General features: G+C 42.5%; 10 protein-coding genes across 32 annotated transcripts in view; 7 read left to right on the top strand and 3 right to left on the bottom strand.

Annotated features, from left to right (window-relative positions):
* LOC128787333 (glycerol-3-phosphate acyltransferase 3) overlaps positions 1-17967 on the bottom strand; it is a 22130-nt gene extending 4163 nt beyond the window's left edge. The window contains exons 1-7 of one of the 4 annotated variants that reach the window (XR_008430671.1): positions 17748-17967; positions 8584-8656; positions 2532-2802; positions 1983-2057; positions 1423-1512; positions 1137-1230; positions 610-725 (exon numbers count right to left, since the gene is read on the bottom strand). Coding sequence is in view for 3 of the 4 variants with exons in the window: in XM_053941389.1 (XP_053797364.1) it covers positions 610-725; positions 1137-1230; positions 1423-1512; positions 1983-2057; positions 2532-2802; positions 8584-8656; positions 17748-17888 (860 nt within the window). In the remaining variant the exon portion in view is untranslated. The remainder of the gene's footprint in view (positions 1-609; positions 726-1136; positions 1231-1422; positions 1513-1982; positions 2058-2531; positions 2803-8583; positions 8657-17747) is intronic. The other 3 variants (XM_053941389.1, XM_053941390.1, XM_053941391.1) reach the window with 3 other exon arrangements.
* A 9911-nt stretch (positions 17968-27878) lies between these two features.
* On the bottom strand, positions 27879-49152 carry LOC128786863 (glycerol-3-phosphate acyltransferase 3-like). Of its 6 annotated transcripts, none has more exons than XM_053940554.1 (13): positions 49136-49152; positions 47575-47749; positions 34444-34516; positions 32656-32926; positions 32199-32273; positions 31806-31895; positions 31384-31477; positions 30963-31078; positions 30395-30450; positions 29964-30049; positions 29170-29298; positions 28697-28776; positions 27879-28257 (listed from the first exon to the last, which is right to left on the bottom strand). In XM_053940554.1, exons 3-13 carry the CDS (start codon positions 34469-34471, stop codon positions 28143-28145), a joined length of 1140 nt encoding a protein of 379 aa, XP_053796529.1. In that variant the 5' UTR covers positions 34472-34516; positions 47575-47749; positions 49136-49152; the 3' UTR covers positions 27879-28142. The 6 variants fall into 6 exon arrangements, with proteins under 6 accessions (XP_053796529.1, XP_053796531.1, XP_053796528.1 ...); XM_053940556.1 differs by lacking the exon at positions 49136-49152 and adding an exon at positions 47991-48193 and having other exon boundaries at positions 32199-32252; XM_053940553.1 differs by lacking the exon at positions 49136-49152 and adding an exon at positions 47991-48193.
* Positions 48187-55972, top strand: ABRAXAS1 (abraxas 1, BRCA1 A complex subunit). Of its 4 annotated transcripts, XM_053940549.1 has the most exons (9): positions 48187-48339; positions 49487-49577; positions 50442-50478; positions 50902-50968; positions 51617-51810; positions 52398-52517; positions 52831-52915; positions 53405-53513; positions 53667-55972. In XM_053940549.1, the coding sequence occupies exons 1-9, from the start codon at positions 48253-48255 to the stop codon at positions 54092-54094; spliced, it is 1218 nt and encodes a 405-aa protein (XP_053796524.1). In that variant the 5' UTR covers positions 48187-48252; the 3' UTR covers positions 54095-55972. The 4 variants fall into 4 exon arrangements, with proteins under 4 accessions (XP_053796524.1, XP_053796526.1, XP_053796525.1 ...); XM_053940551.1 differs by lacking the exon at positions 49487-49577 and having other exon boundaries at positions 48254-48339; positions 50902-50960; XM_053940550.1 differs by lacking the exon at positions 49487-49577 and having other exon boundaries at positions 48260-48339.
* Positions 54747-57210, bottom strand: MRPS18C (mitochondrial ribosomal protein S18C). Its single transcript, XM_053940560.1, has 6 exons — positions 57121-57210; positions 56932-57005; positions 55822-55905; positions 55320-55377; positions 54947-55006; positions 54747-54866 (listed from the first exon to the last, which is right to left on the bottom strand). Exons 1-6 carry the CDS (start codon positions 57170-57172, stop codon positions 54790-54792), a joined length of 405 nt encoding a protein of 134 aa, XP_053796535.1. The 5' UTR covers positions 57173-57210; the 3' UTR covers positions 54747-54789.
* Positions 56971-71553, top strand: HELQ (helicase, POLQ like). Of its 9 annotated transcripts, none has more exons than XR_008430495.1 (19): positions 57411-57571; positions 57931-58666; positions 59018-59196; positions 59404-59604; positions 60710-60782; positions 61276-61373; positions 61939-62037; positions 62724-62869; positions 63537-63776; positions 64455-64596; positions 64883-64987; positions 65498-65717; positions 66448-66605; positions 66971-67069; positions 67359-67532; positions 68042-68155; positions 69826-69960; positions 70382-70487; positions 71342-71419. XR_008430495.1 is itself a non-coding variant. In XM_053940541.1 (18 exons), exons 1-18 carry the CDS (start codon positions 56971-56973, stop codon positions 71426-71428), a joined length of 3063 nt encoding a protein of 1020 aa, XP_053796516.1. In that variant the 3' UTR covers positions 71429-71553. The 9 variants fall into 9 exon arrangements, 7 of the variants coding, with proteins under 7 accessions (XP_053796516.1, XP_053796519.1, XP_053796517.1 ...); XR_008430494.1 differs by having other exon boundaries at positions 70382-70522; positions 71342-71418; XM_053940541.1 differs by lacking the exons at positions 57411-57571; positions 70382-70487 and adding an exon at positions 56971-57027 and having other exon boundaries at positions 71342-71553.
* A 6473-nt stretch (positions 71554-78026) lies between these two features.
* HPSE (heparanase) lies at positions 78027-90633 on the top strand. The gene is given in 14 exon segments (XM_053940521.1): positions 78027-78058; positions 78159-78234; positions 78236-78522; positions 79973-80118; positions 81129-81254; positions 81614-81787; positions 82240-82411; positions 82914-82961; positions 84340-84433; positions 85085-85191; positions 85698-85812; positions 87464-87582; positions 87716-87862; positions 88630-90633. Coding segments are annotated over 14 exon segments (1803 nt in total). The 3' UTR covers positions 88790-90633.
* A 3012-nt stretch (positions 90634-93645) lies between these two features.
* On the top strand, positions 93646-102209 carry COQ2 (coenzyme Q2, polyprenyltransferase). Its single transcript, XM_053941692.1, has 7 exons — positions 93646-93952; positions 94042-94208; positions 96632-96753; positions 96978-97063; positions 97927-98060; positions 98509-98697; positions 101680-102209. The coding sequence occupies exons 1-7, from the start codon at positions 93718-93720 to the stop codon at positions 101791-101793; spliced, it is 1047 nt and encodes a 348-aa protein (XP_053797667.1). The 5' UTR covers positions 93646-93717; the 3' UTR covers positions 101794-102209.
* A 7570-nt stretch (positions 102210-109779) lies between these two features.
* On the top strand, positions 109780-113057 carry LOC128786998 (placenta-specific gene 8 protein-like). Of its 2 annotated transcripts, XM_053940823.1 has the most exons (5): positions 109780-109860; positions 111500-111628; positions 111778-111902; positions 112540-112643; positions 112904-113057. In XM_053940823.1, coding segments are annotated over exons 2-5 (345 nt in total). In that variant the 5' UTR covers positions 109780-109860; positions 111500-111513; the 3' UTR covers positions 112905-113057. The 2 variants fall into 2 exon arrangements, with proteins under 2 accessions (XP_053796798.1, XP_053796797.1); XM_053940822.1 differs by lacking the exon at positions 112904-113057 and having other exon boundaries at positions 112540-112647.
* A 3722-nt stretch (positions 113058-116779) lies between these two features.
* On the top strand, positions 116780-118032 carry LOC128787198 (placenta-specific gene 8 protein-like). 3 transcript variants are annotated; one of them, XM_053941185.1, is made up of 4 exons: positions 116780-116912; positions 117138-117262; positions 117617-117720; positions 117887-118032. In XM_053941185.1, coding segments are annotated over exons 1-4 (336 nt in total). In that variant the 5' UTR covers positions 116780-116806; the 3' UTR covers positions 117888-118032. The 3 variants fall into 3 exon arrangements, with proteins under 3 accessions (XP_053797160.1, XP_053797161.1, XP_053797159.1); XM_053941186.1 differs by lacking the exon at positions 117887-118032 and adding an exon at positions 117814-117878; XM_053941184.1 differs by lacking the exon at positions 117887-118032 and having other exon boundaries at positions 117617-117724.
* An 11946-nt stretch (positions 118033-129978) lies between these two features.
* LOC128786930 (broad substrate specificity ATP-binding cassette transporter ABCG2-like) overlaps positions 129979-140401 on the top strand; it is a 13025-nt gene continuing 2602 nt past the window's right edge. The window contains 12 exon segments of the mRNA XM_053940671.1: positions 129979-130151; positions 131490-131549; positions 132039-132153; positions 132886-133038; positions 133484-133641; positions 134012-134163; positions 134613-134708; positions 135719-135969; positions 137643-137725; positions 138575-138664; positions 139288-139412; positions 140326-140401. The exon segment at positions 140326-140401 is cut by the window's right edge and continues 79 nt beyond it. Of these exon segments, the coding sequence (XP_053796646.1) occupies positions 129979-130151; positions 131490-131549; positions 132039-132153; positions 132886-133038; positions 133484-133641; positions 134012-134163; positions 134613-134708; positions 135719-135969; positions 137643-137725; positions 138575-138664; positions 139288-139412; positions 140326-140401 (1532 nt within the window).

Genomic DNA, 140401 nt, shown 5'->3' on the forward strand with positions numbered 1-140401 from the left:
ATTAACCTAAAAAGTTCTCTACAAATTAGGATGAATTTTTATCCCTGTACTACAGTATTCACAGGTATGTTTTTGGTGACATCCTGCAGAAAACCACTTTTGTACACAGCTTATATTCTTATAACAAGACATTATGCCTTTCACCCAAACAAATAAAGCTTTTTATTTCTAATGGCTCACAATTTCCAGTGATACTGAGTTTTTGTCACAGAAAGCCTATTTTATCATCAGTATGCCTCTTCAACAGGAAGTACCAGAATTTAAGTATCTTCACATTGTTTCAAAATACACACCTGAATTCATCAGACATTAGTTATTATGCTGATGGCTTCCCAACTGAGATATTTTGTGACAGTCTACAATCCAAAGCTTCCCAGAACCTTTGGTCTAAACCATGACACGCTGCATAAATGTTTCAAGCCTTCCCTGGTGACCTGGGAACCTGACATTTTGACCTCAGTGTACTGCACCAAAGCCCACACAAACAAGCACACTTAGGTCATTCTGAGTGAATCAGTGTGCTGTACACCACCCCTGTAACTCATTCCCAAATCCAGGTCTTGGACTGCCCAATGCCTCTCCAGGGAGGTAACCCAGCACACACCTCACCTTTTTGTCACTAGATGGCGGTCCTTGATCTCGGAGCGCTCGAACCAGACGTGAGGACAGGCCTTGACCGTGGCTCGCTGGATAATGCCCATCAGCCCACCGTGAACCTGGCCCACCTGCAAGTCCAGTAAGGCACATCAGTATCTGAGACACCTGAAAGGCAGAACTTCCTCCTCTCCACCCCTCCAAAATCATCCAACAAACCCAAATGCCCTGGGAGCTGCAAGCCAGGATTCAGCAATGACCACAGAATTCTTAAAATGCATTCACTTAAAAGAATAGAGACACTTACATGGTATTATCTCAGGTACTTCAACAGGTGAAGAGCTTGGCATTGACAGTCCAAAGACAACTTCTCCAGCACATCATATAGACCAATTTCAACATAATTTACACTTTTCCCCACTGACCAGTGCTCAAGCAAACATCTCTGCTGTGAAAGTTAAGTACTGAAGTCCACAAACAATACCCCACAATCTTTCCCTCTCCTGGTCCCTCTGCTGTGGTTATCTTAGATCTCCTCATACCATTGCATAGCATCCATCATTTGTCAAAATGATCGCATCTATTGGTGATGTATGGTTGGCAACACAAATTCCTCCTTTCTGAGGTCTGTTTTCCCTGCAATTACATATTTTTTTGTTAGACTGCTAGTGCATTAAGCACCACATTACACACCAAATAGTTCCATGAAGCTGTCAGGTGAGTCAGCCTCTAGAGTGTGACATCAACTTGCAGCTCAGGAGAGAGCAGTCCCCACCTCCAATGGGATGTCACACACATATAAGCATATACACACTTTTGCTCACTCACTTGTTATGGTAATGGATAGTACCAGACAGAGCTCTGACAAGGATGCGGGAGCACGTGAGGTGAACCACTTCGCTCAGGTAGTTTTTCACACTGAAAGAAATTAGACATCTGAAGCATCCTGGAAAGCAGCTAGATGCACATGCAACATTCTCCAGCCTACTCAACACAACTCAGGGCTGAAATCTCCCTGGTATTCTGGAGCACAGAGGGATGTTCCCAGCTCTACCACTAACTTGCTACAGCAGCTCAGCCAAGATACATCATGCCCTTGGCACCACTTAGCTAGGCAAGGCTGTCCTCTCTTTGCTAGGTGTTTTTCATCCCAACACTACTACCTGCCCCACAGTGCCCCATCTGAGTATTTCATGGCAGCAGCAGGAACCCATCAGAAATCATCAACCTCAGCCCAAATTCAAAATGCCACTAAAACAAGGTCCACAAATTTGTGGGTGGAATAGACTATTGGTAGTCTGTTATAGGCAAAAATCTGTCCACTCCTAACCTTCAGCTGTTTGCAATGATGCAATTTGGTGAGTTCATCCCTCACACACAGTACCTACCTGCCATTTGGCAGCTGTCCCACCACAGTAGTTCCCACAATCATTGACGTAATCCCGATGGCAGCAAGGCTAAAGCTACAGACAAAACAGACATTAAACCTAAGTAAGTAGCTTTGCTCATTGTAATAACACTTTCCCCCCTTTAAAATGGAAAGTGATTGCAGAAATTCAATTACTCCTCAGATACTTGACATATGCAGTTCTCTCACTCAGCAATTCCCTAATCTGTTGCTTAAAGTCATGGTGTGGCAAAGGCAGCAGACCCAGATATTCCCATGCACACAGTATCAGGGAGCTTTAGAGCTTACATTTATTTTGCTAATACACATTGACTTAGGGGAAGCATTCATGGAAAAGATGACCACCAACTCTACTCTACTCTCCAAAGCAAATAAGTGCTTCTTGACATAAAAGGAGCCTTTAAGCAAGTTAATATTTTATATCTGCCAATGCTGCTTTTGTGTTAAAGAAAGCTGAGATGACATTTACCAAGAAAGCACAAATTTACCTGTTCCCAGGCTGACAAAACCCCTCAGCACCATAGCTTACCGTAGGGGCAGCAGGAAGCAGTACCGCACTACCACCCCGATGACCCACACAACAGTCAGCCTCAGGCTGATGTAATGGAAGTTGACATTAGTTCTTGTGAGCAGATTCCAGGAGAGCAGCTCTTCTGAGGAAAATCGTTGAGTAACTTCATCGTCCACAATAGCCTCAAACCCCTTTCTGCAGAAGTAAAAAATGTGGGAGAATTCGAAGTCTGCTCGATGCAGAAGTGCAATTTCTTTCTCCATAGGCGTTTCATCCCTTTCAATGATACCTTGGGAAGGAAAAGGGTAACCGCCTGAGAAAATAATTCTGTGATGTAACTCTCACCCTCCAGACCATTAGTCACTCTACTGTATTACTCAAGAAGACAAATTTACCATCAGAGCTCCTCCTAGGACAGGAAGAGAAGCTGTGCAGTTGAACACAGCATACCCTGCAGGAGGCCACTTCCAGCTCCCCTTCCTCACACCAACACCTTGAGCAACAACTATACCAAATTGTTACCTACTGAATATGAAGCAAGAAGGCAAACCCTTTCCCACCATCTGGCATGTTCTCAAATCAAACTTAATCCAGGACTCTTATGCTTTCAGAAGAAACCAAGTGAGACCTTGGCCTTTCCATTCCCTCCCGTGCTCTGTGTATTTAAGGGCATTCAATCTCCTTGATGGAAGCTTCCCTATTCCCATCTCATCTGACATTCTGATGTCCCATAGCCCCAATACTGCCAAAGCCCCAGACCACAACACTGTGCAGCTCTGAACCAAACACACTTCCCCTGCCATCACAGCACAAATATTTTCTGTAAGTACAGGCAGACCGTGCTATTTTTTTTTTTATTTTACTTAAAATCAAACAAAGAAAAACCCTCCAAAACACTACATCAAAGAAAGTTGTGCCTAGTGGAGCTTTGATTTAGTTCAACACCAACAACTGTTTCAGCTGAACTCTGGCCACACAATGCCTGGAGAGAAACCTGGAGAGTTCAGAACTGCAGTGCAAACGAAGTATATTCCCCTTCCTCCAATCTGTTCATTTTTTAATAAGCTTATGGTCTGATAAGCATGAATTTCTCATCAGAGCTTTCGAAGGCAAGAACAAATTGTGTAAGCTAAACAAAGATCAAGTAGTAGCTTGCTGGTAAGCAAGTCTGGCTCCAGCAACTGGTGACTGAAGAAATCTAGAGTAACAGTTAACCAGAACAATCATCCCCTGAGACACTCAACTTGGATTATTACAGAGGTCCAAGTTCAGGTTGCCACTCTGTCAGACATCCTCTGATAAATTGCATAATCTCTGTGCTTCCATGCTGAGATTAAAAAAAAAAAATGGGAAAGGACATAGCATCCAATTTTGTCAAGCTACTAGGAACTTTCCACATCCTAGGATGTGTTTTTGTAGAAAATCTTCCTCTCAATTAAGTCTTGTCAGCAGAAAATATCTCAATATATTTCCTGTGCCAATAATTGTGACATTTAAATTACAAGTGATAAGGAAAATCTTATCGCACATATGGATATGGCACATATGGGATAACACAGGAAGCTCCAAGATACAACTACCACAAACCACTGAGGTAAACACTAAAGAACAACAAAACCTATTGGCAACAAAACCTATCGGCACCTTCAGCTTGGAACCCAGCATCCAGGACTTCCAATTGTACCAGCAGGCCACCTCACTGCATCGTCCTACAACAAGCCTACAAATATAAACCATTAATATGGCACATCCAAAAAGCCACATGCTCCTCAGGATCTAAATTATACAAGCATGCATCACATCAAACATTTACCAAAATGGACTACACTTATGTCATACATTAAGCCCAAATCAGAGCTCTAGTTTTTGATTCAATTTTTCTCGCACTCAGAAAGTCTCCAAATTGTGAAATATCCAGGACTGTAGGTGAGTCAGTGTGACCTGTTGACCTGTCTGCTCCGTGCTGCTGGAAACTGATTGTAGGCAAGAAACCAGGGGAATGCGCCGGCACCCATAACACAAGTACCCAGTTCCCAGAGCAGGGAATGTTTCCTCCTTATCCAGCCCTTATCTTTCCCACTTATTCAGCATCATTCAAGCAGCTGGCCCATCTAGCTCCAGCTTCTCAGCTAAACCCAGCTGAGAAGTTTATCACACTGCTAGCAAGCTGAGATAGCAGACTGGAATGTCTAACCTCATCAGCCTGGCACATGACACCCCCATGCACCAACTGCCCTGCAGCCTTGGGACAGCTACTCCAAGCCAGGATCTCAGCAGCACGTGAAGGTATTGCAAACCTGCTGCTCTGGTGATGTACTTAGCCTTCTTGTAATCACAAGTCACATTTAATGGCCTTTAATCCCTTGGCCATGGGCAGAGCTGAGCTTGCCAAAGACAGCACTATGCAGGAGTACAGCAAACATTACTCTCAACAAAAAACAAGCCACAGTGACTGTTTTCCTCAATATTGCAGTGATAGCACCAAGCTTTCAAGCTCAATACTCCAGTCAATTAATTATACCAGGCTCAAATTTAACACCATCTACTTACAAAGCAAGTAGATCTACTTAGTAGTATCGAGTAATTAGCTCCTTAGTAGTATCTCCTTATGTAGTAACTAGATACTACTAACATTATTTGCATAAGCTTTTCTTTTATTGAATGTAATTTTCAAATCTCTTATTAGCATTTTTGTCTTTTTTAAACCCACCACCTTGAAGACAACACAGCCAGCACCCACACAGAGAGCTGAGAACTGGTTATTCAGCTGCAGTGAGATAGACACCTATCCTCCAAGCACCTACTCAGCCAAGAGCTACCACTGGGTCCAGCACACACTGCCTTCTAGCAGAGAAGGATTTTGAGGTGACAGCACCGCATAATTCTTCAAGTAACTACATCAGCCAACTTTTCTCTTGAAACTATTTCTTATCACACCACCAACACAGGGGCACTGGCAGCCCTTTCTGCCAAGAGATGTAAAGTACACTGGATTTGACGCTGCAGAGAAAGGTGGTGTCTCTTCAATCGTGCCCATTTGGTTTTGGGGGTTGTTTTTTTGTTTGATTGGTTTTTTTTGGTTTTTTCACTGCAGGAAACAATTTCAAAGTGTTTGGGGAGGACCATTTTTGCTCTGCCAGGGCACAGGAAAACTTGACTTTGCACAGTACTCCTATGCTGACCCACCTCCCGGTACTGGCTGAGTGGTCAGGAAAATCATAAGAGATGACACACACATCCTTTCAGCACTTACAAATAGGTGCATACATACACACACACACAAACATTTACCTTTACCCTGTTTTAATCAACTGCTCTGTAATTCATTATCAGCAGGAGTTTCTCCTCCCTCAGTAAATATTGTGTAATGCAATTGGGCCTCTCTGTCTGATCATGTTCTGTCACCTCAGCAGACACCAATTTATATAATGCACTGTTAAACCTACATCTGCCCTGGTCCTCAAGGACTTTCTTCCACAGCCAGGAACTCCTAATCACAAATCAGTTACTCCTATGCTTTAAAAATTCCCAAGAGCAAGATACGGAGCACAGCTTGGCACCGCATATCTCCCCATACTTTCTCAAGTAAGGAACAGTTAAGATTCCAGCTTCCAGCAGAAAGAGCCACCTCCAGTGGGGAAAGATTTTAACTTTTTATTTCAGATATATGAAGGACATTAAAAAGGTTACCATTGTGATTGCGTATCCCCATCCATAAGACTGCTTGAACATAGCCTGCACACAATCATCTATATGAATTACCTCAGGCCATTTTTACTATCCCTAATGGTCATCCAGACAGCAAACTACACTCAGCTTCATGCAGGTTCTGAACACAGTGCATATTAATACTACATACCCTTCAGCGGCAGGAGAAATAGCTACTCGTAGCTTTTTTTAAGGATAGTTCAAAAAACAGTCTACTATCTAGGACCTCTTTCTCTTGATGTCTGTTTACTAGAGAAGAAATAACTATGTGTAAGAATGATCAGATGTCTAGGAGGGTGACAGCTCCTACTGCGCAGCTAAAGCAGCACAGTAGGGTCTCTTGCCCTCTCACTGGCCCATGACTGCCCTCTCACCATGACCCATGGTGATGGGGCACCATCAGCCTTACAGGAAGAAAAAGGATATCTTCCTGCATCATTGACACCCTGGGAAGCAGACAACATGTCACTGACAATTAGCTGAAAGGACCGCTGACCTTGCCTTTCCCCCCAAAAAACCCCACAACTTTTAGGACACTGGTGAGTGTTCTCAGCCACTTGAAAGTCAGCAACTAAGCAAGACAAGTTTTAACCTGTTTTCCGAGGCACTGTGCAGTACCTCCAGTTTATTATCACAGATGCTGACAGCTGCATCTGCTGCCATGGAAGCCAGTTCCATGCCTGGCCTGCAGACAGTGAGATCCCAGTTTCTGCAGTATTGATAAGGCTATCCCTTTGGAGCTGAAACACACATACCCAGCTCAGCAATTCAGTCCCCATTACTGGATCATGTTCACATGAGCTAATCCACAGGCTCAGGTAACAGCTGACTTGTCTGCTAACTGGCAGGCTGGGCCTGTTTCTAGTTGTGCAGCCTAAGGAGGGAACACACAGAAAATGCTCACACTGCTGCCAAATGCTGTCAAAACAGAGCAATTGAATAACAAAACTGAAGCATTCAGGAACTGGGAGGAAACCAAGTACTGACTGCAATGCTTTGTTCAGTCTTCTTCTGTTTCCTGGGCAAACTCAGACTTCTCTCATGGCTCCAAAGACATAAAGACAACTCTGACCTACTACAGTCTACCACAACTCACAGACAGTATGGGTTAAGATATAGTTAAAGAAATAATTTCAAAACTAGGCTAAAGGAAGAAAGATGAAGCAACTTTTCAGCTGTCTTTCTACAGACAGTGAGTGTAAGAAGTTTGGCAAACCCTGATACTAACTCCAGAGAGTAAAAGGTCAATAGCCACAGACTGAAAAAAAAAAAACAAGCCCACCACACACTTTCAACTTGCAGCCCTACCACAGGAAAAGCATTCAGCTTGGGAGAGAGAGGTGTTGTCCAACAAACACTTAAATCTCTTCAGGGAGTATTTAAGCGCACTCTAATGCTGTTAGGACTGAGATAGCTGGCCAGCAACCCTGCAAGCATCAGTGTAAAGACAAATTTCGAGATGAAAATTAACCTCATATTTAAACACAAAAATTTCCATAAACTAAGAACAGTCTCCATCTTAAGCTCTATTTTGTTTTGTTAAATTTCATGTTGTTTCATACTCTTCATTTTCTCATCCCCTGATTTTTCAATGACTCAGTATAAGCCAGCAAATGCCACATTTTATACTGCAGGAACTGTTTAGTAGCCAGTAGCATTGCATAACAATTAGATATATAAGTGTGCTGGTTTTCAGTGGGGTAGAGTGAATTTTATTCAGAGTAGCTGGTATGGGGCTGGATTATGGATTTGTGCTGAAAACACAGTTGATAATATAGAGATGTTTTTGTTATTACTGAGCAGGATTTACAGAGCCAGGGGCTTTCCTGTTTTTCATACAACCAGGCTGGTGAGGAAGCTGGAGGTGCTTGGGAGAGTGGGAGGAGACACAGCTTGGACAGGTGACCCAAAGTGACCTTCCAGACCATATGGCATCTTGCTCAGGATATAAAGTGGGAGGAAGAAGGGGGAAAGCAGGACATTTGGAGTGATGGTGTTTGTCTTCCCAAGTCACTGTTACCCATGATGGGGCCCTGCCTTCGGGCCTGCCCATGGGAAAGCAGGGAATTCATTCCTTGTTTTGCTTTGCTTGTGTGTGTGACTTTTGCTTTCCCTGTTAAACTGTCTTTATCTCAACCCATGGGTTTTCAGGCTTTTACCCTTGCGATTCTCTCCCCATTCCCACTGGGGCAATGAGTGAGCAGCTGCCTGAGGATAAACCATAACTTTCAGTGGGCATCTAACACCCCACCTCTTTGCAGGTTCTCTCATGCACACATCTAACTGCTTCATTTGAGAAGGCCTCAGTACTCCAACATCACAATATTAGTCTCATCAATGTGACTTTACCCCAAGTTCTCACCATTGGCAGTAGGAGTCCGTGGCATCTGCGGCTGTGGCTTTTTGGCTCCTTTTTGTAACCGGATAGTGGCCCACTGTTGAACAGGAAGAAAACATTAATTTCACAAATGCAGCATTCACTTAAGGAAAAAGTCACCAAAAAAACCCAACAGTTAGACAAAGACACATTGTGATTTTCAAAGAATATCTTCATCAGGTAATCATCATTCATCCTCCTCAGATGTGTCCACAAACCCAAACCCATACACAGCTCTTATGAAGAAACTCAGAGTAATTAATAATTTAAAAAACCAAACCAAAACAACACCAAGTGCTAGTCAGTACTTCTCAACTCTGCTTTCAATCTTCAGAGAGCCAACTCAGTGCTCCACACCTGTTTCAGTTCCAGTTCAGGTACACAGCCACCAAGAGCCTGAAAGGCCTCTGTCAGCCTTGCTACTGCCACAGCAGCCACTGAGTCCAGGCCTCATGGAAAGCCCCAGGAGCTGAGCTAGACACAAGACACACACAGCACGTGTTCACATAGCTGACAGACATATTACAACCCAGACTGTCTCCCTTCAGAGTAGTTTCATCATATTGAAGAAAAAAAAAACAACAACAACAAAAAAGTCCTGACTGGGTTAAGTGAAACTGAAGCCTGCATACAGCTGATTTCACTAAAAACCAAATCCAGCATTTGCAGTCATGAGACATTTCAAGTAAATTCAGACTCAATCCAAAAGGGATAGCGCCCAAGAATTTTCCAAGCTGAACAAACCTGCCATTTCCCTTGACTCTGCAATTGCTTGTTTCTTGGCATCTTCACAGAATCGTAGAATGGTTTGAGTTGGAAGAGATCTTAGAGATCACCTAGTTCCAACCCCCTTCCATGGACAGGTACACCTACCAGATCAGGTTGCTCAGGGCCCCATCCAGCCAGGTCTTGAACACCTCCAGGGATGGAGAGTCTACAGCTTCTCCAGGCAATGTGTTACAGTTGCCTTCTCTTCTCCAGGCTGAACAACCCCAACTCTCTCAGCTCTCATTTTGAAACTCTGAGCAGCAGGAAAACAGGCCAATTCACCAGCTTTAGGGTGAGCTACAGAGAGCCCCTTCCTTCTCAGTTCTGCTGCTGCTAAGGCAATAGCTCTTCCAGGGATTAATTTTAACTGTAGGAATAACTCAGTTCTTTCTGTAGTACTCAAGTACTTTCAGTAAATTTCTGGCTACATTCTTAGCAGTACTGTGACCATAAAAGTTCTGGGAAATACCAAACCAAAATAATGTTCAAGGAATAACCTATTCAGAGCACTGTCATTTTACGTTTTGTCTATGGAATGGATTTGGGGGTACAGAAGGACCAGCAAATACATTCACGCGATCATTTCTGACCAGACTTGAACTACTGCATTCAACAAATTAATATCTCCACAAACAGCTAAGTCACTTATCACACAGAAGAACAAGAGCATATTTGGCTAATGGTCTCAGCCATACACACCAACAGAAAAAAAAAAAAAAAATTCAACTTTCAAATCCTATCCAAGGGATAATCAAAACCTGGAAGAACATTTTGTTCGGTGCTCAGAAAGAGAATGCAACATTCTCTTCAAAAAGCTCTTTCTACAGAAATCCTGCAGTTATAGGTTCATTCTAGACTGTGTCAAAGCCTGAGCCTCAGCACAAATCATGAGGATACAGGTTATTGAGACAGGCCTTTGTAATGTCCAAAAGCTTGCAACACCCCTCTATACTGCAGTATCTTGACGTTTTGCTATGCAAAGGAGGCAGTGCAATCTTCCCAAAGCAGAGAAACTGCAGGGTCATGTAACCCAAGTCAGTTTCTACTGCTCAGATACATTTATAAACCTTATTCAGAAAAGCACATTCCTTCTTCCTAAGTGGTCTGACCTTTGCTCCTCAGGTCCATCTAACTCCAGAAAGGTGCAGCAGCCCACCTGGGGGATGGGGGAACAGTGCAAAGAGAAAGTCTGGAGAGGACAGTTCCCTTTGCACTCTACCTGTGCCTTCCCAGGAGATGGGAGCACTGCCATGAGCCTGACAAGAGCATGGCATCACGTACAAGGGTTGCACAGTGCACTCCAGGGGACAACTGACTTGTGCTCCACAAGTCAGTGGCTGAGGCAGTTTTACATTCCATGCCAGGTCTCTTAGGGGATTTAAGCACACTTAATAAAATAGGCCATGATGAGACCAGCTCTCCCTCTTGGTCAGGAGCATTTGGGCATTCCTAAGGACTCACATCTACCAGATGACATCAAACAACTTTTAAGTTCTCTGTCAGCTTTCTTCTTACCTTAATCCATCGTATTTCCAAAAACTATGTATGTTCCAGCAACCAAGGAGTAAGAAATGAGAAATTTTTACTTAACATCTAATTCTTTCACATATTCTCAGGCACTTGAATTAAAGGCACTACCATCAAAGCCAGAATCTCAACTTTGATCAAGTGAAAAGCTTGTTTATATCCAGGCTGGGAAACAAAAGAGACACCACCCGCAGTAATGCAATTTATTCCCCTTCCTTCCTGCTAGTCAGGAATATGTGCCATCCATTGCTGCTTCAACTGGTTCCTATGCTGAAGGACAACAAGGTTATGCTATAAAGAGCTATCACAATCCCACAGAGCTGATCCATCCCACAGAGGGGAAAACAACGTGTCTGTGTATTAGAGATCATAGCATTAAACAATTACAAGCCATAGCCTCCCTTCTACTGAGGAAATGAGCAAAAAGCAGACTGGCAAGTCTTCTGGATCTCTCAATAACACTAGCAAAAATCTATGTGGCTTCTTCCAGCTGATGCTGAGCTGGCAGACCCAAGGACCTTGGTGCAGACCTGTGTTTTTAGTAGGGATTCTTGAAGCAGCTTTGGGGAATAAGTATAAAACACCAGGCTCCTGAACAGATTAAAAATAGTTCTACAGTGGGGCTACCCACTAGACTGAAAATGTAAAGTTAGAGAACAGAATGATCCCAGAACTACAAGCATCACCACAAGTCTTATTTTGAAACTTTAGTATCCTAACTGCTGACAAGAAAGTAGCTTGGATGCTTTAATTATGCAATGCAAAATCTGAAGATACCACACGTCACTAGGCAAGGAAAACATCAACTTTCCCCTCAAAGTTCTCCCTCCTTATCCTCCTAGAAAAGTCCTCTAATTTATCAACAACTTAAAAAAAAAATATCTAAAGTGCCCAAAAGATTAAATTCACTTACACATCACTAAGCAACTGCCACACAGAGGACCTATGAAGTACTTGAGAAAGATAGTTGTCTATTTAGCAACTGTCTTATCTGGAGTTAGGAAGGGCTTTTCGTATATCTTTTAAATGTGTGATTTTTGCCTCTGAGGTCTGACTATCTCCAAAGCCAAGCCTGATAGGTCATTTAATGAAAGCACATCTAGACAGTCTTTGCTGGGATCAAAAGACAAATCATTAGGAACACCTCGGAGTATTGCCCTGTTCCCCTAAGAAATGGGGCTCAGCCTTTCACCTCATTTACCACCTTAACACCACCTCTGACTGAACAATGTTCGATGATTTTTTGGAAGGGAGAGATGACTGAAATCTGCAATCACATGAAGACAGACCACTGGTGTTCCTCTTTTAAAAGCACTGCTGGATCAGAGCCAAAAGTTTATGCACCAGTTTAGGTGAGCACTCCTCCTTGGAATCTCTCTAAACCTGAGTAACAGCAGAAAGATTGCAGAGCACATCCCACACAATGCCACCTTGTTTAACACAGCAAAATCTGCATGACAGTTACTGGGTTGTTTTGTGTGAGGCAAGAACACCAACACCACCAAGAGGAGCAATCATTTCCGAGTCAGGGCAAAACGTCCTCTCTCATCTCCCATTCACTTCTTATTCGCATGGGATACCCCTGGCACCGCCTCCAAGGAGTTTCCCAAATTCTTCCACACACAGGAGTTGCATAGCAAGTCCTTCCTGGTGGACAGGTATCCAATGAGCAATTAAGAGTCTAGCTTTACAGGATAACATGAATGGCATCAGCAAAAGGAATGTCAAGCAGCTTCTTTAACAGCAGCTTCACAAACTCTTACTTCAAGGCAAGCTCTGAATACAACTGCTGTTATTTTTTTAACAGCATTTGATTATTAACAGTGTTCACATGCTGTAAAATTGAGAGCAGTTTCAGACAAGAGCTGTTGATCTGGAATATGGTACATTAATTACTGATGCAATTACAGCAGAGGGCAGCCCCCAGCTCTCTCAAACTTACTGATGTACAAGGACTCCTGATTTTTAAATCTGTGGTAAACATACATAAAAGACTTCAAAGGACTGGGGTCTACATTAACACAGGCTGGAGATTTACTTCAAGATTCTGCACAAAATTTGCTAAAATACTATTCCAAAAGTCAGTGTAAGCCCTGTAAACAAGGGTGCATCATTCACACCAGGCATGTCTCCAAGACATGCTTCTCACTACCATCTGAGCTGGCAGCTTTCAGAGCTCTCTCAGATTCTCCTCTGCCCACCAGTCCTTGAAGGATACCAATTACACAGAGGCCTTCACTGACTCTGTGCAATGACATTAGTCAGCAAAGCTTGCTGCCGAGGCCAGTGAGTTACACAAGCAGTCAAAGCCCACAATGATTCATCTATTTATCAGCTTACATCCTCTCCTTCTCCATTCCCCACCCTCATGCCCAGCACCACACACAGTCCTGACAGTGACTCGGGAAGAAGCTGCAGCCTGGCATACCTAGGACAAGAGCATCAGTCCATCCCACTGGCCCTGCACAGCCACAATCTCCAGTTTGATCAGAGGCACTGAGAGGTTATTTTTTCCTCATATCTAGGTCCATTCCTATTGCCAAGGTCATTTGCAACACAAGGAAATTAGGCTTAACCTCCAGCTACAGAATAATATACACTGTTGCCCAGCAAAAATACCTTCCCTACAGGCAGCATAATAAGGTATCAGAAATTGCTTCTGTTACAAGGGGCTGCTGTTAAACCCCCGATGGATCAGTTACAGGACATGAACAACACCTCCTACAAGTGCAGCATCTGCTGTGCATTACAGCCAGCAAAACCAGCCACACAAGAAGCACTCTCTCTGCTCACTGCAAGCCCCCACAAAAAGCCTCCAGAGACTAGGAAGGGGAGTGCACTAGAAGTACTTGCACTCATCAACAAACCATTAGTCCAGAAATAGACAATAATGTGATGTTGGTTAATAGCCAGGTTATTTGTTTCCTGACTCAAACGTGACCTAAACACCTCAGGCTTTCTTGTTTCTTAATATTTCACAAGTATTATGCACTACACAGTTTAAAAAACACATGAAAATTTCCCATTAGAAAGGACAAGCAGGGCAGTCTGTACAAAGTGCTGCTGACAACTCTGTCTCAGGCAGCAAGGCACACCCCAAAGAAAAACCCCAGCAGACTGGAAAAAAAATCCCTGAAGTATTTAACAAGGTGAGCTGCAATCCATAAAGCAGAGATCATCACTTGGCGGGTGCATTGCTACTGCCAAATATATAGACACACAGTCCAAACCAGTCCTCCAGATTTTCTACAATCTGACGGAAATAGAGAAACTGATCCTATGTGACAGTGACTGCTCTATGGGCCTCAGTGAAAGACAAAGGACTTGCTGAAAGGCTGGATTCTCCAGTGCTTGGCAAGACAGCTCCAATGGCATGTTTGCAGGGGCCTCAAGAGCCCCAAATCATAGTAAGAGTTCACAAGAGGCAATGGATTAAGACAGAGCAAAAATGAGACTAAGGGGCAAAGATGCACTAAATTTAAAATTGGAAGCTATCTGTTGATGTCGAGAAAGAAACAGGGAGCAATGCAGCATGCTGTGGTGACTGCAAGAGACAGTCCCCAGCATTCCAGCAGTAGGGAATATTTCTGTGGCAAGACTTGACAAGCATCAGGACAGCAGGTGCCTAGTCCAGACTAGCTCCTCATAGGGGCAAACAGCTGCTAGAGATGTTTCTGCAGCAGTACTCCCACATTTTAAAAAAACATACTAACATGGTGCCAGAAATCTTTCTATTAACATTGGAAGGAAAGCCACTGGCAAAAATGAGCAATCTCTTAAAAGTTTGCTGAGTTTGGTAAGGTAATTCAGAAGCAAGTTCATGCACTTTCAGGAATACCCACATGATGGGGGAAGCAGGCTTTCAAATATCAAGTGCTGCCTGTGGTATTTCTTTAGGACACTTTTCTACACATTTTCCCTTATCACATGGAAAAAAATACATTCACACATGAAAAAAAAATATCCATTTAAAGCTGGTAATCCCTAGTGCAGTACTTAAGGGTCAAATGCAACCCAACAGCAGCACATCCTCATCTGTACATGCTGCGTTTTCTTAGCAGCATGTGCTTGCTGAGGCAGCTGAGCAGAGAGAAAAACCTATTGTGCACCGACATCCCTTGTCAGAAATGCCAGATGGTGAAAGTACAAAAACACTTTGTTCCTAAAAGGAGCTTCCCTCTCCCTTTTCTCAGATCATGCTTGCAGTACCAAGAACAAGCTTCTGCCCTCCTGAAACAAGAAGAAAAAGTTGTTGTTTTTTTTTTTTTAATTGGCAAGAAAAAATTCAAACACAAGCCCCCCGTCATCTTAACTTGCTCCATCCCACAGCCTAAACAACAAGTGAACACCACAGACTCATTCTTGGATGTCTTGTTTTGCCTGACATGACCTGAAGAGGTATCACAGCAAACTGTAGAACTATCCCTGAACTATGGACAGACTTGGACCCTCAAAATAGATGGACTCGAATAAAGCAGACGTTGTAACCTGACAACACAGGCCACGTAGGAAACAAACCACGGTCACTGTGTCCTTCCACTACACCAAGACACGGGATATAAACAGGCAAAGGCAGGGTATCACCTGGGATGCACAAACAGCCACCACTTTGCAGACAGTTCCTGTAATCTGGCCCATTAAAGAGGCAACAAAAGCAGCAACATCCTGACTGAACATGCTACAGGTGCAAGAGAGGAAAAAGCACCCTCCCTCCTGGAAAAGAGGGGAAAAGGCCTGGGGAGATCCAGGGCTGGGAGCGGAAGGGGAAGCTTAAGGAAGCTATTAAGTTAACACTGCTGAAAAAGGCCTCAGCCATCAGAGACTTCAGCATCCGTAACCTCACAGAGCCAAAAAGCTCTTCTCAGGAGAAAACGTGCACACTCAATTCAACATCCCAGGGAGTCTCAGTAGCCCAGCTAGCAGCACATTTCACTGTTAACACAATAGTTATTAATAACTATCCCTTATAAAAAGAAATACACCCTCCCAAATTATTTAAATAACCTACTTCTTGAAAGTTTGATATGCAAGGATACAGTACTTTTCCCAATATTACTCTGATTAATATCCACAGTTTAGATATTACACATCAGGTGCTCTTGCAGGTGCTGCTTGCACCTAGCTGCAGACAATCATCCTCTGCTGGGCTTCTAACCAAGACAGACCTGTGAGGAAATGAAGAGGAGACATCCCACAACAAACCACTTCCTTTCGGGGATTATCCCCATGCAAGTATTCTGAGGACAAAGAATTCACAGGCAAAGCAAGGCCAAGTTGAGATAAGCAGAATACCTGGGTGGATTGAGCTTCTTCACATTCCCATAGCAAGTCAAATTTAGCTGACTCTTCTCAGAATACTTCCCAATTTTTCATTGCCTTTTCTTTATATATACATTATTTTATATCATATCTATGTCAAATATAATTATGTGTTAATTTAATTTTTAATATATTGAGCAGCATGCAACTCCAGAGAGTATTTAATGCAAAAATAATGATAACTCACAAAGTGAACTTTATTTCCTCCCTTAAGGCAATAGGAGAGCTCCCACAATTAACCATCATCAATATGCCGCCAGATATTTCTCCACAATTTTGCCCAAAACATTTTGATTCACCTCTTTTTGCAACATTTAATGACACTAAAAAATAATGATTAATCATCTAGGAATAAAGAATGTAAATTGTGGTTATTCACAGGTGAAGGCAAGTCATCCAAACAAGACTATCTCACTAGGCCATCTGGATTGCTCCCTCAGGCCAGAGTGATCTTTACCTCCTCAGCTCCTGCTATTCAAATCCTTTTTTCCACTAACAACTGCATCTTCTCTCCTCAACAGTTATCCTGATACCGTTCACAGTCCCAGAAATTACTTAGAGAAGATTCATTCTCACCCAAAAGCCTAAAAACATTTTTCCTTAAGATGCATTTAACAAATGCTGATTTAATAGGTGGGATTTTCTTAGCCAGGCACTGAAGTACAAGGCTTGCCTGAAAACCTCGAAGAACAAGATGAAATTAAACAAAATCTACTTTCCATAGTCACATAGTGATGTATATTGCATGGCCACTGACTGCTGTGAGTCATTTCACTTTTCCTCCTTACAGCTGTTTCCTTGGTTTGGGTGCCCCTCCTCCCTGGAAAAAGCGTAGTAAAGAATTAAATCTGATCATGTCCAGCAACAATTTAAAAACGCTATTGCTCACCACTACCATGAGCTTCAGAGGGAGAGTTTTCACACACATATTAAATATGCCCCATGCAGAAAGCAGTTCCTCTGCGAGAAACTGGGTATCCCTGAGAATTTAGAGGCAGATGGCAACTGAGGTGCAGTACATGCTCAGCTTGGATGGGAGTCGCCGTCTCTGAGCATCAGCACTCCTGGCAGCAGACCTTTACACCCTCCGAGGGCATGACCCGGTATCATTTTCCCCAAGTGGAGCACAGCTGCCACCGAGAAGCGACAGCCTCGCCCAGGCCATGGTACAGCCTTAGGTAACAAGATTTATTCCGCTCTCCTGCGGGTTCAGGGGCAGCATTCCAGAGCCCACACGACCACAAAATTAACACAGATCTCCAGTTTTACTCGAGGGCTTTAAGCCCGAAGCTACAGCCTTGCAGCGCTTATGCCAGGCAGGACGTGACCCACCCGCTCTCCTCTACAGGAGGACGCGATGGGACCGGAGCGCACAGACGCTCCTCCGGGATATCCACCCCCGCACACGCCCCGGCCGGAGCGAGCCGTGCCCGGCCCGCCGGCCCCCCTCGGCCCGGGGGAAGCGGGCGAGGCGCAGCCCCGCGGGGAGCGCAGCGCCGGGAACACCCCCCTTCCCCTCCAGAGCGCCCGCCTACCTCCAGCGTCTTCACCAGCACCCACATATAGGCTTCAGAGATGCCCAGCGAGATGCCCAGCGCCGAGGGCAGCATGATGAGCCCCAGCACCACCGCCACCCACACGGCGCCCACCTGCCCCAGGGCCCACACGACCTCCATGGCGCGCAGGGCCGCACAACGCCAGCGCCGGCAGCGGGGACCAAACAGCGCCGCCTCCCGCCGGCCCTAAAGGCCCGCGGCCGCAGCGGCCCGGCCCCGGCCCGCCCCGCTCCGCCCCGCCCCGCCCCGCGGCCGCGGGGGACGCTGTGCCCGGCGGCCGCTCGAGAACGGCTGGGCCGGTGCAGGTTTGGAAGCTGATGTGCCTCGGGAGAGGACGCCCGCGGGGCGGGAAGCAGCTGAACCCGGGTTTAGCGGACGGCACGGAAGGCTCCTGGTGTAGGAAAAACGGCTCCAACGGGTGAGGGCGGGAGCGCGGCGGCACTGCCGCGGCCAGCCGAGTGCCTCGAAGCAGCAGCGTGGGCTGGAAAGCCGTAGGAAGCCCGAAACGAGCAGCTCAGGGAGCAAAAGTGAAAAGGAAAACTGGGGAAAGCTCCTGGGCCTGTGAATATCAAAGTGGACAAAGATAGCTAAAGAAAGGAAAAGGGGCAAGGTCTGCACTGGTCCACCTGTGTTTTTCTCCTGATTTGAGCAGGGAAGAGGGGTTCACTGAGGGTCCAGCTCCCACCCCGGCATTAGGCCCTCTCCAAGAGATGGGAAACTTTATGGCAACTGGCTGGAGGAAGGTCTGCCTGCCCCACCCTGTGCACAGCCAGTCCTACAGCACTTGACACAATCCATACCGAGAAAGCAGTGTTAGCAGAAAAAGGCTGAAGAGGGATGACAGCCTTGACAAAGCATCCCAGGGAAAGGGAACAACATCCTCTTCCGAGAAAAAGGCATTCAGCATATTTTCTGGGGGCATCCTTCATAACTGTTTCTTAGAAAAGGGATGTTTGGTGTGCCTCTCCACATTTGAGCAATCAGAAATATATCTGAGAGCCAACTGCTTAGGATTCAATGAAAAACCTGAATTGGAGTCCAAGGCCTAAAGAACTATTTCCAGGAGAGTCATGTGGACAAAGGCATTGCTTTCTGGCTCCTATTTTTAGCTCTGGTGTCCCTCTCCTACTCTTGGCCTCATCTTGTTAAATAATTTCTCTGAGACAGAAGCAGAATGATCCCTGATGAAGCCTCTAGACACAACAACCACAATTGTCCAGCTAGATCTGATATTGCCAAACAGCACTTCAGTGTCTTTATTCTTCTAAGTGTTTAGTTATGATCATGCCCATAAGGCCCAGTTAGGATCAAGGCCATAACCTGTTAGTGCCATACACAGGGTAATAAAGAGTTCTTATGTCTGCACTACAAGTGGTTTTGAAATATTACAAAGATGTGTGGATCCAAGTCAATTAAAAGTGCCCAAAGCCCAGAACAGAAACAAATCAAAAGAATATTACTTTCCAGACTGGCTGATATTTATAACACAGATATGGCTAAGATATTTTAATTTTGTATTTTGTCTGTTGCTTCCCAAGCAGAAAGTGATACAGGTTTTTTAGTACTTGCTTGTGAATTTTCATCTAGGGTGTAAATGGAAGAGGCCTTGGTTATTTTGTTTTCATCTGGCGTTAAGGAACAAAATGCTTCATCCAAAGGACAGATGTAGCCCAAGCAGCAACAGTAGATGCTGTCTAGGTCCTGAGGAAAACAGTACAGTGTTCACAGTAATGGGTCATACAGTTTTGTATCTCCCTGACATTTCAGTACCTTCATTTAAACAGCAACTAATGACATTTAATATTGCCATCTGAAGCAGGAATTGCAATACAGATAATCCTGTACAAGGCAAAATGTTGCCTTGTGGGTTTGTTGAGAAAACAAATTTTGAAAACTGAAAATAATTTGACTTAGTCCAAGTGCTTGTTAACCTCTGCTTTAGTGAAATGGCACACTGTATGTCAAATTTGATGGCATGTGGCAAATTCCTGAGTTTCAGGAGGCTGGAATCCATCAGTGTACCTGGAGAAACAAAAGAAGATTCTGGAGACCTCTCATTGTAATATTAATCACATGGAATTAAGGCATTGCTTTTTTTTGCTGCAATAGCCTGGCTATTAGACCTGCTGGCACTGTCCTCAGAGTAGGAAGGGAACAGTCTCTACCAACATTTGTGTTTTAAGAGCAGGGGAAGGTGGTTGGGTTGACCTCTGCTCTCACTATGCTACAGTGGGGAAAACACTGTGAAAATGTGTCATGACAGGAGGCAGTTTAGGCACAGGCAGCTATCCTGTGTGAGCTAAACAGACCAGGACAGAGGCAAGATTTGCACGTAAACATATACTCTTATTTATTGCATCCAGGCTTCCCCTCCATGCTTGCATGAATAATTCACAAAGCTATTAATGTTAAATGGGAAGAAAAAAAAAAATCAATTCTGTTACTGAGCTGCCTGAAAAACCACCTTCTCCGCCTGGGACAGCAGGAAGGAAACATGCCTGCTCATCCAACAGCCTCCTGGTGACAGAGCTGCTACCAAAGACCTGTCATAACTGTGCTGAAGTTCAGCCTTTGCACAGATCTTGCACTTCCATTGAAGAATAGCTGGCTGTTAACTGCAAAAACTGTTGACTTATTTAAAAAAACCAACAAACCTACTTGCTTTCTTTACCGAGTGACCTTTGTCTTTTAAAGATAAAGCTGTTATAAACTGCTGATCACCTATCTACTGACAATTTAGTTTCAAATTGATTACATCATTAGATTTTATTTGTTTGCGCTGTAATCTGTGAGGATATAAAATTTCTCTGCCTCGCTTTTACCAGTGAGCCTGTTTTCCTAAGAGAGGAGGATATTTTTTTTGTTCAAGCACTAAGACCATACTTTCAGTTACGGTAAGACAATATGATATACATTCAAGATACAGAAAAAGTGCCAGTTTTAAAATTTTTCAATGCTTTAATTTTTTCAAAGCCTATTTAATGTAGAAAGGCTACAGTTAGTCATGTTTCTAGCAGAGTATTTTTCAAAAAGAAAAATCCCATGAGAATATACCAGTGTTGCTATATGTGGAAGAAAACATTTTCATATATCCTTATTTTTCAATTTATTTCACAAAGTACAGTGCATACCAAAAAAGTTGTGGTTGAAGTGATATGCTTCAAGTTTACCTAAATCATGTCCTCCAAATGGATGCAAAAATTTTTGGGTTTTTTTTTCTTTAACTTTGTGAGAAGTTTCTGAGATTCTTAATTTTTGTCCTATTAATACTAGAAATAATGTATTTTTATGTCTGTGGCAAGAATATGTTTATTGTCCAAATAAACATGACTCTGTGATGTAACCCCATTCTTTTAATGGGGGTTGGATTGAATCAAAGACAGAGGAAAAGGATCAGTCTTACCACAATGTTTTTCTAAATTTTTTGTTTGTTTTGTTTGTTTGTTTGTTTGTTTGGCCACATTTATTTTATCCCCCCTAATTATCAGCACCTCTCAAGTTTTGGTGGTATGGAACATGGCTGCAAACTTGGTTTCCAGGATGGGGAAAATCTTGTTAACCAACCCATGAAGAGAGCCTGTACCTCATGAGACAGTCCCAGTCTCCCTTTGCTAAGTTATTGCATGTGTTACTGGCTTCTGGTAGGTCAGATCTAATAAAAAGTAGCATTTCATTTGTCTCCTGTCCCTGGAGCTGGGCAGCTTCAGAATATCAAACAGTTTCATCTCATGTAAATATCAGTGTTTTATTGCAAGTAAATAGGGTCAGGGTGGTTATCCCAGTGCTCATTTTTATCTTGTGCTGTTGAGGAATGGCAGGTAGCCAGCAAACCATTCGGGGGAATTCTGCACTTGTCATCTGTCTTCTGGCTGCAGGCAGGGCATGATTTCCCTCTACCACTGCATTTGCTATAACTCACTGTAAAAATTGATACGTTTTATACAAGGAGTCAGATGTTTTCAGCTTCACTTTGTATCCTAAGTGGAATTTTACTGTCTGCTGTCATGGACATCCAATTCTTATTACGCTGAAAATAAATAGAAGTAGTTTGGCTTCCACACAGCCTTTGAGCCTGGCAATGTGCACTGACGGAGCTGCAGCCTTGTGTGTTGTCTCCAGCAGCAGCAAGGGCTGTGCGCTTCATGAACACAGCATCCAGGCATGCCCCACTTCAAACAATTTAATTTCCAGAGTTTAGAAATTTAGGTTTCTAGGAATTAATCAATCCAGCTCAATTAAAACCAACCGACCCAGGAGATGTGCTAGAATTTGTGACACCAATACAAGGAGCAGACCACAAGGATGGCACATCCTTTGGCTGTTGACCATGATCCGGCAGCCTGAATTTCTGCTGCACTGCGAGAGAGGAAACAGTGAAGGAAAAAACATGGAAGTATTATTCCAGAACTCCATGATCTCCTTAATGACCGAAACTTCCAGGGCAATAAAATTAACCACTTAAAAAGAAACTTTTTTCCATTCACAGCAGGATTTTAAGGAAGGACAAAACATGTTGATAGCCACTAAATCAATTTATCTTTACATCTTGGTTTGTTTGTTTTCTTGTTTTTGGTTATTTTTTTCTTGAGTGATATTAAAGCTTGCACTTCCTAAAGGAGCATTAATAAAGTTGTAGTCCTCATGGCAGCTCAGACACACACACAGGGGTGCCACTTCCTGGTGCTGCTGCACAGTATAATCCTTGAGCTCAATGCACCCACCGGATCCTCATGTCACATGGACACTGCAACATGCAAAGAATAACTTAAAAGCCTAAATGTCTTAACACAGCATCTGGATAAAATTCAGCCTCAGCTCAAATCTAACAAGAATGTAATTTTTATATCAATCTCTCTCCTTCTAATCCCTTGTAGGTGGATTTCAGAAAATTATATTAATAAAACATTGGACAGAGTGGTTATTTGAAATGTAACAAACTTCAATTATTATTTCATTGAATGCATGTACATGCATCTTATTAAAAGTCATAAATTATATGAGAAAAGGAGGCTGTCCATAGCCACATATGATGAGCATTTTAGGAAAAAAAAACCCGTATAATTGTTAAATGCAGTATTTAATGTATGAACTAATGAATGCTTACAAAAAAGGCTGTTTAACAGATGTCTGTATAAACTTAAAAGACAGTTATTAATAAACTTCCCTTATAAAAAGAAATGTGCCTTTTCAAATTATTTAATAACCTACTTTTTAAAAGTTTGATATGCAAGTACTTTTCCCAATATTATTCTGATTAATAGCCACAGTTTAGATATTACACATCTTTCACCACACGTATCTTTTATACTGTCAAATAGAAATACTAGGGGACATCAACTGATATAAATAATCCACAACTGCACACAAATCATGACTACTGATTAGTAAAGCAATTATCATATTAAAAGAGTTCAACAGGGCTCAACATACTGTAAAATTAGAAATCAGTCAATACTGCAGCCATTATATAGAATACATTGATTGGATGTACTAAACGTGAGCCTTGATGACAATTGATCACAATGAACTCTGCTCACAGAGGAGTCTGGTACACTAATTGAGGAGCCATCCTTAAATAGAATAATAAATAGAGGAGGAGGGGAGAGGAGAAACAGCTATAGAGCTAAGGTGCTGCCTGTCTGTGCAGCGAAACAATAAAAAACCAAAGAACCAGGAAGGCCTCTCTATGCTGCATGTCCACTAACTTCCAAGCCTCCTTTTCAAACACCAAATGAACCTGTCAGCTCCTCACAGGTCATCTCCACAATCTGTGCCACAACTGGGAAACCTGCTCAAAAGAGTCTGAACAACACCTCAGAAGAAACATTTCCAAACGCAAATCCCACAAAGAGGCCAGAAACCCCAGAAATCTCATCTGTCACACATGTGACTAATCTCCATTGGTCTGCTTGAAATCAGGACTCAGACTGCATGTGTAACCAAAATTTGTTCCTTAGAGTGAGGAGCTGCCCAGGCTGCTTTTCTTGGTTTTGTTCATGGCAAGCTGCACATGGAAGAGTTTGAGTGAAACACTGTGGTATTAAATTTGGCACTAACAGTTTGTAGTTCTCACTACAGCTCAAGGAAATGCATGCTGGTAGAAAACAAGTTCCAAACATCTTCATTATCTTGAAAACTTATTCTGAAAGTATCCCCAGCCCCAGATGAAGATCAAACAGCATCAAGGTACTGAAGAAACTCATCCCAGCAAATGCAAATGATTTTGGTTTGTGACAGGGAAGAGATGGCCTGGAGAAACCCCACATAGCAAAGGCTGCTGAAACTTCAAGCAAGCACAAGTTTTGCAGGTAGTAAACCACAATCAGTGTTAGAAAATGCAGTGTTCGGAGTATGCAACGTTATTTCTACATTTTCATGGTTTCCTAGAAATGGGAGGGGAGGCTGTGCAATGTTGCAGCCGCCCTCTGGCCACAGAGAATGACAAGCACAGCTTTCCCAGGCATTGTCTTGGGGAAGGCTATGAGAAGATCAGAGAAAAGAATGATAAACAACTCTTATCTTCACTTGCTGCACCTGTTGTTGTGAACATGTGGAATGTGTTATGGAGATTTGTTTACCAAAGGGTGATTTCTTAATTGGCCAATGGTGATGGTGTTCGGAATCAAGGACCAATGAGGCACAACTGTATCGGACTGTCGGGAAGGGCGATGGGTTTATTAATAAGTATAATATAGTATATTAAAGCGATTGATCAGCCTTCTGGAATCATGAATTCAATGCTAATTATATCCCCGTGGGGACCCACACTACAACAGTGCGAGGCAGTTTGCTGCCAATGACTGGACGCCACCAGATGGCCCCCATTGCATATCTCTTCTAACGCTCAGCCATGCACCTTGAACAGCCAGCCAGGAAAACTCCGAGATGAGCATTTCAACGTTCCCAAATGTAAGAGAGCAGTAGAAAAAGACATTTGAAGCCAAAGGAATAAAGGACTTGAGCTACACCAGTCAGTTTTGTTACAGGGAAAGATCATTATAAAAATGAGCACACTGCCCAATTTTTGTTATGGACTTAAAGGAGAACTTTTTAAAATATATCTGGTTTTCCATTCATACAGCTGTTAAAACAGTGATATCTTCAAGAATTAGAAGCAGCAGCTATTTTCATTCTCTGCCCCACCCACATAGCAGGAGGGAGTTATTTTATTCACTCATTCCAACCTACATTTATTTTCAACTTGTGGCTCATTTCCTTAGGCAGCTCAAGTTTGGGATGAATGCACCCTAGACCCCTGTGGTATGTTTCAGTTTCCTGATGCATTAGTGCCACAGCAACAGTTGGCATTCCTCATGTGTTACATATATAGGTACCAGCTAGCAGCACCAAATTAAAAAGCAAGGCTACCTAGAATGTAGGTCTTCCCTGCACTTATTAGCTGTATCATATTTAATTTGGAGATTAGATCATCCAGTCAAAGATGAAAGAACAAGGCTCCTTGATTAAGGGGAAATAATGGTAAACAATAGAGGAAATTTGTGCTCTGGAGGAAGACAGCATTCACAGGCTTGTCCAAGATGATGACATGACACATCTTGTCTATATTGTTTGCACAGCTATCAGATAATAAATACATTAAAAAATGTAACAAGCAAAAACATTACTTACACTGACAGGGTTTGTTTTGTTTTGTTTTTTTTTTTTTTTCCTTGATTGGTTTTGATTTGGGCATTAATTGCCTGGTCCATCCAAATATTCCACTTGCTTCCATTTTAGCCTATCATTTGTCACAATGAGCACGAGACCATGCTGCATTTAATCCTGCAAAGGTACATGGTAAAAAAGAGGAACTCTAATAGTTTAGAAACCTTGTTCCTGCAAAACCAGTGAAAGATAAGTAAAGAGGAGGAGCAACATGAGTACAAGATCCTTGATTGTGAAAAATAAGCTGTTTGTCAGCTTCCCACTCATGTTGTTGTCATAAGAACATGTTCTCTTTTACTGTTACCATACCCTTCTGGTGGAGGAAGAAAACACACTTATCTGTGGAGACCTTTTGGATAATAATCAATTCCTCTATAACCTTGGCAGTCTAAGGGCAATATACAATTTCAGGTAAAAGCAATTGCCAAGGCTTCTGCTGATATATTCTGTATTTCATTTGCATTTCAAGAGAAAAGAAAGGAGGAGGTGGAAGGTAAGTAGAGAAAATAACACCAAAAATCAGAAACACTTCTTTAAAGCAGGGCAAGACAAAGTAGTCTCTATTTCAAGTCAGATTGGCATTTTTACTAACTGCTAACAAAGTAAACTCCACTTGTAATTGACAAGTTCATGGGTTCATCGCTTGCTTTATATTACCCCATTCTATATGTAAGTATCCACTTCACAGAGTTTTCAGCTTGCTTTGCTAAGATAGCTAAAAATGGCTGAGAAAATACTCACAATCCCACCATCCTCTCACAAATGACACGTAATACTCATACATTCAGAGGTCTGAGCTTTACTTTTACACAACTTGGAGTCATAACCAAAATGAGGATCACACATTCCAAGGCTCCTCTTGATGAGCTGGAGAAGTGTTGCAGGACAGGAAAAAAAGGCACATAAATCTCCTAATTTCTTACAGAAGCAGAAAATTTCTCTTCCGGCAGTTGTTCTTTATCTCCCCACATTTTCCTGTGTCTGGCCCCTCTTTTTCCCTATTCAGTCTCCCATTTCACCTCTGAGAATGGAGAAAGTACACAGTGGTTCAGAAGAATACTCTCAAAACTTCTCTTACTGCAGTCTCTGTTAGCAACTCTCAGAAATCAGCCACAAAGAAAGACAATCTCCAGTTTTAAACTCTGGCACACCAAAAACATTTGAGAGTTATCAGGATTTTCAATCACATTTCTTCACATTTTTATACCTAGAAAATAAATCAACAGCTTAAACAGCCATGGAAGCACATCTTACTATAGCTGGGAGTAAGTAGACTGGTTCCAAATCAGGAGAGCCTGAGGCAATTTTCTTTACTGCTTGGTGGCTTTCCTTTTAGCCTGGGTGGCTAAAAACTGCACAAAAGGGCAGATTCTCCTACTGCTTGCCCATGACACCAACACTTAGGCTGACTGATCCACCAAAGAAATTCACATACCGGCTGCAATGTCAGGCCTGGCCACAGAAGAGGAGAGCTCAGTTCTGTGCCATGTAGCCCCAGGGCAATTATCACTTCTGTTAGCCACTCCACTGGACATTGTTTTTCTAGACTCTCCAGGGCTGGGCAGAGTTGTATCTGTGCATCTGTCCCTCTGTAGGATGTATTTGTGCTCACCAAGACTGAGCCTCTGTCTTTGCTGAGACTTCAGCCAATGGGCTGCTGTCATGTAAACGTTATTAACTGTTCTTACCAAGGTCTGTCTTACGAGCACCTTGGCCAAAACAGCAGCTATTTGTGTGTTTCATTAGAGACATTCAGATTGTTAAAGTCTGATCCTTTGATATGAAAGCTACTTACCAGGAGAGCAAATATTTTATATCAATAAATGCTATAGGAGATGGAAATATTCCCACTGCGTATTCCTTAAGTGCACTTGCTCTGTTCCTGGAGGATGGGCTGGTCAGAGGCCAAATCCGCAGCCTTCACATCCAGTGGTAACAGAAGCAAGCAGCTATCCAGAAATAACAGCAGCAGAGGACAGTGGATATCACATCATAGGTTTTCCTTAATTTGTGTAATGCATACAAACAGACTCAAAAAGGGATCAAATAAAACCACAAGATATGATTTAAAAACACAGGATATTTTCTGTGACACTGTGCTTGGCTGTGATTAATTTACCTCAGCTTCACACACCCAGACATAAGGGACATGATGCCCTGGGCGCTGTTCTGCTCTTTGTCACAGAAGAAAACTTTCTACAATGCCATTCCTGGTCTTGTGACATGGAGGAGAAAGTCAGCATCTGCTTTTTCCCTCTGACATGCAATTCAGAAAACATATTTTGGTGAAATGCTTCATGTCTTCTGACACCAGGAGATCTATCTCTAGAGCAACATGGTTACTGTGGTTCACAGGAGTATTGCTAGTCTAAGTCACTGAGAGAGTCTAGCAGTAGAGAGGTGATTTATTATAAGTAACCATTCAAGTCCTCAAGGTATTGCAAATATTTTAAAGTCATATTTTAATGAACATAATTAATTTTACTGTAGATTCTTCTCAGCATCAGGAGAATTTTATTATCATATTTTATATTTTCCTATTATAAAATTATAGTACTTTGCTTTAAATAAGGATATCTCTTCATTGTTTCCCTGTTGTGTCACAAGCAAAATATCTTACAGGGACAGAAGAAAAACATGTTGGGTTTAATATAAAGCCAGTCTATTTTATGGTAGAGATAAGTCATGGAGAAATAAAATAAATAGCATTTAATAAACATTTCCATTTCCCACAGATCCATTTTCTATTACTATCTGGCAATATTTTTTCTGTTGCTCTTCCTTGAAAGACTCTTTGACCTTTTTCCTTTTCAGTCCCCCATCCCTGAAAGATACAGAAAAGAAACAGCCTTAAACTCACTTCAGGGTCAAGGCAGGAAAACATTACTATATTTAGACGATGTAGTCAGAGCAGTTTCCACTCTTAATGTTGACATCTGTAAGATAATGCTCAGTGATTTATACTGCCAAGTCTTACAACACCACAATGCCCTTCTTTTAACCCAGCATCTAACAGGCAAGTAATTAATCACCTAATATTGCCTGCTGTCTAGATCCACCTGTCAGCCCTGTTTCTCCCTATCTACTATATTATTCTAATTATTTTAATGTAATTGTTCAAGTAATAAAATAACATTTTCTGAATCAGGGTCAGTAAGGGTGGTGGACTACAGTGCAAACAAAGCAGGTTTTAAAGGATTCCATGCTAATATTTCAGAATACAGAGCACCTTTAAAAACAATTCCAGAGGTGTTGCTTCTTACCAAGGAAGCACAGACATTCCTGCCTGAGCAGCGATGACAGCCTTGACTCTGTCAGCAAAGTGAACAGCATCTTCTTCTTCCTAAAAAAAATATATGAATTAATTGCTTTACAACATAGATATTTTCTCTGTGCCTCATTTAAAAATATAAGTTTTGTCAGACAGCAGGCAGTAGGGTTTATGCCAGACCCATAAGCCAAATGTGAGCAGTTCCAGCTGATCCTGGTTTGCCACCAAAAAGAACTACATGGGAGGCTCTCTGGTTTCTGGGACAACCTCAAACAACACACAGCCTGAAGTCCCAGGTCTGGCCAGAGCAGGGGATGCATCCTACATAGATCCAAGACTGTAGTGGTGCTTCCTGGGCTTTGTCCATTAAGTTATCAATAAGGATTCAGAAGACCTTCTGTAATAATGCAGACCTTTTTCCAGACATTTTACAAGCACTTTCAAAACATACAAACATGTAAGGACCTCTTTGACCATTGGTGGCAGGTACCACACATTGCAGACAATAGCCCAGCTGGTTAACACATTAAAAGCATAGGTCATCATGGAATGCTTTGTGCTGTTCCAGAAGGCATCTCCAAAGCGGGGGTCATACTGGAAGACAAGAAGAATAAGCTGTAAGCTGCCTTGGTTTAAATCATATAAAATGCTTTTTTTTTTTTTTTTTTTTTTTGGCCACAAAGTCACAATTCAACTTATTAAATAAGGGGCAAATCTAATTACACCTTCTGAAAGCATCAGTAAATTCAGAGTAAAGTCCCAACATTTATTACAAGTTTCTAACAGTTAATCTTTACAAGCAATGCATGACCTCAAACTGTGACAGCCCTGCTGCAACACAACTATAGTAAAAGATTTATTCAAAACATAAAAACTTGTCATCTACATATATGCTGACTACAAAGGTTTCCTTGACAATGCTCACACCAGTTTTAACAACTTCCATAAGATCAGACAACATTATAGCGCCAGAAAAAGTAACTAATATTTCCAGATCTAGAATGACCTGGCTAAAGCTACTCAGAAAGACTTGAAAGTGCCAAGAAAACTGTCCTTATCCTCAGAGCACGTAAGAGCCAGGACAGAAATGACATGTTTCTCATACTGCTTAAAAGCACAAGTTTCTGTCTCTCAGGGCTTATTCAGTACTTTATGCACACCAAACATATCCCTTTTCAAGGCTTACATGAACAGCTTCTCTGATGTGAGAAGCATTTGCCACCAATCCTTCCATGTTTGGAAAACTGCAGTTACAGTACCTTGATTGCTACTGGATGGATGGTTCCTCCTACCTCAAAGCTTCCCTTCTTAAACATCATTACCGATGTGTTGTTAATGCAGGTGCCTGGTCAGAAGTAAAATAGATGAAGGGCTTAATCCACTCTGAGAAAAGTATCAGGAAATTAATCCTAAACTATCTTAAGGATACTTAGTGTTAAAGGAGAAAGTAAGCTTTAGTTCTGGAACATAATCCCAGAGCCTTGTATGTCTTCATTCTGTTATATGCTAAAGCAAATAAACTGTCATAAAACTGTTGTAAAATACTAGAACCTGGCTTTTAATATCTCACAAGAGCTAATTAATTCTACAAACTAAAAAGAAACACCTCACTTTTAAAGACTGGATATAATAAACTGCACTCAATGGCAAGAAGTGAGAAGAGCAAAAAAAATCAATACACGCTTCTTACCTTCTGGGAAAATTAAAATGGGTAACTTGGCCTTATCGGCAATGTGTTCTCTAATTCTGTGGAGAGAAAATAAAATTTCAGTGTATACTTCATATTTATTTTGTCCAAGAATCTAAGCATTCATTACCTCTCACATAGAACAAGAAAAGCCCTTGCGCAATTGCCTTTTGTGCAGTCAGTTGCCTCAGCTGGAATACGTTCTGGTTTCAGGCCTTTATCTCAGTATCTCTTGCTAATTAAAAAAGTAGATTTTCTACAAAGCTGTATGAAGTTCAATTTTAACCAGAGAATGCTGGTACTTGAAGCATATGAAAATAAATTCCCAGATTCCAGCTATGAATGCAGTCAAACTTTTCTTTAGACTGAAATATATTCCAAATTTCTAGTTTTCATGCTTTCTAGGTTCACAACATCAGTTTTACATGTATCTAATGATTCTCCACATTTAGTTAAGTGACAGGTCACCATCTTACTACATTTGCTGCACCACTTAAAACCACAAGTATCACCACTGATGACAAATTACCACACCTGACCAGACAATAAAGCAATCACCTCACTACCTTACTTTTTCCTCACCAGGTGACGGTCTTTCATTTCTGAGCGTTCAAACAAGACATGCTGAGAGGTTTGCATGCAGGATTTTTGAATAAGTCCCATAAGCCCTCCATGTACCTGGCCAACCTGCAAGCCCAAAAGAAACTTGTTACAAAGCAAACACACACACACACACACACACACACACACACACTTAAATGATTAAATTCTAAACACAGATGCAACGATTTCTAAGCTTACTGACAAATTATACCAATCCCCTTGGTCATAAATATGCACATGCCTGCCTACATCTGGTTTTTACAGTTCAGAATGTGAGTTTGAATGCTGTCAAATCCCAACTGTTCTATGAGGAAGTTTATCCTCTTACCCAATACTACATCTATGGGCATCTCAACATTACTGGTATTTACCAACTGTCTCGTTCATACCAAGGAATAGCATCCATCACTGGCCAGGATTAGGACATCCAATGGAGATGTGTGGTTGGCTACACAGATGCCTCCTTCCTGTGGTTTGTTTTCCCTGCAATGACAACCATAAAAGTAATTAGTTAATGTTTATTCTCCAGACTATAAGCCCAATCAGGTGGCAAGCACTGAAAAATATCTAAGTGTCTGAAGACAGTACTACATGATCTAGACACACCCTGCCAATACACAGCAGGAAACACAGGAGGGCATGTGAACATCCTGACAGGGTCTGGACGATCCAAACAGCTTTATGGATCAAGTTGTACCATCACCAAGTATCCAGGCAGTAATGGAATAAGAATTCTGCTCCAAAACTTGAGATGTTAAATACTGCTAGAAACAAATTCTAGACTAATAAAGGGCAAGGTGGCAGCACTCACCTGTTGTGGAAATGAACAAGGCCACTCAGACATCGGACACCTAAGGTGGCACATATCATCTGGACCTGGTTGCTCAGCCAGCCTTTAACTCTAAAAGAAATGAAGCCATAGATACATTTCTAGTTCTGTGGAGTCACACATGCAATGTAAAGTCTCTGAGTTACCCCAAATTGCTGCTACTACAAAGATCATACTAAGGCTCATACTGCATGTCTGCTTTCAGATGCCATTGCCATAACTCTCTCTCACAACACTCTATAATTTTACAGGAGAGAAAAAGTCACCCCGTGGTAGTCCACATCAATCCTCTGGACTTCAACAGTGTTCCAACTACTAGTTCAAATCCTTAAAGAAATACAAAAGAAATTGAAAGAGCCCTCAGCAAACACATACCTGCCATTTGGAAACTGTCCTACTACAGTAGTGGCCAACATCAGCAACAGGATGCTGAAAACAGACAAGCAGATGCTACAAAGTAAAATAATCCTAATTAAATGGCAAGAAGCAAAACTGGAGGAGTAAGCAAGAAGGTATTCTTATTTGGCTCTTTGATCCACTTCACAATGCGTCCTTCCAGCATGAATAGCATCTAACTAGCAACAAACTACTAGCTAATCAGCACACAAACCCCTTAATCCAGCTTTGCTGGATTTTAAAGGCAAATTAATTACTAATAAAACATATGGAATGTGGGAAATTTACTTTTTTTTTAAGGGATATTTGAGTTTAGATGACTTCTTGGAAAGGTCATGCCAGATTCTCTTTCCTCTGCTAGCCAATAGTATATTATTTCACTACTTCTGTAAAAAGTACCATGAAATACGATCCCAGCAAACCCTGTCTGGCTCACCGTAAAGGCAGCAGGAGGCAATACCGAATTAGGATGCCAGTGACCCACACAGCAGCCAGTTTCCAGCTGACATGGTGCAGGTTGGCATTGGTTCTGCTGAGGAGATTCCAGGACAGCAGCTCCTCAGAGGAGAACCGTTGAGTGACTTCATCTTCCACAACTGCCTCACAGCCCTTCTTGGAGAAGTACATGACATCAGCAAGGCTGAAACATCCTCGGCACTGGCCAACAACCTCCTTTTCCATGGGAGTCTCATCTCTCTGGATGATCCCTGCATGAGGAAATAAGCCTTCCTTCCACATGGTGAAATGAACAACATGGATTCCAAAGAGAATATCAAGAAATACATATGCTTTTTAGAAACAGCTCTTCTCCTACTCAAGCATGATAACGGTATTGCTATGCCTCATTTATGTACTGACAGTTCATTCCACAAGTTACTTCTCTAATCCTATGCCATATAACGTCCCTAAATTGCTGAGGAAGGAGAAAAGGATTCCAGTCAAGCTGCAAATAAAACCTTGAGCACAACACCTACTTCATTATTGTTTACCAAATAACATAGCCACTCACACTTAGAAATGTCACGTATATACTGCCAAGATAGCAGATCCCTCCTGGTGCCTTGACTCAAATTCAGGCAGAGTTTGTATGATTGTTCTTGCTGCTATTGATTAGCTTTATTGTTTCCCAGCTGTAAAAAACACCTTCCTCTGCATTTTTTTTTTCTTGGAACCTTCTATCTTCCCCCATACCTTCTCAGTTAAGAGTCATTTCCCTACCAAGAAACTTGAAAGTGCCTGGATTTCTCCCCCCAGACATACAAAGCATTACACAGACACATTGTGCAGGAAGAATAACAACACGTTCTTGCTCTGATATTTGTAAAACCACACCTCATAGGACAGCCAAGCAGCAAGTCTCAGATATCTGCTGAGATCACCCTGAGACCAGATTTTTATCTGGCTGATTACAGTGACTAAAATTCTCTTGGTTCATAGCAGTTAACACTTGGCTTTTTTGTTTGGCCCCCACACTTTTTTTTTTTTTTTTGATGGGCTGTATTGGATGACACTAAGTATGCATTATAAAAATACACCTAATTTATCTTGATCAACCTACCTCCCCCTGATCAGAATCACAAAACTTTCCTCTATCTGCACTTCAGTAAAACCTTCAACTCCCAGGAAATCATTAGACCAGAAAATTATTAGCTGACAAACCAAGCAGCATACATGACTAATCACAAAAAATGGTATTACAAGTAAAAGGATAACTATAAGAACTTAACCCACTCCTCTTTGGTCAAAGAAGGAAGGAAAAATAGTTGGGAAAAAATATTTGAATTTTATCCTCATGTCTAGAAAAGAATGCAATTTGTATCTGTGATCCATGGGATACTGTAACTCTTTTATTTGAGAGCCTGGATTTTTTGCATGTTAGGAGTTACAAGAAGTAAAAGAACTATGCAGAGCCATGTCAAGCACAAAGAACACTACTTCCTCCCCATCCTGTAAAGAGAGAGCTGATGGAGCAAGAAAGCAAAAAACACTTACGAAAACAGGCATGCTTCCCAAATGCTTACCAGCAATGTCTTTGTATACCCACACTAGTCTTTAATTACTTTTATTCACAAAACTCAGAGGTCATATTTTTTTATAACATGCTTATGTAGGTTTATAACTTCAATGGATATTTGCTCATCAAACTCATTCTAAGCAAGATTGTTAAATAGCTGCCTTTTTATATGATAAATAGTGCTGTGTCCCCTTCATCCAGAGCTCTTACCAGTGGAGATTATATTTTCAAGTGCCATCGCCTTCTGCTTTTTTACTCCCTCCTCAATCTGCAGAGTGGCCCACTGTTCCCAAAACAAGAAAAGTAGATGTTGATGGTTTTCATTTCATCATTTCCAGATATTCTGCAATTACCTCAGGTGAATTGTCTGAGCCTCTTTTACCCCTGCCAGGTCTAAGATTTTCATTTTTCAAATTCAGCCTGAAGGGTGCCCCGCATGCCTGCTGTTTCATTTGTTACATAGACAACCTTTTGCCATTTCCAGGAAAAATTGCTTGGCTCAAACTTTTTTCAGGACACAGTTTTTTTATCCTGGAGGTCCAGCAAATTACTGAGCTACCTATGAGACTCTATAAGATCCAATGTGTCCAAAACTCTCTCTTCTACAGTTAGCTTCAGGCAATAGGATTATACAAAATAATATCACTGACATTAGAGACATGCCAGAAAAATAGAACTAAAAAATTTATTTTAAAGAATAAAAGATATTAACTCATTTTGAGGTCATTCAAGTGGCTCTTTATTGACAGAAAACTGAGCTGGCAACATTTTGTATCAATAGTATTTCAGAAGGTAGCAGCTTTGGTAACGAGTTTGCACCCTTCCCTGTCTTCGTTTTTTTGAGCTAAACCATTTCTTCTCCTTGTATAGAACATCATAAAACTCTCCATTAGCAAAATCAAATATAAAAATATGCCTGATTTTTGAAGTTTTCCTAGTTTTGAATGCTTTCAACATACATACATAGACATATAAATGGTAGCTCTCGTGAGTACTAAAATCTGGCTGTATTTATGTCAAGGTACCTGCCCTAACAAAGGGCATAATATGCTTGAGTAGGCTCTGCTCATTATTAAAGGCTCAGTGACCCACTCAGTTTATTCCTTCACCTGCTATTAAGGGTTCCCATCTACAATAGATAAGGATAATCCATCTGCTTCATATAAACTCATGCTAAACACTGTGTTTCCCTCCAGCTGACATGTGCAGCCAAACAAGTCACCACAAAGCTGCTCTCAAATAGTCTTCGCTACATTACATGTCTCATGCGCAAACATCAACCAGCTTTTTGCCACCCTAAAGTTTTGCATGCTCTTTCTGTAGCTATCAAAGTTAAGTCAGTAACAAAATGGACACTTTGCCTGACATAGCTAGGATATTTTAGTTACCCTTAGCTGACTTTTTTTTTTTAACCAGCCACCATAAAAGAAAAAAAAAGTGAAGGCAGAATAGGATTTGATGTGGTATTTTAAACTCCATACAAACCATCTTTAATAACAACACAACGCAAACAACCCCCCCAAAAAAGAAATTTAAAAACCTGCACCACAGAGCATCATTTTGTCTATACTTCCCAATTAATCTCCTGAAAAGGTCAACAGGTACATCATCTCTCAATCTTTTGCAACACATGGAGAGTCATTCAGAATGATGGAGCCAGGGGATGTCATGAAAACAGCAGCCCACACACTGAGAAATGAAAGATCATACAGAACAGGTACAGGAACATTGCAAAAGAGAGTAAAGGCAGACGTGGCAAATTTAACCTCTTTAGAAAATACTTCTGGTCTTCATCCCTTCCCCAACATCCTTTAGGATAGTTGCATGGCACAAGGAGGAAAAGTATTAAACATAAAATATTTGAGACTGATAAATAAAGCCTTCTGCCTTAGTCTTTGCTTTCCTGTCTCCCACCCTTATCTTGCCTACCATTGTTCTCCTACATAAAAAAGCACCTGTCAGCTGGCCAGGACTACCAGAAATGAGCTTGCTAATACTGTCCTGAAGAATCTGGAATACCTCCAGGAGGCTGGCTTTTGATTCCCAGATAGAAAAAGGGTGACAGTCACTAACCAAGCTGACTCCAAAATTACACGTTAACTAATCTAAATGAGCAAGACAACACAAAACCCCCAAAAATTATAAAGCTTACTAGTAAGTTATGAAATCTTGCCTCCTAGCACAGAGAAAGAGTGAGGCAAAAGTGACTGACAAACTAAATAGTCAAGGCTACAAAGGCAGTTTCCAAGGAAGATGAAGAAGAGCTTTCAAAGGCTGAACAGTTACACAGGGCTTGTAACTGGAAAAGAGCTGGGTTAAGACAAAGTCTAGTCTTTGTTATCTACAAAGTCTGGACTGGCACAGAGGAGGTGCTTAAGGAACAGCTATTCATTTTCTCTTCTACTACAAGAACTGAGGTTTACCATGGGAAAGCTTTGGGCAGAATGTGTGAACAAGAAAAAAGGCAATACATTTCCACAAACCATCATGGGACATGAAATTCTCCTAACTCATGGCTTGGCATGGGAGGCTGAAGAACAAACAGTGAGGAGGAAATACAGCTGTAGAGTCACCCAGGTCTCAGGCTTTCAGTCCAGCCATTGCATTGACACCTGTCAAAGCCATCTGTCTGGGTCCAACTCTGGACTAACTAACTCTGCAGTGGCTACTGTATTGTTCTGCCTTTGGTAGCATCTGTATGTATAATTTGTTTTCCAAAATGAAATAAGGCTTTGTGATCGCCTTTGTATTGCACAGTATTGAGACAGAGCTGTCACGCTGGTCTTTGTTGCAAAACAGTAATGAAAGGATGTTTTAAATACCTTACAAAAAAACTCAGATGTTGCAACTAACACAGAATTTAAGTATTAAATGTAGCAACTTCATTCCTACATCTGCTGACTGAATGAGAACTCAGATGTTGCGTTTTCCCTCACTCCCATTTCTGAAGTGATGAGGGCACAGGAAGTCCAAACACCCAATGGTTGATCTCACCTGGAACACTGAATACTTGACAGCTTAATTCCAACAGTCCAACAGACATTTGTTTGAGCTTCCTGTAATTACATTCTAAACAAAATGAGGGTGCCCAATACTTCTTTATGTTAATTACTGTCTTCACAGGACATGACATGAAATACAATGTGGAATGTTAATTTCCTGACGTCTCATTTTTTGCAGGATTTTTCCTCCCTTTTCTCTTTCAGGTATACCTCAATACTCCATCTTTCCATGCTAAGTAATAAAGCAATATTCCCATATTTTACTACCTCTTCTCCCATATTCTCACAAAACATTTTTCTAATCACTCATTACATGAACTTTTCTCAATCTTTTCCTCATGTGTGACAAAGGCTTTGGGGCAATTCCTCCATGTAAAGTCTTCCACTACAGTGGCAAAGAGAAGGCTGGTATGTTTTCAGCATGAACTAAAATTACCATCTCAGGTCAAGCACTTGTGACCTCCTCACCCAACAGTGGTTTCTGCCTGGCACTATTTCCCCTTGCCTATCACAAACATGAACCTAGATCAAATGGTATAAATGTTGCACTCAGTGCCTGAGAAGATGTGACTGTCCACCCTCAGGCTGTGAAAAGGACTCACAAATCTCCTGGCTGCTCCATGAGGACTGATGAAATGGGTTGAGAAGGGTTTGTTTGGGATAAAAGCACAGGTATCATTTGTTTGGGTTTTGATGGAGAGGCCAGCTAAGGATAACCATGTATTTAAAAGCACAGCAATGCAATTTTTCACCAGCTGAAGTGCCTGCAACATCTGCCATACTCCAGTAAGAGTTCACAGCATACGTATACTTCCATATACTTGGAATGTGAAATACAAAAACTACTCGCAATTTTTAGCTGACTGATTTCTTTTTCTCTAGAAGCAACAATGCTCCAATTTCATACAGAAGTTCAGATCTTGTAGAACTCCAGAACATTTCTTAGCAAATACAGCTGCAGCCATTTAACGTGTTCTTTGACTCTTCACAGGGCTCTGAGAACATGGCATAGATTTCATCCTAGCAAATGCATCTTCTTTTGCAATCACTGGAGTAACATTCCTGGAACAGCTTTGCTACTATCCTCAGATCCAACAAACCCCAGGATGGACAAAGCTCAGAGAAAATACATTATTTACAAATAAAAGTTTGCAAGCATATGTGAAAGAATAACCCTAACAAAACCCAAACCACATTCATCTTTATAACCTCCAGAAATATTTGAAGGATAAATTAAGTGTATCTTTAGATCTCACTTAATTTGTTGGGAGCAAGAAAGGTGTTTCAGAATAAAACTCAAGTTTTCAGACCCATCACTAAGCAATGAGTAATGGTGGTATATGATGAGATAAGTCACTTTGATTTCTTGACTTCACTGAAGTGTTATAGCACTGTGAATGGTGATTGAAATAAATGGAAAAGATGTAATGCATGGAAATAAGTTTTACCTTCTGCTGCTTTTCTGTCAAGGAATCTAGATACTTGTTATTTTAGAAAGAAAATAAATCATACACTTTCTTTGAAAACAAAACTATAAAAAATATTTCTTTTTACTTTGAAGTCCTTGATTTCAGGCTCCACTCTAATATTCTTCTCAAGCTGCCAAACATGGAAGAAAATAAAACATGCTTTTCCTCTGTTCAGCTGTAAGAAACAGATAGAAAGAAACTCCTCAGGTGAGAAGTTTTCTATTAATTTTGCTGGTCTACATAACAGACTAAGTCAAATGCAACACAATGGAGAGACCAGCTATAATGCTAAAGGTTGGATTTTTGCTGAAGCATCACACAGTTGTTTGGCACTTCCTCGAGCAGAGATATTCCTTCAATATAGTCAGTAGTGTGCTAATACGTGACTAAGCATCTTCAGCATTTCCAGCTCGGCTCTCCGGGAAGGCATCCTGTTTCACCATTCCAGAGGACAAGAGGAACCACAGACAGTCTCTGTGCATTATCCCATTAGCAATATCACAGGAACACAACACCACAGCTAGAAACCAGCCAACACCTCTAGAGGGTTTCAATGTCAGGTTGTTCATATCTCAAACAAGCCTGCTTTAAAGCTGACTTATCCCAAGATGCAATTTTGGCTGTATTCTGGTGAAAAAGCCCCAGGACTCCAAGAATAGGCCCAGCAATTCCATGCACAAGCTTTAACCCAGAGTTTTCCAGTCCTGCCATTTCTTCCAAAGAGCCTAGTGGGCCACATTACAAGCAAAACCTAACACCTCCTCCATCCTTTCTCCCCCCCATTTTCCACCAAAATAGCTCTTAACTACTTTTGTGGCACAAGGAGAATCATTTGACAATACTTCAAAGAAAACCATTGGAATTAATTGTAAGATGAAAACAGAGGAAACCCCTTTTTTTGCCCACAGGACAATTAGGGAACAACTTTGAACAAAAGAACAAAATGAGCCAGCCTAAATAGCAGTGCATGGAGTTGTTCCTGTTATTAGCTGCTGTGACAACAAAAGGCTATAGCTGATCACATAACAATTAACTTATTTACTTTTCAGTATGTTGATCTTCCACATTGCGAGCACAGAATCATCACACTCATAACCTGTTACAAAAATTGTGGAGAGAAAAATACTTCATGTGCTTTACCAAAGAGAAGTGCCTTCCTACATTAAACACACACTGAGTGGGTCAAATGTCTCTTGAAGTTGGGAAATGCACAGGGAAAAAAAACCCAGAAATTATTTTGATGCCCACCAACTGAAGCAATGAAGCTGTCCAAAGACAGGTTTGGAGAGTAGCTCTTAATTAGGGTATGAATAAGAATTTAATTAGCATACCACTGTCTGATTAAAAAATATTTCACATATAAAGGCTAATATTACATACATCCACAGCAGGCAGTCACCGCCCGCTGACATCAGTATCTGAAAAAAATAACCCCAAAATTTTGCAGTCATCTGCACTATGCTAAATGATGTTCATACAGCTGAAGACAGATACTGCCCAAGAGCTCCTAATCAGTATTAAAACAAATCAACAAAAAACTCCCCCCCCAAACAACAACAAACAAAAGAGAACATAAGAAGGATAAAAGACAGAATTGGCAAAGTAAGATGGTTATGACATTAATAGTATCACACTGTTACAGACATGTTCTACTGCAAAACAGATTACTCCAAGGGCTTAATAATAAGAGCAACAATAATAGTAACATGTTTTCTGCCACAAGTAGAAAGTATATTCACAGAAAGTAGGTTTATGCCAGAAGCACAAAGTCAATCTACTGGAAAATGGAAATGCTTTACTGCTCAATATGATGAATTCGCAGCACCTACCTCTGGCTAATAATGGATATCAAAAGTCAATCTTGAAAAACTAAATGGGATTCTGGCTTATAAAAAGCCCCAGAAACCTTTTATTGATAGAAGCAGGATCAGAATCTTAGCCATGATCTGTTTATCTCTAGAAAAATTGCACTTTTAGAAGGTTGCACACAGATTCCTTTAAGTCTGTACAGCAGAACTTTTAACTGCTGGATCCCCCAGATTTAACTGGGTGAAGCAAACACACAGAATCAGTGTTCTTACCTGGAATATTAATTCCATGCAATTAAAACAATCCAAATAAAACCACTGAAACTTATATACATCTAAAATACACGTTTTTATTACTTACCAACTCCCACAAACTAATAGATCTTTTTCTTTATACTTGTCAAGAGTATTCTACTTGCATGAAACGTTCTAACAAGCATGAACTAGAAGAAAATACCATGGAATCTCTACTTTAACCCCAAAAAACCTTAAATCAGTAGCAGATTATAAGCCAGCACATAACTAGATATCATTAAAGACACTCCTTGAAAAATTATTGTATAAAATAAAGCTGCAAATAACACATGCAAGTTAATGGAATTTTTTTCTGCTGACTTTTATGGCATTTCTATCAAATGTACAGATTTTTATTTTTTATTAAACATGACCTCTAACAAACACATACCTTTGAACTCACTTCTCAACTTACCTCTAACATTTTAATTACAATTTTCACATAGAAATGAGAAATCCCCAGTGACACTCGAAATATCGAAGGCAACAAAACTAATGCCACAAACAAAACCATCCAGACAGACAAAATCTTGCCTTCTGCAAGGCCATGACCTTCTCTACTTTCTTCCATGTTTGCCCCTCCAAAATGCCAACCAGCTGCCTTTCTGAGAATATATGGTCATCTGTAGTGGAGAATCTAGCAAGCTTCAAGAGACAGAGGCAAAGAAAAATTACACATTGTAAGAGCCAAAGCTGTCTCGAGAAGGCTGTTGCTCACTGAAGACTGACACTACTGATACTCTCAATGATAAAGTAATTTCTACCCTTTGTCCCACCCTAACTCCACCCACTTCCTTGTCATTGATAAGCATTTGCTCACCAGGGGAGAAGAAAGAAAAAACATGGTAAGTAATAATATATGTTAGATAATTAGATGCTGCCAATAAGGAACCTTGTCAATGTGACAACTCGTTTTCACAAGGTATCCTGCCAATAAATTACAATACAGAAATAGGTGGGTGTATTTTTCAGACTGCCTAAAATCTTCTCTTATTAATACACATGAAACATTTCTCCAACTGATGTTTGCACAAATCTGTGACTTATTAATTCAGATTTTCTATTTCATAGTGAGATAATTGCCTTGTTTTGGTATTTGAACAAATGAATGAAACAGAAGCTTGAGGTGCAAGTAAGGTTTTTTCTATTTTATTTTATTTTTTAATAACACATATGAAATGAAGATGCAAGTTTCAACAGGCAAGGACTGACAAGACAATAAATCTGCTCCCTCCACTCTACCACAAATTCACCAAAAAAGCCTGTATTACAGGGTTACAAAATACACTGTGGTGAAGTAACAAGCCATCTATCTTCACACATATTCAACTACAGAATTGAAATGCAATAGATAATCCTGTTTCTCCTTCTAGCCTATCAATTTTTCAATAATTTAATTCAGTATTTTTTAGAAAATACCCAGCTCAACCCCTTATAGCCACCCTTCTGCCTTTTTGAATGCATCACAGATGATACAAAGGTGAATAACTCTAGAACCTCAGAGGAGCCCACCAGCTACTCATTTACAACCTTCCCACAGAACAAATTAACCAGCCTTGGTAGAAGGAGGATTTAGGGCACAACGTCCAAGACAGTGACATGCTGGTCCACAAAAGATCTTCCCTTTGCCAATATACTGGTGTGTTTGTCTGCAGCCAGGGCTGTCCTTTTACAACATTCCCATCCTCAAGTACTATTGCTTGGTTTGCATTGTGAAGCAACTAGATTCCTTATAAATGGAAGAAGCTGCAAAGATCCTGTGTAAAATGTGCATCCAACACTGTCCAGGCAGTAAGAGAAGCACAGATGTCAGAGGGGGCTGCACCACCTCTAATTAACACCACACACCCAGGCACCAGCACACAGACTCCTGATGCTCACAAGCCCATGTGAATCCATGGCACGCTTCTTGTGCCACATAGTGAGTTGAGTAGCTTCTGTACCTTCAGATTTGCTGCTGCCTGACATCCCTCAGGTTTTTCAAATTACATTACAATCTTATCCAGCAATATAACTTCTCTTTTGCATCTTTTCATTACTTAGCTTCCTCACCTTTCTCTCCCCTTTCTGGCTGCCTTCCGAGCCTTCTGTATCCTCTACAAAACCTCACTGGTTTGGTTTTTAAGTGTTTCTGCCTTCCCAACGCTCATTCTCTCAGTGACAACCTTATAAGCCTCTCACTCTTACCCTGCTGCTGCCAGGTACACCATTAACCACTATTTCTCACCTACCTTGCCAAAAAACTTCTCTAGGAAAAATGTTCCATTGTAAAACAGCTTTGCTCCCCCATTTCTCTTTAGCTACTATTCCTTATTCTCCATTCTGGTCTCTTCCTCAAGCTAACACACATTCCCTAGAGGGGCTTGCACAGCTAACACACATTTCCTAGCAGGGCCTGCAGTGGAGAGCTGGAGGAAAGGGTGTTGATCCACCTGGCAGCACCTGTGAATAGCTGCCATCAGCCTCAGCACAGGGGATCGGTATGTACAGAGTCTAAGTGCTAAAAACCCCGTGGGCGGGAGGGTGGAGGTAATTTCTGGGACCTGATTTGAGGCAGGAAAGGTGGGCAAAATGAAGAATTGCAAGGAACGGGAAGATGTGGCGACTCACTTGGTAGGATGCCTCAGCAGCAAGTGTAGGCACAAACAAGACAGATAATTTCTTAAAAGCACAGAGAGAAAGACAGACTTGCCTAGCGTGGGTGGGAGGAAGAAGTTTCCTCTCCTGGATAAAGGAGAGTTGTTTTTCATCCTGTGAAACCATATAAAGAAAGAACTGAAGAGTTTCTAGTAGCCTCTCTACTGAGGTGGTCAAACCATCCAGCCCAAAGGTACTACAAGATCCATATGGCCAAGGCTCTTCTTACAATTATTCTTTGCTTTATCCACTTTGTACCTCCCGAAATAATGAAAACCATTTCGATGTTATTACTACTGTGTTACCATTGATGTCACATGGTTTGGAGGGAAAAAGAAGCAAACACACAAACAAAAAGCCCACACCTCAACCATCCAAACTGGGAATGACACCAAAATCAAGGAGACTCTGTACATCTACCTATTAACAGTATGGAATAAAAATTGTAATTCGATGGAAAATTGTCCCAAAATCCACTAAGGAGTAAACCTGAGTACTGGAACTTGTCCAATTATAACCAATAAGTTTAATCTTAAATTTCTGCCAAAAATGTCTGCTGAAGCTTCTAAAGCATCCTTCTGCTCTTGAGACCATAAGCATAAAAACAACTGAGACATAGTGGTCTAAGCACTGTTTGTCTTAATGCCAAAGCACTTGAGACTTCTATAGAAGTGAATATGGATTTGAATTTTATCTCTGCCCTAAATGAAGGTAATGAACTTCCTCATAATGTGAAGAAGAAAGGAAATTATTTCTTTAGGCAATTCCTAATATAGCTTCCTATGCCAGAAATCTGGCATAGCTTTTTACACCCCATCACAAAAACTGATGATCCTATTATTTCAGAAGAGCCATGAAATGTCATTTTTGTCAAATTCCAATGTGAATAGATATGCATCCACCACTAAGCTGAATAACTACAGCTGGTAATGTGACTACATAAATTTCCTCAGCAAAAATTTCTTTCAGAATTAGTTCTGCCATCCACTGACACAACAAAGATTCTGCATGTCATTCTTCTGCCCTTTTTGTCCCTCTTACCAAGAGCCAACCTGCTGCAATCACATCTGTTTAGAAGCTGTGAGAGAGGCTTTATCCAGAAGAGGGAAAGTATTACAAATAATGCAAATAAACATGCAGCAACAAAATATAGCACTCTTTTTTTTTTTTTTTTTTTTTTTTTTTTTGTAAGGTCCAGTAAATAACAGGTGACAAATTTATACCAAATAACCACAAGCACTTTTTTATGATGAGGTACCCCATATGTTAGGAAAAGCCACCAGAAAATGTGCAAAACTCTCTGTCCATTTGGAAGAATGGAACCCAACTTAGAAGAAAGCCATGTGGGTGACACAGTAGGAATCCAAGAGCAAAGTTCCCTTTAATTTAATGAATCTCAAATTGACACCCACAAGCATAATAAATTCACTTGAAACAATTCCTAGTCTCCTAGGGAAATGACAAGGAGATGGAATGGGCATCAACTGCCTACTCTAGGTTCTAGATCCCTTGAGGTCATTCTACTAATTTCATATTGCAAAACATTGCCTATTGCCTAACTGCCAAATGTCAGAGGGAACTGGAATTACGACCCATTTATTTTTCCAGTGCAAGAAGAAGCAAACACAGCACTGACCTGTGTCTATTTGCAGTGCCTCACATGGAAGGGTTAAATCAGGTATAAACAGCCCTTTCCTGCACAGCAGTCAACTTTTAAGCAGGTTCAAATACACTGTGAACAGATAACTGCAGTGGGAGGTGATCGCTTTCAAGGAGTGCTACTATGGGTTTGCCTTTCCTCTGATACATAAGGGGAACACAGCCTGGAAATAACACTTGCCAAGGTCTTCAAAAAGAAGGAATCATACAGTCACAGAAATTTTGGCAACCACTCTTTCCAGGTATGCTTCCTTCCTGTCCAACACTAACCATTTCCAGTGACTCTCAAGGGATGTCAGGGGAGAGTTTGCAGCCTGCCTTTCTTGTAATGCCTTTCTTATCAGACCACCCAAACATCACTTGTCCCCAGCTGATACTGCTCCAAAGCAGCACTGGCACATTAGCTTCAGCCAGGTGGTGCTTCAGATGCTGAAGTAACACACTCCCTAAGGATTAACAAAGGGGTATTTCTACCTGAGGCAAATGACAGTGATCATGACTATCAAAGAAGGTCAACCTTCTATCACTTGATCCTTTTTTTTAGGAAATATACAGGGTATAATTTTTACCTGTTTGGAGTAGCAACATTGTCCAAAGCTGCTTGCAGCCAGTGTACAGAAGTACATCCTGACATTGTCATTAGGCACGGGAAGATGTAATTATTGCTAAAATTATTCTTCTGACACCATCATAGGGCTCCCTGGTATTTCTCTGTGAGTTTTGCCATGCTACAAAGGCTACAAAGCAGACTGATCTATTTAGAAAAGCCTTGTAAAATGATGACACAGAGTCAGACAGGGCTGATTTACCAGCATCACTTAATGTCCAAGGATACCAGGATCATGTTTTTCAGGACAAGAAAGTGTTCAAACAGGACTGATCAGAACAGTCTACACCCCAGTAATTCTGCTGAGTGTACTCAGAATGAAAACTACTAAGAACATCTCTTTTTTCAACTAAACTCGAACCAGCTACAACAACAACAGAAAGCCTTTTTTAGTTTTGCTTATGTCTTCTCAAAGTTTTAACCCCATATTTATCAAACTCCTTACCTGATTGCTACTCAAAGGTGAAATAATCTCTGGTAGTTTTGTTTTGATATTTATCAAGACTGAGGTTCATGCTATACATGTGGAAAATTCTCCAAAAGGCCAGAATAACCTTGGAGGTCACGTATTACATAGTAAGCAGCGTCAGGTGCAATATTTATTTATGGAAAACACACTGTCTTCATGCACTGAAGTGCAAATATGTGCTCTTCTGCATTCCCACTCTGACTTATGTCTGCTACTCTTTAGGTCTCTATAGATTCTGTCTATACCAGCAAACAGGGTCATGTTTATATCTGACCACAGTAAGATTGTGCTAGTTATGCTTTATCTTTGGCCATCAACAGACGAATTATGAAAACACGGAAGAAGTATCTTCAGCTACTGTATCACTCATTAGGATGACTGTAACACATTTAGCTCTGACTACAGAAGCATTATTGTTGCCACACAAGATAAATTAAACAATCACAGAAAGTTATTTATTGTATCCTGTGGTTTACAACAGGCTTGAGTCTTTGTATCTCAAAGCAGAGAAATCCACTACTGTTCTGATTACATTTGTTTGCCTCAGCAATGTATAAATACCCACAGATGTGTAGGCATTGCATAGCTGTCAATACCTATCTCATATATTATCTGTATAAATCTTGTTTCTGTATCATTGACACTGAATGCAATAAATTAATTTGTCAATGCCTAACACTTACTGTATTGATTAAATGCATGCAATTTTCTCCCAGCTCTGGCTTAGGAATGACTGCAAGCACAACACAGGGTCCTTTGGGAGAATTCCTGAACTGAGGGAGCATTTTGTGTGCACTTTCAACGTGTTCTCCCCAAACAGCTATAGAAGCTTGTCATATCATCTGTTCTTGTTGTCTCTACCACAGCAACATGGTCCATAATGGAATCATTTGTTGTAATATATCCCTTTGGATGTGTTGCACTTGCCACCCCTTTGTTTAATATCAGTGCATTGCGAGAAATGCATGGTAACTCTTTCCCATCAGCCTTGTCCATCATTGTGTACTATCCAGAGACTTATCATCCCCTTATTCAGAGATCTAGATAATTTATGAGTGTGTTGAGAATTGAAAGTCTTACCTGGTCCCTCTCTCTATTGTAACAATAGTTAAGAATCACAACAGTTTTCCCTTATAAATACTAGCATCATTCACATATATTTCAAATAATACTTAAAAGAATTTTATTTAAATATAAATATGCCAGAACTCCTTCTAAATCTTGCAAAAAAATTAAGGGAAAAGAAACTGCACTGAAAAAATTAATTTTATATGCAACCTAAAAAAATATGTGTGAGACCTAAAAAGCATGGAAATACCTCTTGAAAGACCACAGGTCCATACATCCTATTTCAAGAGTCAGGAAATTAACGTCTAAGGCTTAAGATTGTGCTTACCTATAGTCCTGATGAGTGACGAAATCAAACACTTGCTCTCCTGAAGTAAAGCAGTAAAACCCCTGTGGCCTTTAGACCAAATCTCCGATCACGTTTCAAAGAATGCCGTCACTTGTAACTCTCTCTTCCTGAAATTGTTTTCTAGGACTTCTGGCTGATACATCAGGAACACCTGCTATAATGGGGAAAAAATGTTAGTACAAGGATTAAAAATAAGTAAAATGTAACAACTCAAAAAATACAAAACATGCATTCTGCAAACAGTCTACGTCTGAGGGAGAAGTGGTACAATTTACTGCTGTCAGATCATTATTTAGCATTATCATTTTATTACCTCCTTATCACATTTTATTAGGCCATTAACTCAGAAGATTCTCCCCACATTCTCACAGAGCGAAGTGCATAGACATACTCACAGCCGTATGTCCTGTTTCGAAAGGCACAGCCTTGGTATTAAATCTCCCTTCTTGCCGACTAGGCTTGAAAGCAGACAAAGATCAAACATCAGAGAAGGTCTTCTCGTGAGAACATTTTCCACACTCGGCATTTTGCAGCTGGGGAGGGACGCCGGCCCCGCCGCGGGCCCGCGCTCCCTGCGGGCCGGGCCCGGGCGCGGCGCTGCCGCCGGCGGCCGCTGGGGGCTCCCGCCCGCCCGCGGCCCGTCCCGCCATTGCTGGCATGGAGGGCGAGAGCACCTCGGCCCTGCTCTCGGGCTTCGTGTTCGGCGCCCTCACCTTCCAGCACCTCAGCACCGACTCGGACACGGTGGGTGCCGGGGGAGGGCCGGTCCGGGTCGGTGGGAGAGGAGGGAGGGGCGGGCCGCCCCCGCCACGGCCGCGCTGCCGCCGGGCCTCCCCCGCCCGGCCCTGCCGGGAGAGCGCCCGGGCACGGGGCTGTGCCCCCCACACCGTGCCCGGGAGTCTCTTTGTCTGCGAGCGGCAGAAAAACGTGGGTATTCCGTGTAGGAACGAGCTGAGTGACGGCTGCAGCGCCGTGTCTGCCCCGGGCAGAGCGCAGCGCTGGCCGGGCCGCCCGGCTCCAGCCTCGGCGGCGGCACCCCACGGCCGCGGACTGCTCGGGCTCAGTGAACTCGGGAGCCACCGCAAACCCACCAAGACACACCACTGCCTCGCTGAGGATTTTTTCCTAACTGCGGGCTAGTATTAAAAAATGAGTGAGAATCTCTCTGTTAAAAAAAAAAAAAAAAAAAAAAAAAAAAAAAAAAAAGAAAATGTTCGTTTTGACAGCATTTTTCCTCTGCTGAAGACAGCACTCACACTTTCACACTTGCTATTAGAGAAAATGATGATAGAATATGCTGAGTTGGAAGGGACCCACAAGGATCATGTAGTCCAACTTTTGGCCCCCGCACGGGACACTCCAAGAATCCCACCACGTGCCTGTGAGAGTGCTGTCCAAACGCTTCTTGAACTCTGCCAGCCTTTGGTGCTGTGACCACTTCCCTGAGGAGTCTGTTCCACTGCTCAAACACCTTTTCCCCCTCTGGGGGAAAGCCTTTTTCTGGTATCCAGCCTAAACCTCCCCCAACTCGGCTTCATACCGTTCCCTCCAGTCCTGTCACTGTCGGCGGAGGGAAGAGATCAGTGTCTGTTGCTCCACTTCTCCTCTTGAGGCAGCTGTAGAATGCAATGAGGTCTCCCCCTAACTCTCCTCTAGGCAGAACAGAGCACGTGGCCTCAGCCACTCCTGCTGTGGCTTCCCCTCTGGACCCTCCACTATGTTTGCAGCCCTCCTTTGGACACTTTCTAATAGCTTTGTATTTTTCTTACATTGTGGCACCCAAAACTGCACACAGGACAGGGCGTGAGGCCGCACCAGCACCGAGGAGAGCAAGAGTGTCTGTTCAATGCTACTGTTAATGTGATTATTTTTTTCCTCTTCCCCTCTAAAGGAAGGTTTTCTCCTTGGAGATGTGAAAGGTGAAGCCAAGAACAGCATTACAGACTCACAAATGGATGATGTTGAAGTTGTTTATACAATCGGTTAGTGTGTCCACATTTTTCATAGCCTGCTTGGTTTCCGGCAGTAAATGGCAGCTTTCAGTTTTGAGGGACAGCAGTCTACAGCAAGTTCAGAACTCCAAGATCCTACACGCTTTGCTGATGTAAAAAAAACCAACCCAAACAACCAAGAACACACGGAAGGGTTATTTTGCAACATTTTAACTGCTCAAAAGATTACCATTTTACTGCAGAAAATAAAAGAAATAATAGTTCCTAGTTCCTTGGATGGCTACACTTTGCCAAATATCTTGTTACACTAAATGTAACTTAGGGTTTAGACCCTTGTATTCGCTACATCACAAACTCTTCTGGACTACAGTTGCCATAGAAAATCTTTGTCTATCAGTGATGTGACCTGTAATGTATTAGCATCTATTACCTCATTTGGAACTTATAAAATTGTGTGTGTGTGAAGGCAAGCTCTTTACTAATTTTACTAAGCAGATGCCAGATGTATTTTTTGTTATCATCTTGATGTGATTGGAGTGGATGTGCACTGAATAATTCAAGTGAAATCCTTCATACTACATATTTCTCCTTCACCTAGCAGAAAGGAGAGAAATATTAAGTACCCAGCTTGATTTTTCAGTTGACATAGTAGAAAAGTATACAAAAAATACAGTTTATATAAGTGGTTCCCTTTACATTTGACAAAATTAATTAGAACATATTTTGAAATTATTTCCTTTCGTCACCTTATTTAATTTTATGTTAATGCATTCAATTTTAAGAAATTATATAAAATTATTCATTGGTCCTATCAGTTTCATGCTGATCATAGCATGCAGAAGAATATACATCTTGATCTGATGAACCCAGAGTAATGTTACCTTCTCTTTCCAGACATACAGAAGCATATTCCATGCTACCAGTTGTTCAGGTAAGCATCTTATGGAAACAGATATTGAAAAGTTAAAATTAACCCTAACCTGAACTCCTCAAGTGTTAAACTTACATTGCCTAAGAAAATCACCCAGCTGTAACTATAGTAGCTCTATCAACCTCTTGGAATTACAGATGCAAAATGCCTTATGCTATTCCTATTTTGGTTCTTTATGTCTTTTTTTTTTTAATGTTTGTCTATGCATATAGAAATAGAGATAAGGCATACTGCACCTTCTGGTGACCTATGATACCATATAAACTACAGAATAATGTCAACACACTGAAAAAAAAGTATTCCACACATTCTAATCCCTCAGCCTTAATAATATTAATTTTTTAAAGTGAGATGATTCTCAACATACTAGAGTTATTTTTCCAGTCTAATTTCTTCCCCTCTAATTGTCCTAATTTTCTCTAGCTTTTATAATTCTGCAGGAGAACTGAATGAATTTGCCCTGAAGAAAATACTATCAGGCTGTAAGAAGGTATTTTATTCTTAAATCTAAACCATACTGAGGACTCACTCAAATTTTGGAGGCTGTTCTGGATATCTCTTGCATCAAGGTTTTTTCTTTTCTCATTTTATACCTTTTATAGTCTGTCATGCTGCTGGTCAAGACAGCTACATCCTTTTCCTCCATAAAAAACAGTTTAAGTTATCTTTGACTAGGATTTGCCTACATATGTGTCAAAACTTTATTTTGAATTATTAATTTCTTAAGAGAACACTTCAAGGATTCCAAAGGAATTGCACCAATTTCCACCTTAAGATCATTTAAGGTCAGCTCACAAATGGTTAGGACCACTTCATCAAAAAAAATTAAGCTTTTTTCCACAGAGCAAAGTTTTACAAGGAAAAGGTAGAAGCTGAAAAGAAACAACAAAACAGAAAAAAGCTTGCAGTTTCAATTTGAACACAGGCTAAGAAACAGACCAATTCAACACATGGTTTTGAAGGAAAGAAGATGGGAATTAGGCTTAGAAGTTCTAAAGGTTTCAAGTTAACTAACTGCTTGACTATGCACCTACTAGCAAACAATTCAGACATGACTTTGCACTGAATGAAACTTGCTTCAGTGACACACAGAGATACCACGATTCAACACTAACTGTGAATTTCCTTCTGCCTGCAGAGTGTAATAGGATGGTACAAATTCAGACGTAACACAGACCAGACCATGACATTCCGGGAAAGAGTTCTTCATAAAAACCTGCAGTCACACCTATCAAATCAGGGACTTGTATTCCTCCTTTTAACCTCTAGTGTGATGACAGAAAGTTGTTCTACTTACAGATTGGAGCATAGTCTACATCGGCCTCAGGAAGGGTAATGTCTACAGCATGTGCTAGAACTTGAAAGTTTCTCTACTTTGTTGCAATTGAATCAGTAAGACTGTTTATTTTACCTTTGAAACTTAAACTTTAAATAAGATTATTCCTTATGTTGCCATAGCCCAGTTGAAGGTTTACTCTGGAATTCTATTCTTGGATTGCCCTTTTTATCTGTAGCACCAGCATCACCAAGCAGACACTGTCAGTTTATTTACACACATAAGCTACTCCTGACCAAATTGTTTTGTGTACAGGACTTCAACCATACATGGTGTTCATCGAAATATTTAAATTGGTGTTAATTTTATCTTCAGAGATATTCTGCTTGCAGGCTAGGCTTAGCAAGCAAATGTTGCATTAGTGTGCTGTAGTCAGAAAGAGGGGAAATTATGGGCATTGCTCAGCTTCTGGATGCTCTTGGAGTTTGCCCTTAGCCTCATCTGTATGTGATGTAATACATTTAGCAAGGATTAACTATACTGTAATCCTCCCCTCAGATTCTGAATGGCCAAAACCATTTAACTTTCAATGAAACATCTTTGGATATTAATAGATCATGTTTTCATACTTATGCATTTTAAGTCTTTTCCAGAAAGTCCCTTTGGTTGTTACCAACTTGGGCATGGCAGAACAGCAAGGTTACAGAACAGTGTCCGGTTCCTGTGTATCCTCTGGCTTTGTGAGAGCCGTGAGACAACACAGGTACAATGTGTGTTGTATTTACTGACAGCTATAGCTTCCCACTACCCTAACTACACTTATCTTTCTATGAAACCATACAAGTGCTTTTGCAAATGTTACAGCCATACTTTGTTTCACTTGTTGACCTGTTTTCGACAATTACTTACCATTCCAGCATACCAGGCAACTCAGTCCTATATTTCGCCAGGAGCTGTCTGTCTCAACACAGGCATCTGGCATTGAACCTCAAAATGCTTCTTTACTCACTAAACTCCTGCTAAGTAAGCACTGGGATTACTAGCTTGCAATTATGCCGTTCTACTCCTGGTTGCAGGTCAGAATTCTTCCATGAAGATGGGTCCCTACAAGAGGTTCATAAGATAAATGAGATGTATGCCACCTTGCAGGAGGAACTGAAGGTAAGTCAGGCAGGCCTGCCTACCTTCATCAGTTCTACAAAACCAAGGCAGCCAAGGGCTACAACATTTTGCACTGCACGAGAAAACAAAGCCATGTCCAAAACATAAGACAAACTGAAAGGTCAGCAAGTTCTATTTACTGTGCTCCACACTACATTCTCAAAGCTCAGGATTTAAGTTCCAATTTGATTAAAGTACAATGTTTAATCTTCAAGTCCATGAATAAATTCTCATAAGAGGATTATTTTGAAGGAGTACTATCTGTAGTTTGTTAGATCTCCTTTGCCTAGATGGGATCAAATAAAACATCTTGCACCTTGTTCAACACAAGGTTTAAGTTATCTGACAAATCCACCTTCCAAATCATTACTTAAGCTTTTTACTACTGTGTCCAACTTAACCATGAGTACCTTCAAGGATTTTGCAACAATTTTAGAGTCAGCTACTGTGAATACTTTTAGTCTGATCAACATGGTCTTTGTCTTGCAGAAAATATGCATTACAGTAGAAGTCAGTGAACGATCTGTAGAGAAACTCTTAGCAGAGGTGAGCCAATTAAAAGAAGAAATAAAGAGGAAAAAGCAACAAAATTGTTCAGGTAAGTTAACCAAATGTGATGCAAGCTTTGCCCTTCCAAAGTTGACTCAAGTAGCAGAAGCAGAAAACACTTCTGAACCTGAGGCAGCCAAAACAGCAGTGGTGCAAGAGGTTCTGCAACTCTGACTTTGTTTTTTTTTTTTTTTTTTCTCAGGAGAAGAAAAAAACCACCCAGCAGAGCCAAAGGAGAATATTCTCCTTTGCCAGGCACTACAAACATTTTTCCCCAATTCCAGACTTCAGACATGCATTGTTTCCTTCAAAGGCCGACAAATATCCAAGAACTGCTGTAACACAGACCATCATATTAACGTCATGGACAAACTGACTCTCATGGTAGAGGAAAGAGACTTCACTGAAGCTGAAGCAAGGCATCTAAACAAGCGTAAGGTCAGGGGGACCACATCAGTTTCAAAGTCATCCAAGAAGTCCAGATCATTGCAGCTTCACCAAGAGCCACTTCAAGACCAAGAGGACAGTGACCAGGAAAGGAAGCTTACACTGAGTAGCACTGAAACAGATGAGGATGTGTTTGAAAAAAACAGAGATGCAAAGGAATACCCACACTCTCCTACTTTCTAATCTGTCAGATGACTTCACACCAAAAGCTACTGCTGGTGTATTCCAGTGATATATCAATCTCTGGCACTGCACGGATGTATGTAACAGGGCATTTTTGCAGGTTGTTTTTTTTTTTCCCTAGTGCACAAATCCTGTTCAGCATAAAGGTAAATCCAAGATGACATTCCCTCACTTTGCCTTCCAGAGTTCCACCTGTCTTCTCTCTCTCAAGGTTCAAAGCCTATGCCATAGGATGCTATCAGTCAGATAAGCATGCTACATACTGCCTCAAAGCGATAGAACTTCAAGCTGCTGGTGAAGAAACAGTGCTACCCTCCTGATGCAGGGAGCATCAAATGAACACGTTACAGAATTAGCTGTCTACATGAATTGCCACAGTTTGAATACATTAATTATCCTCAGGAAACCAGTGCTTGTTTATTTCTCCACATCTTACAACCCAGCAAGGGGACAACCAGCCACCTGAGCTTTAGGAAGACCAGTGAGCAGAGGAAAGGGTCCATATAGCTGCCAGTTTCTATTATCGCTTTAATCTTCCTTCAGAAGATAACTTTCAGAGACTTCATGAAGAAAAATAAAAGAATGACTGACATCCACTCCTCAGTCAACCACACATTATGCTAACAAACCACATTTCCAGCAAACAAGTATATAAACATGAAAAACAGCTTTATTGTTTATTTTTGTACAGTATATCACTCTGGATACTTGATGTTACATAGCTTGGGGTCTGTGAGAAATTGTGGATTCTTAAACATAACTGGCATAAATCCTGTTAAAAAAATAGATGGAGGTGTTCTTAGTAGAAAAGTAGCCTTGAGTTAGAAAACTCAAAAGCAAAATCATACTTACCAAATACATGAGCTCTTTTAATGGCTTTTGTAACTTCCTTCTGCTTCTTGTTGCACAAGCCTAAAGAGATTAATTATTTTCAACACTAAGCAAGTCATTAGAGTGTGAAAGGTATGTTACTGACAATTCCCTCTAGCTTGGATTAAGTCTTTCTATAAAAATGCATGTGTACTTTTACTGTTAAATACAAAATGCATACAGTTAAGGAATATTTTAATTCCTTGATGCAGGCAACTAAGTCAGGGGAATACTATTACAAAATGTATAGAGTTGGGACTGGTTACTTTCAGAAAGACTGCAGATGCACAGTTACTTAGACTCACAAAAATATTATTATTAACCCGTATAAGATTTAATTTAATGCTTCACATACCTGTTATATGTCTGCCATAAATGGAGCCAGTATATGGAGAAACAAACTGGGAAAGAAGCTACTTAAAATTAAGATAAATCAAAGTCAGTTTAAGAACTTTTTTTTTTGGAGCTTTATGTTACTACTTGTACTCTATTTTTCATTTTTTTATCTGTTTTTTCAAAACTCAGTTCTACCTGAAGAAAAAAGAACAGCTTGGAGCTAGACAGTATTTTCTATGCTTTTCTATGCTTCCATGCTTTGTGGCAGCTGAATTGTAACCAAGGACTGTATTTGTTAAACACCAAAGTTGTCACACGTAGTTAGTAGATTAAGCATCTTAGCATAACTACATTATTTGGCCTTTGACTTACACACATTCTTACTCATAAGTTTTAAACCCCTACACATATTAATCGATTTTTAATTGTTTTTTTTTTTAATAATTTTGGATTTACTACACACACATTTAAAAACAGTAAAGCAGTTCCCTTCATCCAAGAACAGCAATTTTAAAACTCACCTGCACATTCTTATAGTCCACATTTACTCCACATAAGACACATCTCTTTGGAGGGTCTTTGTAAGGGTTCTCCATTTGTATGGGCTGAAATCAGAGAATGATTAACACCTGTAAGCTTCACAAGAAAATAGAGAACATTTGTTACTTTTAATCCTTTGATCAATATTTGTCTTGAAACCAGAAGAGATATTTAGTGTGCCACTGAAGTTTTTCAATAACTTTATTAACTCACTTCTTAGTACCTTGCAACTTTAAAGACTTATCACAAGTAAACAGCCTTTTATATTTCAGTAACAATGACACTAGCAACTCTATTAAATCATTCAGTAAGATAGCGCTTACACCTTCTACTTGAAGTCAAAATCAGCAGAAGCTCGTAAAAATGTAGTTCTGTCTGACAAGTCACAAGATCTTTTTAAAAAAATAATTTCAAAGCAAATGGCCTGAGGAAGCTTCCGTGTGCTCACACACATTTTAAAGAGAGAGATTCAGAAATACCTCCCAAGGAGCCTCCTTGGGAGGTATTTCTGAATAGCCTACTCAAGCACCAGAATACACCAAATTCTTACACGATACGAAAGGTGATTTTTTGCTTTTCAGAGTCACAGAACAGGGCTGGAAGGAACCTGTGGAGATCATCCAGTCCAACCCCCTGCCAAGGCAGGGTCACCTGGAGCAGGTGACAAAGGAACACGGCCAGGTGGGGTTGGAATGTCTCCAAAGAGGATGAGTCCATGACCTCTGCAGGCAGCTTGTTCCAGAGCTCTGCCACCCTCAGTGTAAAGAAGTTTTTCCTTATGCTGAGGTGAAACTTCTTATGCTTTTAGTTTATGGCCACTGGTCCTTGTCCTGTCGCTGGCTCCACGTCTGAGCTACTGAGACATCAGGTTTAACAGGCTGTAGTTAAGATATTGGAGCACAGATCCGTGGGGCCTTAACTTCCACTGCCTGATGACCTCCCCGCTCCGCGCTGCGCTCCCCACAATGGATTCGGGGTCTGATGAGCCCGAGCTACACAGCGACCAGAGCAAAGCGTTTCCAGCCACCGCTGGTGTCTTGCGGAGGGGGAGCAGCGGGACAGCAGGGCGGGACAGCTCGGGGAAGCCTCACCTGATCCGAGCGCTCAGGCTGCCCCTCAGGCCGTCCTTCATGCTGCAGGCGCCGCGGCCGCACCCACAGCTTCGCTGCAAGGCAGAGAGCGATAAGGTTAGCGACGGCACAGCACGGTGCGGTGCGGCAGTCCGCACACGCGAACACCTCGCAGCCACTCGAGACAGAGGGGGAGCGGGAGGGACGCACCGAGAACCAGGCGCGGCCAGCCCCTCGGCGCCGCCACGGCCCGCGCCGCCATGACACCAGCGCCGCCACTTCCGCCCGCGCGTCACTGCCGCCGGCCGCCCGCGGGCCAATCGCAGTGCGGTCCTGCCGACTCGGGACAGACGATTGGCAGCAGCCCGGTCACGTGCTTCCCCCGGCGGGTTGTTGCCAGAAGTGCCCGCTCTCGCCATGGCGGCTGCGCCTCCCCGGGGCGGCCCCGCGGTCTCTGCCCGGGTCCCGCCGCCGCCGTGACGGTCCCACGCACGGCGCAGCCCCGGCCATGGCGGAGCCCAAGCTCGCCGTGTGCAGGAAGAACCGCTCCAGCTCGGAGCGCAAGCGGAGACGCGCCCTAGTGCAGCCCGTCGCCGCCAGCTCGCCGATGGCTCGCAAGAGACCGAGTTCTGATGGCGAGGGGCCCCCGGCGGAGACCCCGGTAGGGGATGGCGGGATCCTGGGGCTGGTGGCGAGGCGGGGGAGCTCCGCCTGGGGAGATGGCGTGTGTCGGGAAGGGCCATGCTCTGTATGCTGCCGTTTGGCTTTAACTTTAAAAAACTCTTCTCTGTCGTCTCTGCGCACGTATCCTCCTACTTGTAGATTATCTGTTTCTCTTAGTTAAGGCATTCCTTCAGAACCTAAGCTGGGTTTTCCTCGCAGACGACACCACACAAAATGATTTTGTGTTAAGTTGGGGCAGACTTAGGTGACTTGGCTCTGATGTTTGCGCTCTGCTAGTTGTTCTGCCTTCTGTGGTGTTGCCTCAGGGTGTCAGTAACTCCTGTTTTGTTTTTGCAGTTCAGTAACGACAGCGAGGAGGATATGTTTGGTGACTATGACAGCTTTTATGGAAACGATTCATTGATAGCTCAAGTGGCTGATATTGAACACAAATACCTGCAGGATAAAATCATAGATGTGAAAGCAGCTGGAGAGATTGTACTTGGGAACCTTCAGTCAGGAGTTCACCAGAAAGAGCAAGATAATTTCTCTGCTTCACAAAATGTGGTTGTCCTTAAAAGTGATAAAGAGGGTGCCTGCCAAATGTGTGACAGTGACCCAGCTGATGGCAATCAAGAATTAGCGGAGTCTGCTTTAGATGACTTGCCATCGTCGCAACTTCTGTGTTTTGAAAAAATGGATGAACTTCCTTCTGCTTCTAGAACATCTCCAATCTCAGAAGGGAGGAATGAATGTGTGAATTCTTTCTCAGACAAAATCAGAGACCCATTGTCTTATGCTGGTGCTGAACACAGGGACAGACCTACTGACTCTTCCTCACGCTCCAAGTGTGTTCTATTTAAATCTGAGAGTCTCAAAGATCACCTGAAAAGTGCTATGACTGGAAATGCCAGAGCCCAGACTCTGCAGGTCTCCAAGACTAAGCAGCTCAAAGAAGCTGTTTTATCTGAAGAGATTTTTGTGGCTAGGAAAGCTATTGAATCTTCTTCTCTTGATATAGGCCCTTTTTATGGATTACCTAGCAAGGTTAAAGAGTTATTCAGACAACTTCGAGGGATTGAAACACTTTATGGTAGTGTAATCAATGATCTGTTGGAAAAAAAAAAGAACTGCTAGTGGAGTATTGTCTGTTTCACCCATTATACTGTAAAAATATTTAAGGTAATGCTTAATGTAAACCACATTGGAAAGTAGTTGTCCTGTTTTAGGAAGTGGCTGTTTTGGTGTTTTAGATGGATGGATGGTATCTATTCATCTGGATTACAGAATACTTTGGAAGTTGCCATCACTGAAAGCTTTAAGTGCTTTTTTGAGGAAAAGCTCTCAAAGGCTGAGTTCAAGAGTGTTCTGAATGAAACACAGGCATTTTCGTATCAACTGACATGCCCCTGGGGTTGCTGATAGTTCCATTTTCATTTTACAGAGTGGCAGCATGATTGCTTAATGTTAGAGTCCCTACAGCAAAGGAAGAACTTGATATACTCATTGCCAACCAGTGGTGGAAAAACTCTTGTAGCTGAAATAATAATTCTCCAAGAATTACTCTGCAGGCAGAAGGATGTTCTGATGATCCTGCCATATGTTGCCATTGTCCAAGAAAAGGTCTGGATCCAGTATTTCTGGTACTGCTTCCTATGATATAAATAATATGTGTAGACACTTTGATTTTGTAGCTGGAATAGATATTCTTAGCTAATATGTTTCACTAATTCAAGCAGCTGATTGTGGTGTGGGTTGGTTTTCTGTTGAGGCAGCTCTGAAATCTACAGTGAGCATGCATTTGTTCTCTAATTGATTTTTCTTTTATAGGTTAGGGGTTTATCGAGTTTTGGGATAGAATTGGGTTTCCTGGTTGAAGAATATGCAGGAAGTAAAGGAAGATTTCCACCAATCAAAAGGAGAATAAAAAAATCTCTTTATATTGCTACTATAGAAAAAGGACATGCTCTGGTGAACTCCTTAATTGAAACAGAAAGAATCAATGACCTCGGCCTGGTTGTGGTAGATGAGGTAGGCCACAAGATATACTCTGATTTATCAGATGCAAGTTCTTTTAGGGTTCTAATAAGCAATTATTTAGGAAGGAGCAGTTCTTTGCCTGCTTGGTTTTGCTTAGAGTATTCATCACGAAAATTACTTTTATTTTATGTGTTTTGAATTGGCACATAGTTCTATAATTTTGAAAGTTGTTTTTTTTTTTTTTCTTTTTAATGAAGCATTTATTGCCATTTCAGAGTAATAGATTTATATTGAGAGATCTACTGTGGTAGTGGTTGATGGTGAATTCCTGCGTAACTACTTGTCATTTAGAAGTCTCTAATGGGTTGCAAAAAAAGCATAAATAATTTAAATTGTATGGAATGTACTTTATGAAGCCAGTACCTTAATTAAGTCGTAGATGTGAAGCCATGCAACTTTGTGTCTAGTATTAATGACCAGCGAAACGCTGACTAAAAAAGAAAAATACCAAGTAACATTTGGCTGTGAGAATTGCCTGTTGCAGTGGTGGGGCTGAGTTGTGCTACCAACACAGTGTGGGGTTGAGTAATGTCTGATGGGGATTTTAATTCCTAGAATTCTTCAGGCTGACTGACCATGCTTTAGCACTGTAGCTTCTAAACAAAGGGCAGCTGAAGCACTAACTTCTGTTTTTTCTAGAAGCTGGCTGCTAGAAATGATTTTACTTTAAGTCTTGTTTAAACCAAGTTTTTTTTTTTAAATTGCCTCAGGCTGGTGAATACAAAGATCTCCACGCTGACTGTTTACTGTCAGGAGTTAACTGTTTGTGTCAGTTGCGGTCCAGTTAAATGAATGGAAGGAAAATCTTGTTGTCTACATTTGCCCATGAGCCTGTTTTTCTGTGATTCTTAAGTGCTTTTTAAGCGAGGTAATACATCTGAACTTAACAATCCAAATTTACACAAGGGATATCTTTAGGAAGTCCAACAAAACCAGTTCTGTAGTATTTCTTTAGGTCTATATATTTTGGAGGCTTTTTTTAGAAATACTCTCAACTCATTAGCATTCTTGCCTTTTCTTTTTCTTTTCTTGCCTTTTCTTTTTCTTTTCTTGCCTTTTCTTTTTCTTTTCTTGCCTTTTGCTTTTCTGTCCACAGCTGCATATGCTCGGGGCAGGAAGTCGTGGAGCAGTACTGGAAATTACTCTGGCGAAAATTCTTTACACCAGTAGTAAGTCATGGCTACAGTTCATGTCATTAACATTTTGTAGTTGTGGCCTCTCTAAGTCACACTCTCACTTTCTGGATTTGTGCTGTTTTGGCTGCTTTTGAAAAACATGGCATGACTCCGTGTATTAACAGCATTTACTCATTGAAGTGTTAATTGACCCTCTAATGATGTTTGGGTGTTTTTGAAGCTCTTTTGATATTCCTCTGTGAAATCCTGAGTATTGTTAAATGTCTTCCATTTCTTTGTAGGAGCCCTTTAGGCATCCAATTAAATGCTTCTTTTTTACATTTAAGTCTCAGTTAGTATTTTGAGACTTAGTATTATTTCTTAGTTAGTTAGTATTTCTTTAGTAGCGGCCTCTCCCTTCAAACCTGCTACTTTGGCATTTCGAAAAGAGTGATGGTGAAGACGGAGTCTCATGACTTAAATACTGAACAGAAGTGTTAAAAATTGGTAATGTGACAATAAATTCATCTCAACTTCTGTTTTACAGAAAAGACACAGATCATTGGCATGAGTGCAACATTAAATAATGTTGGAGACCTGCAGAAGTTCCTGCAAGCAGAGTACTACACTAATAATTTTAGACCGGTCTGTATACAAGATACCAGGAACTAGTGAAGAAGATATTTGCCTTTAAATCATAGTAAATCTGTTTAGAATTGTATCACAGCTTTTGTGCCTAATTGCACAGTATAATATAAGGCCTGCTATTGGTCTATAATTGCTAACAATACAGTAAATAGCACCATGCACTTCTAAATACACAAATGCAATAACCTTTATACTGCTGTGCTAAGGCATTTGTTTCATTTTAACTTAAGCAATTCCTAAATTACAGCTACTGTGATAAATCACTATATTCCATTAGGTGTAACTAGAATCTGTACTGCTGGTTCTTGTATGCTGTGAGGACAGAATGGTTTATAAATAGTTCATGGGATATAATTTTGGCATTCTTCATTATGATTCCATGCTTTATCAAGGCAAATGATTAAAACAATTAAGTTCGCTTAAAAATTCTACAGCGTGTGCTTCTGTGCAAGTATGTATATGACATGTGATGCTTAGAGAAAAGCTGTAGCTGTACATCATCAGCAGCTTTAGAGAAAACTGAGTAATTTAAAATTTCTCTTTGTGGTTTCTATCTTGCTAGGTAGAATTAAAGGAGTACGTAAAGATACGAGACACCATTTATGCAGTTGACAGCAAAACACAAAATGGCTTTGCTTTTTCACGTCTCCTTAATTTCAAGGTAAAAACAAAGTGCTTATAGTTTCTTAGAACTGTTGTGAAATGCATTATTTTACACTGATTCGCTTACAGAACTTTTACTAGAGAAATTACTTTAACATGATAATTCATTTGTAGTACCCATGAGAAGGAAGTGGTAGGCTTTGGGAATGAAAAAAACAGCCTTAAAATACTGAATGCTTAACTTAATTTGCACTTCTTTTTGACTCCTCAAGGTAGAGGTTTCTTCAGTATTTTGACATGTGAAAAGTAATGTGTTTGAGTATTCCAGATACTCAATATTTTATGTTTGGGGGTAGATTTTCTCAACAGTTGATCACTCTCAGACAAAACTGAAAGATACCTTTTGGGGATTTTGCCAGCTTACTACTGCCTTGTAGGGATTCATTTCAACCTTTACAAAGGAAAGTGTGTCTAATGGTAGACTGACAGTATCTCAAGTGTTGCTAAAAGAAAATGAAGTATTAAGGGAAAAAGCAAAGAATTTGATTTGTATATCCATATATCCCTCAAGTTGGATGTCTTTCAAGTGAGGATTGGGAGAAAAGCTTATACTACAACTTCTTGGAATTATGTCACATTAAATCCAATGGGAGTATTCAAGCAATGCTTAAGAACAAGTGTTGAATATTCAGGTTATGACTTAATTCCTAGGTTTAAATATTTGTCAATCTGTGCTTATTACAGTATTCTAGTAATCTAGAGAAAGCAGATCCTGACCACATCATTGCACTGGTTACTGAAGTTATTCCTAAATATTCCTGCCTAATCTTTTGTCCCACTAAAAAGAATTGTGAAAATGTGGCTTCAATGGTGTCCAAGTACCTCAAAAAGTAAGTTTCTATCTTTTTCTTTTAATTATATGTGAAATAATTGCTTACAACTTAGGGTTTATTGTAATCTAGTTTGCAAGTGTTTTTCCCTGGTGATTAAAGTAAATGCTTTGAACATGGAGTCATATAAAGTTGCTAACTGCATAAGTGATAGCAAATTGCAAAAGGCTTAATAAATAAAAGGTTTCTTTAAAGTTCTTACTTTTATACCAAAACAATTGAAAAAGATGATTGTCAGAGGAAAAACACTAAAGAAATGAAGGAGAAACATACTAAATTAATCTTTGTGTCCCTTTGGCACTGGTTTCTGGAAGCTTAGAAAACAAATGTTTTTCTCTATACCCTGGTATTTGGTTATGTACTTTGGTAGTCAGTTGACTATCTCTGTTCCCATACCCACTTGGGATAACTGATTTGTAAAATCTAAAGCAGCCAGTATTTTACCTCCTCTATTCCTGTGTTTCCTAACAAGAAAGGTTCTATTGCAACTAAATCAGCCTCCTGCGTATTGCTGTTTCAAAGTTAAGGAAATGTCTATTTCTCCAACTTAAATGTTAGAGAAATGAATGATGAACAGAAGTAGACAGTAAAGCTTGTCTCTTGGTTTTTATTTTCTTTTTATTTAACGATTGGTCAAAGTCTAAAGAAATGCTTTTCCTTCTCTAAGAGAATTTAGAGCTCACAAGGAGAAAGAAAAACAAGATCTCATCAAGAACCTAAAGAGCATTGGAAATGGAACTGTCTGTCCTGTTTTGAAGCAAACAATCCCTTTCGGTATTGCCTATCACCATAGTGGCCTTACAAATGATGAAAGAAAAAGCATAGAGGAAGCTTATTCTGCAGGTGTCCTGTGTCTGCTTGCTTGCACAGCCACTCTAGCTGCTGGAGTGAACCTACCAGCTAGAAGGTTAGGAGCCAAAGCATTTAATTTTTGCATTGATTTTTGCTTTGTAAAAAAAAAAAATTCTTTAATAAATTGGAAATTTCAGTGGTATTTAAACTGTATTTGTGCTTTTACCAGCAAATTGGAAATATAATGGATGTTGTGTTCAATTTGGGACACAAGACTGCAGTATTCATGTAGGAAATGTGAATCAGTAGGAAGTACCTCAGAGTATATCATTGAAGAGCACTTATGTAAATGAATTAAGGAAGTTTTAATAAACTGAAAAATGTTTTAATGTTTTTAGTAGTGTTATTCAAAAGAACAGTGGTTTCTTTAGATACACTCCTAAGAATAGTGTTTAAATGGTAAAATAAACCTTTTCTAAGGAGTTGCAGTTGGAATATGTTTTAAAACAAAAATGTGCTATCTTTTCATATGCAAGTTCTGATGATAGGGCTACTGTACTCTGTGTGACCAAAGATTGTTTGCCAAGAATCCACTTCTGTGTGCACATTTAATACACCTTAAATAGTTTAATGCTTTACAATTGATTTACATATCTATCCAAAGAGGTGCATTCGATTTTTATTAGTTACGAGGTAAGGGGCACATATAAAGAATGAATTTGAATTTGTAACATTTTATTGCTGCTTTAGTAATTTGAATATAAAGCATAACTTATTCAAGACATCTTTGCAGGGTGATTCTCAGAGCTCCTTATGTTGGCAATGACTTCCTGAAGAAGAGCCAATATAAGCAAATGACAGGCAGAGCTGGTCGAGCTGGTATTGACAGTGCTGGAGAAAGTATTCTCATAGCGCAAGAAAAAGACAAACACTTGGTAATTTTTACAAAGCTGTTGGTAACTTAAATTGCTGGCTTAAGATGGAATAAACAGGAGGACCTAAGCTGCCTAGCTTAATTTTAAAGTTGTAAATATTTGATTTATGTAATAATACCTTTAAACTGCCTTTATGTGGCTTGTTTTCAGATGGGAACTGTAAACTTCTGATGTTTACCCTTATTTTCTTTATAAGATGAATCATGCATATCAGTTTGATTTTTTGAAAGTATAAAATTAATGCATGAATATTCCTCTGTACTAATATATTCCTTGCCCCTTTTAGGTTCAGGATTTAGTTCACAGTCCTTTGGAGAATTGCTACAGCAATCTTCTGCTGGAGTTGACCAAGGGAATCCAGAGCCTGTTGTTATCTTTGGTTGGACTGAAGGTATCAGTGAACTCTTCTCTGTGAGTGACTTAAGTGCTTGGAAATGCCAAGAAAATGTCACCTGTTGATTCTGTAGAAAAAGACAAACTGCTTAAACACTCAGACTTGCAAGTTCAGAAAAGCTTTAATCAAATTTTTGTCCTTATCTGATTAGATCTTCTCATTTAACCCAATAAGTAGTCATACAACAGAACAATCACCTTATGTGCAAAAGCAAAATTATATCTATCTTATTATACAATAGAATATTAATATTGCTATTTCTGATACTTGATTCAAAATACAAATAGAAACAGTGGAAACAAGTTAACATGATGCAGTAGCTAGAATAATAGAACAGATGGAGAGCAGTCCATCAGATCCACCACCGAGAATCTATCATTCTATTTGTTGGGATGTATTTCTGTAGAAACACAAGCTCTTTCTTTATTCAGTAATTTTTTCCTATGTCTTATTAAACGTTTGAAATTATAACTTTAAATATGCTAATCATTTCCCAAACTGGTGCAGATAGCAGTTACCCATGAGGAAGTGGACAATTTTATGTGCTGTACATTGCTGGGTGTTCAGCAGCAGCTGCTGTCTAAAGAGAAGAGCTTCTCAGAGATAATTAAAGATGGGCTGGAAAATCTAATAGAAAAAGGACTCCTAAAAGGAGGAATATCTGAGAAGGACCACAATTCCAAATCTACACTGACAATCACACCCTTGGGTAAAGCTGCATATAAGGGTAAGGCTTTTTTTATTCTTATTATTAAACTGCAATGAAAAATAAGTTGTCGAGAAAGAGTTTTACTACATGGTGTAAACTGAAAATGGGAGTGAAGTAGCACGTGACTGAATGTGATGTGAATGAAGTGTGATATTATTGATCCCACTGGGAACCAAACCAGAACTGTACCCCTTAAAAAATCACTTAAATATTTGATTTAGTGGTTGTAATCAAAGTGTCTCAGGACCTTGTTTTACAATTAATTGTTATGAACAGATTATTGTAAACAGAAGGATTTCTTGGAAAGCTTAAGAGGGAAAGGAAGCATATGACATGTAGACCAATTGTAATAAAAAAAAATATATATCTGGAGGTTCTGTTTTCCTGTTGTATCATAAAGATTTTGGGATATGGAATGTAGTTGAAATAGGATGAGTCTGAAGGGTTCCTTCAATCTACAAAATTATTGTAGGATTTCAGTAAAGCCAAGACATTTCACAAGCACTCCAAAACCACACAGAATGAACATACATGGAAATAGGTGATTGCCTTTCCTCAGCTTTGCTTCACTACTCATGTTAGGTTAGAACAGTAATTCAGGTCACAGATATTTCTCTCCAATTCAGATGGCATAACAGGCTTTTGTGGAAGGTAAGGACAATACTGATTCTATGTTTAAATGTACTTAATTTAACTCTGTGTGCCTGTTTATAATTGTGCATATTCTTACCCTGTGTGCCTATTCTAGGCTCAATAGACTTGGCATACTGCAATATTCTGTATAGAGAATTGAAAAAGGGTTTGGAGGGGCTGGTTCTCGAGAGCAATCTTCATCTCCTATATCTGTCAACTCCCTATGATATGACTTCTACCTGTAGCCCAGATTGGATTATATACTTGAGACAGGTGAGAAATTGCTAGCAAACATGCATTGGGATATTCAGTAATCCTCTGTATTAAATTTGCAGTGGGACATGAAGTGGGATAACAATCTGATGGCAAATATGCTATTTTTTTTATTTTTAGTTGGAGAGCGCTAAAATCTGTTTAATTATATTAAAATGAGGCATTCAGAGATGGACAGTTACAGATAATTCAGACAAGTAGGCAAAGAAGCTTCAGAGCTGCCTGTGACTGGTGACTGTAGTACTACTCTACTGATTCTATAGAGATATTGAAAAACATTGTTGCACTGTGAAAAATATACTTGTGTTTTCTATAATACTGAAAGAACTAAATATCTGGAAATTCCTTATAAAATTTTGTTTTAGTTCAACCAGCTAAGTGCAGCAGAGCAAAAAGTAGCAGATATTGTGGGAGTACCTGAAAGCCTTATTACAAAAATGGCTTCTGGTCAAGCCATCAGAAAGGTAGGTTGGCAATTTCTCATACCTAAGATAATAGTTGAGTGATTTCATTTGATTATTTGCAAATTCCAGATTATTTTTCTGCTAGTGTTGTTTATTGCTGTTCTGATTATTAAAGTTCTTTTAATCTCATTTATTGGTTTTCTTAATGTTTCTAATGTCTTTGTCTGTAATATAGAAATGTTTTAAAGTTGTGAAGGGAGTAGAGATGAAAAGATTTGCCTTGTAGTAGTACTAACAGAACATCTGCAGTGTGATACTGGCTCTGAATTCTAGCTTGTCTTATTCCTAGAATGTGGACAATGCTGTGGTGAACAGGTTCTACCTGACGTTTGTGCTTTATACACTACTGAAAGAGACCAATATATGGAGTGTTTCAGAGAAATTTAACTTGTCTCGGGGATATGTGCAGAATCTCCTCAATTCTGCTGCCTCCTTTGCATCCTGCCTTCTACATTTCTGTGAGGTACTGTGTTAAAAGAATGTGATAATTTTTTTGTGGCTTGGTTTTGCAAAATCCGGAGTTTTGTAATCTTACTTCAGAACTGAATACAGGTGTGGTATTTCATCTTTTCTGTGCAAAAATGTTTCTTCACCTTTCCTGTTCTATGCTATTTTTTCTGTTGAGCAAAGCCATGTTCATACAATCACATTTCTGATAGAAAAAGCAAGCTTTATGCACTGAGAATGTGAAAATATACAAATTGTACAGGGCATTGATCACTGCCAGTACTGTTGGCGAAGTAACTGAAATAATGATTGCTTATCCTTCAGAATCGCCCCAGCTTTGGGATGTTCAGCTGAAGAATGCTGAATACACCTCTGCAGCTCTCTGAAAGGATGACTTAGAGAAATATTAGTGCTTCCTCCATCTAAAAGAGAAATAGATACTTATTGCCTTAGTAGAGTTTTGTCAGTCATATTTCCCAAATACAGAACTTTGAAGCTGATTTTTAGCTATCTTTGTCTCTGCAGGAATTGGAAGAATTCTGGGTTTATAAAGCCTTGCTGATGGAGCTTACCAAGCAGTTGACATACTGTGTTAAGACAGAACTCATCCCTCTGATGGAGGTAGCAGGGGTTCTAGAGGTCAGTAAACCTGGCTCAGCAAAACTTTTCCATGTTAACTTGTGTGCTAAATGTTACTGTGCCTTTCAACTGTATCTGGAAAACCAAATAATTTGTTACTGGGAATTCAGCATAATGCAGATATTCCACAACAGTCTGGAGGTTGGGGGAAAAGCGATCTGTTTAGGAAATGGGAGCTTGGAGCCAGTGGTTTTCTTCTGGCTTCTGCCACAGCAACTATGATAATACTGTATTTGGACAATAATTTAGCTGTATACTCAGTTGGAAGTTGGAGTTCTGCATTTTGGCCACAAAAACCCCCTGCAACGTTATAGGCTGGGGATGGTGTGGCTGGACAGTGCCCAGAAAGGGACCTGGGGGTACTGGTTGACAGCCATCTGAACATGAGCCAGCAATGTACTGAAGGCCAATGGCATCCTGGCCTGTATCAGGAATAGTGTGGCCAGCAGGAACAGGGAGGTCATCCTTCCCCTGCACTCAGCACTGGTGAAGCCACACCTTGAGTGTTATGTCCAGTTCTGGGGCCCTCAGCTTGGGAAGGACGATTGAGATGCTTGAGCGTGTCCAGAGGAGGCAGCAAGGCTGGGGAGGGGCTTGGAACACAAACCCTGTGAGGAACAACTGAGGGAGCTGGGGTTGTTTAGCCTGGAGAAAAGGAGACTCAAGGGTGACCTTATCACTCTCTACAACTTCCTGAAGGGTGGTTGTAGTCAGGTGGGGGTTGGTCTCTTTCACCAGGCAACAATTGACAGAACCAGAGGACACAGTCTCGAGCTGCATCAAAGGAAATATAGATTGGATATTAGGAAGAAGTTTTTTACAGAAAGAGTGATAAAGTTCTGGAATGGCCTGCCTGGGGAGGTGGTGGAGTCACCATCCCTGGACGTGTTTAAAGAAAGACTGGATGTGGCACTCGGTGCCATGGTTTAGTTGAGGTGTTAGGGCATGGGTTGGACTTGATGATCTTTAAGGTCTCTTCCAACTTAGTCATTCTGTGAATTCTATGGAAAACAGAGTCCAGGTTTCTTTTGTGGTAAGGATTCTTCAGTTCATGGGAGTAAGGCGGAATAAGAATTTACATATTTACAAGATCCTTACAGAAATATGCAAAGTCATGTTGGGACTGCGTGTATTTTAAATAAGAAACTTAGCTAGTCTCTGAATCAAAGACCCCTGTTAAAATAAAAGCTCTTTTGGGACTTCAGTCCAAGGTTCTACTCTTTGCAAAATGATTTAACTTGCCTGTCCAGCATATTGTAGAATCAGTTTGTCAGAAAACCATTTAATTTTGTGGCAGTGAGCTTTTAATCTGAGAAGCTAAACAAGACAGACGCCTCCAAAAAATGTGGAATTGTCATTCCTGTCAGTGACAGTGAATGTAGAAAACATGGCAACAGGAGAAGACAGCAGCATTGGTATCATCTAGGCTCAGAGAAAATAAAGGCAAATGGATTCATAAGAGCTGGATAAGATCGCTAGGGTGGTAAATCTTAGTGCCAAAGCTGTGCTTTTGGGCTATAAAGATTCTCAGTGAGGATTCCTGTTAGAAAAAGAGAATTGGATTGATATGCAGAATGAAATGTTTGAGATTGGTGCAGAGATTGGCACCAGTAATTACCAGTAATTCTTATTTCCTGTTCTGATAATCTAACACAATTTTATACTTTCAGGCACGAGCAAAACAGCTTTACAATGCAGGGTACAAAACTTTAGCACACTTGGCTAATGCAAATCCAGAAACTTTGGTGAGGATGATTGAGCACTTGTCACGACGTCAAGCCAAACAAATAATTTCATCTGCAAAGGTGAGTTAGAAACAAAGCTATAAAAACCTGACTCAGAACTCCAGTATGTCAAAAGTGGATGTTTGAATGACATTAAAAGGGAAGGATTCAGTTTACTAGTAAAGGCATTAGTGGACATTTGTGATCCAAATGCTGATCTGTACTAAGAACAATCTGTTGTGTACAGCCAAGTGGTGCTGCTTTTCAGAGGGGAAGCAAAGGGCAAAAATGCTTGACAGCTCATCTGACACTTGAAATGCTCAGTTCTGCCAATATCTCAGGACTTGCCTTACAGAAGTTCTAGTGGTAATTGTGACAAAAGAATAGGATTTGTAGGGTTGTAGAAATGGAAACCAACAAGGTGCAGGGTTAACTTCACCTATTTAGGTTGCTTTTGTCATACCCTTTTATTCTTTCCTGTCTTTCCATTTTGAATACGCAGGTTCTGTAACAAACACTGAATTGTGTCTAAACAAAAAATGTAGGAAGTGCTTTATCAAGGGATGGTATTCTCTCTCTATCTCCATTCATGATCTGCTGTTGCAATGGTATTGGCTTCACATTTGATTCTACTAAGAGAGAAGTAAGGGAATGTCTAGAATCAAAGGGTGGGTGGTTGTTTTAAAAATAAGGCAGTCAATTAGAAAGTTTTGGTTTGCACATTCTCATGAAGTAAGCATACCAACTTTGGGGGTTGTGTACTTTAAAAGGTGATGTTCAGATAATGTTGTAGGCTTCTTGCTGCTTTTTTAGTTTGCTGCTGTGGGAGCCAAAAGAAAGGGATATATGCAGATTGCTTATCTACATCAAGGACAAATCTAGCAGTCTACCCCTACTCTCATGCTCAGATACTAAATTCATGGAGTTTTCTCTAACTGGGAAGTTAGAAGAGTGCTTGCGTGGGGTCCTGTTCTTCTCCATGCCAGCAACAAACAGTTCAGGGCAGTGGATTAAACAACTGCTGATGTCAGGAGTCCTGTATGTCTGGTGTAAAATGCTGTAGTAAGAAATTTCAAATAAAGGAAGAAGTTGTCAGCTTGGCAGGCACAACTTAAAAATGTTTATTCTAACATGGAAAATGAATGTCTAAGATTAAAAATGTTCCTTAACAGTTCCAGACAAAACTGTTCATATTCTGTATTATGTGATGGCAGAATCCAGAAAACATCTGTGTGCTGTATGAATTTTTGTGTGACTGCTTTCTATATGGGTGTAAACTTAATCAGCAAAAAAATGCTGGCTCTTTGAGGCAAAGCTGCTGCAGTCCTGGGAGCAGCAGCAGCAGTCGTTTACAGACCCAAGTGCAAGTTTGGAAAGAAACATTGGTGTTTTAATCTAAGAGTTATAGCTAATGCTTGTATTTGTTTTCTAATTTTTGTTCCTTTGTTTCTTCTTGTTGTAGATGCTGCTGAGTGAAAAAGCTGAGGCTTTACAGGAAGAAGTCGAAGAACTCTTAAAAGTGCCAATGGATATCCCAGGGATCCACTGATTGTCATGAAAAGAAGTCATGAATCCAAAATTCAGATATTTTAAAGTTTTTAACTCTCCTGTTTAAAGCTGCTGTAATTTAATTTTTAATGTAATTTAATATTTAATGTCTTTTGTGTACCACAATTTTGAATGAGTTCTGAATTCAGAAGCTGACTTCATTTGAAGGTTTGGATTATGGACTTCTTGAGCAATAGGACAGAAACATCTTCATTCTTGGTTTTAGACATAGCCCTAGGAGTGCTTTGGGAATTGGACTGACTGCTTTGTGTGTATTTCTGCCGGGAGCTTATGTTCATAACTGACTTAAATAATATCTTTGGATATTCCCTTTAGGATACCTGCACTTGAGTGAGCTACCCAGAAATGCCTGCTTGCAGGAGTCTCTGTACTCTAAGTGTATGGAAGGAGCTGCAATTCATAACAAAGACGTTGTCCCAGAATTGTGCAAGAGATCACAAATGATGCCTAATTTAAGCCTTTTTAAAAAATGCAGATATCAAATTCATATTCAGCCTCTGGCAATTCCCTGAGATAATTCTTTCAGGATGCCTTTAAAGCAGTCTTCCAAACTGAAGGTTTCCTTTTTTAAAAAAGTTTTTTAATTTCTTGCTTAAATGTGAAGACTAAATAAAGATGAAGTCTTAAAGAACTGGCATTTGAGAAGCCCTGTTGAATTCTGAGAGTCCATGGGCATGTGTCAGTCACCCTAGTCAGGATTTTTAAAGGCATCTGAATACAATTTGCTCCAGCAAAAAGTTAGGCTTCATTAAAGTAGTTTTGAACCTACTTTAGAACTTACAGTAGCCTGAACCTTTCTGAGTTGTGACACAGTAAACTTCTAAGCTGGTGTGTAGTACTTGACAATGGCCTGCACATTAAGACAGACTTGAAAGCTGGGGAAGCCTGATGTGTTAAATTACAGAATCATAGACTGATTTGGGTTGAAAGAAACCTTAAAGATCATCTCATTCCAAACCCTCTGCCATGGGCAGGGATACTTCCACTAGGCCAGGTTGTTGAAAGCCTCACCCAGCCTGGCCTTGAACACAAGGCATGGGGCATCCACAGCTTCCTTGGGCACCCAGGGCCAGTGCTTCATCACCCTCACAGTAAGGAGTTTCTTCCTGATATCCAGTCTAAATACCTCTTCTTCTAGTTTAAAACCATTCTGTCTTGTCCCATCACTATCTGCCCCACTGAAAAGTCCCCCTCCCTCATTTGTTGTAACACCTGGAGCCTTCTCCGTGCTGAACAACCCCAGCTCTCTCAGCCTGTGTTCATAGGAGAGGTGCTCCACCCCTCTGAGCATCTCCATGGCCACTTCTGAACCTGCTCTAATAGTGTCCATGGCTTTCTTGTGCTGGATCTGGATGCAGTGTTCCAGGTGGGGTCTCATGAGGGCATGAAAGTAGTTTTGAATTATGGTAGCCAGTGTAGTGGCACCTAAACATGGCATTTCTGTGTAAAATTTGGTCTCTTCTCAGTAAAGGAAAAGTAAGATAAATCTTAGTTAAGCTGGGGGCTTGATAAATTATGTTGCAGTTCTGGAAATAAACAGAAAGGTTTTTAAATCCAAAAAAGATTGAGAGAAAGTGGTTATGGTGAAAAACTGATGAAAATGCTAATATTCTACTGCTCATTCTGTTGTTGCATTAGGGAAATCATAGGTAGCAATTGAATAAATTCTTTATAAGCCTTTATTTGGCATAAACATGCCTCTAAACCCATACTTGTGATATTTCATAGTGGCTTACATGGTTTAGATAAACGCAATATTTGACTGCATTCAGTATTAAACCAGGTCAGGAATTTAAAGCCAGCACTTTTTAGAGGCAGTGTGATTCATTTCCACTGGTACACTGAGTGCCCACAGGGGAATCCTGTTACTGATATTTAACTGCCTAAGGCACAACTGGATTTGGAAACATGAAAAAATGTGAAGTTGGTCCTCAAAGGTAGAAGCCATATTTGCCATGATTTGAGGTTATATGTAAGTCTGTCTCTTAATGCCTTGACCTTTTAATTAAGATCTATTTTTGACCAAATGATAGATAACATTAAATTCTCTATTGGTTTGTGTTACATTCAAAAGGCAGATGCTCACTCCAGCATAACAGTGAATACATATCTAAGCAGGAGATGTAGTACCCACATAAGAAAGCATAGCTACCTTAGAGGTTTATTGATACTTGATGGTGCTTTTCCTAAATTTGGTACAGTTTTGTGTGGATTTGGTGGGGGAAAGAACCCCAGGAAGTTACTATAAAATTATTCTCTCATGAGTACTGAGTTACTGCAATAACAGATGTTATGGAAATAATCCATTAATTGCTACATTTATTACAGAATAGTTAATGAGCCAGTAACATCTGTCACAATTCTTTGTATGATATTTGTACTTGCGTGCTAATTAAAGTGTACATTTTATGTATTTATGTAGCAGAGGGGAACAGCAGAAAAATACTATTCCTGTCACTTGCTAAATGCACCCTCACACTATACATGACTGTAACACCCAGCACTGCTGCAAGATCAGGTTTTGATGAGATACATAGTTAGGAAAAAAGTCAAGTATTCCCTACAAATGCCAGAGCTCCTGTGAAAATGGTAGGGAAAGCTGGTTTGAAACAAGAGAGTGGTTTTAAATCTGCATAAAGCTGATCTGGAAAAAAAAAAAAAAGAGATTGGCAATTGTTGTCTGTGCTGTTCTCTTCACACAGACTGTGCTCTGCCTTGATGGATGAGTGCAATTCCCTTAAGGCTTTCTCTGTGACCTTAGAGAGGCTCAGAAATTAAATGAAGCTGCACTAATTTGCACTGAAACTTTGCTATATGTAGCTTGTCTTATTTTCCTGAAATCAAGCTTATCAGGCAAAGCAGTACATGTATTTCATACTGCTTGTATTAATGTGTGATTAAATGCTTTTCATATAAAGTTTTCCTCCCTGGGCTTGTCCCCTGGGTGGAGATGGGAGAGAAAAAAAAAAAGGGAATACAACAGATGCTGCTCATGTGATGAGCAGATGATGCTCATTGCTTCAGTGGGCTGATATATATATATATATATACATATATATATATATAAAACATGCAGATGTTGTAATGGGTATGCATTAGTTTGGTAAATGTCTGTTATGGGTGAATGTGCTATGGGAAAACTTATACTGAGGATGGATTCAAGATATTTTGGAAACCAAACATTTCTCACTTGCTTCAATGGGATTTTGTATCCTAAGGCCTGTGTTAAAGGAAAAGAAGCAACATTGATGAATTTATCTTATTTCCATGTGATATAATGGTAGATGATTCAAAGCTAAGTAGGTCATAAAAATATGCTCTGTTGGATGTTCCTGCCAATGTCTTCATAACCCACAGTAAATTGGATGAGAGCTACTGTGTGTGAGAGTCTGTTCAGGTGCAGAGAAATGTTCTGACTTAAAACCTCAGGGCATATTTCTTAGTCTTTATTTCTATTCACTCCACTTTCCAGGTTGCCCACATAGACCAGTTCTTGTGTTTGTGTGATTCCCTTTCTTCCTCTGAGTCATGATTCCGTGAACCTCTGTACATAACTTACTGAAAACTGTTTCCCTGGAAGGACTAGTAAGAGAGTCAGGCTTAGGATAATGTTTAGCTGTTAATTTTCATTGTGTGAATGAGACCTATTGAGTTCCTATGTTCTGGAAAGCTGTTTTCATATGAGTTAATCCCTCCTAGCTCTCACTTTGTCCTTCCTTTTAAAGCTTCATTTCATCTCTGTGTGCATATCAAAGAGAACTGCTAAAATCTAGACCCAAGGTGTCATCCATCTCTGAATAAACAGGGTGTGCCATCTCAGACTCCCATAATCATCTGGGTTCAGAAATAAAACCAGCAGGGAGTACTGAGAGCTGTGTCAGGACAAGGTCTGGCTGCAGGCTTGGAGCAGGGAGGAAGGATCGCTCACAAAACCACTCTGATAGGCATCTCTGTTTTTACAATTTCCATGCTTTCTTGGCATCAGTTTAGCCTTAGTTTCATCTTCCTGAGGCTTTTTATGTAGAAACAGAGCAGTATTCTGACACAAACATCTGTGTCATAAGAATTGTTTGCCTTTTGCAAAGGCAGCTCTTCCCCTCTGAATTCCCTTAATATACACAAGATAAAGCACTGACATATAAATAGATACAGGTATAAATGTATCAGTTATTGGTGCTTGCCCAGGAACAGCAGAGGTGCCCCTGCTAGCAATAGCATGTTGCTGCTGCTGCTAGACAGTTGAAATCCCTGGCAGGTTTTATTTTTAGTTCTTTCGAGTTATAAAATCCTAGTCATCACAGGGTGTCTAATGGCATTACTGGGAGAATCAGAACGGTCTGATAGAAGCTGCAAGACCAAAGCATTTGAATGTCACAAGGCAGGGGCTAGGTTTTGTGTGAAGTGAGGAAGAGGGATGGGACACTTGTTTGGAGCTGGCTTCAAGTAACACTTAAGTGGGCTTAAGCCTAGTCCTGGTTCTTAAGTGCTCCCCTTGTAGCTCACAGGACATCACTCAAATTCTGCCCTAATTTCCGTAAGTCCAAATACATCTATACTGGGCGCCCTTACTCTGCAATATTTAAAAATATGTATAAAACCATATGAAAAATGCCCAGGAAAAACCTGCTACTTCTCGTTTAGTACCTTAAGCTAATGCTGGAAGGCATTGTTTCCCAGCTACAAGGTTTCACAGGCTGCTAAACACAACACGTGCCACACTTCACATACATGCATCTGTACACAGCAACTGATCCCAAAACATAGCCTTGACCATTTGAAATACACACCTTGTGCCTTTGCTGTGAGAAATACCACACAGTAGCAAGTTACCCAAATTGTGTCCTCTCAAAGAATAACATGGAGGAAATAAAGGCAGAAATAGGAAATTTCAACAGAAAGAAATTGTGCGCAGGCTGCATCTTGCCTGACAGCTCCAGACCTTTCCTCCTGCATCTGTGGTGTGCAACTTGTGCAACCTTAGCTAGATTTGCAGCAATGATTTTTCACACACTGAACTACATTCTTATATCCTTAGTTTACTCATGGGGCTAAGAGGTTTGTTTGGTGCTCCAGTCATCAGCTGATAGATGAGTTATTCCTCTGGCAGATAGTCACCCCAGCCCTTCCTGGGGCGTAGGCATATAATTAGTGCTGCACCCCCAAAATGGGAAGCATTACCCTGACTAAGATACTGAGACAGTCAGAAGTGTCACTGATGTTTCCTTTTCGGCAGGGCCATGGATGTGCTTATCAAAACCAGAGTTAATTTGGTCAAGTTCTTCTAGTTCCGGTGGAGAGTTACTTAATAGTACAAAAATGTAGAGCAAGCAGGAACAGGAAAGGCCAGGCAGCCGAGCACTTGAGCCATAGATTATTGCCCCAACTTCGGTGTGTGTGGGAAGCACTGCACCCAAATAAAGTAACAGATTCGCAGCCTATTCCAGCAGACAGCCATTTTCAAAACAAACTTCCTAAGAAACATGGATGCTTCAGGATGAATTGGTGCAGGTGGGAAATGTAATGGCGGTGTTAAATGTAGTTGTTTAAAAACTCTGTAAATGTTTCAGTAGTGTGCATAGAAACTTAGAAACATTCTTGCAGCCCAGGAAGCAAACTGTATTCTGGGCTGCGTCAAAGGGAGAGTGGGCAGTAGGCTGGGGGAGGGGACTGTTCCCCTCTACTCCAGACTCCATCTCTGGTACTGCATCCAGCCCTGGGCCCCCCAAAACAAGAAGAATGTGGACCTGCTAGGAGGCCACAAAGGTGATCAGAGAGCTGGAACAACTCTCATTTTAAGAGAAGCGGAGAGAGCTGGGGTTGTTCAGCCTGGAGAGAAGGTGTCTCCAGGGTGACCTTAGAGCACTTTCCAGTACCTGAAGGGATGACAAGAGAGCCGGAGAAGGACTTTTTACAAGGGCATGGAGTGGTAGGACAAGAGAGGAATGGCCTTAAGCTGAAGGAGGGTCAGTTTAGACTCGATGTTAGGAAGAAATTCTTTACTGTGAGGGTGGTGAGGCACTGGCAAAGGTTGCCCAGAGAAGCTGTGGATACCTCATTCCTGGAAGCGTTCAAGGCCAGGCTGGATGGGGCTTTGAGCAACCTGGTCTAGTGGGAGGCATTCCTGCCCATGGTGTAGGGTTTGGAACAACCCAAGCCATTCCATGACACTAAGCCATACCTGCTCTGTGGCTGCAGCTGGCTCTTCCCTGACAGGCCTCCCCAGCAAGGCCAGCTGCTGCCAAAGAAGGAGTTTCAGTACAGATTGGACACTGCAGGGAGCACTTGGGGACAGACCCAGAGCCTGCCTGAAACTATTTTGTAACAGTAATTCCAAGTTTCATACCTCTGCAATTAGGACAAACACTTGTTCCAACAGTATGGACTGTTGCAACAGTCAGGATTCAGCCTGACAGGGCTGTGTGCTGCTCCCAACAGGGAGCTGGTTTCCCGCAGTGGAGGCCGCAGACGGGCTGCCAGGCGGACATCCCAGCCCTGGAGAGGCAGCGTTCAGTCCTATAGCCATTTTCCAGCCGGCTGGTTGTACACGGAAATGCCCAGGGCCGCTCGGGCAGGGCGGGATGTTGGAGGAGGCGGCTGCAAGGCTGCGAAGGTGTGAGCAGGAAAGGAACCAGCTGTAAACACAGGTTCATTTTGCAGTGGTTAAGGCTTTGGGTAACGCCGGGTGTCGGGTGTCTTGCCGCTGATTTGAGGCTCGAAGATGCTGTTGGAGCTCTTCAGAGGGTGAGGAAGGTTCTGCTCACGCCAGCGCGATTCTTCCCGGCGGTGAGCGGAGCCCTGCAGCCCGGGGTCCGCCTTCCTCGGGGGTGGGGCCGGCGGCGGCGGCGCGGCGGGCCGGGAGCGGAGGATGCTGCTGCCGCTGCTGCCGCTGCTGCCTCTCCTGCTGCTGCTGCCGCCTCTCCTGCTGCTGCTGCCGGCGCTGGCCGAGGGGCACCGGGCGGCAGTGCTGCGGCTGGGGCTCCGGGGTAGCCCCCGAGGGGAGGTGAGCCCGGCTTTCCTCTCCCTCACCCTGGATGCCAGCCTCGCCCGGGACCCGCGCTATGTCGTCTTGCTCAGGTGAGCCGCCTCTCGCCCCACTGGGCCAAGGAGAAAGGGTCTTCGGGGGGAGAGGCGGGCCATCCCAGCAAACGCGCTGTGGAGCGAGCTGGGGGGAACGGGGAGTCGCCCACCCTAGAAATGGGGTCGGGGAGAGGCTGCTGGATCCCAGCTGCTTCGGGGTTTACTAATTCCGTCCTCCCAGGGCAGAAGGCGGTACCTTCCCCAGATGCGAGCCGCGCCGGTCCCTTCGTGCTCGGGGAAGGAGGAGCTGGCCTGTGGGGATGCAGGGAAAGCTCAGTTCGGAAATAAGCCTGGCCGAGGAGCTGCTTTGCCAGCAGAAAAAAAAGGAGAAGGAAACGGAGGGAATTGTGGTTGATTGCCCTCGAGTAATGGAGGCTTCAGGGTGTCCTTATCGCCCTCTGCAAGTACCGGAAAGGAGATTGTAGTGAGGTGTGGGTCAGTCTCTTCCAGCTGACAAGTGGCTGGATGAGAGGAAACGGCCTCAAGTTGTACCAGGGGGGCTTTAGATTGGATAGTAAGAAAAATTTATTCACTGAGAGGGTAATCATGCATTGGAACAGGCTGCACAGGGAAGCAGATGGTGGGATCACCATCCATGAAAAGTGTTCAATAAACGTGTGGATCCCCCAGTCCTGCTTTCCCGCTACTTGCACGTTTTCGTCCTCACTGAGCTGGTGAGAAAGGTGTCACCAGCTTTACTGGAAAGTGCTCAAGTCTCCAACATCCAGCCCCACCTTCACACCTTGGGGTTCAGCTTGAAGCCAGCCCTGCCACCATGAGGAGTAGGAAGTACTTGGTGGCCTCTAATCTAAAGTTTGTCACCACAGAGTGCCTAGCATGCCCAGTGCCCTCCAATGCCTTGCAGTTTCCCCCAGAGAAGGCTGGCTGTCAGTGCTGCACATCCTGCATGGAATGTGAGCAAGTCACAGTTACATTCTTTTGTATGCCTGCTTTGATAGAGTTAACACCTGTCCCAGCAGGGACTCTCAATCTCCCTTGGGTACAAAGGCAATTGCTTTGGCTGTTGTGATAGAAGTTGGGGCTCATGATTTAAAGTCAGTTTTGCGCCCAAATTCTCACAGGACATTTATGTTGGTGTTGCACAAACAAAACCAAAACAATCTAGGGGAGGAGGATATTTAGGATGAAAAAAAAAATCAAGATTGTTTTAAAGTTTTGCCTTACTTTGCCCCCAGGATTTGGCTCACTGATGATATTCCCTCAGGTATGTTTTCCCCTTGTTGCCCATTAGACCCTCTCCTGGCTCACTTGTACAGTGCAGAGGGCTGGGATGCAGATCCCAGCAAGCCATCAGGAATTCCTTGAGGCTACTGGGTAGCCTCAGGTCACCTACTGCAGCATGTTCCTCAAAGTGCTTGCCATGTTTACCCTCTACACAGTCTGCATAAATATAGTGGTTTTCTGTTTCTCGGCATTCCCTCCTCAGCAATTCCAAGCTGCGTACCCTGGCAATGGCCCTGTCCCCAGGTTTCCTGAGGTTTGGTGGCACTGAGACAGACTTTCTTATCTTTGATCCCAACAAGGATTCAACTTCAGAAGAAAAAGTCCTCTGGGAATTTCAGGCTCAGCAAGGTAAAGTGGGCATCAACTTGTTAGACTTGAAACTATCCTAGGTTTTGGAGGGTCTTTGACACAGGCTGAGGATGCTGTAATGGTACAGCAGCACCACTGGGGGCCCTCCACAGGGTCAGTATTGCTATCATCCACGGAGAGGAGATCTGTGGACTTTCAGCATGGCTTGTGAGAAGAGCTGTGCCAGCTGAGAGATGCTGAGAAAGGATGTAGGGGATCTTGTATTCTCCCTGGCATCTGCTGAGACTCTCCCTTTGTGCCCTCTGCTCCCTGCAGCAATCTTGGGAGCTCCCTCACTGTCTGGGAGGTGGTCAGGTTCAGCTCAGAAGCTGTGGCTTCATTATGAAAATTAAGGAACAGATGGAAGAAATAACCTGAGGAGAACAGAGTGTTCAATCTATCTTCCAAAGCCAGAGAGCTTTGCTGTGGGAGCAGCCTTGCCCTCCTGCTACTTTGACAGGGCAAGTGCAAACCTAATGGACCCCTGTCAACTGCTTGAGCTTGGTATTTTCTCTTTGAACTTAGCAAAAGTGTCAAGAGGTGTTTCAGATTAAAAAAAAATTCCTGCATATTCCTGTGGCACATAGCACTATTGTGCAATCCTACATTACTGTAGGACCAGTGAGATGCTCAGTTTTGAAGTCAAGTGGTACTTTTCCCCTCATAGCACTTTGCTAAGTAGCCACTTCCTGTGACTTTGGCTGGTGCCTTCCTCTCTGGTTATGGCTTGTTCCTGGTTTGCATGCCAAGAAAAAACATAAGCTTTGGAGGAAATGTGTCTTATGGCTTCTGCCAGTGAGCCATGCGGGGAAGTCAGCACTTTCCCCTGCATGAGATGGCCAGTGCAGGAAGCATTGCCCTGTTCCTGCCTGCAGCAAGGTGGGTCATGATTCCTGCCACACCACTGTATGCCAGGTTGCTCACTGGAACAAGGGTTTGCTGGCTGTAGAGGTGAGGAGTTAATTCCCATCAACCTTCTTGACTCTTATCAACCTTCTTCTGCCCTACAGAGGCTTGTGGCTCGAGGCCTGCATTTGCTGCTGTTGAGAAGGTACTGCTGGCCCAATGGCCTAGACAAGAGAAGCTGATTCTTGCTGAACAGAACTGGAAAAAGCACAAAAACACCACCATTACAAGTAAGATTTAAACAGGGGGATGCAATTCTCTGCCCCACAATAAAAGGGCCATAGGCTATTAGGAGCTGAAACCACTGAAAAAGAAATATTTCACCCACTTTGAAAATTGTTCAGAAAACTCTTTTTCTACTGTTTGCCATCCCACATTTAATAGTCTTCAGCTGCAGGGGTTGGGAGGTGCTCAAAGTTTGCAAGATGTTGTGTAGTGAGGCCTGACCTCTTCTGTCTGGCTAAGAAAGTTTGGCACATCTGCAACATCAGACTAAATAAGTACAGGCAGTAAAGATTGTTGCTTGGCCAGAGCTCAACTAGCACGCTCTAACCTTGAGATAAACACCCTTCCTTTCTCCTCTGTGCAGAAAATACACTGGATATTCTCTACAGCTTTGCAAACTGCTCAGGGTTTCACCTGATCTTTGGACTCAACGCCTTGCTGCGGAAAGGTGGCTTGCAGTGGGACAGCTCGAATGCCCAGGCACTGCTGGACTACTGTGCTTCCCAGAGGTACAACATCTCCTGGGAGCTTGGGAATGGTAAGTGCTTGTTGGCCAGACCAGCCATCACCTAGAAAAGTACCACCAGAGGGTGTGGGCTAGTAACTTTGGATATTTTGGATGATGGCACATAAAAGCAAGATGATGCTTTATTTAGAGACATTAAGGTCTTAATTTGCAGAGGTATTTTAGAAGAAGACAAAATGAAAGAACAAATTGAGATGATTTTGCTGCTCCTAACAGGGCTTTGAGATGAGGTGAATGATGCCCCACAAGGTGCAAGATGTCACCCATGGCTGGGACAGAGTCCTGGAGAGCAGCACACTGTATCCCCCGACCTTTTGTTTTCATGCTCACCTTCAACTATCTCATCCACACCATGCCAGATCAGATGAAGCCTTAGGGAACTGGTGCTTCCCATGTGGATGGAACTGCCCTATTTTGTGCCCCAGAAACAGAGTGGGTTGTTGATGTGCATGTGTCTTCCCCAGAGCCCAACAGCTTCAGGAAGAAATCTGGCATCCACATTGATGGCTTCCAGCTGGGGCAAGATTTTATTCAGTTACGTCAACTGCTGAATAACTATGCCCTCTACCAGCATGCCAAGCTGTATGGCCCTGATGTTGGGCAGCCCCGAAAGCACACGCAGAGACTGCTGAGAAGGTAGGGGTGTGAGGTTCCAGCAGCACTCCCTGGGGTGAGGCAGGTGTGGAGAACTGTGGCTTGTCTGCCCCTATATGCAGGAGGTTTGAAGAGGCTTTAAGGCAAGGGTTGAACAATTTTTTTTACCTTGACAGACGACAACTGTAATCTTACCTGCATGCTTGAGTTCAAGGCTTGAATACTCAGCCAGGTAAAACTCAGCTGCTGGAAGTACATCAATGGTCCACACATTTTCCCATTGAGTACTGGCTCTAGGGTTGTGCTAACAAGGACTTTTATGCTGAGAAACACCCGCATGTTATACAAAGGTCAATTCATCCTCCCAGCAACCTGGGAACCTGCCTAAAAGCCATGGCAAGCCTGGCCCCCAAGCATTCACTATCAAAACTGCCAGCCATGCGGAGAGGGGAGGGCTGTGCATGGCGTTGCACTACTGGGAGGGCCATGACCCATCACTGGTACTGCTTAACTCCCCACTCTCCACCATCCCCTCTGGTTGCAGCTTCCTGAAATCGGGAGGGAAGGTGATCGACTCTGTCACATGGCATCAGTAAGTACCACTTGGATACCACTGTCACTCTGATTACTGCCTCATTTTCTTTAAAAATTGTCACTTTGAACAGAATTATCAATCTCAACAGAAAAGAGGGGGTAAAATGCCCCTTTCAACCTCTCCACAAATTGCTGTGTTCTAATAAGAGATGAATTGAGGGAGCACATTATAGAAATGCTGGAGCCTCCAAAGGGTAGACTTGGCGCAGAGACCCAAAGGAGCGGTAGGGGTTTGTCACGGGGAATGCAACATGTGCAAGATGATAATTTTGTTTGCTCTATTTATGTCTAGTTGATATAAAGAAAAAGCCCTGTATGTCTGGCTGACACCCTTGTCCATGGAGAATTGCCAGCAGCTCCTCCTGCTCCCTTGACTTTGTTCTCTGAGTCATTTCAAGCTCTGTGTGGGTAACTCACCCTCAGATCCCAAACACAGTGCAAACAGCACTGGCACCTGACCCTTTGCTCCTGTGCAGTGACATGGATTTGTAGGTTTAAAGTGCTCACGGGGACAGTGGGGTAAACTGGCCCCAGGGCCATGAACTGCACGTGTTTGAAATTGATTTCCATGTGAAGGCAGTTTTCTTTCCAGTGTCAAAAGGAGGACATGACATGCAGCAGTCAGACAACAGTGAGAAAAGATGCACATACTTATTTTTTATATATATGTATACATACATCAATTATCTATGTATTTTGAGCTGCTGGAAAGGCATGAAACATGTCCTTTCCCCTTCCTGGTCTGTTCTTTACTCATTTAGGATTATCAGGTTTTAACTTCCTCTTGTGGCTGGAAGGCTTCAGCTGTTTTTGCTAGGACTGAGTGATAGCAGGATGAAATGCAAAAACCACCATTCCAATTTATTTGGACAAACCAGACTTAAAAGCTCTTCTGCTCATGGTGGAGGGCAACCTTCACACCATAGGGATGCCCACATTTCAGTTCCCTCCAAGTGGCCAAAATATTCCAGCAGATGGACAGATGCTGCGAGACGATATTTTTAATATATGACTTGACAGAGTAAAGCAAGTAATCACATAGGAGTGTCGGACTCCTCACCAGGAGAAGACTTACAGAAGCTGGATCTTGGTTATGTTTTCCTTATTCTAAATAAATAGATGCAAATAAACCTATTACTTCTGCTGGTGAAAATTTCTGTGATATCCTGACTCCATTGATGTAATTATATCTTAAAGTCCCTTAAATACAAGTGACAGACCTACACATTTGGAAAACAAAAAATTAAAAAGCACTGGACAGAAAAATGATGCTGTTGATAAATGTACCAATCAACTGAATACTTTCAGTGGTGTTTTGTACCACTGGTGGAATTTTTCCCTAATATTGTCTATGTTTTTTTTTTCCCCATTTTCAGTTACTATGTGAATGGACAGAGTGCAACAAGGGAGGATTTCTTGAGCCCTGAAGTGCTGGATACCTTTGCCACAGCCATATATGAAGTCCTGGAGGTGCCTTGACCTGTTCAATCATTCCTATGTTCAGTTTCCAGGGGGTTAACAGAGAGTCCAAAATAAAGCATTACTTCTTACTAGCAATAAACAGGGGTACTCAAAGCTTGAGTTCTGCTCACATTGTACATTAAAAAAAAAAATTAAAATTAATTATACTAACAATAAATGAGCTCCAACAGTTTGCTATGCAGCAAACATGGTGCCAGGTGCATCACACACCTACAACATTCTCATTTATTGATATAGTAATTACTCAGGGAGATAATTTATGGTTATCCCATCCCCCCAGTGCTTCTTTTTTTTTTTTTTTTTTTTTTTTTTTTTTTTTTTTTTTTTTTTTGTATTTTGAGATCCTGAGAGCCTTATAACTTAGAATATAGCACTACTCAGCACAGAAAGAATTATGGGACCTGGATTTTAGTGATGTTTGCCCTGTTTTACATGGGTAGCAAGTTTGGTTTTTTTATAGGGGGGGGATGTAAATTTACTTCTAGTCCTTTTGATCCAAATTTCTTGACATCCCATCTCAGAATGTTATCCCTTAAATGTAAACATCCTAAGTAAGCCTTCGGCTAAAACACTAAATTTTATTTATTTCAGTAGCCAAAAAATTAACCATCGTCTCTTTCTCTTCTTCCCACTGGCCAGATTGTTGGTCAGACCGTGCCGGACAAGAAGGTGTGGCTGGGAGAGACGAGCTCTGCCTATGGAGGAGGAGCTCCCAGATTGTCTAACACTTATGTTGCTGGCTTTATGTGAGTACTGTGTCCCAGGTGTGGGGAAATTATGTATTTTGACAGCTGAACGGAGCTGCCTCACAGGAGGAATGTGGCTTCCTCAGGCTTCCTGGGGAGTGCGGGCAGGTTTTTTCCATCCTGTAAGACACAATGACTTTTTATCAGGTGGGCCAGCAAGTCAAAGTCTGATAATGACAGGCAACCTTGTTGTTGGTGTGATGATTTCTCTCAGCCTTCAGACCCTTGGCCAGTTCAGGAGAATCTGCTGCCACTCCTTGTTTCCACCACCTACAAACAGGGGAATGGAGCAACTGTTCCCACCAACTTGGACTTCAAGAGGTGGACTGAAATTATTTTTTAATGTAATCAATGCAAGACTTGAAATTAGTTGTGTGCTTTTAAGGAAGTCAGCATCACTCACTAAGTTTTGCTTTCCTGCTTCCTGAGCTGGCTGGAGAGGGGCAGCAGAGTACTGTTGAGGTCAGCACTTTCATCTGTGTGATATTTGCCTCATTTTTTGGCAGGTGGTTGGACAAACTTGGGCTTTCAGCCAGGCAGGGGATTGATGTGGTAATGAGACAGGTTTTCTTCGGGGCAGGGACCTATCACCTGGTGGATGCCAACTTTGAGCCTTTGCCGGTATGTAAATAACACCCCTGAATGCACCTCTGCACAGGCAATGCTGGATGTGGAGGGACAAGTCAGCTATTTTAACAACATCTTTTTTTTGCTTGGATGGTCACAGGTACCCTTGCACCTAAAGTTATCTCCTGTTCCACTACAGGTTAATGTACTATTACATATATATGTATGCACACAAGATATTTACTCCAGCTGCAGGGGTGCAGCCAGTCTTCAGCACAGGCAGAAACTGATTTGTGGGACATGATACTCTGGGTTGTACATAGAAGCTCCTGGATCTCACAAGGTTTTTCTGGATGGCCTGTTTTGGTTTGACTACTCCTCAGCTGAGTGACGAGTAGTTTATAAATAGAGGTGAAAAGAGATATTGAAATCAATTATATTCCATGTGAAAACCAGGCCACCATGAAGTCAACACTCAAGTGTTATAGGTCATGAGCATATTCATCCTAAAGTGGTGGCTGAAGGATAATTGAATTGAAATATACATTTAGTATAGTTTGATTTTTTAGGAAATAACACTTTGCTGTGATGAAACTTCATTATATGAACTATACATTGTTCTTGCACATACGGCACATTTTTTTGTACTACTAGTACTTAGATTGGGGTGAGAGGACAGCATCTTCCTTTTTAGCTTTCCTCTCATTTTTCTGCTTCCAAATTGTGATTTTCACTGGTGGTCGTAGAGCCAGCCTGAAAGAAAACCCAGCATACAGGGATTTTCCATCCTACTTGATCAGCTGCTTCCTATGCCAGAGGCTGCATCATCAGATTTGTGACTTTGCACTTTTCATTACCTCATTTAAAACAGATTTAATTTGGACTGAAACTGTGTGCCTTTTCCCCACCTGCAGGCAGTACAGATGCTAACCAAGCCAATAATGCTTCAGAGACAGGGAAATCCAAACCCAGGTGCATCAGCTTAGTTAGCACAGAAATGAGGAAGCACATCAGTGTCAGAAGGCCACATTTCCTTGCAGAGGGATTCAGCATGAAGGCTAATAGCAAAAGTAATTTCCTAGGCTTGTGGTGAGTCAAAGGAGAAACACAGCAGTTTTCCTCTTAAGAAAACCTCAAAGACCAACAGATGAGCTGGCAGAATCTCTCTGAAAGACTTGGAAAAAATGAGTCTGCACTGGGCATGGCCCTGCTCTGAGGCATCATCCTGAAGTGTCTGAGGATACACTTGTGACTTGAGTTTAGAAATCCTGATACCTGTTCAAAAGTACAACGTTAATGAAAGGGGTTAAAGTTTAGGAGCTTCTTCCTGGTGTTGCACCTGTGCCTTAGGTACAGGTTTTCCTGCAGGAAGGGCAGCTCACATCCCTGTATTCAGTCCCGAGGTTCTCCGTACCCTGCAGAAGGGTGTTTCCAAAGCACAATCTCTCCGTGACAGAGCTCTGAGAGTTGCGTATGAAGGGGAAAATATGTATATGGTACCTTCTAAACACAGCTGCTCACAGGCAGGGCTTCCCTTTTTGCTATGGTGTTTGTGTGATGAATGTGTTTGATGTGAAAAGCTTGGTAAAGCAAAAAGCTATGGGGAAAACCCTTGAAATGAGCTTCAAAATGAAGGTTAGATTAAGCACTGTGTGGAGCACCTGGCACATACACAAATGTTTCCATGTGTTTTTGTGCCTCCCAGGACTACTGGCTCTCACTGCTCTACAAGAAGCTGGTGGGTACCAAGGTGCTGCAGGTCAGCCTGGCAGGAGCCAACAAGAGGAAGCTCCGTGTCTACCTCCACTGCACAAACAGCCTCAAGTAAGCCTCCAGAAAGGGTGAAATAGCCTGGAAACAGAGCCCATGGCCACCCCTTGGTCAACAAATGCCATTTGTGACAGTGCAAGGTTACACATTATTCTGATCCCCACCATCACCTTCTCTCGCCTTGCAGCCCAAAGTACAGAGAAGGGGATGTGACACTGTTTGCCTTAAACCTCTACAACATCACCCAACATTTGCAGCTACCAGATTACCTTTCGAGCAAGCATGTGGATCAGTACCTCTTACTGCCTCATGGCAAAGAGAATATTCTTTCCAGGTAAGTTGCAATTCCTCCAGGCCCTGTGGAAAAGACTGTGAGTAGGCTTAGATAGTCTTTAAAACCTCACCTTATTCAATTTGCAAGGGAAAAGAAGAGGTTACCATTCATTCATCTGGGTTTTTTTCAGTAAGATCTGACTTCTGTTAAATCAGGTCTCCTAAACTAAGGCTGCTGAAAGCTTGCTAAGTTATAAGGACATTTACTTGATGTTAATTTGCAAGTTTATCCTAGCAGGTGTCAGTGTTCTGGACCAGCTGCTAAAGTCCTATTTTTTGGTTTGGTTGTTTTTTTGTTTTGTTTTTTTGTTTGTTTGGTTTTTTGTTTTGTTTGTTTGTTTGTTTTTGTTTGTTTGTTTTTTTTGTTGTTTTTTTTTTACAAGCACAGGTATATTGCTTTCCCAAGTACTAGCTCCTGATTTACAGCAACATGTTCAGACTTTGTATGTGGGTGGGGTCTTTTTGTTGTCATTGTTAATGCATCCACAGGGAAAAGATCTGCTCTGTCGGCAAAAAAGAATATTAATATTTTCAGGAGAAAAAGCAATTTAAAGAACTGTACTTTTAAATGTGCTTGTGCTACCACTCTGAAGAAGTCCTTGTAGTGGGAGTGCTACAGATGTCTTCGTACATTTGTGTACACACACATTCAAGGGAAGTTTTGTTTGGCTTTGGGCTGAATTAATGTTTACACTCAGGCCCAGAGCAGTTTGTACTCGATGGCAAACAGAGCACAGCTGCCCAAACACTCTCTCTGTCCCTCTCCAGGTCTATTGAGCTGAACGGCAGTGAGCTACGGATGCTGGATGATGAAACACTGCCAGAGCTTATGGAAAAGCCCCTTGGTCCCGGCAGACTGCTTGGCCTTCCAGCCTTCTCCTACGGCTTTTATGTTATCAAAAACGCCAAAGCTATTGCTTGCATTTAAGTGGTCAACACACGCACTCAGGATAAATGTAAAGCATTTGGCTAGTAGGAAATTCTAATCCTAGAAATTCACATTTCTACAGGATTTAATTCTGATAAGGGATGCAAATGTTGCAGCACTAGTACAACTGTTAGCTGGGGAAGACATGAGGTCCCACTGGGTAACTGGTACAAGGAAGATTCCAGAATTATCCAGGTAGAACAAGACCAGGCAGAGGCCGGTTTTGCTCTTGATCCAGCCTGTCGCTGTACTTGAGCATGGAACCTGTCTCCACACTGTGCAGAGCGCTTCTCACACTACTTGGGACTCTGCCAGCCCAGGCACTGCAACCTCCTCTCTCCCTCTCATTTCTGCAAGCGCAGCTCCTAAAGCAGTTTCTTCAAAAGCTTGCCATCAGAAAGGATGAAAGGGGTTTTTATTTGAGCTGTACAGCTGTGACTTCACACTATGTGGGGAGGTCTTTGAGGGGGTTGTGGTTGTTGAGGGTATCTTGGGGTGGAAAGTGTGGACACGCAAAGCAAGCCAAGGTCAGGGTTCTTGCAGGGGCAAAAGCCTTGCAGAGAAACCAGATCCTCTATTAGATTTGGGGAAACAACACACATTTTTCTCAAGCTAGGATTGCTCAGTCACAAGATGGAGCTGTGGCTCTGTGCTTTCCAAAGGCAAGTTGTTGATGCAGGAAATGCAGGCTGTTCCTGTAGGGTGGTCAACCTCTGCCATCACACACTTCTTCCCTGCAAGGAAAGGAGAGGAGCCCACCAGGCCCTGGCAATAACCCTCTCTTCTCAGAGGGCTGCACAGTGAGTGCTCATGACTCTTCAACCTGCACCACCTGCAGGCAGTTCAGCTGCAAAAGACTTTCCTGAACCTATGCACAGGTAAAGCTCTCAAGCTCTCTCTACTTTATACTCCCTAATGCACTCAGGTCTCTTCTGTCTTGGGGAAATAGGATAGAAAAGAGGCTGAGGAAACTACTCACCCCTCAACCACCAGAGGGACATCAGTTGCTATAGAGCATCCTGGGGACAGAAGTGCCCAGTCAGGCTGACATCCTACAGTGATTTTGGATGGAAATCCGTGTTGGTGGTGGCTTTTCTCCCCAGCTGTGCCTTCCTCATGCAAACCCTGTTGCAGTTGCATGAGGGTGTGTATGAGGAAGGTTGCTGGCTGTGCCAGCATTAGCTCCCTGTGGCACACAGGCTGCTGGTCCCCAGGAAACAAAAAGCCTTGGACAGTAGCTGTGGCCCTCTGTATATATTTATTTGCCTCTACCTTTCTTGAAGGTATGTAATGCACACCACTCTTAATGCCTTATATTTATGAGCACAGCAGGGAAGAAAAACCCCACACTTCTGCACCTCCCTTTTTAAGCTTTAAAAAGATGCTACCAGCTACATGGGGTTTAATGCAGGGCAGGGAACCTTTTTTAATGAGACAACTTTCAAAACTGATGTGCTTATGTAGCTGTGATGAAAACCTGCACACTAAAAAAGTTATATTTGAGTTCAATGTGTCAAAGGAGTGTGTGCGTCTGCGGAGCAGATGCATTCTGTGAAGGGTTATGTATCAGGTGATAACATAGATCAGAAACGAAGGCTGAGTTTGTTTACATTGTTTAAGTTCCATAACAGAAGAGAGATGGAAAGTTGTACATATAGTCAACATAAAGTTAATAATATATTATTATTATAAAAATGTAAGTTGCAACTAAAACATCAAAGTTATTATTTGCCTGGTAGCTTCTTTTTAGAACTTTTCTAAGAATTTTGTTTATTCCAATGTTTGTGAGTTTTGTATTTGAAGATTTTAATTTGAAGATTTTAATTAAAATTTATACCAACTTATATACCAATTATATACTTACCAACTTTATACCAATTTATACCAGATTTTGGCAATCTTCATTTTTTTTTAAGACTCCTTTTTGACATGCTGATACCAGGACACTCCCTACTTTTCTTTCGGTCATAACTACCCATGCTTCTTTTTATTATCAATAAGAGTACCCAAGTACACAAAAATGAAAGAAACCCTACAAAGGTTGGTGTGTTTCAATTATGTTTGCCCACCAGTTCAGAAGCCCTCCACCCAGTGTGACTCAGATGTGATATATGTGCTGGTGACTGGCACACAGGAACTGCCAGGAGGGGCCCCGGGGATGTTTATGCATGCAAATGACAGCTGCTGCCAACCACGTCTCCTCTTGAGCCCTGTTCTTGATGGTGGGGTGGGGAGGTTTGATTTACAGCTCAGTAACTACCTTTCTCTTTACAAAGTGTTGCACATCAAGCTAATAGCTGCTGTTAGACAGTAGCAAGAGGGAGCTACACAAACAGAGCAAGAGGGACATAAGTGCAGGGAATGGGAAAGATGCTGGATCCTAGCACTACAAGGAAGCTATGGTCTGAAATAGAGATGAACATCACCCTCACAGGACCTTACAATGCTTGCCCCACCCTTATCTCTGGGGCTTTTATTCCTCTGTGAATGTCATAAACCTTGGGGGATTTAATATATGGGTGTACAGTTATTTAAGAACAGGGAGGATCATATTTCACACTCATTCTAATTCTCTGTAGCCCTTTTGACTCTGGAGGTCAGATTACTCACATTGAATTTACTGTAAATCAGTTCCTGGAAGGCGAAGTAAATTGCATCACACTTTGGTACAGGGGATCATTTGGTGTATGTGAAAATAAGGAAACCAATAGCCTCCTTAGAGTCAGAGACATTTTGACCATTAACTCAGATTTCAGCTAAACAAGACAGCCGAGCTTTATTAGTCTGAAATGAGAAATTCCCTAGATTATATTTCAGTGAAGGGCCAGGCTACTTTATTATGAATGTAAATACGGTGGCAGTAACTGTAAAAGTTTACTTTTAAAAGTTTACTTTACTGCTCTACTTCCATGAGCTCCTTTAAAAATTTTCTGCAGACAGTCCAGGGTTTCCTCACCACTTCACACATATAAAAACATGAAAGCAGTGTCTATAGAGGACATCTACCTGGTGACAATCAGAGCATCCTACGCCCATGGCAGGCAGAGAGGCTGTGGGGATTCGTTGCCAGGACTCACTATTCAACCCCACCTCAGGTCCTTGTCTGTATCTGAATAAAGCCCATGATGACTTTATCAATGTGATATGGAACGTAGATTATTAGCTACTCTTCATCAGAGTTGAGCAACTGTTATGGTCCTGTGAAAATAATTTTACTGCTGTGGAGTACTGCTCATTAAAACAGTAAAACAATGGCAAAACATTTAAATCACTTGTCCATCACATTCATATTTCACTTTCTCCTGCTAGTCAGCATCTTGGGAAATTAAAGTTCAAAATGGTTTTCATTGTTTTCTACCAGTGCGTGAGTCATTCAAGCTGAAGGAAGTGTGTAATGCAAAAAAAAAATTATACTCTACAGGGACAATGAACTCCCCAAGGAATCTTCTAGTAGCAGATCGGAGGACATTTAGACACTGAAACTATGCCATGAAAAGCAAAGGTTTTATGGCTCTGTTCTCTGCTCTCTGGTTTGTGCAATAACTCATATGTTGGTGTTATGACCCTGAAGGTGAGGTAACTGAGGTTCTTGTTAATGGGTCCCTTGGGGTGGATAAGAGTGAAATGCCACATGAATGACTGGTGTTTATATACAGAAGGTTTAGTTTAGAACAATGGAAAGGAGGTATGCAGCTGTTTTGGTTGTTTTTGGTTATATCTATAGAAATATAACCATAGATAGTATAAGGATAGAATTTAAGAAACTATATAAGGAAAAGAAAGAGAAAGGACAAGATGGTGGGAAGATATGGAAGGAATGAGGAGAATGTGTCTTTACAAACTGTGAGTCTGCCTGTAGGAAAAGCTAGATGGTGATAGGTGAAAGAAGCAACGGGAGTAACCATAAATTTCAGAGGAATGTTACTAATTGACAGAGACTTGCTCATCTAAGGCCGTATTAAAATCCCGGATTTAGAGATCCAAAGAAAAGGTGTGGGGGAGAGCGGTGTAGTGAATGTTAGAAGGGGATACGTATTAGGTGATTCAGGCAGCCTGTACCTCTCAAGTACCTCAGTCAAGGGGGAAAGGAAGAGGGTCATGCGGAAATAGGATTAAAAGAAAGGTACATCCTCCAAAAACTTGAGAGACTCCAGAGGAATGCCCATGGCCTCTCCCTTTTTTTTTTTTTTTTTTTTTTTTTTTTTTTTTTTTGAGTAAAGTCAGAGCACTTCTCTGTCTCCTTTTTGGACATAAACCTCTGGCGCTGTGAATGTTTCTGCACAGATAACACCACCTGTGGACCCAGCAACAAGACTTAATTGATGCATTGAATTTTCATGTGTGATGATAGCAGTCTTGATCCATCAGGGGTGGGGGAAGCCCCTGAAGCATGAAGTTCAATGGATTAATACACAATCTGGTTCAGGTGGGAATGCCCCGCTACCTCCCCTGTTGCTAAGTGAAGGTGGGTTTGTTATGGCCGCTCGGGCTGTTCCTGTGCAGGTCTGAGGTTTCCCAACACACCCCAAGCCCTCTCCTCCTCCCCTCCGGCTCGGGGAGTGCAAAGCCGGCCTCAGCCAAGCGCGTGCTGTTTTTGGGACTCGCTGGCTGTTGGAGCCATTGAGCCCCAGCATTTCAGTCCCTCACACAGATGGCGGGAGAACCGAGGGAGCGAGGAGAAGAGATACAAAGGCCACATGGAAAATCTGATTTTTAAATTTTTTTTTTTAATTTATTACCTACAGTGAGGAAAGGTCTTGAAGATGACACGAATGTTAAGGACGATCACGGTAAGTTTAGAGGATTTCACTGAGAACGCACTGGCCCCACATTCCGCCCCGCCTCAGACCCGGCGCGGGGCGCCTGAGGCCGCCGCGCATGCGCAGCGCCGTGAGCCTGCGTCCCGCCGGCAGCGGGGCGGCGCTAAGATGGCGGCGGCGCTGCTGGCGCGCTTGTGCTGGGGCACCCCCGGGCTCCGGGGCGCACTCGGGCTCCGCGCCACCCGCCCGCCCCTCGCTGCCGCCGCCGCCGCCCCGCCGCTGCTGCTCCGCCGCCCCGCCGCGCCCCTGGGGCCGCGCAACTTCTCGGCGGCCGAGCTGGTGCGCGCCGCGCCGGCCGTGCTGCAGCCTTACCTGCGGCTCATGCGCCTGCACCAGCCCGCCGGTGAGCGCGGCGGGGAGGGTCGGGGCCGCCTGCCCCCCGTGGCCTCCCGGTCCCCGCTGAGCGCGCCCGCGGGTTTTGTCTCCCCTCAGGGACATGGCTGCTGTACCTGCCGTGTACCTGGAGCATCGGGCTGGCGGCCGCGCCCGGCTGCCTCCCGGACTGGCGCATGCTGTCCCTGTTCGGCGTGGGAGCCGTGCTCATGCGAGGGGCCGGCTGCACCATCAATGACATGTGGGACCGCGACTATGACAGACAGGTAGTGAACGATGGGGCAAGGCTGCTTACACGAGCGTGCAGTGACAGGACAAGGGGGCATGGCTTCAGATTGAAAGAGTAGGTTTAGATTAGATATTAGGAAGAAGTTCTTCCTAATGGTGAAGCACTGGATGAGGTATTGAGGATGGTGAGGCACTGGAACAGGTTGCTCAGAGAAGTTTTAGATGGCCCATTGCTGGACGTGTTCAAGGCCAAGTTGTGTGGGGCTGCGAGTAACCTGTCTAGTGAAAAGTGTCCCTGCCCACAATACGAGGGTTGTAACGAGGTGATCTTTAAGGTCGCCTTCCAACCCAAGCCCTTCTGTGATTCAGTGAAGCAAGCACATGCCCATTCGTCTCCATCGTCACAGAATCAACAGAATTTTTAGGGTTAGAAGGGACCTCGGGAGATGATCTAGTTCAACCCCCTTGCCAAGGCCAACTCACCTAGAGCAGGTTACACAGGAATGCATCCAAGTGGGTTTTGAATGTCTCCAGGGAGGGGGACTCCACTTAACAGATGCTGTTTTTTCTCAGCCAAGCACCAAGGATTCTGAAGGCACTGAAGTACATGAACATTGCCAGTGATTCCTTGCTGAGTGCAGGCTCCAGGTTCAGGAGGTCCTACGTGTTTCTGTCTGAGATGCATGCAATTAATTTGTCTACATTTCCTCCAAAAATAGTAGAAAGTATTTTAGTTCATATAACATTTCTCTGTCCAGGAATGTAGTAAGTCTTCTAGAATACTCACCTCTGTGTAAGATAAATTACATGCTGTTGTTGGCTGTAGGCAATACTTGAACAAATTTATTTCTCAGCCTTGCTTTGCACCACAGAACAAACCAAGTAACACATTTTTGCTACACTTGCTAGTGACAATCTATCCAAGAACAACTTTTTTTCCCCCCCTTAATTTTAGAAGCAGTGTTTCTTTTTATTGTTGTATTGTTAATTTTGGCTGTTCAGAGTATCATGCCCAACCCTGGGCTAATCCCCTTCTATTATGTTGTATGTTTGCATTTATCATCTCCCATTTGTTCAGAAGAGGGAAATAAGCAAAAGGCAGTGCCCAGTGTGAGATTTTGAAACGTTCACAGGTGCAGGCTTGGAGGGGAGCATCCTGGTGATGCGTCACTGTTTGCTCCTCCTGTTTTTTGTTCCTGTATTTCTCCTGTGGTTTTGGAGTTTGGGTTTCAGCCCTGCAAGACACAGAATAATGAGCCAATCCAGTATCTGAAGTTCTTAGTATGGCACTTGTATTTGTGCTGTTGGGAAGGTAGGGAATCAGAATGTGGTTTATGGCAGCTTTGGATGGTTTAGGGTTTGGAAGGTGTTAACAACTATGTATGGTAAATAGATTTGATGTGGGGATATGATAAGAGGGAACTTCAGTATAATGATTTAATTTATGCATTATGTGATGTAGTCAGATGGAAAGTTTTAAAAATTGCCTTCACAGCTTTTTCTGGGGTACCTTAAAAGGCTGCCTTCAACACAGGTGCCATAGAGGCCAGGCCAACAACAGGTGTAGGTGATGGTCGTTTGGGGTTTAGATTTTGTGTTACTGATTATTTGGGACATGTTTTCTTTAAGTGAAACATCCTATGTTTAGTTGCACTGGAATGTGATGCAGTGGAATTGTCACAGGTATCTTAAGTGCATGTTTACAGCTCCAAAAGCAGTATTTGATGTTAGCGTAACCTGATGGCAGGGGGGAGAACAAGCTAAAAGGGTTTATTTAAATTCACATTATTCAAGCATAGGCAAGATACTTCTTATGTACAGAATATTCTGTAAAAATTGGCTTTTGAACCTCATTGAATAGACTTGACACCATTTTCATCAACATGCACAATTTCATGGAATTGTTAGAGTTGAAAGGCACCTCTGGAGATCATCCAGTCCAACCCCTGCCAAGACAGCATCACCTGGAGCTGATGACACTGGAACACATCCAGCTGGGGTTTGGAATGTCTCCAGAGAGGGAGACTCCACAACTTCCCTGGGCAGCCTCTTCCAGTGCTCTGCCACCCTCAATCTAGATAAGTTCTTCCTCATGTTGAGGTGAAATTCAGTCATTTGGAATTTTTTTTGGCATTGGTCACCTTTGGCAAGTAACTCACCATTCATTTATTTTAACTTTTTTTCTGATACTTGTTTCTTTCTTCAGTTTACCTTGTATGATTTCTTGTTCCAGACAGCGTTTCTAAACTCCACTGTATCCCAGTTGGGATTAAATGTCTTTTCACAGCTGTTAATTCCACATCAATGAGACTGGATTCTGAAAGAATCCAGTTAGAGAGAAACAAAAGCAAACAACAGAATTAGGGCCTTTTCATTTCTCTTCAGAAAATAGGAAACAAACATTGTAAATTGCCCATCAGTTACAGAGGTACCTGGTAGTAATATTATTTCCCTTTTTTAGGTTGCAAGAACAGCAAGCAGACCCCTGGCAGCTGGAGATATCTCCACTTTCCAGTCCTTGGTTTTTCTTGGGGGACAGCTCAGCCTGGCGCTCTGTGTGCTTCTGTGTCTGAATTACTACAGGTGATGTATGAGTTATCTTTTGGTTTTTAAAGTCTCGTTCTGGGTCCTGAGTTAAGCACAGAGATTTTGAGTAGAAACGGGGTTGGGGTCAGTGGGAGGAGTTTATTAGTCATGGACTTGTAATTGAAAGGAAAAGAATTAGGTCAGCTCCTGCAATGCAATGCCGCACTGTGTCTACTGATCTTTAGCCTGGCAAACAATAATCCTCTTGGTACTTTTTGCAGTATCATTCTGGGAGCAGCCTCTTTATTCCTTGTGATCACCTACCCTCTGATGAAGAGAATAACATACTGGCCGCAGCTAGTTTTGGGTGAGATGGAAAGATTTTTTCTCTTTTTTTAATTTCAGATGTAGTTTTTGGGGTGTTTTACAAATTACTACTTTATATCAAAATAGAAATACCTTACAGACAAAGCTCTGCTTTGCCACAAGCTTCTTAATTTATGACAGATGTTGGAGTTGATGTGTGGCTTTGTGGTTGGTTTTCTTTTCTTGTTAGAAATCAGTTCCTTTTTTTGATGCAGTGATAGGAAGTAGAAGAGTAGGGTAGAAATAAACATTTTTCATTTGAGAATGAGCTGTAGTTTTGAGGTTTTTTCAAAACCCTTCTTAAATACAGATTTGTCTGTACAGCATTTCAGTCTTCAGCTTCTAAAATAACTCCTGAACAGATACTGATGGTGGTTGTATTTTAAGTTGAGCTACTAAAACATACCTGTGTATATTGGCTCTCATATTCCATCTGTCTTCAGGGGTTTTTAAACCAAAATTGTCATTTTCAGGCTAGAAGTACCATAGTTGGTTGCTGTGTACTGTTTTGCAGCCAGTTATGCTGACATGTTTTGTTACACTGACACATGAGTGTTTTACCTGACACATGAGCGTTTAGAATATTCTGGAATAGTTCTGTGCAAATGTTTCCCTACACTAATGAAGTCAAATTCAAATTACATGTGGGGAAAAATGTGTGGCCTATGTATTTTTTCTTGCATGTCCGGAGTATTTAATGTCAAATTATTTATATTTATTAGCTGCCTGAAAATAAGTGGTAGAAAAATAGAGATGTTGGTATTATACAAAAGGCTGCTGATACACTCTCAAATAAATCATATTTAATTGCTGCTGGCATTCTTGTAACTTCTATTTTTTTTTTTATTCTCTTAATGTTTTTAGGATTTACATTTAATTGGGGAGCCCTTCTTGGCTGGTCTGCCATCAAAGGGTCATGTGAGTGGTCTGTGTGTTTGCCCCTGTACTTTGCTGGAGTCATGTGGACACTGGTGTACGACACCATTTATGCACATCAGGTAGGGTAACAGTGAAATCTTCCAGATACCTATGTTTAAAGGCCACACAACTTTGTGTGTTTTGTTTAGAAATTTGTTGTCAAACAGCAGAATTAACCTCTTGCAGTTTTTCACCCTCAGCTGAGCTGAAGCAGCACCAAAGAAGTCCCAGCCCTTTGATATTTTATTGCTGTTTGCCAAGGTTTTACAAGTCAGGTGGAAAGATGGAAAGTACCCTTTGTGCTCTTATGCTTTTGCATTGTGGAAATAACTTCAACATTGGTATTAACTCCTGGCTGCTAAACAGCTCTAAGACCAACCTTCCAGTTTAAATTTTAATGTAGGACCTACAATTGCCCTGAAATTATGTTCCTAGTAAGAAGCATTGAAAATTTAAGCAAATCCCCCATTTTTTGTATGAAGTAGCATTGGATTATGGATTTTGTGGTAATTCATCTTTTCATTCCAGGATAAGAGGGACGACATCATGATTGGTGTGAAGTCAACTGCATTGCAGTTCAAGGAGGACACGAAGCAGTGGCTCAGTGGCTTCAGCCTGGCCATGCTCCTGAGTTTGTGTGTGGCAGGGATGAATTGCAACCAAACCTTCCCGTATTATTCGGCTGTGGCTGCCGTAGGGGCTCACCTGGCACACCAGGTTTGATGGATTTATTCATACTTTTTCCATGAGGAAGTTCTTACTAAGAAGTCAGAGGGCTTTTCAACCCCCATAAATTCATGAGCTACCCATGAAAAGCAGTTCCTGTAAAGAGAACTGAAGTCTTCTGACAATAAGCTGTGTCTTCTGAAGTACCTTTTGCAGACCTTTTGGTTGAGGAGACCTTCAATCCTGACCAAAAACAGTGGAGTACTGAGTTTCAGTCTGTTCGTAACCAATGGAAGTGCCACACATTAAGTTGTGATCTCAAGGAAAGGGTTTTCTCCGCACTGCGAGCAGCAGCTGCTGCTACATAGACCTACCTCAGTGTGCTGCAAAATACTGTGATGTTGACTGTTCTGATTCAGCTCTTGCAGTGTCTGGCACACATAATAGCAGATGTTAACCTTACAATTTTATTATAATTGACAGTTCTAAAGAGTTCTCTTAAAAGCAGAGAACAATCCAGTCCAGTCTTGTAGTTGCATTTGTTTAGAAATTTTTATGAATAATAGAAAGAAATTAACTTTGTCGGTAAAGGATGCAGATAGGATTTTGTTATCTTGTTCTTTCTGAATCCTAACAACTGTGTTATACAGTGTTGTAGTAAGTGACAAGTCAGTCTATTAAAAAATTAATTGCTGGTCTTGATAGGTAAGTGATGGCAGACTATTATGTACTGCAAGTAATAAAACCATTGCTAGTCTGAGCAGTTAAATCTGTGGTAATGTGGAACTTTTTATAAAGCACGTTGATTGTAAAGTTGCATTTTAATGGGTGGAGCTCATGCAGGTAATGGATATTAAACATATCACTGAGTAAGAGAATCCGTGTGGTGATGTAGTCTGGCACTCAGCCACTGTTTTCGTAGTGACTGTGCTTGGAAATGTATGAGGGAAAGAATACTACGTCCACTGCATGATCATTTACAGTTTGAATTGTCAGAAAGCCTTTGTGCTATAGTTTTGTCATTAATGGGCACCACTTTTAAGGGTCTTTATAAGTGAGGATGCAGACTAATGAGTATAAACGATGGAGAATTCACAAATGTGTGGACTGCCAAAGTCACAAGAGCAGAACTGTTCTGTGTACCACAGAGTAGCTTTTTGAGGAATTATTTTAATATTAGTCCTGCTTAAACATTTTTATGCTTATCTTCTTGTTGAAGATTTCTGATTGTGTCCTTAACTGAGTTTAGAAAGCTGAGTAAGGTGCTTGAGGACCAGGATTTCCAGGATTTCCTTGATTCACTGAATTTTTGCCTGAGGCAGAGGAATTTGTGTCATGATGATGTCAAATTATATCCGTCTCAAGAAGTGTGCCAATAGAAAAATAACAACTACTTGCGCCTGGCTTCCGGCGGCCATGGGATGGAGGTTCGCCGGCTCCTGTCCCGCCTGTGGCCGCAGGGCAGACACGCGAGCGGCCCCCCCGAGTCTCTGCCGAGACTGCTGCGGGTGGCGGTGATTGCTGCAGCGGCACAGGGCACGAGGAAACCGAGGAATAAGGGAAGGACACTTGTCTGAGTCTCCAAAGATTTAATCTCGAAGTGGGGCAGAGCAAGTGACAAATCTGAACATGAAGGGACTACTTTTAAAGGGTAGAGGGAACACAGGGAGGACACAACCTTTGACCAACAGGAGGGCATTAGGGGAGGGGTGCAGGGTAAGAGCTCCCCAGTAGAAGCCAACACGGGGAGGGAGCAAACTTTACAATCCAGTTCTGCTTTGAGAAAGGGATGAAAGACAGGGAACACTTCAGAACTAAAGGAGTCTGCCATCTTTGACAGACAGGGGTGAGACAAGGGAACAAGGGAGGTATACAGGTGGATTGACATGTGGATTGACATACATTTTGGTGGGAAAAACTGTGGTAAACAACTCAGGACTGAACCATTAGGGAAGCCAAATGGGGTACAGAGACTGAACCACTACAAACTTATAATAAGGAATATTAAAACATACTACAGAAGAACAAACTGGAAAATATCAGAGTACCACATGAAACACTTTCCTTGTGTTTCTGAAAAAATAGCTTAGCTGCTGTTTAGTTTAATTTGCCACTTCAGTGTTTCAAGTTCCCAGTGTCTGAGTAGCTGACAGGTTTAAGGGTGTGGATCACATCATATTTTAGAAGCTTGTGAAGAGTGTTTTTGATTTTTTGACCAGGACCCAGCTCTGATTTCTCTCTACAACCAGCAAATGAAGCAGACTTCCTGGGGAAGGTTTCACTTCTTTCAAATAATTTCTATTTTAACTTTTTCAAAGGCTGAAGTGCAAAGTTTGAAGTTTTAGGGGCTCCTTCTCAGTTTTTTTTTTTTTTCCCCACTTTTAGTTGTGACACACAGCAGAGGGCTGCCATGTGGGTAAGCCAGGCCTTGCTTCTGGCTGCTATTGCAGGTGTCCACATCCTTGTTTGGAAGGGAATTGCATGGACTTGGCTAAGAGCAACTGGACTGAAACCAGCCCTGTGTGGCAAGGCAGGGCCTGGCACTTGCTCTGGTTCACTGCTGGCTCTCCAGTACCATGTCTCTACTGAAACATGGAACAACACCTTGCAGCAGAGATGGAAAAGTGCATTAATTTTTATGTAAGTTACATTGAAGAGTTAGGTGGCAGCCTACTGAGGAAAATCTCAAAGAGACTTATTTACATGCCCAGATATTTTTGCACTTTTAAGTATCAAACCAGACACACCAATAACTGAGCTGTTTATATAGTCTTCCATTGAGATGGTCTGGGAATCATGTTCATATGAGATCCTTGACTTTTCTGCTGTATGTTGAAAAAAATCTGTCAAACACAGATGCCAATTATGCAAAAAAAAAAAATAAACACAGAGTATTCCTGTTTCCTGTGAAGTTAAGGGTAGACTTTAGACATTAAGAATAATTTTTTGAAATTGCAGATAATTTTGTGATGTGTCAGATATTTATGAGCCTGTAGAATAATAATCCTCTAATGTTATACTGTGCTTTTGCAGATTTACACTTTGGACATAGACAAGCCCGAAGACTGTTGGAAAAAATTTGCTTCAAATCGTACTGTAGGAATTCTGCTCTTCATAGGGATTGTCCTTGGAAATCTGTGGAAATGAAAAGACTTAAATGTAGAAGAGCCTTCAGAGAACAGATAGTTGAAATCACTATACTGATATTTTAATCTTACTGAAGTGTAAGTATTGTAAGACAGAAAACACTTTTAATATAAATATAGCTGCTTTATATTGTTTATTTATAAAAGCTGGTGGAAACATTCTTGTTTCTGAAATCATGCAATTGAGATAATTCTACAATGGAAGTTTTGGTTACGTGGGAATAACTTCAATCTGCATAGAAGCTCCAAAAAGTGAGCTCCAAAAAACTCTGCTGGTCCTGTGTAGTAGCAGCAAACTTCTGTCAAGCTCTGGAGACTCTGAACCCAAGATTTTATATGAAGCAGGTGTCTCTTAGTGATAGCACAGGTAAAAATACAAAATAATTTCTGGTTGTAAATAAAATCTGGCTGTACATGCTTGGTGGTCTGATTTATTACAAAGATAATTTTCAGTTTGAGTTGGAACTTCCTTCATGGAAGAGTTGCAATAACTGTTTTTCTTCTGGGATGTCTAGGAACAGTCAGGACTCTGAGTGTGTGAGGTCCACAATAAGGAGTCAGTCGAGAAGTATTTAAGAAGATTTTCTGCTCTTGCTGTGATTGCTGCAGCAGGTGCTTTCCATGTGAAAAGGACAGGCTTCTGCAAAGTTGCCTACACAGAGTGAGCTGAGCTAGTTTGTCAAGAGTAATTTGAACACAAACTAAGGACTGAAAACAAAACCAGAGAAGTCCAGAGTTGTTGCCAAGAGTGTGTGTGATGTGGTTGACCCTGGGCTACAAAGTCATCACACAAACTGTTGACATTTTTTTTTTTTAATTCCGCTTGTTTTGACTTACGCCTATCAGTCTTATTTGTTGTTTTACAGGAAAAACTTGTTTCTAGGGGAATGTCTAGAAACAGTAAAAATAGCAGGTGCAGGCTAACTAAATGGCCCTTACACAGAAGTTGTTCTTAAATATGGTTTGTATTTCTGGGGTGGAGAAAGTATTAAGTTGAAGAAAAGCAGTTTAATAATGAAAAATCATAAGCTTTTGATGAGTTTTGTGGCATAGCTGCATTTTGTAGAGGGAGACTTTGATGCATCCAACTTGAAGTTGAACTTTGTTTATTAGCCTGTTTATTAGCCATTTACTAGTAATTAAAAAGTGTTGTAAAGTAACTAATATGGATCAGTTTCAGTAGTGTTACTTTAGTGAGGTGGTGGCAAAAGTTATTAATCTGTTTTTAACATATGAAAGTGTCTTTAGCTCAGATTTGGGAAAAACTCAACATTTTGTCTACGTTTGAACCTTCTGGTGCCCTTCGTCTGATGACTGCGTGTCACAAATGTTTGTCTTAAAATGAGAGGAGGAAAAAGGTCTCGCTAAATACAATATAAATTAAAGTTTCAAAACAGTCCTCATGTCGGGAACTTGAAAATCACTTCATGTTTTCTGTGGGAGTTGTCCAAATTCATCTTAATTTCATTTTACACAGATAAGACATAGCTGTGTTTTAGGTTCATTGCCTGAAAACCAGAAAGATTTAGGTTCCAGGCTGTAATACTGAGGATATTAAATTCGTGAAAATTTTATGATTAACACAAGGAAATAAATAATTTTGAAAGTGCAGAAGAGATAAAGGCTACCAAGGATGTTAGTTGCACGAGCATTTTATGATTAATACACAGAAATTAATGATTTTTAAAGCACAAAAGAGATAAAGGCTGAGCTGCTTCCTGGCTAAAACCTTCCTGTTTGGATCTGTTGGCATATATATGTACATGTCGTCCCTTCATTCCCAAGGTGTTCTATTCCAAATCTTCATTAAGATGCTCTCTGCTGTAATTTTCTTCAAAAGTTTCTTCAAAAGTTTTCAAATATTCCTGTCTCTAAGCATCAGCTTTTTATCAGTGTGCTTTTGCAGAACTAAACATCATCCTCTGGAAGTTTCTTCTTCACTATCATTGCCTTTCTCCCGCACCTCCTTTTCCAAGTATTCCTCCACAGGATGTTGAGATAACAAATGCTTTTTTCCGGCAGTGGAAAGGTCAAATGTCCCTAACACTAGCAAACTAAATCACTGCCAGTTGCTCAGTGAAACAGAAACCCTTGCCTTTTTGTTACACTTTGTAGAAGGGTGTATCGAAGCAACACCGGCTCTTTGTCCAGGATTAACCCTATAGAGGTAAGGGTGCTACTCCTGCAGGGACAAAGGGAGAGGTTGTCAAGGCTTTGGAGACCTGCAGGGTGGCTGGATCTTTGCCTTAGAAGCCTGTTTCGTACAGTGGCACACAGGAGTTCTCATGCTCTCCTTTCCCAGGGAGAAGACTCATCAGAGGAGGTTCAGCCAAGGCAAACTCTGCCTGGGTTCTGCTATTAGTATTTCTTGGTAAATATAATGCTGTTAATGGGAGGGGTCAGGGTTTTCCCTCCCTCTATCTCCGAGTATGTGCTGCAGGAGCTGTGCTGTGCAAACAGCCGGAGTGTCTGTGCCAGCGGGCCTGGCTGCCAGGGAGGCTGGCAACACCATGGCAGTAGGTTGGGCATCTTGCCAGCCATTGGTGACATGATCTGGAAAAAAAAGGCACTCCTTTTCTATTTCCACTTTGGCAAAAGCTTGGAGAGGGCCATTGATTTCTAAACATTTCACAGTGCAAATACCAGGAGAGAGGGTCTGTTTGAGCTTCAAAAGAAAGCTGCCAAGAAAAAATGTGCATCTTAGCCGGCCATGGATAATGAGAAGTTTAGGTACTAGCTGAAGGCTCCTGGTATACTGAAGAAGTGATTTTGCTTTTCCTGCAACACCTCTCTGCATTTTGTGATGGAGGCAAAAGGCTAGAGCAAATTTTAATGCAGTGTGCTAGATGCAATACCAGAATTACAAAGGAAATAGAAAAAAACTTCATTGGTTTTACAGCATTTTTCTTTGCCTGGATGGTGGTGTTTAAAAAAAAAACATCAATAAATACCTCTTCCAGGCAGCTGTACAGAAGTGATTTTGTCTGAATAAAGCAGAAAGCAGCCTAATACACTTAAAAGAAACAGAAACAAAACCAACAACAAAAGAACAGTGTTCATGCCAAGTTCAATGCTTGCTAACAATACAGCTGTAATTTCTGGGGTGGAAATTCCCATCCTAATGCAAAACAAAATCCAAAGCCACCCCTGACTTCTTATGCCTGCAAAACAGTTCCTCCAAATTGCAGAGCTTCTTGTCTGTGACAGGTACAGTTACAAGGAAATATACCTAATACAAAATTAAATAAATAAATAAAATATACCTAATATAAAATAAGTTGTATCAACTGCATAAAGAACAGAATCAAGCCTGTAACAGGTTGTAAGGGCAGTAGGGGAAAGTGCCCTCCCATTCCACAGGACCTTATTTTTTTCCTGCACTGATGTGAAAGCTTTCAGAGAGTTCAGCTCTGAATGTAAAGTATCTCACTTTCTACAACTCCCTGAAATGACCTTGTGACCAGGTGGGAGTTGGTCTCGTCTCCCAGGTAACAAGTGACAGGAGGAGGGGAAACAGCCTCAAGTTACACCAGGGGAGGTTTAGACTGGATATAAATTCCTTCTTTGAAATGGTGGTTACACATGGGAACAGGTTGCCCAGTCAAGCGGTAGAATCACCATCCCTGGAAGTGTTCAAAAGGTGTGAGGTTGTGGCACTTGGGTACATGGTGGTGAACATCGCAGTGCTGCATTAATGGTTGGACTCAATGATCTTAGAGGTATTTTCCAACATAAATGTTTTTCTGTGATTTGATGTTGAAGGGGAATCATTTTCTCTTCAGGTTATCAGTGTTCAACGCTCAACCTTGCAAGCAGCAGCACATATATAACACCAGGGGACTGCTTTGGGGAGAAACTTCAACACTGGTGAAACCACTGTTCAGTGTTCACTTCAACATTGGGAAACCACACCACTTAGGTGGCTGCTTAGTAGAAAAACCTGTGTGCAATTTTTTTGCCTCATGCTGCAGCACAGGCAAATATTTGTCAGATTTTCAGCTTCATCAGAGCTTATTTCCTCCAAATTCTGTCATGCTATTAATCACTTTTTCAGGGAATATATAAAAATGAAAATAAAAGTATTTGAGAGGAAAAGACAGACTTCATGTACACCATAACATGCATTATTGTTGTGCTTTTAAGCATTTACTGGAAGGCACCTTGAATTTATTTGCTTAGAGTTGGCATTTGCTTAGAGTTTTTCCCCTGCACTTCCGCATACATGCCACTGCACAGTGGGTGCAGCAAGGCAGTAAAAGAAGGATTTGGCAGACCATAGTTAAGCATCACTTTGACTGTATCTGTTAGATGAGAGGTAGGAGTTTCCTGCCTCCCTCCTCCTTGGGAGGAAAACCCAGGGCAGAAAGCCAAGGCCGTGTATGCACAGATGTCCTTGGAACTGGTGGGGCTGAGGTTGCTCTTGGCTAGGTAAAGGGCAGGCTGAAGGTCTGGTGTGCAGTGCATGCCTCCTCTCCCAGGTGACAGGTGATAAACTTTTGGTTGCTCAACCCCAAGCAGGACTCTGGCACGTACAGTTTCTTCCCTTATTGTGTCTTTATCTGATGAATGTACTCTCCACAGCAGGACCACTGCCAGCAGCACCTGGGACCACTACTGATGGGTTTTTTCTCATGTGCTGGGTAGGATAGGGGAAGTGTTCTGTCACTCCTTCCTGTGTCTCAGCCCAGCCAAGAGATGCTGTGCTGCCAGGGGTCCTCTGAGATCTTGGGACATGCACACAGGGAAGCCATCCACATGAAGCAGGTGCAAAGGCAGTGAGTACTGTATCTGCTGTCTTCGGGCTTTGCTTGAGAGATCAGTGGCAGGAGGGGAAGCGAGAGGCAAAAAATTGCCTTCAAGAATTCAAGCTGCTCAGTGCTGATTTATTTATGCCATGTTAAGTCAGAAAAATGGAGGTTAAACAGCTGGGGAGCTTCCATCAGAGGTTATAACCTACCCTTTGATCAGGGTGAGCAATGTTGGGTCATGAGACTGCCATGGAGAAGCAAAGCTCTCCTCTGAAGAGGACTTGGGGTCATGAACATGCAGCAGGTATGGAGCCATACAGCTTCCCCATCTTGCACATCATCTCTCCTGGTTCAACTCTCTCAATACTTTCTCCCATTTGTCTTAAAAAACATCATTATTATTAAGTAGTAAAGGCCCTTTTTAATCCACAGTACAACTTATTCTGCTAAATAACATCAATACATAAAAAAATACTTTTCACCCATCAAATACCGTTGCAAAGTGTGTTGGATGTCCTTCTGTCAATACCTTGGTTAATGCTGGATTAACTTAATGACACATCCTGTGTGGCTGTTCACTCAGCTCCTGTTCAGGTGTTAAAGCAAGGACACCACGTGTAGCAGACACAGGGGACAGCAGAAGGGAAGGTCTGTCATCCCCTGCATTGCTCTGCAGGAAGCCGTCAGCTTGGGTTAAAACTGCCATAGAAAAGGCACAGAGCACATGTTCAAGCTGGAAATTAGCCATGGGTCAGCTTACTCCAGAAAACCTCTGGAGCTGACCCAAGAGCAGTTGAACTGCTGAGGTTCTCCTGCTTCCCACCATTCTCTGGCGATGGGGATGGGTACAGGAGGATCTGCATTTGAGCCCTCTAGTAGTTCTGCTTATGTGTAGGTGCAACTCAGTGAATTTTTGAGTTAGGCAGTTAATAAAGCAGCAGACCACAAAATGAATTAGTTGGACTGGTCTGTTTATAACAAGGGGGTTGATTTGTTGATTTTTACTTTACTTGTTTTTTACCTTGTGAGCTCCTGAGGTAAAGCTTGATTCCCACAGGGCATTATCCTGCAAGTCTGAGTGACCTGGAGAAAGAGTGGCACCACTGAAAGCATGAAAGATAGCAAGCCACAGGCTTGGTTTGGAAGGGACTTTAAAGATCATCTAGTTTCAAACCCCATGCTATGGACAGGGATACTTTCCACTAGACCACGTTACTCAAAGCCCCATCCAACCTGGCCTTGAGCACTTCCAGGGATAGGGCATCCACAGCTTCGCTAGGCAACCTATTCCAGTGCCTCACTGTTATAGGTAAAAATTAATCGGGCCAAATTTAATATTTAATAAAAATCGATTTTTATTGCGCGACCGAAATTCGGTCCAAGATAGCCACAATCCAGTCAAAAAGGTCAGCGCTGAGCCCAGGTATCAGCGCTGGGTGAGACACAGATCTGACCGCTACAGCATAGGGTCCCCAGTGTTCACACCGACCGTCCCGTCTATGCGGTTTTTATACAGTTTATTCTGCTGGAGGCAGAGTCCCTTTACTTCCTTTCAGAGTCCCACATATTCATGTGGCTTCCTTTCTCCTCGACGAACTGAACAAAACCACGTCCCGGCAGTGATGTACGTCCATGATCTCATTCCCAGAATCCGGTATTGAGATGTATCTCCCCGATGGCTCCGGCTACCTCAATCTTACATATTTATCATGTGTTCATCGTCCCGGTTCCTTGGCTCACCTTGGAGAACCACCCATCTCCGGGCTGGCTACGTTTATTCGTTTGCAAATGAGGTTCTTGTCCGCGGTGGTTTCGACACACTGTGATGCAATCCCTGACACTGACTTGTGTGCTTAAAAATCTTTTATAAGAATATTTCTCACCAGCATAATATATAAAAAAAATATATCATTTTATACGCATGAATTTTCCCAGATACACATAACACTCACCATCCTAACAATGAAGAATTTCTCTGTAATATAGACTAAACCTATCCTCCTCCAGTTCAAAGCAATTCCCACTTGCTCTGTCACTACATGCCCTTGTGAAATGTCCCTCTCCAGCTCTCTTGTATCTCCCTTTAGTTACTGTGAGATGCTCTGAGGTCTCTCTGGAGCCTTTCCTTCTTACCGCCTAAAAAAACCCGACTGCATTTCAGCTTCCTGTTTCCCTACTCCCCAGCAGACACCTAGGCCATGAACCTCATCCAGCTAGCTGGTGGGATGTCAGGCATCTCTTCCTCTAGGGAGAATCTGCTGATCTACAATTTTTTGCAAACCTCAGTTTTCATAGCCTATTGCACTGTTATTACAAAGAACACCAACTGTGTATGATCCAGCCAGGGAGTGGCCCCATTGTAAAGCAGGGACAGACACAATTAAACTTTGGAGCTGCTGGAAGCCAAGGGAAGCATTTCAAGACACAGCCCCCTGTTTTCTCAGCAGCACTACTGGTAAAAGCCTTCACTTAAAGCACCCTAAATCCCAGCCTGTTGACAAAGCTGCCATATTGAAGTTTAGCCCAAACTTCTTTCCCCATTCTTCATGAGGGCGAGAGAGAAGGGAATCTCACCATCAGCAGTTCCCATGGGAGGCATTGAACTTGACTTGCTCCTGAGAAACAGCCACCCAGACTATCTCTGGGATTTCTGCATGCTATGTGCATCCTGCTGGGGAACAAAGAGTGCTGTCCTGGTGCCACAGATTCTCCACAAAATTTGGAAGTGCATCCAAAACTGTTATGACTTGCACAGGGCACGAGTGGTTACGTATTTGGGACATGTTAGTGCAGAAACTGTAATATTAGTATCTTATAAAGTGAAATATGTGTGTATGGTAATTGCTCAGTTAATTTTACTGTACTGGCTGGGCTACATGGCCTGTGACAAGCACTTAGGGAATCAGCCTAATTAATATGGAAATCCTCCCCATGTGAGATATATTTTCTAAGAAATGAAAACCTAAATGTCTGTCCTGATGAAAGTACATTGTTCAGAGCTGCTCTTCCCTGAGCAGCAACAACATGTGGGCAAAGTTAAGGGAATAAGACAATAAACATGCAAACATTAAAAAAAAAAAAACAAAACTAATCCTGGGAAAAGGAAAAATAAGTGACTGTGTTCTGCACGTGTAAAGCCTGCAGTTGTAAGGACAGGGCGCAGCTCCTGACCTCCCCCTTCAAGTTACCTCCCACCCATTGTACGTTTTTTACTGCTGGCTGCCAATAAGAACATCCGAGGGAGTAAGTTTCGTTTCATCTTTGCCAGAGCCTCTTTGTGCAGGGAGAGGAAGTCTGCACTGACCAAGGCTGCTCACCAGGTTAGTTCTCTAAAAGCATGGAAATATTAGTAACTTGTTAGCCTGGGAAGAGTGGGATAATAATGTCAAAGTAGGGATTTTTTTTTTTTTCTTTTCCTGCTTAGCACAAAATATAAATCAAACTATCTGGCAAATCCTACTTGGGGAAGTGGGGGGGGGGCTTTTGCGCAAAAGCTGGATTATGGAGAGTTTACCTTTTCTTACTGCTTTTGGATGCTAACACAATTGTATAAATGTGTTGAAGGAATCTGACTGGCACTTTACTCTCTGTTTAAACTGAGCTACCCTACCAGAAGCTTGGATATTGATGGCTTTTGATACCTGGTCTCTCTGTGTGCTTGCTTGTCCCTTCAGTGGGGTGTGCTGCTGGTGGCAAGAGCAGCTATGCTTCAAACTCTTCATTATTGTTTGCAGCTAGGAGAGGAGAAAATAGGTGAATAATACTTTTGTGGGTGGCACTGCTGTTGGCAGGCAGAGGGAAGCTGTGGATAGGCAGAGGCATTGCACTTCCCTGTGGACACACACCTGATACCATCTCCAACTGCACTTCTGCCAGGCTTGCAGGCTGGTGTGTGCTGCCAGCTGAAGCTAGGAGTGGGATTTTTGGAGAATCACACGTTACTCCAAAGGATGGAGAAAGAAGGTGCTTCCCCTCCCCCAGAATCACTCCTTCATTTAAGTTTCTATTCTGGCTTCTGAGCTCAGAAGCAAGAGAAAGAGGAGGAGGAGGAGGAAGGGGAGGAGCAGGAGGAGGCTGACCACTCAGTAGGGTGGGTCTGCCTTTGATGAACTGCTGTTTCTAAGATATAAAATAAACCAACCCAATTTACAGAAAAGAAGGCTCAACAAATGTGAGCAGGCAGTTTGTCTTATCTCAGAGAACCTCCCCCAAGCCCAAACTTTCTTAGAATTGTTACCTAGAAATACTTTGTGCTTTTTTACTTGGCTAGGGAATTAGAAGCAGAAAGGAATTTTTCTTGTTGCTATTCTTACTATTATCATCATCATCATTATTATTATTTTAAACCTGAGGCTTACTGGTTTTCAAGGTTTACTTGCTTGCTTAACCACAGAAAGGCAAGGAGATTGTTTCAGACTTTGGACATTGATTTTCTCCCTTTCTGGCTCCCTAAGTCAAGAAACCAGAGATACCAGTTTTCTATACTATCTCTCTTGTGCTCTCTTGTGTGCAGTCTGGCTTTGTTATGAGGAAATGAGTCCACAGGTGCTTCCCACATGCCCTGTGCCCGTGATAAAGCCATCTTGTGTAAAATATGCCAAGTTCAACAACCAGAATGCCCAAGTCACTCCCTTTAGCCTGGGTTCACTGCCCAGTCCAGCTCAGCACAAGGAGAATGAGCCATATCTAAGCACTAGCAAAGCCTTTATGGAGTGGAGTGGGGAACATCAACGGCCTGATGCTGTTTTGAAGGCTGGATACAATGGCAGATAACACGAAAACCTTGAACAGATAGAAATGCAAGCAAGATATGGTTATGCTCTATCACCTCCAGTGGCAGCTGGGGAGCTGGGCAAAAGGTGGCCTGCTGAAGGGTGTTAGCCACCGGTTTGGTTGGAGGTTCAGTTCTGACCTATAGTCAGTTTTTTCACTGACTGTCCTGTTTCCTGTCTCTTTCAGAAGAGGACCTGGGAATGGCTGTCCCAACCGTTGTGACGATCCAGCCGCAGTACGGCGGGGCCATGTCCTCTGTCTCAAGATGCACGTGGCAGACAGGCCTGATGGACTGCTGCTCTGACTTTGGTGTCTGTGAGTGCCTTGGACACACTTTCCTTGCCCCTGCTGCTTGGCTCAGTGATGCCACTGTGCAGCCAGACAACCTGGCTCTCCCAGCTGCTCCAGTGCTTCCAGGCGGGCAGGCAGAGCCTCAGCCAGTGCTGTGTTTCTTCCCGTGCCAGGCTGCTGTGGGATGTTCTGCTTCCCCTGCCTGGCATGCCAAGTGGCTGGGGACATGAACGAGTGCTGCCTGTGTGGGACCAGCGTGGCCATGAGGACCCTGTACCGCACCAGATACAATATCCCGGTCAGTGCTGAGCCTACCCCCTCACCCTGCTGTGAGCCTGAAAGACAGGGTGCCCCCAAGGCTCCTCTCTCTGCACTTAAGGGAGGGGCTCAGGACAACAGTTATTTCACTTCCCCTTTTTTTCCCATTCGTATCCACCTCAGCTGCTGCTTCCTTCTTTGAGCTTTGAAAGATGGGGAAGACTTGAGATAACTGTGGGCTGAGTAAAGACTAGGTGAAGCTGGTTACACGGATAAAGATCCATAATCAGGTTTGGGAGAAAGGTGGACAGTGCATACGTGAGGGTGTTTCTTCCTGCAGAGGAAGAAACTGCAGAGAAGTGCTGGCATCCCAAGGGCAAACCATAGGATCTGAAGTTCACTTTGCCCACATTGTCTGTTCCTGTGAGCATTTTTCTTCCCAGTCTGAACCTCAGAAGTCAAAAGTTAAGTAGCTATCTGCAGTCTGCACAAAGAGCTCCTTCCTTCCTTTCTGTGGTGCCTGGGGTTTGCCAGCCCAGGGTTTCAGTGTTTTCTACTCAGGATGCTGCAGCCTGCTGAGAAAAAAAGAGTACTTGACCTGGAATGTGATTAACATTTTTTTGGCTGGAAGGTGGTCTCTGGGAAGCCTCTGTCCCCAACCAGTTTCTCCCCAACAGGGGTCCATTTGCTCTGACTACTGTGTCACCATGTGGTGCACCATGTGCTCTGTTTGCCAAATGAAGAGAGACATCAACCGCAGGAGGGAACTTGGCATATTCTGGTAAGCAAGGGGTGCTGGTGCTGGTCCATAAAACTGCCATCACACGCAGCCAGGCGACTTCCCAGAGCCTCTCCTGCCAACATCTTGACACCGGACCAAGTTTGCTGCAGTGGGGAAATGGCCACGGACAGTTGACCAGAGTGACCTGTCCTGAAGCAAAATGTTGCTGGGGACCTTGTGGAGGGGGGAGGACTGGGGTGATACACAGAGTGTGGTGAGGCACAACTCAGTCCCGACATTCCTCTTCCATCCTGTTGCAGATGCTGCCATCCTCGCTGCATTCTTGGAGCTGCTGCAAGCAGGAGTCACCGCTGCTCTGACTGTTGGGAAAATGCACCATGTGGAGCTTGCCTTGATTGCATTTGATTTTTCCCTACTTAACTGCAGAAATAAAGTTTTGAGTTTGTCTTCCTACCTCTGTGTATGTCACTCTTGTACCACCTGAGAGCACCCATCCTCTCCTGCTCCAGATAACACAGATAACCCATGACTCAGCCAGGTTTTTTATTGCAGGTGCAGAGGAATTAATGCTCAGGGTCCATATCTCTTCAACACCGAGGTGAGCTGGTGCCATGGAGCCCCTAATTCAGAAAGGTGTCACTGACCAACAGCCCTGGACAGCCACCTGACTGGGTTGTAGGTTATCTGTGTCCTCTCCAGGTACAAATTGTGTATAGCATTACACAGCCCATCTGTCTGCACCGGGCTGTGAGCCCTGCATTCCCTTCTAGAAGGTGGAGGTTGCATCCACCCTCTCTCCATCACTCTCAAGAGAAATGCTAAAGGACTTTTCATCCCTGCAAATATCTCCCAGCTTCATTCTTTAAGGAGAATATGATTATTTTTTTGTCCCCACTCAGCCTTCACCTTTACCACAAATTTTTTTAAGGGCAAGTAGCGGCTCTGTCCATGCTGAGGGATGGGTGGGTGTGATGGCACTCCCAACTGCTTAAACCCAGATGGCTCAGATGGTCCTAGGGATGTTCCCTGGCAATGCATAAAAATGCACTTTTAGCCTGAGAGAGGCCACCCCCATGTCACCCAGTGCAGTTAGAGGGAGTTCTTGCAGATGCTCAGGTTTGACAAAGGAAAGGTGCTGCATCTCCAGCAGCACATGGCTTAGGGCAGCACAGGAGCCTGGAAACAAACTGCCCTTCTCTGGAAACCTCTCCCACCAGGGCTCTGGGCCTGGAGAACACCCGGGTGGGGAAAGGCGAGGGCTGGCAGCAGGAATGCAGCAGGGAAACTGCCATTGTGCAAAGCTGCACCTAAGCTACCATTTGTTCTATTAGTCAGAGGGAGCAGAGGTCATTTGCCAGAGCACATATAAAGCATGAGAACCAGGAAAAGGACATGGTGTAAGAGGGCATAAGTGTCTGCTGGGACAAGGACAGTTTGGAAAGTACGTATGGCATGGCTTTTCTTTGGTTGTGGTACAGAAACTGCTTGTGGCTGAAGTGGTGATGCTGGGCAAGGGGAAGGGCTGGAAGCAAAGGTGAGGTTTTCTACCTGGAAAGCTGCTTCAGGATTAACCACAGCATGGTGGGTGCTGCTGTTGGCATCTTGACAGAAGTGGGGAACAGATGTAGAGGACAGCAGTTTTTGTACTGTGTTGCTCATAAAGCGCACTGAATTTGTGCACATACAGTGCCTATTGATACAGCTTTATGACTTTGGCTGCTGGTGAAATGTAGCTGCATGCACCTCAGGATCCTTTTGTCCCCATCAGCCATTCCAGCATGGCTGGTGATGCCACGGGGGTGTGAATTGTGAAATTGTGATACATTTGGTGTGCTGGGCCTGGGCCATCTCTCAGTATCTGAGTGTGTGGCAGAAGCTTCTCCAGGCTGCTGCCTGCTCCGCACTGCAGCCACCATCTGTGCAGGGATGTGGTGTGCTTGTACCTGGGGAGGGGAAGGGGAAGTCTGACTGGAGGGATCCTGCCGCTAAAATTTCTCTTGCTGCTCTTGTGCACACTTCTCCCTGTGGTCTCTGTGGTCCTGCCTGCTGCTGGACATCCCTGTTGCTGCATGGGAGCCCCATGCTGGGCTCACCACTGCACAGCCTGTCTGTGGTGTGTCTCCTCCCCTGCCCCTCCTGGTTCTTGCTTCTTAAATCATCATGTGCCAAGGCTTCCTGAAGGGGCTGCTGTTTTGGCATGCCAGGAGGTGTTACATTGGCTGCAGAGGTAGTGGGAATTACCTGGGATCTCGTGGATGAACAAACAGGGATAGCTGGCCAAGGCAGGGCCAGGAGGGGTCTGGAGAGGGACGATGGGTGCTGCACTCACAGGTGTCTCAGATAAGGACAGCCCAGCCATGCTTCCACTGCCTACAGAAAGCTGCAAAAAGTCAGGAGACTTTTAGAAACCATGTGGAGAATTTTACCAGCTTTCTTCCCTCTTACACAATAATTCAACAATCTCTTTCCTCTTCCTGGGACTGCCAGGAACAAGGGCTTGTCCTACAGCAACAGGCTGTTTCTGACAGCTGGGATGTGTCTGTATGCTGGGGAGTCACAGGAGCTTCCAGCAGAGCCATCAACCCTTTGCCACCTGTTGGCATTAGTACAAATGCAATGCCACAGTAGGTGCCACTCTGATGTGGGCAATGAGCTCAATGGCATTGTCTGAAGTGCTGGGCATAGTAATTGTTCAACCCCATTTCTTGTGTAGTTTAATAGTTAATTTGTGTAACTCTGCAATTCTGGTGTGAAAACAATCCTCTTAGAGTGCTTAACAAAGTGGTGCTGAGCTTGGGCAAAGGGCAGGGAGTGTGTCTGCATGGGAGTTCTCCTGTGGGAGAATCCTCTATTTTTTTGTTTGTTTGTTTTAATTAAAGCTCCAAAACCAAAAGTGAGAGTGGCAGAAGCTGGTGATGTGCCTTGCAGGGGTGGCAGGGAGGGAAGGGGCCACTGATGGATGTGCAGGTGTGTCACCAGATGACACAAGGAAAAACGACACACCACAGCTATGGTCACGATGAAGAGACTAATTTATTTTCTCTGACTCCAATAAATTATAGTTCTCAAAAGGTGCCAGTGGATTGGAGGGTGACCGTGCCACCTCTCCAGCGACACTGCACAGTACATCAAATTTCTACCAGTACATCAAATTTCTCCGCCTCTATGAAGGAATGCAAAACAATAGGTTGCTTACAGAAAGTTGCGTGAGAAAGTGCTCTACAAGAATGTAAACTCAGAAGGCTTTAGAAAATCTTAAAAAATCAGGGCGACACAGGTGAAGTTGTTACATTGGTCGGGTGATTTTGGGGGTGGTACTGTGGAGCAGGAGCTTTCCTACTCTCAAAGAATGCAGACCATTGCTGAGGAAGGATGGGATGGAGAGGAACTCCACAGGCCCTGGTGACCCCACAAGACTGAGGAAGAGGAGGATGAGGTGTTGGCACAGACAGTTAAGTGGAGGAGAGAGAGGAACTGATGGCAGGGCATAGGGTGATGGAAAGAGACAAGGAAAACCCACTGCCTTGAAGCACACTAAGAAGGCAAGTGGAGAAGGAAGGGAGAGGGGGAAGCAAACAGGCTGAGATTCTCATAGAACAAAGCAAAGATTAAGGTGACTCCTGAGAGCTTGGGGAGGCTAGAACTGAGCAGTAGTAACTTTGGGAGACTGTGATCATAAACAAAACAAAACAAAACAACAACAACAAAAAAACAACCAAACAAAAAACCCCAAACAAGCAAACAAACAAACAAACAAAACAGCCCAAAATGCAGACAATTTTATGCAGACAATTTTACACAGATATTTTTACGCAATTTTATGCAGACAATGATTGAAAGATGACCTGGAGATGAAAAGACTAGTTTGAGGTGTTGAAGCACTGCAGTTCTGAAGCAGAAGAACCTCTGTTTTCACAGAGGTGTTTTACTTGCATAGGGATGATGTGCTGCTGCCTTTAGTGGGAGACTGGTTTTGGGGAGGGCTTTGCTTCAGAGGGTAGTGGCAGCTTCTGGCAGAGCTGTGCCCCCCACTTTGTGGTGAGGGTGGCATTACCCTGGCAGTGGGGACTCCCCAGGGAACTCTCTCTGAATGCAGCAGCCTGAGCAAGACGCCCACTTCTGAAACAACTGCAGCATCTTCCTCTGATGGCTTTTCTTTCCAGACCACAAACTGCCTGGAGGGACCTGAGCCCATCCTGGCAATGGCCTCTCAAACTGTGATTACGGTCCAACCCCAGTTTTCAGTTGCTCAACAGCCGGGGGAGTGGCAAACAGGGCTGCTGGACTGCTGCTCCGACTGCGGCGTATGTGAGTACATACGTAGCCCTCATTCCTGCTGTTCCCCGTGATGTTTTCCTGGTGTTTTACCCTGCTCCTCCTGCAGCATTAGCCCTGCTGCAAACCCCATTCCCGTGGGCACTGGAGGCAGGTCAGCTCTTACCTGATGTCAAGAGCCACAGCTCTTGGCTGGCTTTTCCCTCTTTCCTCTGTATTTGCACCCCTCGGCCAAGCCCACGTCTCACTGTCCCACAGGTCTCTGTGGGATGTTCTGCTTCCTCTGCCTGAGCTGCCAAGTGGCTGGGGACATGGACGAGTGCTGCCTGTGCGGCTCTAGCGTGGCCATGAGGACCCTGTACCGCACCAAATACAACATCCCAGTGAGTGACCAGCTCGGGGGCCTGTCCCAACAGCGACAACAGCCACGGGATGGGTGATGGGTGCTGGGGGCTCAAGGGAGGAGAAAGGGGTGCCCAAGGGGAAGGGCGGAGGCGAGGAGTTGCATGAGCATCCCAGCTGGCCAGGAGTCAGGGACACATCTGCCTCACCACTGTGAGCTGGAGGTAATCCCAGCACACACTACTTCATCCCAGTCCTTGCTGGATATGAGCAGCAGGATGCTGCAGGGCCCGCGTGAGATGTCATGGGGTGCTGGCGATGTAAAACAGAAAGGCTGAAAGGCGTAACGTTTGCTGTGGGAAGGGTTTTTTCATGCAATGTCCCTTGCTCCACAGGGCTCCATCCTGCAAGACTTTTGCTCCATCTGGTGGTGCAGCCCGTGTGCACTCTGCCAGCTGAAGAGAGACATCAACCGGAGGAGGGCAATGGGCATATTTTGGTAAGCTGGGGGTGCTGGTGTTACTTTGTCTCATTGCTGCACAGCACCCAGTGGCTTCCCGGGGTCTCCCTTTCCTCTGACACCCGACTCCAGAAGCAGGATTGCAGCAGTGCCGGAGCAGTAATGGCTGAGGAAAGGGTGATCCTGCTCTCCTATCCTGTTGCAGATGCTGCTATCTTCAGTGCACGCTGTGGAGCCACTGCAGGCAGGAGCTGCTGCTGCCCTGGATGTTGGGACCTGCACCGTGAGGAGTTTGCCTTCACTGTGCTCAATCCCCTTTTCCCGGGGTAAAGCCAGCAATAAAAGCACTGCCTGCCTTCCTGCCCGTGTGCTGTTATTTATGTCTCTGTGTCTTTCTGCAGCATCAGAATCAGTGCTGTACTTTTCTAGGCTGTGTGGCCAGAGGCATGATAAGTTTATCAGATAAATGAGGCTTTCTCTTGCACACCCACACTGGAATGAAGCCAGAACACAAAATTCAGTGAGAAGAAGATAAAAAAAAAAAAAAAAAAACCAAAAACAACCAAAAAAAAAAACCACAACAAATCTGCTATGGGAACAACTTCTCTGTGGATGCCACCAATGTGCAGAGCTGAACCCATCCCTATGGATGCCTGGACTGTCCTCAGCACCGACACAAGTGGGGAGCAATGGTGATGCTGTGGGATTTCCCAGTCACTCTGCTTTCCCCACATAAACACTGTGAAGAGACTATCACATGGGAGTGGCCTCTCTGTGGGTCAGACCCTTGCAGCTTGTGGGTGTTGGGTGTAATATGTTGTGGTGGAAGAGCTGGGACTTGGGGGTGCAAAGGTTTTTCCACTGCCTACCATGGTGACAAACAGGGAAGAGGTAAGTCTGGGACTGGGGTTGCTCTGGCTCAGATTGGTTTAAAGTTTATTGCTTTGAACAGAGAAAGGTTTTGCCCAGAGAGGGCTGCAGGGGCCCGGAGGCTTTGTCATGTCTGTGCTTCTGAGCTGTCACCTGCAGGACAGGATGGGAATTTATTCAGAAATACCTTTTCCACTTGCCTGTTTTCACCCTCACAACTCCCGCTGCATTTGCCCCCGGTGTGAAGAGGTGAGGCAGTGCCGCTGCTGACGGTGTGTACGTGTGTGTTCACACACAAATGTGCACAGAGAAGCAAGAGAAAGCGGCTGTGCTGCGGTGCCAGCCGGAGCTGGGAGCTGGCAGTGTGCCTGCTGTGGGGACAGATTTCATGGGTGGCCACAGCCATGCTGGGTCATCTCTGCTCCCTCCTGGTTGCTGGTCCTAAATCCCTGCTATAAGCAGCCAACAGAGCAGGGTTGAGGGCTGGGTCTGAGCCCCAGTCTACAACACAGGCAGCGACAGCCCTGCTGCTGCAGGAGCTCATGGGTGTACTCAGGTTATTTGAAGCCCTGAGCTATTTTGGCTCCAGCACACACCAGAGAAGAGGTGCTTCTACTGTTTCTGGAGGCAGAAATTAAGTTGGGGGATGTTTGCAAACAATCTGAAGGGTTCCCAGAAATGGGAGACAGCCTGTCTCACAAATCACACTGGTAAGGTTGGAAAGGCCTCCAAGATTGAGTCCTACTGTCAACCTAACACTGCCATGTTCATCACTAAACCACATCCTGAAGTGCCATATCTACACATTTTGTTAACAGTTTCAGGGTTGGTGATTCCACCACTTGGGCAGCTGTTCCTATGCCTGAACACCCTTTCCATGAAGAAATTTCTCCTAATATCCAATCTAAAGCTCCCCTGGCATAATCTGAGGACATTTCCTTTCATTTCCTCTCATCCTGTCACTTGTTTACCTGGGAGAAGAGATTGATCCCCACCTCTTCACAAACTACTTTCAGATAGTTGTAGAGAGCAATAAGGTCTCTCCTGAGCCTCCCTTTTTCCAGGCTAAACATCCCCAGCTCTGCACTGATCCCATAGGGACATGAGATGATGCAGTGTGGCATGACCCTGAGCATCAGATCAGACACTCTCTTAAACTCTTCTCTCTTCAAGGCTAATGCAGTGTGAATATTGATGTAGTGGATGGTGGTAAAGGCAGAACTAATGCAAGCCCCTCCTGAAACAGCCTTCCTACTTTTCCAGGGTGCTTCTTTATGTTTCCAAGAAGCTCTTTTGCTGTTCCTTCATTTTTGGTGCAGAGCAGTGGTGGTGCTGCCTGCATGAACTACAGGGAAATAAACCAGACCACCAAGTTTCACATCCCACATTGTTGGACAAACTCGATACTATTTTTCTTCCCCCAGGCCTGGCCCCTAAGCAGGTTTGTGTTTCAGGATCCTGTGCACCATGAGCTGGGAGAGGAGTGTCAGTCACCAGAGGGCACCAGGGAAGAAGGATGCTGAGAGCTCAACTTGTTTCTCTGCTTCACAGTTCAGCACATGAAGGAGGAACAGTTCTTCAGCACTGCCCTGCTGCTGCTGCTGCTGCTGCTGTTTGTCCACAGGCAATTTCCCCATGACAAAACATTTCTGCTCTGGTACAAGATCACAACAATTTAGCAGCGAGAAGGAAACGCTTTAGTCACTGGTATATACTAGAACAGCCATGAATGGATGTAAAAACTGAGGGTATCTATCAAGTTGTCCTTGCCCTTTGTTTGTGTTCAGGACATTTCAGAGAGGGCGCAGTGCTTGCCACTGGGGTGCTTCAACTCCCTCCCTGGGACTTGTCTCAAAGAAATCAGAGAGCTGGGGAGGAAAACATGACTGCAGACATGGAAAGATGTTAGAAGAATCTGGTGTTAGCAGCTTAAGAGACTGTTGTGTTCACTGAGATGAAACAGAGGTCTTAGATATTTCCCAGGTATGTTAATTCTAAACTAAGCCAGCTTTTAGCCTGCAAAGCAAGGTAGAGTCAAAATACCTGTAAGACAAAGAAAGGTTGTGAAGGACTGTAGCTCTAAACCTAAATTCAGGAGGTTGGAACACATCAGTAAAATGCAGCTCACTCTGAGCAGCAGGGAACCTGCTAGGAAATCTACCACTCAAGTAAAATATGTGATGTTAACATCACAGTGATTTAACTGGTACTTTTCTGGGGCACAGTTTAAGTCATTTGTTATAGGAATGTTAAACCTTACGAAGGAAAGGCCCAGCATGTTATTTCCAGGGCTAATGAGACAGACCAAATGACTCCTGAGAGGTTTGACACCAAGCTGGAAATACTGCACAGTATCATGCCAGCCTGATCTGCAGCTCAGGAGAATTCCTGGTGAGCATCATGTTGATCAACATTAGATTCAATGTCTACATCCCTTCCTTGAGGTTCATTACCTTGAGTCTTTCAATAGCAATTACTCATACAAGATGTGTTTTCTTCTCCTTATAATCAAGTTTTATCATGTTTTTAAACATTGCCTCCCAGTGCTGAGGTGAAAGCTCAGAGCTTCATTCAACTCCAAACAAAGAAGGGGCACAGCTCAGGACACACCTTGGCTGGTGTTGCTGCTGTGCAGATTTCACCTTTTATTTTGGTTAATGGACAGCTGGTGGTGGCCTTCTGCCAGATTCAATATTTAAACAGAATGTGCAAGCTGCTTGGAAAGATTGAATGATAAGGTGATACCTCACTTATGCTGTGTTTAACATCTCAGGGTTTATGTGTTGTGAACTGACCAAAGCACGTGTGCCTCACACGTGACCAAGTGCAAAACAGAAGTGTGAAACGTTGAACTCCATATTGAATCAGTTGCTAACATTAAGTAATCCTGTGATACACCACAGGTTTGCCCAAGGATAGATGAGGAAAAATTTATGAGCACTTTTTGTGCATCATCTGACAAATAAGCACCTGGGACAGGCATGGCCTAGGAAACAGTAAGATATAAAAAGATTTATTAGGGTAGAATTCATTACTGAGTTTTGCACTCCTGAGGGCACGTTTCAAGCCCTGCAGCAGTACATGAACCTTGCTCCCTGTGGGAGCCCTCCAGCAGCAAAGCCGATGACATGCCAAAGTGTGCAAAGTGTCTCTCCCTAATGAAATATGCAATCTTATCTCTGAGGAATCATGTGCCTACAATGCATTTTGTTTATTGCTTATTTGAATGTGAATGGCTCTCTACTATCTTTATACAGGACCACTAAACATCCTAGCAGCTACCAGAGTTGATAACACAGTCCCTTTAGACTGTCTATACATGTGTCCTATACATGTGTCTAAGAGAAAAAACTTCCCAGTGAAGTTCAATTGCTCCTGGCCAGCTCCTGAAACTGCAGAAAGGCTGAATTCCTTTCACTCAGTGTTTCAGACTCTAATGCACGCTTCAACTGGGGCTTTCCTTCAGACAGTCTGCTCCATGCCTGAAGACAGGAACAACTGTGAATTGACACATTCAGAAACAATCTCAAGGATACCTGTGCCCACAAAAAAAACCCCAAAAAAACAAAAAACAAAAAAACCAAAAAAACCAACCAACCAACCAAACAAACCAATTAATATTGGCTCTTAAAAGTAAAGCAAATATCTGTGCAAACAAAATAATCACAATTTTTCATCTCCTTTTGTTGTTGTTGTTGGTTGGTTGGTTTGAGCTGGAGCACCAGTCATGCTGAGAGCAACAGTCACCTCTCTCTGCATCTTGTTCAAGTGCTCTGGTTTTTCCTAACTCATGGAAGAATATCCTGAATTGGAAGGGACCCAAGAAGGATCATAAAGTCCAACTCCTGGCCCGGCATAGGACAGTCACAAGAACCACACCATGTACCCAAGGGTATTGTCCAAAATCTTCTTGAACCCTGTCAGGCTTGGAGCTGTGACCACTTCCCTGGGGAGCCTGTTCCAGTGCCCAAACACCCTCTGGGTGAAGAAATTTTTTTTCTAATATCCAACCTAAACCTCCCCTAACACAACTTCCGGCCATTCCCTGGGGTCCTGTCACTGTCACCACAGAGAAGAGCTCAGTGTCTACCCCTCCTCTTCCCCTCACAACGAAGCTGTAACTGCAATGAGGTCTCCCCTCAGTTTCCTCTTCTCTGGGCTGAATAGTGACCTCAGCCGCTCCTGGTATGGCTGCCCCTCAAGGCCCTTCACTTTCTTTGTTGCCTCCTTTGGATGCTCTCTATAGTTCATACTTTCTTATATATTGGCACCCCAAACTGCCCCCAGCACTGGAGGTGAGGCCGCCCCAGAGCAGAGCAGAGCAGAGCAGAGCAGAGCAGAATAGAGCAGAGCAGAGCAGGACAATGCCCTCCCTTGCCCAGCTGGCCATGCTGTGCCTGATGCCCCCCAGGACACAGTTGCCCTCCTGGCTGCCAGGGAACTCCTGACTCACATTCAACTTTCCATCGACCAGAACCCCCAGGTCCCTTTGCACAGCGCTGCTGTCCAACCTCTCATTCCCCAGTCTGTCCATACATCCACAGTTGCCCCATCCCAGGTGAAAAACACAGCACTTGTCTTTGTTTAAAGTTCATGTGGTTGGTGATTTCTCAGCCCTCCAACTTGTCAAGGTCTCTCTGCAGGGCCTTCAAGGGAGTCAACAGCTCATCCCAGTGTAGCAACTTATTACACCTTTGAGTCCTTATTACATCCAAGCTGTCTGGGGATAGGCCAGATCTGATACTACAAATTGTCTGCTGAGGTTTCCGACCCAGGCTGCAGATAAGCTCTCCCTGAACAAGATAACAGTATTTCTGCACCTCTTTGGTCATGTGGGCGCCTTCTCAAATGCCACTGGGACTATGCAATGGTTTTCACTAGCTGGTGGCATGCTTCTAAGTCTCATATAAATACAGTAGAGAGTTAATTATTATAAAATCATTGATAAAGGAAAGATCAAAGTCTCAGGAGCATGGTTCATGAACAATGATATACTTACCTCTCCCAGGTTACAGCTACATAAAAAAATCTAGCCCTGTCGTGTTTGGTCCAGGAGAGCTCTTACAGGCAGCCTTGATGTTTAATAATTAGTGATGAGTCTTGCCAGGAAAAAGAGATGATTAAAAAAATCATGATTTTAAATGGAAACCATCCATAACGTGTACTCTTCTGCATCATCTCCCAAGGAGAAAGATTGTGACTCCATGGGCTCATGCATTTGTCAAAGCTCTGGCAGAGATCTCACATGGGATGGTGCCAACAGAACTGAAGGAGTTCCTTCAGCATCCCCCAGAGTTTGCCCAACCTCATCTTTGGGATAATTGAAAGCTACATCTGTCCTGGAAAGCAAAACTGCATCAGGGAGCACATAGGAGAAGTGGCATACCTGTCATTGATCCTGCTCCCAGTTAGCACAGCTCCTGGAAAGTTGTGGCTGATGCTGCCCAGTAACCTCAGCTGGGGACCAGTGCTCCTGCTTTGTATAACAAAGGCTGCCTTACCTTTGGTTCTTTCCACAGCATCAATGTCATACCCACATACTGTCCTGCGAAAACCCCGCTCTGATGGGCTCAGAAAAGCCTTTGCATTTCTGCAGGTATTTGGAACTGAAGGAAAATGTATCCTTCTCCAGGACACCAGGGGAGAAGATATCACAGCTTGTCTGACATGCCGTGCTGGGATTCATCCCGCCCTGCAGCTCTGTTCATGGCTGCAAGCCTCGGGCAGGTGGAGATGCTCTCCTTTATTCATAGCGTCACCACTACTGGCGTGGTTGGGTTGTGGCAGCTTACGGGTTGTTCAGCTAAAAAGGAGAAAAGGTGAAAGCAGCGGCTCTGCCCTCCCCAGAAAGGGAGAGGGTGGAGACTCCCCGGGGTGTGACGGGGTGACGGAGCACAGGGTACCCAGCTGCCAGCTCGTCCTGCAGCAGATGTGAGATCCCGGGGGCGCTGCCCGGCCCTGCAAGCCGTGCTCCTCACGCCCCGCTCCTCCTTTCCCTAGATCCTGCATCCCTTCCAGCGCCTCTGCCACCTCCTCAGCCGCCCTGCAACGCCGACCCGGACCTGCTGCTGGTGAGTGAGTCAGTAGCAGCAGTTCAGCCCTTTTACTCAGATTTAGCTCGCTGTAGTGGCTTGCTCCCTCGTCCATGGATTTGCTTGCACTGCCATTGCTATGGAATGATATTCAGCAACTATTTTTCTCCAATAGCCAAGGAAACCACAGCAAAATGCTCACCTGCCTTCTTCTAGCTTTTCAAGTGATTTTATTGGGAAGGCAAGAAATCAATAAAAATATGCTACATAAAAGGTGGGGACGGGGAAGCTTCAAGGCATAAATTAAAACCAGTAAAAAGGTGATAAATGAGAAAATTTTGTGGGAGCTGCCGTTCTCGGTGCTCCCTCATGTATGTTAACAGGTGTGCAAATGCCTGCATGCATCTGTGTGCTGCTTGCTCAGTCCCCATAACACACAGGGCTCTTTTCATTGAAGGTAGATTACAAATCCACGGTAAATAGGCTGGCAATTAACTTACAGATTGCCTGAATCGCATTATCCTCATTTACTCAAACGGTTTTAATTTCCTGCTCGTGTTCCTGAGAAAGAGGAATGTATGGTCCTGGCCCCTTTGCATCCCCACAGCCATTCTATGGTCAGTCCACGTCCCTGGAAATGGCTAAAGAAGAGGGGAGAAAAGGTTCTATGAATTTATATATATTGAAATGTTACAGCTTCTGTGAATTTATATATATATAGAAAATCCAAAATGCATATACAGTATTGTTTCAGCTTGCACGCTGCAAGTCTTAACTTTGTACCCACTAAAAATAAGAGAACTAATAGCACACTCAACTGTGGTTTCTCTGGCACATTCAAGTACCCACACAAAAAAAGAAAAACACTGTTTTTAAAAAGGGTTTAGGACAGCTTCCTTTAGAAAATTATGCTGAAAGCTGCTTCTGTCTCTAAAACTCTTCGTCCTTAAGTAACTTCAATGCTTATTCTCTATAGAGATAAAATCTATTGAGTAACTGCCTGGATTTTCAAAAATGCACATCTGAAATTTGCTATTTGTAGTTTTACTACCCCTCCTATAGTATTGTTCTTTATTGTGGGTTTTTTTTTTTCTATTTGAACTACAAATCCCTCTGGTGCCAAAAGCTTTGCAGGAAGACTGACAGGAATACATGTTCCTTAGCTTTTTATATAGACAATGTATCTTAAAGGACACAAATACGTTTACTGAAACTGTTTGAAAGACTCCACTTTGTTGTGGTTCAAGTATGTTTGAATCAACTGAACTTCGTAGCACATTTTGTTGTTGTTTGATGGTTTTGTTTAGTTCCCTTGTGTGTGTAGGAAAAATGACACTTTGTACTTTACAAGTCTCAGAAAAATACTCAGGAAAATGACTGTACTGAGACCTTCATTCTGTCTGCATTGAAACAGTGGGCAAAGAGATTTCTCGGTTATTTTAAAGAAAGTAGTTTCATTTTGCCACTAATAAAAGGTTAAATCTCTAGATCCAGTACTTTGTCTCCTGGCAAAATTTTCTGTGACTACATATCTCCGAAGAAAATGATTTTCTATTAGACCTGAGCTGAAATTATGCTGAATCAGTGGCAATAGAACTATTTCAAAACTATTTGGCCAAACAAACAAAATACGCAAAATTTCCAGAGAGTTTATACATTTTTTATTCTGCTGATGCAAAGTGTACTATACTCAGGGCTGATATGATGAGAATATGAAACACTTTATTCAGATTAACAAATACTTCTGAATACAGCAGAATCTCCTGCTAATTTCTGATCTAAAGTAAATATTTGTAAGCCATTGGCAATGAAATCTGAGAAACTTAATTTAAAATTTGCATAGAAATTGATTTGATTAACATTCATCTTGGTTGTTTCTTTGTCCTGCACAAGCTCTGACTTAAAATGTTTCATGGCTGTATGTCACATTAAACTTAAATAATTATTTTTAAACAGGTAGAATCTGCAATATTTTAAAAATTCTATTTCTGAGGAGCAATTGCAAACACCTGACAATTACATTAGCTGTGAAGGAACAGGACCCTCTGTTCCTCTGGCAAAGTTTATTGCTAGATCAGAAATGGGAAGGGTGTTTTGTAAAATACCACACTGATTATCTCACTGCAATTTTTTACACCGCAGCAAAAAAGAGGCATCCAAAAAAGCAAAGCAAATCAAATGCCTAATTTTAGCATGTGTGCATCTTTTCTACTGATTGCATTTCATCTTCTCCCAGCACACTGTTAGCTGAGATACAAATGGCCACTCTCAGAGGCTTCCACGGATCACCTAGGAAAAGCCATGGCTGACCTAATCTTGTGTTGGTGTCAGACCTGCTCTGAGGGAGAAGCAGGAATTTGGGACTTCCCCAAGCCCCTTCCCACCAGCATGTCCAGAGCTCTCTCATTCTGCCAGCTCAAGGAGCTGCTATGGTGGAGACCTTGCAGTGGTTATATCCCTTTCAGAAGAGAGCAACCAACACCGATTATATACAGCAGAAATAACCACGCAAGCTCTAAGCAAATGAGCATTCTGCAATTTTTTTCTGCAATAAATTCTAGTAGCTCTGAAAGTGTGAAATGCTATTTTCAGTATTAATGTAACATTTGAAATAGATGGGATTTTTTACTTTGATAAATGGCATGTCCCCAGCAATACACTTTTTTTTTTTTTTTCTGAAGGGAGGAACAGAACACAGGTAAATCCATGTACCAGGCATTCTACCTGCTGCACCCCACCCTCTCCCTGCAAGTGGCACAAGCACTCTGCAGCCAGGAAGGGCCTTGACAACTTAAACCAGAAGTCCAGTGAGACCTGAATCCAGCCTCTGCTCACAGCTCCCAGTAGTTAATGCTTTCCCAAAGGACAATGGCAAAGAATGTGTTTTTCTCTGGAAATCTGGGTTATCAAGCCTTCCTGAACTGGGAGTTTACTGCTGACAGCTGTATTAGATAGCCATTGAGAGACTTTGCTATGGATATATGTAATTCTTCCCATACCTGATTTGATTATATAGCTTCTACACGCATTTTTGCAAGGAAGTGCACAGTCTCATCCTATCTTGATTGATAGATTAAATTTGACTATGATAGACTGTCTGTTCTTAGGAACGACACTGTAAAGACAGTATGATCCTTTACTTGTGAAAACAGATTCTGTGCTTATTGTCTACCTGTCTAGTTCAGTCTGGAAAAATTAATTTCTTTAATTCCTAAAAAAATGTTTATTTCTTGAAGAGCATTTCAGAAATTTCAGTGCAAGTGCTGAGCTAGGTTTTTATGCTGGTCTTTGGAAAAAAAGACCAAAAACCCAGTAAAATCAAATTTAAACAAAGAAAAATGTAGCCATTCTGTTGATTATATCTGAGGTCAAATTCTATCTAATTTTTTTTCTCATTTGCTCATAATGTTGCATCTGTAATACTGAAATATTAAGGTGAGAAAAAAATGAGATCAAGCAAAATACTGATCCAAATACCTTATATATGTAGCGATATATCAAGGTCATAGTCACACTGTCTCCTGACATCTGCACTCACTTTGTGCTGCTTGGTTATCCAACAGCTCAAGGTATTTTCTAATGCCTACATGTGGTGTTGCCCCTGCGGTTGAGTATTTGGTACCCAGCTCAGCAAATATCTGCTTAGCACTTAGTGAGACTTTATGTGACAAGTTCCTACTGCAGTTCTGAATGCACATCTCTTAATTGACGAAAGCATCCTTTCAAAAGGAAGTGATTGACAGATTAACTCAGAAACTGTAGGAAAAATAGCCATATAAAATTACCTATCCTCCTCCAGGCAGGCAAATCTTCTCTGGCACCAGTGAGAGTGTATGCAGTTTATCAGTAAAAGGCCTCTATATTTTAAATGTTGCACATTTGATTGGTGTTCAACTTATTCAAAATGCATTTTAGCTAAAGTTAAAGCTAGATCCATTGTAATTACATTTCAAACATGGTTTCTTTGCACTGGGCCAAGATTACTGGCTACTAAAACATTAAGACCTTATATTTTTGTCAGCACAGAAGACTGAAGCTTTCTCAGAAGAGGCAATCTTGGGCTAGATTTGAGATGGCACCACTGGGAGACAGATGAACCAGCCTTTATGTGGAGATAGGCTGATTGCTGAACACTGAGCTTCCAGAAGTTTCACTGTGCTGATAGCCACCAAGGAGCACCCAGCTGTCTGTCAAGCACCTTTAGCAAACTGACAAGATAAGGGCTTGGGTTTGGGTTTTTGTGTGACCATATGAGCCTGTTAGATTAAATGGCTTTTTTTTTTCAAGGTTCTTTTTACTAATGGTTCTTAAATTCATTCAGCCTGTTTGAAACTGTGTTATAATTTGCCTCCTTTCTTACTGTAAGCAGTGTAACTATGCTGAGGTAGGAGCTGATCACCCCAGAGCTCCCAGCTGATCATCTACCCTCTTGATTCCCATGAACAATTGCATTGCAAATATTTCCCCATAGTGACATTTCAAGTGAATAGACTCTGATGAGTCAACATGTTATATAGAGAGGCCAGACCTTACCTCTCCCCCAGATGGCCTTTAAGGAAGAACACAGGAGACAAAGGTCTGTGTGCACGGGGACAGCCAGGGATGCTCCACTGTGCACGTGGATGGCTCACAGGCAGAAGCCTGGCTCATGAAGTAGGTGAGATAACTTTAATTATTCTACAACTACCTTCTAGTTTTCACATGGAAATCAAACCCAAGGAAGAGAATTACTTGGCAGCAGTGTCAGTTTCCGTGTTGCTATATCCTTCGCAGAATTATTTAGATTAATAGAACAGTTGCTGCCCGTGGCCAGGTGCTGCTGGTGAGGGGTAGTTGGTGGGGGAGAATTCTGTGGGAAAAGATTCTGGGGTTGTGCTGTGGCAGACACAGCCACTTCCGGCTGCTGAGGCAAAGTTGAATGTGTCAGTGATGCTGATAAAGCTTCTCTGGAAATGTGTAAGAAAGGGCAAAAGATGTTGTTCAGCAACTGTGAGAGAGGAGTGAGAAAATGTGAGAGAAACAGACCCTAGAGAAGGAAGTCCAGGTGCCAGAGTAAATATTCACTTCAGAGGGCAGCTGGGTGGGCAGCTGTGCTCTCCCAAGGTCAGCCCACCCCAGCAGACCATCAGGGTGGAGGGAAATTCTTCTATTTCCCTGCACCGGGCAGACCCTCATCAACTTCGTGTCATCTTCAGCTCTGAGCCCACAGGACCCAACCTTCCTATCCAAAAGAGACACTCCTAAATGGCCTCTTCCAGGCCCACCATGGGCCCCGTGCCAAACACTGAGCCCAAAAGACACACCTTTCCTCATCATACCTAATCAAATATTCTCTTTCCTGTGTTTCATGTCCAGAGGAAAGATGGCAGAAGACCAGCCACACCTATGCATTCAGATGTCAGAACCCAGTACAAATGGCATTCCCAGTAGAATGCAGTCCTTGCCAGACTTGGCTGGCAGGGTAGGAAGTGTGCTCACCTTCCACAACATCTGCTACCATGTGAAGACAAAGACTGGGTTCCTGTGTTTCCAAAAAACCACCAGAAAAGAAGTTTTGAGAGATGTCAAGTACGTATTTAAACATCTCTTTAGAGTACATGTAAGTTTTATTTGTGTCCGGAGAGTTGACGTCACTCATGTCACTGAGCCATTCAGCACAATATGCAGACCAAGATTTAGAAAAATTATTTGTATGTGTGGTTGCTTCGTGTTTGCTGTCAGCTGTGCTTAAGCCCAGGTCCTCAGTCCCTGGGCTGAGCCTGTACATGAGAGAGCACGCTTCCCTTGGCCCTGGGGGTACAGTTCTCTTGGCTGCTATCAGCACTGGGCACACCAACCAGCTCTGCTTGCTCTACATTCCCTGGCAATCCTCCCACTATGCCACGGTGTTTAGCTGAGATACCAGCAGCCTATCCTTCAAGGTTGTCTCCTTCCCTTAGGTGGCCTTGGGAAAGGTTAACTTCTTGGGGGGTTTAACGTAAAATGTTTAATACATCAATGTAAGTGAGGGTCAGGTTAACTTTGGAGAGATGCAAAGATTTCTGTAGTCTTGGCTTTTTTTTTGTTGTGTTTTGTGTTTTGTTTTGAGTTGTTTTGTGTTTTTTTCCCCAATAGTGAGCACTACTGCAGTAAAGCAGTCATGTCACTATAGCCTTTGTTCAATAATCAGTGAATAAAACTTGCCCATTCACAATCAGTAGTTAAACTCGGTGGCAAGGCATTGGCATACAATATGCCATTCCAAGCTAACCATGACTTTCAGCTCCTTAACTCCAGTTTCTATCATAAATATTCACCCTTTTGTGTAGCTCTGTCTATCCTACTCTTTGCCCAGGGAATTTCCACACCTGCTAAACATGATCTCTTAAAGGCTTTATTGCTTTTCTCAAAAGCCATGTGTTGTGGTACCTCAGTTGACTTACATGGGTCATTTGTGACATTTTCCATCTGGCTTTTGATTAGTGGGGCTTTAATGTCAGATACAAAGAAACTATCAACTGCATTTTAAGTGCAGAAAAATCCCTAGTTTATTCTGCCTACGGGGACTACTATTTTCTCTGTTGAGAGAATAATACTTTTAGAACTGAGTATGGTTAAAGCAAGTGCGTGCTTCTCTTGTAGAGATCCATGTGGTAAAAATACATGTACAGATTTTGCTACATTTTAGTCATGTTTCTGTTCTCTCTTCCTTATATGATTATTAGTTTTTCTTGAATTAGGAATAAAAAGTTAAGGTGAAATCTGATCTTAAATATTGCTTGTGATTAGGCAGCTTCATTAATTCCAAAATTAATGGCATGCAGAAAGTAGTCGTACAGATAAGTTACACTGGCCTACCAGTTGAAACAGGCAATGAAATAACCCCACCCTAACTACTTGGTAAAACTTATCCATTTTATCTTACAGTGGCATTATGAAACCAGGACTGAATGCAATTTTGGGACCCACTGGCAGTGGTAAATCTTCGTAAGTGCCCCCTTTGCCCTCCGCAGAAATTACACCAAGGGGAAAATGAAACTGTGCACATTTAGCAGTAACGGACTTCTCTTTCAGAGAAAGATTGAGTTTTTATTTAGGACTGTGCAAGTCTCACTGTTTTCTGAGAAATAATTGAATTCCAAAAGACAATCAGCTTATATGAGAAAGGTGAAATACAGTTTTAGTCCACACTTTACTGACAATCACTCCTTACACACCATTCTGCTAATGTGTAACCAATTTGAGGGTAAACTCAAATTATTGAAAAAATGGACATGGACCTGCATGGATCTCATTTCCTTAGGAATCCAGGACAAAAGCAACTCAGTCCTTGAAAGTTGCTGGGGGTTTTCTAGATTGCAGACATTTCATGTGATCTGCTTTTATGTAGCTGTTCATTCAATGAGCTGGATTTGTGGTTCAGAGATCTTTGCCTCCTGCATGTTCATCTGACAAAGTAACAAACTTTTCCTTTAGGCTACTGGACATTTTGGCTGCAAGGAAGGATCCACGTGGGCTCTCTGGTGACATTTTGATCAATGGAGCTCCTCAGCCCGCCAACTTTAAATGTACCTCTGGGTACGTAGTACAGGTAAGCAATTTTTATGACTGTGGATTCTATTGAAAGAAATTGCTGCTGTGTTGCAAACACCTTGCCTTGATCCAAGAATCGAGGAAAACTCCTTAAAATTACTGTCAGCATGTTACAGAAAGGTGGTCTCTCAAACCACATGTAAATCTCCACTTCCCACAACTGACAGATTCCCTTTGCAAGAGACAAGCAGATGGTATCTAAAAACCTCCCCTCCTTCCTCCTTTGACAAAACAAGTTGGGAACACCATCACCCTAACCCACATGGACCCAACCTCTCTTTACCTTTCCTCTTTTCTCCCTGTTCTCACCTGCGGTGGGCTGAGGTTGCACAGGCTAACACTCTGTGATAATGACCTGAGCTGTAGCTGCTCCTTAGGTCCTTTCAGCCCTTGAGTCTCTCCCTCAACACCTCCAAGAAAACTGAATAAGGTAAGAATACATAAGGGACTGTTTTTAATACTTTGCTGTTTATATATTTTGATATCATGCATGATGGAGGCTGTTCCTATGTGGCGTTGCTTTATGAATTAAGGCAAATATAATTATGTGCATGAAATCCAAACTCTTCTATACATGGGCATTGAAGATGCACCTTACTGCATGTTCTGGCTGCTGCTGTTGTCCCTCTGCATGCAAGGACAGCACAAAACATAGGTAGATACAGTTCTCAGAGGAATGAATAGAAATTGCTGAGAAACCACAAGTATCTACCCTTTTTTTTTAATGAAGGATGATGTGGTCATGGGAACCCTGACTGTAAGAGAAAATCTGAAGTTCTCAGCAGCACTCCGCTTGCCAAAGTCAGTGAAGGAACAGGAAAAAAATGAACGAGTGAATCAGATAATCAAGGAACTGGGTTTGAGCAAAGTGGCAGATTCCAAGGTAAGGCCTGTAAACATGTTACTTAAAATGTAGTAAGTGGTTTATTAATTAATCAAATTACTCATCATGGCAGATTAAAAAAAAAAGTAAATTTCAGCAGGATGTTTCAGTAATACAATAATTAGTGATATTTCTCTATGGAGACCTGTACAGACTGTGCTGGTGCTGCCATATGATACTACATTTCAGGGAAAAGGAAAGGGAAAGACAAAGGTGAAAGGCAAAGTTAGTGGCTGGAGAAAAAGACAAGACCTCAAGTAATATTAACATTAAGAACAAGGCTGTGTGTGAGATAACATCTGCTACAACAATTTACATCTGCTTCTGAGTGTAGGGCCAAAATTCCTTACAACTCTCCCCAAATACTGCCACGTGGGTATGATAGTGTTTGTTCAAGGATTTCTCTTTGGGCCAAACAAGACAAGTTTCTTGGTTTTTTTATTAGGTTGGTACCCAGTTCTCTCGTGGGGTGTCTGGAGGAGAGCGGAAAAGGACCAATATTGGGATGGAGCTCATCACGGATCCTGCCATCTTGTTTTTGGATGAACCAACTACAGGACTTGATGCTAGCACTGCTAATGCTGTCCTACTGTTACTGAAAAGGTGGTGGCCTTCCTGTTCTCAGCACTTCACTCTGCTAGACTTCAGTTGTATTTGACTCGAATTGCAGTTCAAATGAGCAAACAGGGAATTCAGACATGTAATTATTTACCAGTGAGCCAAGGATGCAAATGGGGGTAGGAAAAAAACTGAATGAATTCTCTCTCTCCAAAATGAGAATTCTTTTCTCACACAGACACTGTAAATATGACCTAAATATTTTCTTTTTCTTTTTTTTTTTTCCTTTCTTCTCCCTTCTCTGGCATACCAAGTTAATCAGATTTCATCAAGACTTAACTGAACTTTCAAATGCTCTTATCTAAACACTGAATCAACTTGCAAAGCTGAGATCTCTGTCATTTTTCATATTCAGGATGTCAAAACAAGGAAGGACAATCATCTTCTCCATCCACCAGCCTCGGTACTCCATATTCCGACTGTTTGACAGGCTGACACTGCTAGCTGCAGGGAGAATGCTGTACCATGGGCCAGCCCAGCATGCCATCGAATACTTTCAGTCCATTGGTGAGCACTACTTCCAGCAGGGCCAACCTTTGGTTTGCAGCAGCTCGAGTGAAATGCCAATAGCTCTGGGCCAGAATTGGACACAGCATGTCCAAGCAAGTCCAGCATTTTTAAAGTCTGAGCATTTCTCTGGGTGTTTCTCCTCTTGACTCACATGTGGTTTTGGGTGAGCTGTTCCTGGTACATCTTAATTAGAGAAAGCCTGGACTAGGGCTGGGAAGAGCACGGTGCCAGCTGTCACCTCACTTTTGTTGACGGTGCTGCCCGGCAGTGCCACTCATCCCTCAAGAAAGCATGGACTTGCCGAAGGCTGCCATGCCTTTGGTGCAGGCCACTCCATGGGCAGGGTGTGTGACTGTGCTCCTGACAGCCAAGCACAGCCCTTGGCCAGTCACACAACCCCACCCAGGGCTCACAACACTGTCACCACAGTGTCACTGTCACCACAGGCTACCAGTGCGAGCCCTACAACAACCCTGCCGATTTTTTCCTGGACGTCATCAATGGAGACTCCACCGCCGTGGCAATGAACAAGGCTGATGAAAGTAACACAGGTATGAAACCCAGAGCTGGGTCAAGTTATCCTAACATGTGTGGGAATAGGAATTTAAGAAACTGTTTTGGTAGCTCTCAGCACACAGAAAGAGCTTCTTTGATTTTCAAGGCAAACCAGATGAAATCCTGCAGAAGCAGACATGATAAACCAGGATAATTGTTCCAGTTAAGGACATAATTTGATGCAGTTATGACTTGACTATTTTACCTAATGTAAAAATTTTTCTGTTAGGAGATTACTGTTTTCCTTCCTCTGAGCAGGCTGGGAAGGGGTAGACATAGGGTACCACTGCTCATCTGATGTTTCCCTGAAGTTGTGCTAAGGCAGAAATTATCCCCAAACTAATGAATCAGTTCTCACCTATTTTTTGGAGCATGCTTTCTCATACTTTTCTGCTGCCACTCAGTAATAGCTTGCTCTCTTTTCAGAGGAGTGAAAAGGCAATTGAAGTAATGAATACGCTGAGTGCCCAAACACAGTTTCATTATACCTTTACCAAAGGACCAGCCATCATTTTACAAAAATGCTCTGATCAGGGTCTAGCAAATATAGCTGGCAGATATGACACATCATATCTGTCATTGTAAAAAGCTTACACTGTACCATAGTTAAGAAAAAAAGAGATCCAGCTGAAATTTATATATGACCAAGGTAGACACATGCAGGGTTACCTGGATCTAAAAGTCTGGGAAGCCCAGGATTATGTCATTATCTGTGAAACAGATTACTTACAGAAACCTTTGGGGCAAAGGGGATGTAAAAATCACTTTTTGATTAAAAGTCATGTTGCTGCCAAGCTGCAACTCCCTGGGCAGACAAGGGTTTGCCTGGTTAGAGAGCTGAGAGGCTGCTGCCTGTGGGAGAATTTGCACGGAAAAACACTGATTTTTTTGTCTTATTTATACCAACTCTTTTGAACTGTCTGCTATGGGACTGAGTGCAGTGAATCACTGCAACTTTGTGTGCATCTTAATTCTTCTGTTTTTTCAATCTTTCCAGCAGAGAGCACTGAAGAATGCTCTGAATATGATAAGACCTTGGCTGAGCAATTAGCAGAAAAATACTCAAACTCTGCCTACTATCGAGAAACAAAAGCACATTTAGAGAGCATTTCTTCAGGAAATAAAAAGAAAACCAAAGGACTTTTCCGGCAAATCACATATGCCAATTCCTTCTTCCACCAGCTGAAATGGGTGTCCAGGCGCACATTTAAAAACCTGATAGGAAACCCTCAGGCTTCCATAGCTCAGGTAAGGCTATTTGTATCTATGGTTTTGTAGTATATGTTCAATTTATTTGGCTCCTGGAATATTAGATAAGTCACTGGGATGGTTTTGCCTCTTGATATTTTGACTGCAGTAAGCATCTGAAGAAAGAGTGCTCAAGGTCTAGGAATCTGGGGATGGAAGGTGTCCTGAATGCTCCCAAATGTGGGACTGTTCAGTAATTAATTTTGGACTACTGAAAGACTTTGAGAGGCAAGACCTGTCCCAGCAGGGTATTCTGCTGCTCCCATCCAGGACCACATTATGTCCCAAGTAGTTTCACACATTTGCTCAAGAACATTCTTCAGATTTGACTCTAACTGTCCAGGCTTGGCACTGTGGGGTTTGGCCTCAAATCCTCTCCCCCGCCAGGAAAAGTTAACAGACTGCATTTGCATACTTCATTAAACTTCAGCACAAAATGAAGTGCTAGCAGTTGGCTCAAGTGCAAAAATATTTTTGCAGTCTAGTAAAGTGTGTGCTGTTTGGTTATTTGACTGTTCATATTGGTGAGGATGTCTTCTGGATAAGGTGTCATTAAGTCCACAATGGGGATCAGCACCTGCCATGAAAGATAATCACTGTCTCTGTTAGTGCTGCTTTTTCTGAAGGATCAGAACCAAAAGTGTTGACTCCTTCAGAGCTGCATATTGATTTCAAAAATGAAGAATATCCGGCTGCAGACTGACTAATCCTCGGGAATCCCCTAATTCATGGGCCAAATTCTGCAACCACAGCACCACCAAAACTCCCACTGCAATTCTCAGCGGTTCTGGAGAGGCCAATAGAAAAGTCAGACTGTAGCCAGGGGTATAAATTATCTTCATCATGTTATATATAATGAGTGAATAAATGGCTGGTGTGGAGGTAAAACAAGTCCAGAATCCCTGAGGTTAAAAGGCTTTGAGCACGTGTGTGTGCCTGTATGTTGATACTAGGGAGATCCTTAATAATTGCTTTGTAAAAGCTTGACCTTGTGACAAGAATTAAGCTCTCCAGAACCTCCTTCATAGCCCAAGGTTAATGGTCCTGACTTGTTTCTCACAATCTTTTTTATCTCCCCACCCTCATTAGGGGTGGATTTGTCCAGCATTCTTTTAGGGGTCCATAGCTCATTAAGCCTTCTTTTCATTAATCTGCTCCAAACTGGTCTTGAAATGATCCCTGCTTTCCACTGCAACTGCCTCAGGAGCTGAATTATCCCTGACGTTTGCTCCTTTCAGCAGGATTTTAGCGAGAAGGTACCAAGGATCAAGTAGTTTATGGTGTTAAGGCTCATGCATTGCTCAGGCTTAAAAATGACAGAACTGCCTGACACCATTGTTTTCCTGAGATGTTTTGTCATTTGCATTTAGCACTTAAAAAGTGTGATGCACACACTTCAGTCTTTTAAGTGACATCCTTGCAGCAGCTGTTACCGCTGTTATTTAAATAATAACTTTTGTAATAAAGTTACAGACTGCAAATATCAATATATCTGTAGCCCTGTTGTAGCATCTCATTAAAAACAATCCCATGAGTAAGATGCATGATAGAGCCCAGTAATTACACAGTGTGGAGCATGAGAATAAACTGTCATCCTCATCCTGGCAGTCAGGAAAACCTTTGAAGCAATGAGAATGATACTTTCCCTCCTCCTTTCTCTTTTTCCCATTTAGCTTTGTATTACGTCTTTTCTGGGACTGATTGTAGGCGCCATCTTCTTTGGACTTGAGGAGAACTCTGCTGGACTACAGAACAGGTCAGTCAGTCTAGGTAATGGATATTCAAAAATTTGATAAAGCTCCATTTAGAGGAGCTTAATACCTCTTTAAAACAAATGCTTCCCTTCACATCAGTAAGGCCAAGCCTGTGTGACTTGGAAGTGAGGATGTGATTTTATTCCTCTAGCAAGGTCCCTGCAGAACTGGGACAGTTAAAATAAACAGTCTTGTGGGGACATAAACCTAGGTAACTAAAGTTGTAATCTTGCAACTGTTTCTATTCACACACTTGAATTTACCAGCAGTGAGAGATTTTCAAATTATGCTGCTCTATGTATCATTTTGACAGCTGTATGTACCTGACCTGACACATGAGTTTGCCACTATGAAACCTCTGGGTTCTTAATCTTGTAAGACTTCATAGCATTTGTTTAAAAGCAGCCCAGTTTTAAATTGAGTAGGAAGTGCCTTAAGTTTTTTGTGGAAAATGTGAAAACTACTTCTCACACTGTTTATTTGGTTCCTCTTAGTTTGCAGCAGAAAAATGCCTCACTATCTGAGAATGTTTAATGTGTCAGGAAATTACATCAAGAAAAAATACCAAACCACAGTCCCTCAAAAGAAACCTCAGTTGATTTTCTATATTTTGACTGCATCAGAGAATGTATTATCATTGCATGCCAAAACCAAATAATGACTGTACCACATCTATGTCAGGCTTGTTACAGACTCAGACTCATAGCCAAGACTTTTCCCATGGATTTTGGGATGGGAGGTCAAACACTGCCAAACTTCAGGCACTGCAAGTGGATTTATGTACTCTGTTGTGGAAACACTACATTTACATCTCATTTTAAATAACATCTCACTGTTTTGCTATTTTGCAGAGTGGGTGCAATGTTCTTTCTGACCACCAACCAGTGTTTCAGCAGCGTCTCAGCTCTTGAACTCTTTGTTGTGGAAAAGAAGATATTTATGTAAGTAAAACATACAAAAACATTTACCAGACTCTGCTGTTAGACTGTGAGTTTGTCTGACCTGCTGTAAATGTCATTTAAGTACAGTTAGTGCAGAATTTTCAAATTATTTCAATGATAGTGCTCATTGCAAATGTACTCTGTTAGTCTGCTAGTGAGTTGTCTGCAAACCCCCCCAAAGGTTTGCACCTATGATTACAACCGGCTTGGAGTGTAATATTATTGACACAGTAGGTAAAAAATCCTTGAATACTCAATTTTGGCATTGATTAATAAGTTTGTGACTTGCTAGTGAGGACAATAAATATCATCTAACTGGATTCTTTAAAGCTATGCATATTATGCTGTATAAAATATGAAAATTATTCAAACTTTACGCTCTCTGTCTCAATAACATGACACATAAATTTACTAAAAATTATGTGCACAAGTACCCATGTTGACTTGCATATGAAAATGTCACCATTTCTATAGTGCATAGGTTTACTGGACAGCTGCGTTGTAGCCTAAGTATGAAAGATTTTCATCCAGTTTGAGCTAGAATTCATTTGTCAAGAGATGAAAATCAAACTGGTTTTTAGTGGCTAGATTTGTAATGTGCTGTACCTGTCTCTGTGTTCCAGGCATGAATATATCAGTGGGTACTACAGAACATCTGTATACTTCATAGCAAAGCTAATAGCTGATTTAATACCCATAAGGACTATGCCCAGCATCATCTTCACCTGCATAGTTTACTTCATGCTAGGCAAGTATGGTCTCCTACAGTCTCATTCCAACCCCCCCAATAAATCATGGCACGTGCATCTTACAGATGTGTATGCATACATGGATATTTATATAAGCGAAATCCCTACACTGGTGTGGCATTGGCTACTGAGCTTACTTTTAGCACACCATGTTGTTTTCTACAGAAAAGACACAAAGATTAAAGCATTCATCAGAGAATCTGTGACATGTCTCATCTTCATTGTCCCTAGAAGGAAGCCATAACCTTTACTACATAGTTTTGACTTATTCCTTTTCATCTATGGCCTTCTTGGCTTCTGATGACTTTTACAAGATACTTTTCTGATCCTTGCAAGAACACCTAAAAGAAAAGGTTTTGTTTTAAGATCTTAATACTGTGTGAATTAATACCAGTTTTTTGGCTTTGGTCTGAGTTTTTACCCTAAGGAATAGGAAACAAGGCCACATCAGCAAGACGCTCTGAAACTGCGAAACTGGAGTGAAACAGACCTTGCTACTGAATCCATAACCACCTCAAGGCTGCTAGGCTCTTTAGGAGAGCCCTCTGCTGGAAACTAGTGAAATGCTGTACAGCTGCTGCTCATGGAAGTGCACTAGAAGTTTCTCCTTTGATGGACAACTTGCAGGCACTTTGGATGTGTGAAGTACAATACTTCTACACATTCTATTATCTTCAGTCTTACTGCAGTTTTGGGCATACTATTTATTCATCCTCTCTTCCACTGTCAAGACAGACACGTAAGGGCTGTCACAAACACCACAGCAGTCTTGGGTCTCAGTGACACAGCCTGTGCTGGCAGACAAGGTGTAATTTTTAAGCAGGACATACTAGGAAAGTCAGGATATTGTTCAGATTATGGCAAAGCTTTCAGCAGGATCATTCTGAAAACCTTTTTGTTCTGATCTTTAAGGTTTGAAACCAACAGTAGAAGCCTTCTTTACAATGATGTTCACTCTTATGATGGTGTCCTACACAGCCACTTCCAT

Source organism: Vidua chalybeata, chromosome 4, assembly GCF_026979565.1.
Source record: "Vidua chalybeata isolate OUT-0048 chromosome 4, bVidCha1 merged haplotype, whole genome shotgun sequence".
NCBI classification, from domain to species: Eukaryota; Metazoa; Chordata; class Aves; order Passeriformes; family Viduidae; genus Vidua; species Vidua chalybeata.

Coding starts and splice junctions, on each gene's coding strand:
- ABRAXAS1 (XM_053940549.1), top strand. CDS start 48,253: ATGGAGGGCGAGAGCACCTCGGCCCTGCTCTCGGGCTTCGTGTTCGGC. Junction 49,578..50,441: donor TGAAGTTGTTTATACAATCG/GTTAGTGTGTCC, acceptor TTCTCTTTCCAG/ACATACAGAAGCATATTCCA. Junction 53,514..53,666: donor AAAGCAACAAAATTGTTCAG/GTAAGTTAACCA, acceptor TTTTTTTCTCAG/GAGAAGAAAAAAACCACCCA.
- LOC128786863 (XM_053940559.1), bottom strand. CDS start 41,377: ATGGAAGAAAGTAGAGAAGGTCATGGCCTTGCAGAAGGCAAGATTTTG. Junction 31,478..31,805: donor CTTGTTCATTTCCACAACAG/GTGAGTGCTGCC, acceptor TTGTCATTGCAG/GGAAAACAAACCACAGGAAG. Junction 31,079..31,383: donor GTGATGGATGCTATTCCTTG/GTATGAACGAGA, acceptor TTGGGCTTGCAG/GTTGGCCAGGTACATGGAGG.
- HELQ (XM_053940544.1), top strand. CDS start 57,419: ATGGCGGAGCCCAAGCTCGCCGTGTGCAGGAAGAACCGCTCCAGCTCG. Junction 64,988..65,497: donor TATCTTTGGTTGGACTGAAG/GTATCAGTGAAC, acceptor AAACTGGTGCAG/ATAGCAGTTACCCATGAGGA. Junction 69,961..71,341: donor AAATAATTTCATCTGCAAAG/GTGAGTTAGAAA, acceptor TTCTTGTTGTAG/ATGCTGCTGAGTGAAAAAGC.
- COQ2 (XM_053941692.1), top strand. CDS start 93,718: ATGGCGGCGGCGCTGCTGGCGCGCTTGTGCTGGGGCACCCCCGGGCTC. Junction 98,061..98,508: donor ACACCATTTATGCACATCAG/GTAGGGTAACAG, acceptor TTTTCATTCCAG/GATAAGAGGGACGACATCAT. Junction 98,698..101,679: donor GGGCTCACCTGGCACACCAG/GTTTGATGGATT, acceptor GTGCTTTTGCAG/ATTTACACTTTGGACATAGA.
- LOC128787198 (XM_053941184.1), top strand. CDS start 116,807: ATGGCCTCTCAAACTGTGATTACGGTCCAACCCCAGTTTTCAGTTGCT. Junction 116,913..117,137: donor CTGCTCCGACTGCGGCGTAT/GTGAGTACATAC, acceptor ACTGTCCCACAG/GTCTCTGTGGGATGTTCTGC. Junction 117,263..117,616: donor GCACCAAATACAACATCCCA/GTGAGTGACCAG, acceptor CTTGCTCCACAG/GGCTCCATCCTGCAAGACTT.
- LOC128786998 (XM_053940822.1), top strand. CDS start 111,514: ATGGCTGTCCCAACCGTTGTGACGATCCAGCCGCAGTACGGCGGGGCC. Junction 111,629..111,777: donor CTGCTCTGACTTTGGTGTCT/GTGAGTGCCTTG, acceptor TTCCCGTGCCAG/GCTGCTGTGGGATGTTCTGC. Junction 111,903..112,539: donor GCACCAGATACAATATCCCG/GTCAGTGCTGAG, acceptor TCTCCCCAACAG/GGGTCCATTTGCTCTGACTA.
- MRPS18C (XM_053940560.1), bottom strand. CDS start 57,172: ATGGCGGCGCGGGCCGTGGCGGCGCCGAGGGGCTGGCCGCGCCTGGTT. Junction 55,906..56,931: donor AGCCTGAGCGCTCGGATCAG/GTGAGGCTTCCC, acceptor CTCTGATTTCAG/CCCATACAAATGGAGAACCC. Junction 55,007..55,319: donor TTATGGCAGACATATAACAG/GTATGTGAAGCA, acceptor TAATCTCTTTAG/GCTTGTGCAACAAGAAGCAG.